Source organism: Schistocerca gregaria, chromosome 5 (genome assembly GCF_023897955.1).
Source record: "Schistocerca gregaria isolate iqSchGreg1 chromosome 5, iqSchGreg1.2, whole genome shotgun sequence".
NCBI classification, from domain to species: Eukaryota; Metazoa; Arthropoda; class Insecta; order Orthoptera; family Acrididae; genus Schistocerca; species Schistocerca gregaria.
The window spans coordinates 566,605,423-566,749,601 of NC_064924.1; the positions used below are offsets into that span (position 1 = coordinate 566,605,423).

At 41.5% G+C, this 144,179-nt stretch overlaps 1 protein-coding gene across 1 annotated transcript; it reads left to right on the plus strand.

Annotated features, from left to right (window-relative positions):
- The first annotated feature begins 20,267 nt into the window (after positions 1-20,267).
- Positions 20,268-86,984, plus strand: LOC126272841 (uncharacterized). The gene is made up of 5 exons (XM_049976043.1): positions 20,268-20,437; positions 53,986-54,088; positions 63,603-63,767; positions 80,070-80,160; positions 86,797-86,984. Exons 1-5 carry the CDS (start codon positions 20,408-20,410, stop codon positions 86,837-86,839), a joined length of 432 nt encoding a protein of 143 aa, XP_049832000.1. The 5' UTR covers positions 20,268-20,407; the 3' UTR covers positions 86,840-86,984.
- The last annotated feature ends 57,195 nt before the right edge of the window (positions 86,985-144,179 follow it).

Sequence of the window (144,179 nt, forward strand, 5' to 3'; positions counted from 1 at the left end):
GTCTATACCGCGGCTGCGAACTCTTGCGGACGAGGCGTGCAATTTGTAAAAGGAAAGGCAGCCCACGCGGCTCATTTCACTTACAATTAGTATACACTCACCTTCAGAAAAAGAACAGAACACCTTAGCGATTAGAGATAATTGCACTAATGATAAAAGGAAATATTTTTCTACAGGAGACAAAAACCAACTGCGTTCAAGAAAAATGTGAACGAATATTCCCTGAATGGGTTTCCAAGTTCTACAATGGATCGAAGGATGACCTATGCCATATCACATCTATAATCTAGGTTTAAATTGAGTTTCAGAAAAAGAGAAAACTATCAAAATGGTCTACAGTGACCCTCAATTATCTTTAATTACTCATCTAACTAGTCGTAAATTACAGTGGCTGATGTGGCTTCTCAGTAACTATATAAAAGAAAAATCATCGCGTTTCAGATCTTTACTTCAAGTGGCAAATGTGAACACCATGAGTTTTAATAAACGATCGACACTAGTATTACGCAAAAAAGGGGTGTAACAGATGAGACTTCTGCAGTTCTGAGTGAAGCCTTATGCGCTCAAAAATGCGGCATCGCGTGCGTTCATTACCTTGTCGGTGTTTAGGCAGCGTCAGGGCGACAGCGGCCGGCGCAGCAGCCATCCAGCTCGCCGTCTCGGAACCAACTCTCCTAACTTCTCCTTACTACAATGTACCGAAGTTAGTTTAAAAAAACTATCTGGCTATGTTTTCATCTGACCAATCAGGGTCTCAAAGTTAACCTTAAGCTCCGCCTACAAAAATTCTGTCTATCCAATGAGAAACGTTATACTTTTCGTGGTGGGGCAATGTTTTTAAAGTTTGCAACGTAACAGAGACGCTAAAAAGTCTCACGCTAAAACCTGCAGCTGGTGTAGTCCTTTTAGTGTTATCATAAGATCTATACTGTTCTTTTGGAGGGCTGTATCTTTTAACAATGGCTGGGGGGTGGTCCTTGACGTACCTGAGACGCGAAAAAGTCTCACGCTAAAACTTGCGGGTGGTAGTGGCCCTTTTTGTGTTATCGTAAAATCCATACAGTTTTTCTGGAGGGCTCTAGCTTCTAACATGGGCTGGGGGGTGGTCCTTGACGTACCTGAGACGCGAAAACGTGCGGGTTGTGTGGCCCTACTGGTTAGCTGGAGACGTGAGTGTCCGTCCCTTATCGTAGAGCCTTCTAGCTTAACACGGTTGTGCTCTCGGCTTCTGTCCTCGTTTCTCCCCTCGGAACTGCGTCAGCCTCACGGTGGGAAGGTACGACATGCATTTAGGTATTCTTGTGTAAGTCTGTGGTATTGCATTTGCTCACTCATTACTCGTATTACTTTGGTTAATTTAATGTCACGATTTATTCCGAGCTATGTGACATACTACTAGATTTGCTTATTATGTCAGAGTTTTCATGGAAGGTGTTGGATTTGCCTGACACCTTACAACAGAGACGCGAGAAAGTCTCATGCTAAAACTTGCAGCTGGTGTAGCCCTTTTAGTGTTCTCGTAAGATCTATACTGATCTTCTGGAGGGCTCTATCTTTTAACATGGGCTGGCGGTAGTCTGGCGGTCGGCTGGTGACGTGGGTGTCCGTCCCTTATCGTAGGGTCTTCTCGCTTGCACGACTCTGCTCTCAGCTTCTGTTCACGATTCTCCCCTCGAAAATGCGTCTACTTCATGGTGGGAAGGTATGACATGCATTTAGGCATTCTTGTGTTAGTCTGTGGTATTCCATTTGCTCACTGGTTGATCGTATTACTTTGGTTAATTTAATGTCAGGATTTATTCAGAGCTATGTGACATACTGCCGGATTTGCTATCATGTCAGGGTTTTCATGGAAGGTGTTGGATTTGCTTGACACCTTACAAACGTTTATGTTTGCAGGACGTGTGCAGTAATGTGTTCTGCAGAAATGATTAGCAAACGAACCATTTCGGCACGTAGGTTCAAGGTGAACATGGATATTGCGGGACAACACGACCTACCAGTAAAATGTGCCTGCCGCTCTCGTTGTCACTGTAATCCGAAGATAATGGATCAGTGTGACTTGATCAGAGGTGCAGGATGCCTCGCAGACGTATGCACGAGCCGTACCGTCAAATCAGTGAGGTTGGAAGAGGGCGCATTATTGTTATGAGACAATGTAATGCTTCCATCCGGCAAACTACTGGTCTTGTGGGACTAAGTGTTTCGGCAGTTCGCGAAGGGGTGTAGAACACGACGGGAGGGGGCATGTCGCGACACAGAGACCACCTCTTGAGAAGATCGACACCTCATCAGAATGGCACTGCAGGACAGATCTGGGTCCGCCTTGGCTCTGGCGCATCAGTGGAACAGTGAAACAGTGTAACACATCGTACACTATCATATATGGCAGTCCGTCGCCGTTTATAATGCCATGAGTTACATGTGCGTCGTCCACTTCTCCGCCTACCTTTCACGACTGTGCTGAAACGTTCTAGACGGCAGTGGTGTGTGGAAAGACGGCACGGGGAATCAGATAGTGTTTTCGGACGAATCCGGGTTCTGTTTGTTACAAATTGAAGGTCGCATTTTGGTTCGCTGCTGACAGCAGGAGCAGCATCACGGTGACTGCGTTCGCACAAGATATTCAGCACCAACTCGAGGCCTTATGGTGTTGGTGCTGTTGGATACAACCACAAATCACAGTTTGTGCGTGTCCAGAGCACTGTGACCTGTGTGCCCTACGTGGATGACATCCTGTGTGAACAAATGCCTTCTTGGTGTCGCAGGATGTCAGCCTTTTGCCCTGGTCGGCCACATCACCAGACTTGTGGGCAATGGAAAATGTGTGGGATATGGTGCAACGACAGGTGGAACGCTGTGGCCCAATGTCGACCACCGCAGATGAACTTTGGAACCAGACGAATGCAACATGGATGGCTATACCACAGGACGCCATCCGCGCCTTATAGGCGTCGATTCCATCCATCATTCATGGAACACGTTATCAGGGCCCATGGCGGACCCTCTACCGACGAGGCAACAGGACATATTGAACCGAGGTGGCTGAAACACTAATCATTTCTGCAGAACATACCAATGTATATGTGCTGTGAATATGAGAGTCCTATTTCTAATCGTTCTAGGTGTTCTGCTTTTTGTGAACATGAGCGTATATATTAACGTTATGAAGTAGCTCTGGAGACCATTTACTTGCTTTTGCGAATGTTTTGGATCCTCACAATGTCGTGCCCTCAACTTTTTAGCTAAATGCTTGAAACCGTACAAAAATTGATTTATAGTGACCAACGAATTTCATAACACGAAAGACTTGTTTCCTAGTGGGAACTCGGACAGAGTGTTTCAACTGCCGGGCTGTATCAAGCGTTTTGCCGACGCAATAAGTCAGTTTTCGCTTGCTATCCCGTTTGTGAATGTATCGATTCTACTGGGGAAGGCGTTTAGTTCCTGATCTATGGGGATTCGGCAAGTGGTCTGATTATTGGTAACTATACCACAGTCGCATTTCGGCGGCTATCATCCTTCAGTGCTGACGGTAATCGCGGGTTGACGCATGTCTCAGCGCAGTCCATGGTCAAGGGGTCAAGAAATTCTGCAGAGGCGGCTGGATTGTGAAACATCCAAACTTCGACGCCAGAACTCCGATTGTGTGTTGTGTTGGTGATGGTGAAATGCTACGATGTGGTCAAAGCAAAAAAGTGCTCTCAAATGAACACAAAAGCGATGAAAACTTCTTAAGGATCGAGATGACTCGAAACTTACATAAAAACAGTGTGTTTACTTGGGCATTTAATTAATATGCCATAATTTCTGTAATTTGTGTTAGACATAAATGTGTGTTGAAAAGATGTTACGACATATCCCAGGAGGTAAATGCTATTTCAAACACTATCACAAAAATATTCACACTGTTGTTCTGACATACATGCAGGGTATTCTAGTTATAAATGTTATATCTTTATTTGTCATGAAGTATGTCAAATTTGGTGCGACTTAATGTTCCAAACTATCGACCTAATGTGCTATATTAAGTTGAGGTGTGTAACATTACTACGAGGGTCACTCCAAAAGAAATGCACACTATTTTTGTAAAAATACAGTTTTCATTCTGCATGTGTGAAAGTTTTACAGTGTGTAGCTACATCCTTCCCGCTTGTTTTCAAACTTAGTTCGACCTGGTCCCGCAAGTGGCGCCGTCACAGCATGTCTTCAGGATGGCTGCTACACTTGACGTTCGTCAGAAGCAACGTGCTGTCATAGAATTCATGTGCTGTGAAAAAGAGACAATGGGGAACATCCACAAGAGGTTGAAAAAGGTGTATGGAGCTGCTGCTGTCGATCGCAGTACAGTTAGTCGGTGGGTAAGCGGGCACGGAAATATTGAGGATTGTCCTCGCAGCGGCAAGCCTCGTACTGCACACACTCCAGAAAATAGGCAGAGAGTTAACGAATTGGTGACTCCTGGCAGACGCATCACAGTGAACGAATTGTCGCTCTACGTTGGGATAGGAGAAGGAAGTGTTTGCAGAATACTGAAAGTGCTGGCGTTAAAAAAAGTTTATGCCGTTGACAGTGGCTCACAAAGAAACAAGAAAAACGGTATCAGCGAATTTTTGGAAGAGTGCGAGAATGGTGGGGACGAATTTCTTGGAAGAATTGTGACAGGTAATGAAACATGGCTCCATCATTTTTCACCAGAGACGAAGAGGCACTCAACGGAGTGGCATCATTCAAATTCACCCAAGAAAAAAAAAATTCAAAACCACACCTTCTGCTGGAAAAGTTATGGCTACGGTGTTTTTCGATTCTGAAAGACTCTCGCTTGTGGACATCATGACAAGTGGAATATCCATAAATTCTTATGCATATGTGATGACACTGAAGAAACTTAAGCTCGACTGAGTAGTGTTCGACCACATCGGCAAAAGCAGGATGTTTTGCTGTTGTACGACAATGCACGGCCACATGTCAGTCAAAAAACCATGGAAGCGATCACAAAACTCGGATGGACAACACTGAAACACCCACCTTACAGTCCTGACCTGGCCGGCCGGTGTGGCCGTGCGGTTATAGGTCTTCAGTTTGGAACCGCGTGTCTGCTATGGTAGCAGGTTCGAATCCTGCCTCGGGCATGGATATGTGTGATGTCCTTAGGTTAGTTAGGTTTAAGTAGTTCTAAGTTCTAAGTTCCTAAAGGATGTATCTAAAGATTGTAAAACTTTCAAACATGTAGAATAAACGATGGATTTTTTTAAAAAAAATAGCGTGCATTTCTTTTGGAGTGACCCTCGTAGTATGTAGGCGAGCTGATCAGCCGCCCAGAACTGCTATGAGGGAAGGTAATTTGGCATGAAGCTGAACGCCAGCAGGCCGAAGGGCTTCATGCGAACCGGGTGCGCCAGTCCAGTACCAGATGTGGGTTAATCCTAGAACAGGGAAGTTTGGCGACGGACAATCGCTTTGGAGGACGGACAATGCTACAAGAAAATTGAACTATCAGGCAATCTTACAGATGGCTAAATAATGGATCTCTAGTCTTCGACAATAAATCACAGTTACATATTAATGCATATCTGAATACATCAGCGCTCTCAGATAAATGACGTGTATCGAATGACACAACAATTTTCCAGTACTTTTAAAACTAGAGAAGTTAATACTTCACAGTGAACGAACATTTTCACAACGACCTTCTAAATTGATTTCAACATACGGTATTTCAGATGATAGAATTGCACTACAGCTATAATCCCTGTAAGCTGTGGATCAGTATCTATTGTATTCATTGATTTACGACGTCTTTCATATCTGTTTCTTTACGCAAGTGTTTGTCAGAACAACGAATCTGCTACAACTTCACAGCAAATGAATACAACATGAATACCTCATGTTTTGTTTTACTTGTGTATTTATTTAATTAACCGTTTTCCATTTTGCCAGTAACTTTATCTAAATGTGGATTGCAAGTGCTATTAAAAAAACTGTGATACTTTGAAAGTGGTCAATCGTATGCATTAGCAGACACCATAATTGAAAAGAGAACCAAAATACGCCTTTGTCAAGAAGACATAAATAATGGTTTAAATAATGTTTAAAGACAATTCATTGTCATTTAACGGGAGCGCACTTGCGCAAGAATACTAGCTTGATTATTTACGAACAATCCTTTATTCCTAGTTGTTGTGAACGGTCTGAGTGTGACCGAATGTTTACAACATTTCTTTTCTTTAAATGTTGCTGTAATATATTAGTTTAGTGTGGGAAAGAGGTCTTGATGAATCAAATCCTGTTTGTAGAACGTAAGAATGACGTATTTTTGGTGAGGACGGCCTTCAACCAATGGAAAAGCAGAGCGCAGCGGAACGCTATTAGAGTCAAGTGGAGACTGGGACTCATCAAGTGAAGAGCTCAAGAGAGCGGAGATTCTGGACACTTCATGTCGAGTGCTCGAAGGAGGCAGTCCTGCCTGCAGTAATGAGGTACATTCAGTCATAGAGGTGTTTGGTTCTGGGAGATGAACGGCCGCTGCCATACTTTAATTTCTGAAGGAACTTTATATTTTCAGAGGTCTGAATGTCCTCCATAGTGGGACTCTAACTTTTCTACTTGTATTATGGAACTGAGGAGATACAGAGTACGAGTTATTTATCTTTGTATCATGTGTGTTAAGTTGTGAACTATTGTGTGGAACTCCGAACTGTTTTGATCTGGTGAATATTTAGTGTATTGTAATTATGAAATAGAACTATTTTTTCATATTTTTGATGATTATTTAGTCTGGGGATTTTGCTACCATTCTCGTGATGCACTCAACCTGACTTTACTGCATTTGATAAGGGTACTCGTGTTTTCTGTCTGAATTTTAACTGAATATTGTAGGACCACTTCCTGTTTATTTGAGATGTCCTTTACTGAGTAAAGATAATTCAGCACAATTCTCTGTGATCTACATCAATTACAGACGTTTGAGTAGAACCCTTGTTATTAAATTATTCATGTAACTTCTGTGTGATTATTTACTCGAAATTCTAGCCAATGCTTAGCCTATTTGGCTGCAGGTTCAGAGCTACAGGCTATGATATGCAGCGAATTAGCTGTGGGGCATGAAAGCAGTCGTGTGCGGCTTCGTGCTATGACTATATCGAGTTATACTTTTTTAAGCAGAGCTGTGCACAGCCCAAGTACCTAAAATATTAGTAACTGCAGGTAAAGACGTAACTAGTTCACTCATATGGAGTACTGTTTGGTAAAGTAGTTACTCAGCAGTACTAACCGTCAGTTCCTGACGCAACATGCGCATCACATCTACCGGTTTAACATCCCATTTGTATAAGTTCTTCATGGTGCATCATACTTCTTTCTTTATTTTCTTTTTGGCTTACGGTGTATGTCGATAAGGAACATATGGTCTATGAAGTCTGCTTGTAATGTTGGGGAATATTTTGTCAGCGGTGCTGCCTTAATCTGTCGTTTCAGTGTCACTGAGTGGAAATGTGTGTTGACATTCAAAACTACTCTGTGTACAGATAGTTGGCTAGACTGGTTGGATGTTAAAACAGAAAGAATGAACTTGTAGCATGAAGGGGCGCCAGCCTATTCCGGTATCGATGTGAGGAATCATCTGGGAACCATCTTCGAGAATCGAAGGATAGGCCAAGGTGACCCTGTAGCGTGTTTACCCAGGTCACCTGACCTCATGTGTCAGGATGTTTTCCTCTGGGGGCATATGAAATAGCTACTGTATGAAACCATTGTGGAAACAGTGGAAGTCCTTATCGATGGAATTTCTATCGCTGCTGGTAGCATTGCAGACGTGCCTGAAATCTGGAAACCGACATGAAAGCCAATGACCCGGGTTGGGATTTGAGTTGTTCGGGTGAAGAGACCAAACTGCGAGGTCATCTGTCTCATTGGATTAGGGTAGGACGGGGAAGGAAGTCGGTCGTGCCCTTTCAAAAGAACCATCCCAGTATTTGCCTGGAGCGATTTAGGGAAATCACGGAAAACCTAAATCAGGATGGCCAGACGCGGGATTGACCGTCGTCCTCCCGAATGCGAGTCCAGTGTGCTAACCACTGCGCCGCCTCGCTCAGTGAATGACCCAGCAATGTATAGCGTACAGACAGGATAACTGCCGCGTATTCGAGCAGTTTCTGTGTACGCCACTGCTGTAATTAGCATGCTGAACTACCTTCTGTGTAAATCATCCCTAGCATCAGATAGAGCTGTCTGGGACGTTACGTACCTTAACTAAATGCGGTGGCGTGGGGGCTGCAGATATAGCAACTTATCTGCAGTGATCTTTCCCTTCCAGTTTGATGTTTAAGGTTAAACTGGAAAGTTCCAACTTTGAGGAACTGGACTTAGGAGAAGCAGTATGCAGGAATTCTATATGTTAGCATTCGCCTCTGAGTGAACAGTAGCTTAGGAAAACAAGTTAAATAAATCAGCAGACTGGTATTATTTGTGTAACAGATAGGCCTGGACCTGCAGGAGGAGAAAACAAACACATGCTGTTCTATAACTGGCTCAGGGGGAGGAGGAGATGCTTTTGCACCTTGATCCAGAACCACAGGCTTGGGCCGGTAGGATAAGACAAACATTCCTTAACCTGGGGGGAAACCCCAGGAAATTTGATGTCATAGATACTGTCCCAGTGTATCCAGGTCAGCTGTCTCGGATAGCCGTCTTGGAATCTGACATCGTAGAGCCTCTCCCAGTATTTCAGGTCAGCCAGCTTGAATTCCAGCACAACAATATGCCATCTTAGATCTTTCAATTGCCTTCCAGTTTACACTTATGACAACAGCCACACTTCCATAGTGATGTCATAGGAATATGGAAAAATCCCAACTATCTTTAAATTTCGTATGTCTGTTGGAGGTGTGGATGGGGGAGAGTGAAAAAAATCAGATGACTCACTGACGGCGTCATCAATGGCGTCATCGGTGACCTACTCTGTCGCAGAACCCGCCCAGTCTACCTACACTCGTAACAACATGCTGTCTTCAGTATAACAGCAGTTGTGTTTACAGTTTTTTGCTGTAGCTCTTCCAGTGTGTGACAGCCACTGGGTAACATGGACCGTTCAGTTTGCCCTTAGGCAAATATCACAGGGAGAGAGGTCAGACGATCTAGGTTGGCAGGAGATTCCACTGCCTCTGTTGATTGTCCTCTTCTCACTGAGCGCCCTCATGCAGTAGTAACAAGGTTGTCAACGTGGTGTGATATGTTGCTTCATCTTGCTGAAAATTCATCTTCTGTCAGTTGATTCACACATGGATAAACAGTTTCTATACATATCGCCAAGCTTTAACAATTTCGTGAAAAAATCGTGTTGTCATACAGATGTCAGGTATTGCACACCAAGCACCAGCCTTGAGATAATGCAGCGGCTCTTCAGAGCACTGATGGGAATTTTCTGCTGTATAATGGGGCATGTTCTATTAGTTCACTCACTCTGACAGGCTGAACCGGGCCTCATCTGAAGAAACAAAAAAATAAGGATCCAAAAGTCCTGATTACACCTCATTCAGAAACTACCGGGATAACTCTACGAATGGAAGTTCAATGGGACGCCTTATCTCACGCAGAACAGTAAATTTCTAAAGATACAGATGACGGACTTTTTTAGTAATGTTTTGACATCGGTAATACTAGAATTCAGTATGGTATTGGTCAACCCTTAGCGTTGGTGACAGCTTCCACTCTCGCAGGCATACGTTCAGTCAGGTGTTGGTAGGTTTCTTGGGGAATGGAAGCCCATTCTTCACGGAGTGCTGCACTGAGGGGAGGTAAGGATGTCTGTCGCTGAGGCCTGGCACGAATTCGGCTTTCCAAAACATCCCAAAGGTGTTATATAGGATTCAGGTCAGGTCTCGGGACAGGCCAGACCATTACAGGGATGTTGTTGTCGGGTAACCACTCCACCACAGGCCGTGCATTATGAACAGATGCCCGATCGTGTTGAAAGATGCAATCACCATCCCCAAATTGTTCTTCAACAGTGGGAAGAAAGAAGGTGCTTAAAACATCAATGTAGGCCTGTGCTGTGATAGTGCCACGCAGAACAACAAAGGGGTGCAAGCCCCCTCCATGAAAAACATGACTACACCATAATACCACCGCCTCCGAATTTTACTGTTGGCACTACACACGCTAGTAGATGGCGTTCACCAGGCATCCGCTATACCCGTACCCTGCCATCGGATTGCCACATTGTGTACCGTGATTCGTCAGTCCACACAACGTTTTTCCACTGTTCTATCGTCTACTGCTTACGCTCCTTACACCAAGCGAGGCGTCGTTTGGCATTTACCGGCGTGGTGTGTGGCTTATGAGCAGCCGCTCGACCATGAAATCCAAGTTTTCTCACTTCCTGGTTAATTGTCATAGAACTTGCAGTGGATCCTGATGCAGTATGGAATTCCTGTGTATTGGTCTGGATAGATGTCTGGCTATTACACATTACGCCCCTCTTCAACTGGCGGCGGTTTCTGACAGTCAACAGACGAGGTCGACCTGTATGCCTTTGTGCTGTACGCGCCCCTTCAAGTTTCCACTTCACTATCACATCGGGAACAGTGGAGCTCGAAATGTTTATGAGTGCGGAAATCTCGCGTACAGACGTATGACACAAGTGACATCCAAGCACCTGACCACGTTCGAAGTCAGTGAGTTCCGCACAGCGCCCCATTCTGCTCTCCCAAGATTTCTAATGACTGTTGAGGTGGCTGATATGGACTACCTGGCAGTAGGTGGCAGCACAATGCACCTAATATGAAAGACGTATGTTTCTGGGGGTGTCCGGATACTTTTGATCACATAGTGTATGTTGCATTCAATCCCTAAACATATGCCGACCGTTGTGGCCGAGCGGTTCTGGGCGGTTCAGTCTGGAACCGCACGAGCGCTGCGGTCGCAGGTTCGAATCCTGTCTCGGTCATGGATGTGTGTGATGTCGTTAGGTTAGTTGGGTTTAAGTAGTTCTAAGTTCTAGGGGACTGATGACCTCAGCTGTTAAGTCCCAAAGTGCTCGGCGCCATTTGAACCTAAACATATGTCCTCCTCTCACTCACTCTAACAAAATGGCAGCTAAGTACTCAGGACAAGGCATGTGACAGAAAGAGACCGGTGCGTCTAAATCATAATTTCCTCATTTTCTGAGATGGACAGTAAATTTACTGATAATGGTTTCAACGTCGTCCACCAATAGATTGCGTAGCGGCATAGCTGCCAGAGCGCCATCTGTGTCTACGATTTAATAGGGAATGCTCACAGTGTGGTGCAAACTTCTGAAGCAAGCAGGTAACCATGCCAAGGAGGTGCATTCCTACTTCCTACAGCCAACTGAACGAGTTTGATAGGGGGCAAGTTGTGGCCATCCAGGTGGCGAGATGGTCCTTTCGGAGAATTGCCACCTAAGTTGGACGTGATGCGTCACATGTGCTAACAGTGGTGGTATCAGTGGTCATGCGAACATCCTCACACCCGTAGACCAGATTCTGGATATGCACGCAGCCCAGACCGTCGTGTTGCAAGTGCAGCAGTGGCAGATCGTACAGCTACCACACCACAGGTAAGAGGACTTGTGAGCCCAGATGTGTCAACACGAACCGTTGCAAACCGCTTGTTAGGAGTGGGATTATGAGCATGCGTAGCTTAGCCCATCTTCCACTCACTCCACAGCATCAACATGCACGGCTCGATAGGTGCCGTCAGGGGATCACTTCCAAGATGAAATGGCGCGCTGTGGTATTCAGGATGAAAGCAGTTTCTGCCTGCACGCAAGTGGCGGTCGTTCGCGCGGGCGATGTAGACCTGGTGAGTGGTGTCTTATAGAGTGCTTTCGCCCAAGACACACTGGCCCAACAGCAGGCATTATGGTCCGGGGTGCGACAAGCTACCACTCCCTTTCACGTTTGGTGTTTCTGGAGAGGATGCAAACCAGTCATCGGAACGTGCAGAAAATTGTTAGACCCCTTCTTTCGCTGTTCTTGCATCAGGAAGGTGATTTGTTTTTCTAGCAGGATAACGCCTGCTCACACACTGTCCGTAAAACACAACGTGCTCTGTAAGCCGTGTAGGAACTTCACTGGCCAGCACGATCCTATAACTTGTCTCCAAGGGAGCATGTGTGGCATATGACGAGACAATAAATTACTCGTGCGATTTCCGTAAGACGTCTATATTTCTATTGTCTATTGTCAAACCACATTTTATGAAAGGTGTTTATGTTTTAATAATAGGCTTAAGGTGGAATAATTAATATTTGTCATTTTGGTAATAATTGTGGTAGCAGGAAATGTCTGCACCAAAGTATTGTTGACGGGAGAGACCGCACATTGACATAATTTTAAAAAGGGCGGGAGAGACCGCGTATGGATACATTTTAAGAAAAGAGCGGGAAAGACCGCGCATTGATACATTTTGTAACGGTAGCAGGGATTGTCTGCACCAGAAAGCATTGTTGGCGGGAGAGACCGCACTTTAGCTTTCGTAGGACGTCAGTAGTAAGCGAGATGTGAAGCGATTCGGTAGCAGGTCTGAAGCGAGAGGTTGAGAGGAGCGGTGTGCCTGCCAGCCATCTGCTATGATTTACAAGAGATTATAAACGGATACACAGAGACATCAGCTAACTATTATCATAAGATGAACTAATATTACTGAATTTTATTTTTGAGAAACTCAACAGTACTAAAAGTATGTTTGCGCAATGCTAGTTGTAACATTATTGTAAAAAGTAAGTCCCATTTGAACGTTTGTAAAATCATTTCATTACCAGCAGTAAATATTTGTAGAACCGTTTTCAGAATTTAATTAATTTTTGCCAGCAATATTCCATTACTGAGTATAGTCCATCCCAAAAACCATCAACGCAAAACTTTGCAACATTTTACTGCTGTCAAGAAAAAGTTTAACTATGAATTACGTAAGTGCAGTCAAATTAATTAAAGAATAACGTCAGCTTTACTATTAAAGAATAACGTCAGCTTTGCTATTGAAGAATAACGTCAGCTTTGGTAATAAATACAGCCACTTATTATGACGGCCCACCAGCAGCTAATAGAGTATAGTAAAACAGAATAAGTATATTCATGCCGCAGTTCGATGTAGCAGTCAGATGGCGATCCAGTAGCAGTAAAAAAGGTAAGGAACAGTTTTGGGTTATTGCAGGTAACGACTGAGGGCCACGACGACGACACATTCTATGTTTCGTCGAAATAATCAGCATCACTTTTAACAAGCAGCATTTAAATTTGTATGCGAAGATTTCATTTGTTATTAGTAAGCGAGAGATAGAAATCCTAAGGGAACGTTTCATAGGTTATTGTAGAAGGGAAGGTTGTGTAACAAAAGAGATATAGAGGCCACTCCTACAGAACTATGTGAACAGATCCAGGACAGTATTCACCATCCGTATGACCGACTGGATACCAGAGTCAGTGCCTGCATTGCCGCTTATGGGGGCTACACCACGCACTAATGTGTTTCAGCATGGGCCGAACCCTGGTACCTCAGAACTACTTTTACTATTTACCTGTAACTATAATCATTTCATGTATTCCACATACGCTATTTACAACAATAAATCTCCAGTGAATTGGAAACCTCTAAAAGGGTTCACTAATTTTTTCCTGCAGTGTATATACGGTGTGTCTCCTAAGAGTCGACAGGCCCATTTTCTCTGGTGTTTCGGCAGATCTTTGCAATTTGGTTTTTGCACTGTGTTGCTGGAGCAACCCAAACGAATCTTGCTCTGATACGCTTCACGCGACGCCCACTGTCAATGTAAAGCGTCAGATTTCTTAACCTTACAATCGAAGTTATTTTAAAAGCGCAATTTTACGTACCCATTCGATGTAGCGGTGTCATATTAATCCAGTGCGTTATTCGTTTTATCGATATGTATTAACAGGGATGCTAAAACACGAAAAATAACCAGTACTCCATTAGAGACTGAGCAGCGCTGCTGCTTGGCGGTAGCAGACAGACGGAGCAGGGCGCCACGAGAGTGGTTGCTAGAGTACCTACTGGTTATTCTTCATGTATTAATACATATCGATAAAACGTTTATCGTACTGGACTAGTATGATATTCGTAGTGAGCAGTGTTTTTTTGGGGTGACTCCAGCTACACATTACAAGTATCTTCCCCAGTGTCAGAAAAAATGCTCATATATATATAATCATAATCTATGGAACAGATATTAATATATATATATATATATATATATATATATATATATATTAATGTAGTAATATATATATATATATATATATATATATATATATATCACTACATTACTATCTGCTCCATAGATCATGAATACATTTCATAATGATGTGAAACATGTCAGTTTAACATAAGGTTTCTTTATACAACATAATAATTACTGCTTCAGACTTAAAAATTCATCTATAGAGTGGAAGGAGTTGTCATTCAGAAATTCTTCTAATTTGTTTTTAAATGCTGGTTGGTTAATGTTATTTGGTAAATGACCAAAGACTTGTGGCAGAATAATTCTTCCCTTTCTGTGCCAAAGTCGGATTTAACTCAGAATATTGAAGATCTTCCTTTTTTCTAGTTTTGTAGCTATGCAGTATGCTGCTATTTTTGAATTGGGATGGGTTATTAATAACAAATTTCATAAGTTAATATATTTATTGTGAAACTACTGTAAAGCTCCCTAGTCCCTTAAATAAACATCTACAAGCTGATCTTGAGTAGACTCCAGCTATTATTCTGATTACACGCTTTTGTGCAATGTGTACTTTTTCTCTTAATGATGAATTTGCCCAAATTTTGATGCCATATTAAGGCAGTGGATGAAAATAAGTGTAGTAAGCTAATGTGCAATAACCCTAATAGCATAAATTGCTGAACTCAAATGTTTCAGCAGATCACCACTGTGTTTCTTTCATTTCAATTTCTCATGAATGAAGACACCCAGAAATTTTGAATATTCTGTCTTAGCAACAGATTTCTGTTCAAAGTCTATATTTGTCTATGGTGGTACACCATTTTTGGTATAGAACTATATACAATGCGCTTTCTCAAAATTTAGTGAGAGTCCATTTGCAGAGAATTACTCAATAATTTTGTGAAGGACATTATTTACAATTTATTCAACTTCATGAATACAGAATGGCAATCATTAATGTATATTAAGAACAATACGTGACCCAAGAGTGAACCCTGTGGGACACTGATCTTGATACCATCCCAGTTAGAGGACTCTGCTGATTTTTGAAGACCATTAATTTCAACTTTCTGCAGCCTTCCAGTTAAATATGGATCAAACCATTTTTGCACTGCCCCCACCCATACAACAATACTTAAGCTTATCTGGACGAATTTCACGATTTTCACAGACAAAAGCATTTGAGAGACCACAATAAGTGATAGTGGATAACGCAGGCTGTTCAGAGCGTTTAATATTTGATATAGCATGTATAGCACATTTTGTTGGAAAGCCTTTCTGAAGACAAAAGTGGCATTTTGTTAGTACTTCATTTTTACAAATATGTGAAGCTACTCTTGAATCCATTATTTTTTCAAGAATTTTGGATGAAGTTGTCAGAAGTGTTATATGCTGCCACACAGATAATATGTATATCGTTAATTTTCTATAACAACCGTAGCCCTGCAGAAGTCAGACGACCAAAATCTGCATGTTTTTACTAGCTTAAAATCAGATACAGCTCCGGAAGAGAGGGAACTGAACAGGACTCCGTCTTCTTTATCCAGTGACACATTACGCTAACGTTCACAACGCAATGGCTAATACAGTGCTAACAAAACAAAAACAACAAAACAATATTGGTTTGCTGACGTTATCACACAACTGAACACAAAACATTCGTGACCCCAAGTGTTGGGGCTTCCACCGATACAGAACTAGGGAACCCAATTCTCATGGAATGTTTTAGAAACAGCACGTAATATTTGCGTACATATGTAACAAATCAGAACGTAAGGTAATAACGGCTCCACCATTGGAGTTTACTCATCTTGAATTACAAATACACTACTGGCCATTAAAATTGTTACACCAAGAAGAAATGCAGATGATAAACGGGTATTCATTGGACAAATATATTATACTAGAACTGACATGTGATACAGTTTTACGCAATTTGGGTGCATAGATCCTGAGAATTCAGTACCCAGAACAACTACCTCTGGCCGTATTAACGGCCTTGATACGCCTGGACATTGAGTCAAACAGAGCTTGGATGGCGTGTACAGGTACAGTTGCCCATGCAGCTTCAACACGATACCACAGTTCTTCAAGACTAGTGACTGGCGTATTGTGATGAGCCAGTTGCTCGGCCACCATTGACCAGACGTTTCCAATTGGTGAGAGATCTGGAGAATGTGCTGGCCAGGGCAGCAGTTGAACATTTTCTGTATCCAGAAAGGCCCGTACAGGACTTGCAACACTCGGTCTTGCATTAACCTGCTGAAATGTAGGGTTTCGCAGGGATCGAATGAAGGGTAGAGCCACGGGTCGTGACACATCTGAAATGTAACGTCCACTGTTGACCAAGACGTGTAACCAATGGCACCCCATACCACCACGCCGGGTGATACGCCAGTATGGCGATGACGAATATACGTTTCCAATGTGCGTTCACCGCGATGTCGCCAAACACGGATGCGACCATCAAGATGCTGTAAACAGAACCTGGATTCATCCGGAAAAATGACGTTTTGCCATTCGTGCACGCAGGTTCGTCGTTGAGTACACCATCGCAGGCGCTCCTGCCCGTGATGCAGCGCCAAGGGTAACCGCAACCACGGTCTCCGAGCTGATAGTACATGCTGCTTCAAACGTCGTCGAACTGTTCGTGTTGATGGTTGTTGTCTTGCAAACGGCCCCATCTATTGACTCAGGGATCGAGACGTGGCTGCACGATCCGTTACAGCCATGAGGATAAGATGCCTGTCATCTCGACTGCATATCACAGCATCTTCTTCCTGTCGGTTAAATTTCACATCTGTAGCACGTCATCTTCGTGGTGCAGCAATTCTAATGGCCAGTAGTGTATTTTCGATCAGAATGAATTCCGACAGAAACTTAGAATTCTAAACTCTTTGTGTAGAGAGTAAGTTGTATACTAAACACTATATTTCAAACAGGACTGAGTACTTTTTCTGCCTACTGGCATCACTAATCTTTCTTCCTGGCTGTTAGTCACGATTTCTAATACATTTTAGTCTTTTAGCAACTGTAAAATAATAATTATTATTTTTATTATTGTTGTTGTTGTGGTCTTCAGTCCTGAGACTGGTTTGATGCAGCTCTCCATGCTACTCTGTCTTGTGCAAGCTTCTTCATCTCTCAGTACCTACTGCAACCCACATCCTTCTGAATATGCTTAGTGTAGTCATCTCTTGGTCTCCCTCTACGATTTTTACCCTCCACACTGCCCTCTAATACTAAATTGGTGATCCCTTGTTGACTCAGAACATGTCCTACCAACCGACCCCTTCTTCTGGTCAAGTTGTGCCACAAACTTCTCTTCTCCCCAATCCTATTCAATACTTCCTCATTAGTTATGTGATCTACCCACCTAATCTTCAGCATTCTTCTGTAGCACCACATTTCGAAAGCTTCTATTCTCTTCTTGTCCAAACTAGTTATCGTCCATGTTTCACTTCCATACATGGCTACACTCCATACAAATACTTTCAGAAATGACTTTCTGACACTTAATCTATACTCAATGTTAACAAATTTCTCTTCTTCAGAAACGCTTTCCTTTCCATTGCCAGTCTACATTTTATATCCTCTCTACTTCGACCATCATCAGTTATTTTACTCCCCAAATAGCAAAACTCCTTTACTACTTTAAGTGTCTCATTTCCTAATCTAATTCCCTCAGCAGCACCCGACTTTATTTGACTACATTCCATTATCCTCGTTTTGCTTTTGTTGATGGTCATCTTATATCCTCCCTTCAAGACACTGTCCATTCCATTCGACTGCTCTTCCAAGTCCTTTGCTGTCTCTGACAGAATTACGATGTCATCGGCGAACCTCAACATTTTTATTTCTTCTCCATGGATTTTAATACCTACTCCGAATTTTTCTTTTGTTTCCTTCACTGCTTGCTCAATATACAGATTGAATAACATCGGGGAGAGGCTACAACCCTGTTTCACTCCTTTCCCAACCACTACTTCCCTTTAATGCCCCTCGACTCTTATGACTGCTATCTGGTTTCTGTAAAAATTGTAAATAGCCTTTCGCTCCCTGTACTTTACCCCTGCCACCTTCAGAATATACAGATTGAATAACATCGGGGAGAGACTACAACCCTGTCTCACTCCCTTCCCAACCACTGCTTCCCTTCCATGTCCCTCGACTCTTATAACTGCCATCTACTTTCTGTACAAGTTTCTGCTTTCTCTAAGTCTACAAATACTAGAAACGTAGGTTTGCCCTTCCTTAATCTAGCTTCTAAGATAAGTCGTAGGGACAGTATTGCCTCACGTGTTCCAACATTTCTACGGAATCCAAACTGATCTTCCCCGAGGTCGGCTTCTACTAGTTTTTCCATTCGTCTGTAAAGAATTCGCGTTAGTATTTTGCAGCTGTGACTTATTAAACTGATAGTTCGGTAATTTTCACATCTGTCAACACCTGCTTTCTTTGGGATTGGAATTATTATATTCTTCCTGAAGTCTGAGGGTATTTCGCCTGTATCATACATCTTGCTCACCAGATGGTAGAGTTTTGTCAGGACTGGCTCTCCCAAGGCCGTCAGTAGTTCCAATGGAATGTTGTCTACTCCGGGGGCCTTGTTTCGACTCAGGTCTTTCAGTGCTCTGTCAAACTCTTCACGCAGTATCGTATCTCCCATTTCATCTTCATCTACATCCTCTTCCATTTCCATAATATTGTCCTCAAGTACATCGCCCTTATATAGACCCTCTATATACTCCTTCCACCTTTCTGCTTTCCCTTCTTTGCTTAGAACTGGGTTTCCATCTGAGCTCTTGATGTTCGTACAAGTGGTTCTCTTATCTCCAAAGGTCTCTTTAATTTTCCTGTTGGCAGTATCTATCTTACCCCTAGTGAGATAAGCCTCTACATCCTTACATTTGTCCTCTAGCCATCCCTGCTTAGCCATTTTGCACTTCCTGTCGATCTCATTTTTAAGACGTCTGTATTCCTTTTTGCCTGTTTTATTTACTGCATTTTTATATTTTCTCCTTTCATTAATTAAATTCAATATTTCTTCTGTTACCCAAGGATTTCTACTAGCCTTCGTCTTTTTACCTACTTGATCCTCTGCTGCCTTCACTACTACATCCCTCAGAGCTACCCATTCTTCTTCTACTGTATTTCTTTCCCCCATTTTTGTCTCCCTGAAACTCTGTACAACCTCTGGTTCTTTTAGTTGATCCAGGTCCCATCTCCTTTAATTCCCATCTTTTTGCAGTTTCTTTAGTTTTAATCTACAGGTCATAACCAATAGATTGTGGTCAGAGACCACATCTGCCGCTGGAAATGTCTTACAATTTAAAACCTGGTTCCTAAATCACTGTCTTACCATTATATAATCTATCTGATACCTGTCAGTATCTCCAGGCTTCTTCCATGTATACAGCCTTCTTTTATGGTTCTTGAACCAAGTGTTAGCTATGATTAAGTTGTGCTCTGTGCAAAATTCTACCAGGCGGCTTCCTCTTTCATTTCTTTGCCCCAGTCCATATACACCTACTACGTTTCCTTCTCTCCCTTTTCCTACTACCGAATTCCAGTCACCCATGACTATTAAATTTTCGTCACCCTTCACTATCTGAATAATTTCTTTTATTTGATCATACATTTCTTCAATTTCTTCGTCATCTGCAGAGCTAGTTGGCATATAAACTTGTACTACAGTAGTAGGTGTGGGCTTCGTATCTATCTTGGTCACAATAATGCGTTCACTATGCTGTTTGTAGTAGCTTACCCGCATTCCTATTTTCCTATTATTATTATTTTAAATTCACTATTTTTGGTAGTTCTTGTTGGTATGTAGATACTTTCCTACGAAATGAAAATATATCTTAGGCGGAAGTCTATATAAAGTAGAAACTAGGAGTGTAAGAATGAAAATTAAGATAAATATTTGAAAACCATAATTATGGTTGTACAAACTGCCTTGTACTTCCCCGGCGCGGATTAAATTTTATATACAGAATTGCTGAAAGTACTGCGAAAGTCAAAAGACAGAAACAGAGATACAATTTATTTCCTCTGGCTGTTATTGTTGCTACAGGGGAAGTGGGACCTCTTTGGGTGTCACAGTTTGATTAATAACGCAATCGTAGGCGAAATTTTAATTCACGGCAACAGTTTCTGATAAATTATTTCTAGTTGAGATTATTTATACAGTTCTACTGCAATATGGATCTTACAACATCGGGAGAAAACGCGGTAAGTACTGTGAGGATTGTGAGATTAATGCAATTACGCTGACTTCGCGTCTACATGCTTTCGTAAGAGCCCGTATTTGTCTTTCCTTGTCCTCGCGTTGTTTATGCGAAATGCAGTTTGCTGACAGTAGGATATTTCTACAGTTTGTCGCACATGCCAGTTTTCTAAACTACCTCAATAACGTTTCCAAAAGAACGTCTTCTCATTTCAGAAATCCAATTTGAATTCACAGAATATTTCCGTAATAATCACGTATTGATCGATTCTACTGTTAACAAATTTAGCAGCGTGGCCCTGAATTGTTTCGATGTCTTCAATTCGATCTGGTGGGGATCCTAAGTGTATTGTACGCGGTCATTTTTATTGATGAGGGTCTGGGCCGAAAAATACTTGTCTCCTGTTTGCGTTACTCTCCTTTTGATTTCGAAGATCTTTCAGAGACGGTTCTGTGTGGCTCTTCTCCATATTTATGCCGCGATGAAACTGGATTTAGTCGTCCTGTACAGTCTGGGGCGTCCCTTGAGGAACATTTGCTTCCACATATCACTACACCCACTTCACATTTCTCGGTAAAGTCCTAGATCGAGGCCACTGCCGTACTTCCATGTTTCGTGCGATTGTTTTCAGTATTCTCTATGAAGTATGAACGATTGACTAAAAATCGGAAGTGCGTCTGTCATTCGGCTGAAATCCGAAATCCTTCAGGCTCCGGCAGTGTGGAGCTATCTTTGCCTTGACCGACAAATTTACGATGCGTTGGCAAGGGATCGATCGCAGCTAAGTATTGGTGAAAAGCAAGACTATAAATATGACTACTGCTCATTTTATTCGGGGTCTAGTGAAGCAGGGGATACAACCCGTCGGCTTTGACCAACGGCGTCAGAATTGGCCAGAGAGCATTTATCACACAGATGAAAGAGCTGGCAAGACTGTTCAGAAACAAAGGAATACGAGAGACGAAAAACATAGTTGACATATATTAAGGGAAGAAGTATTTTCACGTTAAGGATATCGCGTGTTTGTATAGTATTATTTCTTGTGGAAATTGAAGGGGGGAAAATGGATGGAAATATTGGTATCATAGAATACCTCACGTCACATATACAGGGTGTTACAAAAAGGTACTGCCAAACTTTCAGGAAGCAGTCCCCACACACAAATAAAGAAACGATGTTATATGGACAAGTGTCCGGAAACGCTTAATTTCCATGTTAGAGCTCATTTTAGTTTCGTCAGTATGTACTGTACTTCCTCGATTCTGATGATCAAATTGAAAATTTTCACAATGAATATGTGTGGCCTGACAATAATCCCCATGCAATCACGTCATCAACACAGATTTTCTGTGAACGTTTGGGCAGGCATTGTTGGTGATGTCTTGATTGGGCCCCATGTTCTTCCACCTACGCTCAATGGAGCACGTTATCATGATTTCAAACGGAATACTCTACCTGTGCTGCTAGAACACGTGCCTTTACAAGTACGACACAACATGTGGTTCATTCACGATGGAGCTCCTGCACATTTCAGTCGAAGTGTTCGTACGCTTCTCAACAACAGATTCGGTGACCGATGGATTGGTAGAGGTGGACCAATTCCATGACCTCCACGCTCTCCTGACCTCAGCCCTCTTGACTTTCATTTATGGGAAATATGGAAGCTCCTGTCTACGCAATCCCGGTACCAAATGTAGAGACTCTTCGTGCTCGTATTGTGGACGTCTGTGATGCAATACGCCATTCTCCAGGGCTGCATCAACGTATCACCCTCTGCCAAGCACTTAAATGTGAATTGCAGAGTAGTCATGTAGATGAAGTCATGTAGATGTAGATCAGGGATTCCATGCGACGGAGGATGGATGCATGTATCCTCGCTAACGGAGGACATTTTGAACATTTCCTGTAACAAAGTGTTTGAAGTCACGCTGGTACGTTCTGTTGCAGTGTGTTTCCATTCCATGATTAATGTGATTTGAAGAGAAGTAATAAAATGAGCTTTAACATGGAAAGTAAGCGTTTCCGGACACATGTCCACCTAACATATTTTCTTTCTTTGTGTGTGAGGAATGTTTCCTGAAAGTTTGGCCGTACCTTTTTGTAACACCCTGTATATCGGTTTCATCTCGCACCTCATTCGAACTGTATTGGTTAACTGTGTACGAGATACAAGTTTAGCGTATGTTGACTTCTTCGTTTTCGTTGGCATAAATATCCTGTTGTTCAGTTGAAGTATATAGTTCAACTGAAGCACGGGATCCAAATTTTACATGTGTTGTTTCTTTCGTTTCCGCTACCACTAATAATCTGTTTTTACATAGATAGTAGTACTACCTATGGCAAAAGAGGCTACGTGTATAATATTTTTATCCCATATTTTAGTTGACCTATGTATATGTACACTGTTAACGAAAACGTGGAAATGGACGTACGGACATTTGCAAACTGTATCTCAGTTGAACTACGTGAAGAGGCAATAAGACGACACGTGTACAATTTGTATCCCGTACTTCACTATGGAGTACAGTTTTTTTTTTTTCGCCTTCGATGCTAATAGTATCGACGAAAGTTATAGGTTTGATCACAGCAGTGACAATAGTATCCCATTCCTTAGTTGAGCTTTATAGCTATACACAACATTTGTATCTTGCTCTCCAGTTGACATACATAGGTAAATCTCATCAATGTTACATATGTCGTTCTTTTCGAATAGGGGTGTCAGTGTAAAGGTCAACTGAAGGTTCAAAAATTGGTTCAAATGGCTCTGAGCACTATGGGACTTAACATCTGTGGTCATCAGTCCCCTGGAACTTAGAACTACTTAAAACTAACTAACCTAAGGACATCACACACATCCGTGGCCGAGGCAGGATTCGAACCTGCGACTGTAGCGGTCACGCGGTTCCAGACTGAAGCGCCTAGAACCGCACGGACACACCAGCCGGCTCAACTGAAGGACGGGATACAAATTTTAGTTGTGTCGGGCGTTTCGCCTTTAATATCGCCAGTACAGATCCGCAAAAAGTCGGCCTGGTACTAGTGCTGCGAAACGAAAGAAGAACGGCAGCTGCGAAATTTCTGTTCCGTACTGGAGTACACGAAAACATACGTAATGGTGTAATACAACAATGAAATATGTCAAAATAGTCAAATGCAGTAAAAGAAAAAAATGAAAACTGAACTTACCACACGGGAACTTCATAAAAGAACCGAAGCTCGCCTAGAAAGACATCAATAAAAATCACACACGCACATACACAACGAACAAAACATTACGAAAACACACACACACACACACACACACACACACACACACACACACACACACACACACATATATATATATATATATATATACGCACAGGTACACCAATTCAACCCCCCCCCCCCCCACCCACCCACCATCCTAATGTGAAATTAGCTAACATATTTCGGACGGTACATTTGCCCAACACGCTTAACGAAACATTTAAACGGGCAATATGTTTGGAGAATACTACGCCTCCATGAATATTCGTCTAAGTGACTTTGAAGTGTTGAAATCTGGCGTTTCCCCTTCCCAACAAGAGATTTCACAGCTGACAACTAACACTCTATGCTATTTGTGCAAGCCCCCGCGGATAATGATCTGAACTCAATATTGCGATTAACTACGAGATGCTGATAACCCCTTTCCCTTAAATCCCTAAATGAAGAAAAAGCATCTGAAATTACAATGGAACCTTCTGCAACGTGATCTTCAATTAAGCTGGCCAAAATTCCTTCTCTCGATTGGGTACTGCTTTAAACACTACACCGTCACACTCTTGACCTGAATCTACAGCCCTCCAAACACATATTCCCACCGGAGGTTCCTCCCTGTTGCATTTCCTTTTGCCAAAATGCGACTCGTCAATTTCGACCATAACACCCGCCCCCTCCTGCCCCCCCCCCCCCCCCTCAATGGTTCCCTGTATTTCACCATACTCCCCACAAACTTCCCTACAATAAGACTACAAATCCACAAATGTGCGCGTACTCACACGACATTCATGGGCATACAGCCACACAGGATATCTCAAACACCAACAGTACGTGATTTTCATAATATCTCTCAAAGCGAGCTTAGATGTTTCGAACCACGTCCCTCGCTAATGGACTGCTACAATCGATCTTTGCTGCAGCGCCAAACGAATAAGTCGTGAGTACGCCGACGAAATATACTTGTGAGGCGCATATGTTCGCCGCACTCACGACATCGAACATACTCGGCAACGAGACCATACATTTGTAAAAAAAAAAAAAAAAAAAAAAAAAAATCGTGGCCAACATGTCTACGCCCATAGTATCTCTCAAATCATCCAGGTTTATCGGAACAGATAAATCCATACCTACAAACGAAAATGAGATACTAAAAATTGTCCTAAAATAAGAAACTAATAGTCCAAATTACCTCAATATCACTAAGAATGAAATTAAATACCGAATGAATTGCAAACAACTAATTATTTAAATAAATGCACACGAAGAATAGTTTGAGAAATATGTAGTGATCTCTCTTAAAATTACATTCAATTATTTTAATGTACAGTGATAGCGCTTATCCGGAACACAGAACTGTTTCATTATCTATGGCAGAAAGTGAAGACATTATTATCTATGAGTAATGTATGACGTCATTGATCAAAGCCCGCATCTCGTGGTCGTGCGGTAGCGTTCTCGCTTCCCACGCCCGGGTTCCCGGGTTCGATTCCCGGCGGGGTCAGGGATTTTCTCTGCCTCATGATGGCTGGGTGTTGTGTGATGTCCTTAGGTTAGTTAGGTTTAAGTAGTTCTAAGTTCTAGGGGACTGATGACTATAGATGTTAAGTCCCATAGTGCTCAGAGCCATTTGAACCATTGATCAAACCCGACGGGTTATATCCCCTGCTTCACTAGACCCTTTATTCGCAGCAATTTAAGTTTTTCTTTTAGGTTCCTACCTAACCACATTATTGGAAATCACGACATATTCTAAAATAAACAGCCAAATATTTATGACAGACAAGAAAACATTTACCATTGCTTCTCGTTTTACTCTCAACATTTTATGTTGTACTCTGGAATTCCTACCTAACGACGCCCTCCGAAATCGCGACATATTCGGAAAAAACGTTCAAATGTTTGTGACAAGAAGAAATATAAATGTCACTGCTGGTTGTTTCACTCGCAGCAATTGTCATCTTATGTATTTTAATCAGAGTGAAGTCACAAACAGAATGAACTCTTTACTGAGAGAACACGCACTTACATAAAAATAATAGCCAATACTGCTGAACATATTTCTGTTACACAAATAAGAAACTCCCAGAATGTGTTATGAAAGTGAAGATGAAAAATAAAATGGTATGTAGGCCTACGAACGTACTTTCTTCGATTGTACAATGACACGTTTCTGATCACAGGACGACAGCGACAGCGTAGAGCAAAATGCTTTAAAACTATTCGTACAAAATTTTCTTCAGACTTTTACAGACAAAGTATCATTAACTGACATTTAATTACAACAAATAGCACCCATAATGAGAAATCTTGATTACGCCTTTGCCTTAAACCGGCACTCTGTCATAACACACAAGTTATAATACGGGGACAACCGAAATGTTATGATACACCCAATCAGAGGCGCATTTACACAAATCAGTCAGTGGCTTATCTGGGCCTGGCAGACTAGGCAGTTGAGTAGGGCTGCAGATTTTAAGGGGCAGCAGACTTTTAAGACGTGGCATATAAGTTTTTACTGTTTTTAAAACATTTTATTTACTATTCTTGAAAAGAGAATAAGAACTTGACTGACAATAAAGGGGATATGAATAACATTGGCAACAATCAGCTCAAATTTCATCAGCGGTCTGGCCAGGTAGCGGAACAAGGACGGCTTAGTTTTAGTAATGACGTTACGCCGTGAAAAAGTGACCGTTATTCACTTTATTCAGTTTCGTGCTTCTCGTGTGAAATACGTTGTTGTTGTTCTTGTTGTTGTGGTCTTCAGTCCTGAGACTGGTTTGATGCAGCTCTCAATGCTACTCTATCCTGTGCAAGCATCTTCATCTCCCAGTACCTACTGCAGCCTACATCCATCTGAATCGGCTTAGTGTATTCATCTCTTGGTCTCCCTCTACAATTTTTACCCTCCACGCTGCCCTCCAGTACTAAATTGGAGATCCCTTGATGCCTCAGAACATGTCCTACCAACCGATCCCTCCTTCTGGTCAAATTGTGCCACAAAATCCTCTTCTCCCTAATTCTATTCAATACCTCCCCATTAGTTATGTGATCTACCCATCTAATCTCCTGCATTCTTCTGTAAGACCAAATTTCGAAAGCTCTTCTTGTCTAAACTATTTGTCGTCCTTGTTTCACTTGCATACATGACTGCACTCCATTACAAATACTTTCAGAAACGACTTCCAGACCCTTAAATCTATACTCGATGTTAAATTTCTCTTCTTCAGAAACGCTTTCCTTTCCATTGCCAGTCTACATTTTATATCCTCTCTACTTCGACCATCATCAGTTATTTTACTCCCCAAATAGCAAATCTCCTTTACTACTTTAAGTGTCTCATTTCCTAATCTAATTCCGTCAGCGTCACCCGAGTTAACTCGACTACATTCCATTATTCTTGTCTTTCTTATGTTGATGTTCATCTTATATCCTCCTTTCAAGACACTGTCCATTCCGTTCAACTGCTCTTCCAAGTCATTTGCTGTCTCTGACAGAATTACAATGTCATCGGCGAACCTCAAAGTTTTTATTTCTTCTCCATGGATTTTAATTTCTACTCCGAATTTTTCTTTTGTTTCCTTTACTGCTTGCTCAATATACAGATTGAATAACATGGGGGATAGGCTACAACCCTGTCTCGCTTCCTTCCCAAACACTGCTTCTCTTTCATGCCCCTCGACTCTTATAACTGCAATCCGGGCTTCTGTATAAATTGTAAATAGCCCTTCGTTCCCTGTATTTGACCCGTGCCACCTTCAGAATTTGAAAGAGAGTATTCCAGTCAACATTGTCAACAGCCTTCTCTAAGTCTACAAATGCTAGGAACGTAGGTTTGCCTTTCCTTAATCAATCTTCTAAGATAAGTCATACGGTCAGTATTGCCTCACGAATTCCAACATTTCTACGGAATCAAAACTGATCTTTCCCGAGGTCGGCTTCTACCAGTTTTTCCATTCGTCTGTAATGAATTCGTGTGAATATTTTGCAGCCATTACTTATTAAACTGATAGTTCGCTAATTTTCATACCGTTCAATATCTACATTCTTTGGGATTGGAATTATTATATTCTTCTTGAAGTTTGGGGGTATTTCAACTGTCTCCTACATCTTGCTCACCAGATGGTACAGTTTTGTCAGGACTGGCTCTCCCGAGGTTATCACTTGTTCTAATGGAATGTTGTCTACTCCTGGGTCCTTGTTTCCACTTAGGTCTTTCAGTGCTCTGTCAAACTCTTCACGCAGTATCATAGCTCCCATTTCATCTTCATCTACATCCTCTTCCATTTCCATAATATTGCCCTCAAGTACATCGCCCCTGATATTCATACAAGTGGCTCTCTTTTCTCCAAAGGTCTCTTTAATTTTCCTGTAGGCAGCATCTATCTTGCCCCTGGTGAGATAAGCCTCTACATCCTTACATTTGTCCTCTAGCCATCCCTGCTTAGCCGTTTTGCACTTCCTGTCGATCACATTTTTGAGACGTTTGTATTCATTTTTGTCTGCTTCATATACTGCATTTTTATATTTTCTCCTTTCATCAATTAAATTCAATATTTCTTCTGTTATCCAAGGATTTCTACTAACCCTCGTCTTTCTACCTACTTGATCCTCTGCTGTCTTCACTACTTCATCCCTCAGAGCTACCCATTCTTCTTCTACTGTATTTCTTTCCCCCATTCCTGTCAATTGTTCCCTTATGCTCTCCCCGAAACTCTGTACAACCTCTGGTTTAGTCAGTTTATCCAGGTCCCATCTCCTTAAGTTCCCACCTTTTTGCAGTTTTAATCTATAGTTCATAACCAATAGATTGTGGTCAGAGTCCACATCTGCCCCTGGAAATGTCTTACAATTTAAAACCTGGTTCCTAAATCTCTGTCTTACCATTATATAACCTGTCTGGTACCTTCTAGTATCTCCAGGATTCTTCCATGAATACAACCTTCTTTTATGATTCTTGAACCAAGTGTTGGCTATGATTAAGTTATGCTCTGTGCAAAATTTTACCAGACGGCTTCCTCTTTCATTTCTCTCCCCCAATCCATATTCACCCACTATGTTTCCTTCTCTCCCTTTTCCTACTCTCGAATTCCAGTCACCCATCACTATTAAATGTTCGTCTCCCTTCACTACCTGAATAATTTCTTGTATCTCATCATATATTTCATCAATTTCTTCATCATCTGCAGAGCTAGTTGGCATATAAACTTGTACTACTGTAGTTGGCTAGGGCTTCGTGGCTATCTTGGCCACAATAATACGTTCACTATGCTGTTTGTAGTAGCTTACCCGCGCTCCTATTTTTTTATTCATTATTAAACCTACTCCTGCATTACCCCTATTTGATTTTGTATTTATAACCCTGTATTCACATGACCATAAGTCTTGTTCCTCCTACCACCGAACGTCACTAATTCCCACTATATCTAACTTCAACCTATCCATTTCCCTTTTCAAATTTTCTAATCTACCTGCCCGATTAAGGGATCTGACATTACACGCTCAGATCCGTAGAACGCCAGTTTTCTTTCTCCTGATAACGACATCCTCTTGAGTAGTCCCCGCCCGGAGATCCGAATGGGGGACTATTTTACCTCCGGAATATTTTACCCAAGAGGACGCCATCATCATTTAACCATACAGTAAAGCTGCATGCCCTCGGGAAAAATTACGGCTGTAGTTTCCCCTTGCTTTCAGCCGTTCGCAGTACCAGCACAGCAAGGCCGTTTTGGTTAGTGTTGGAAGGCCAGATCAGACAATCATTCAGACTGTTGCCCCTGCAACTACTGAAAAGACTGCTGCCCCTTCTTTAGATAGAGAGCATTAGATAGAGAGAAAGAGGAAGAGAGACTAAATTAGAGGGGGAAGGAGCAGACTGCCGTAGAGGGAGGGAGGAGGGGAAGGACAGAGAAAAGGGCAAGAGGAGATGGACTAATAGAAAACCTGAATTAATAAATACCCAGAAAACGCTGGGTACTCAGTTAGTCTGAAATAGTCAAAAGATTTCTGAACAATCGATGTCGCGTAGAAGATAATCGGATGTAATTTACTAGACTAGTTGCAATATTCATGACTTCAAAACCTTTGCACATGTAGCTTCCTGGTGCATAATATGGTGATAAGAAAGGCATTTTGTAACTGAATCATCTTGAGCACCAAGAGCAAGAAACCATTTAATCTTTGTAGTCAATAAAGTCTGTTGCAGCAACAAGTTCATGAAGTGGAATGTTGCCACCATTCGTAAATTTTAGGAATGCGTTAAATATATCTTCTCCGATAGTACGTTCATGAAATTGGAACACTTTAACAAATTCCTTAACCGTGAAATCGTGATAGACCACGCTAAAAATGAACACGACGGTGCAGCATCGGAAATACCAGTGCTTTCATCAAACTGGAGCGAATAATATACACACCATTGCTGATCGTGATATAACTGCGATTCTGCATTTTTTAGATATTTATTCATCACGGCTAGTAACAGTTTGGTGTGACAAATAGTCATTTTATAGAAAACGTAAGTTTAGATTAATCTTTGTGACCATCGAACAGATATTCCGCTGCAGTGATAATTGCTTATTAACTACTTTCCCCGCCACTGATCAGTTTTTACCTGAATCGCTAAAATATAAGACTTTGTAAGATGCGTTTGTTACGTTACTACTTTGTTAAGCTGGCTCTGTAAACACACTTTGCTGCTATGTTGATTTAGATTTTTAATCTGTAACTTCATGTTTTCGTAATCCAGAATTAACAGGAAAGTAGTCTGTGTGATTTGCCAAAAAATGACGTTCTACATTTCTTCTCTTGGGCTCAGACACTTTACTATTAGACAATAAACACATGGGTTTTCCTCTGAATTCGACAAAACAATAGTGCTCCTTCGAACTACTGTTAAAACTGCGACTTTCTTGTGTTTTAGCCATTAAGAATAATCGATCACATAAAAGACATGTCACTGAATGTACGCTCACACACTACGTTTACATGCAACACATCTTCCGGAAAACGAAAGCCTAATTTCGAAAACCAATCCTCGCTGCCGCGTTTACGTGTGAAGGCCTGAAGCGGATTTGCTAGCACAGTTAAATATGGCGCCTGGAAAACAGCTGTCACAGTTTGTGATTTAGTCAGTACAGTCCCTATTTATCTTCAATTAGATGAGGTGTAAGCAGCTTCAGTCTAATATTTCTACTTATCCTTCAAAAAGCCACTCCGTTCATATTAGCCGAAAAATTGGAAAAACAAGACGCAACATGACAGCCCGAGCACGTTTCAAAACCGATTGTGAAAATCGACTGCGCTATTGAAAACCGGCAAGCAGAAGAAGATTTCTTGAATCGAAGTATTTACATGACCACCCAAAAGCTGTATTGGGAAATCGGTTAACGAAATTTGGTTTTGGGAGCCCCATATAAATGGGATGACTGGCTCCCGATTTAAAACTGGAGAATCCCAAAAAACAATGTCGCCAACTCTCCAAAATAAAATAAGCTAAATGTGTCTACAGAAAGAAGCCAGTAAAAAGCTCAAATAAAAGTAGGTATGAACGTTCCTGGCAGATTAAAACTGTGTGCCAGACCGAGAGTCGAAATCAGGGCCATTGCCTTTCGCGGGCATGTGCTCTACCGGCTTTTTTTATGCATTTTGTTCGTAATTGTTCGTTGTATTTGGTCGTAGCGGACGTCAGATAACATCCATTGAAGATCGTTGTTGATCTCTTCACTCTGTTTATTTTTTTTTATTATTACAGAGGTCAGCGAGTTCTCTCTCTCTCTCTCTCTCTCTCTCTCTCTCTCTCTCTCTTTTCAATGTCATTTTGTTCGGTATTGCCCTAACTCCCTGACCGAACACGCTGAGCTACCGCGCCGGCCCAAGTGTTTTTTCGTCCTATACTTACGTCCTGCCTTCACAGAAGAGCTTCTGTGAAGTTTCGAAGGTAGAAGGCGAGGTACTGGCGGAATTAAAACTGTGAGGAGGGGTCGTGAGCAGTGCTTGGGTAGCTCAATCGGTGCACGGTAGCTCGGCATCTTCGGTCAGAGGACAGCTCGTCCTCTGTAATAAAAAACTTATTAAAGGAATCAACGATTAACTTCAACGGATGTCTTGTGACGTCCGCCCAGACTAAGCGCAACGAACAATACCGAATAAAATGAAAAAAAAGGGCGGTAGAGCACTTGTCTGCGAAAGCCAAAGGTCCAGAGTTCGAGTCTCGGTTTGACACAGAGTTTTTATCTCCCAGGAAGTTTCATTTCAGCGCACACTCCGCTTCAGAGTGAAAATTTCATTCTGAAAAGTGTGTGTGTAATCGTGCAGTTTCGTTTTTACAGTAATTACACTGAGTAACAGTAAATAATGAAGTCAGCAGCTATTGTTAAATGTCAGATTATATAAAAATAAAAAAAAATCATATCTAAACTGGGGACATCGCTTCTCAAGTGTAGACAGAAACGAGAGTTGTTTTATATTTTCTTAATTTGGAATCTACTGGACATTACGGTAACACGTACACTGTAAAAGTATAACATCATTTGAATTACATATCCTTGATAAAAGTAGACTCGCATTTTCAAAAGTTGAAAACGGATGATGTGCAATACTATGCATCTTAATTAGAACATTAATGTGTGACCAATGAAATCTGTATTTAGTAGTGCTTCGTGAAAATCATATGTGCATTGTAATTAGGCTGACACTTAGGAAATTACTGCACTGAAGAAAAGTTCGCTGTTCCTTTCCTCATTTCAGTCGCCGGCCTATTTTTTTCTGAATTATCCCGCATAAATAAAAAGTCTGCTTCATTATTATCAAGTTATGATACTTTACCGATGTCAGCTATGCCTTTGTACTTCGCAGTTATACCAACGTAGTTTTCGTTTGCTTTGATGTCCTTTTTCATTCATTCTTCTAATAATAATTTTCGTGGGATGTTAATACACGTTTTGAAATTTTAGATAAATGCAATTAATTTTCTTTTAATCACCATGGATTTCAGTGCTTTCCTACAGTCAAGAAAACGAAAGCCAGAAACAAGGCTAAATGATCGTGAAAAAAGCCGTACTTCCGGACCCCACTTAAGTCACTCGTTTGCCAGCTAAGTGGTATTAAAAAGAAGCCAGAGTTAGAAACAGGTCAACAGGTATTGGTTTTCGGACACAGGAACTTCTCTTCTACCAGTACCACCTCCTGTAGTGAGTGTTAGTTACCTTTGAGCCTGGCCCTAGTGATTTGATTTTAATCAAGAATACCTTTGAGGCGACAAAGCCGCCATTACCATCAGCTCAATGATTTTGAACGAGATCGTGTAATAGGGCTACAGGAAGGTGGATGTACTTTCCGTGATATTGCGGAAACACTTGGCAGGAATGTAGCCATTGTACATGATTGCTGGCAGCAGTGGTCACGGGAAGGTTCAGTCGCAAGAAGATCAGGTTCAGATGGTTCAAATGGCTCTGAGCACTATGGGACTTAACTTCTGAGGTCATCAGTCCCCTAAAACGTAGAACTACTTAAATCTAACTAACCTAAGGACATCATACACATCAATGCCCAAGGCAGGAGTCGAACCTGCGACCGTAGCGGTCGGCTTTTGGCTGTGGCATACTGCACCACGTCTACAGTAGCAATTCGAGCAGCAGCTTGGGCCACAGTGGCACAACGAACTGTTACAAACCGGTTACTTCAAGGACAGTTCTGAGCCAGGCTCACTGTCTCGTACATTCCAGTGACCCCAAACCACCGCCATTTGCGACTTCAGTGGTGTCAAACGAGAGCTCATTACAGGGCAGAGTGGGGTCTGTTGTGTCTTCTCGTGTAACCGGTTCTCCTTTGGTACCAGTGATGACTGTGTGTTGGTTAGGAGGAGGCCAGGTGAGCGCCTGCAACCAACCAGTCAGTGTGCCAGACACAGTGGACCTTCTGAGATAACGGGCGAGTTGCGGCGCCCTGAAAATATTCTAAGTTCGGAGTTGGCGTGGCTGCGCTGGAGCCTCTCGACGGGCCGCGTCTCCTCGGCAGCTGCGTGGTGCCGAACGTTAGCTGGGCTCCAGGCCGACCACGTGGCTCGCAATTCCACGATGACGCTGTGTCGATGGAAGAGACTTGTATGCCGAGAGCGCCAAAGATGGCGGACTTTGTGAAACCATCACGGCAGGCATTTCACAGTTTGTATAGAAGTTAATAGTAGCCAGATGAATCATGATGTCTCAGACAGAAACATGTACATTACCATCATTTGCACGACGATTCTGATGGTGTAATCAGATTTTCAATATCTTTATTAGTTTAAAGTTTAGTATCTGACTGTAAATTGTACAAGTAACACCCAGCAACGAATTTCCAAAACCTAAACGGATCATCCGATTTTGTCGATCGACGTTTCTTTAGAAAGCTATTAGTGTAAACTTAAATTGGTTTAAATTATATGCATGTAACTCGAGTAGTACATGAGTTATTGGAGATGAAAGTGGCCGATTATTATAGATCGCGTCAGGCCATAAGTACTCCACATTTACACGAAAATACGGTAGCAGTATGCTTATAAATATATTTATTCGTCTATGTCTTTGTTTATATCCAATATACTCTATTCATGAAGAAATTGGTCAAATATTTACAGTGCTTTAGAAAGCACAGAGAGTTTAGGCTACTGGCCTACCTTTGATATGTGTTTTTTTAATTTCTTTATGTATTTAATTAGTGCGTTAGAGCGTGTTTATGGTCCAGCCGTAGGAATATTTATTTAATTTCAAGTTATTTAAATGTAAATCCAGTATTTGGAATGTGTTTCATTATGTCTGTGAGTGTGCATTGGCTTGGAGACAGGGCGGGAACACCGTAGCCAATCACAGCGATCGTTCAAAATAGGACACGTGGAGAGTCTGTATGGAAGTGGGGGAGGTGCATGGTATAGAGGGAGGACAAGGCAGTTGTGGACAGCGCGGCGCGAGGGACGGGACGAACCAGGACAAGGAGGGCCCTGGGCGGTACTCCGCCACCGACGCACGGTCGCGGGGAGGACATGGGGTGGAGCAGCTTGTGCGAGGTCGCGAGAGGTAGAAATATTTCGTTGTGTCCACTTGTGTACTTGTGAAATTTCTGTGGCTCCTGCAGTGAAGACGGAGTACGCGTTTGGAACTGAATATCTTGCAAGCTATGTTGTTGTTCGTAACTCACTACTTGAAGTAGGAATCTTTTGTTTCCCTGTTATTCAACTTATATTTTATTTAATTGCTGGACCATCGACACCAAATAGTGTTTTACAGTAAAAAAAGGGCATTCTTAAAGGTACTTCTGCTAACGTGCTCATCATTTAAAGTCGTTAAAATAGTACCAGCAGAATTTATTTAATTGCAATCTTTCATTTATAAATTTCTATATAACATTCAAAATTCGCAATTGTCAAGTGATAGGAACCTTCGGCCATTCGATTCATGTGTATATTCATATTGTATAGTGTTGACTCAGCAGTATTTGGCTTGTAATGCGGCAACTACGTATCCCGGCCCCTAGACAACAAAACCAGACAAAACATTTAATATTTCAACTCCGAGTCGGAGGGTACATAGTTGAGGGCCACCACACCATATATTATTTGAAAGCCCACGATTGGTTTCTCGTCCGGGATTTGTGTCCTGCAAAGCCCGCAACTTACACCTGGAGTTGTGGTCTGGGATGCCCTCTGCCAGGCACTTAAATATGATTTGCAGAGTATCCATGTAGATGTAGATGATGCGATTCCGTGTGACCCAAGAGCACTCTCGTGGTTATCCCACTCACCATGACTCCAAATTTGTACATCAATCAGATCATTCGGCCTGTTGTGCTGCCATTCATGATCAACATTCCAGGGGATGTTTTCCGACAGGATAACGCTCGCCCATCATGTAGATGATGCGATTTCGTATGACCAGGAGCACTCTTGTGGTTATCCCACGCACCATGGCACCAAATTTGTACATCAGTCAAATGATTCGGCCTGTTGTGCTGCCATTCATGATCAACATTCCAGGGATGTTGTCCGACAGGATAACGCTCACCCACATACCGCTGTTGCAACCGAGCATGCTCTACAGAGTATTCATATGTTGCCTTGGCCTGCTCAATCACTAGATCTGCCTCCAATCGAGCACATACGAAACATCATCGGACAACAACTCCAGTATCATCCAGAAACAGAATTAACCGTCCCTGTATTGACCGACTAAGTGCAACAGGCATGTAACTCAACTGACATCTGGCAGCTATACGATACAGTGCAGGCACCTTTGCATCCTTACATTTAACATTCTGGGTGTTACACTGGCTATTAATGTACCAGCATTTCACATTTGCAATGGCTTATCTCGTGCTTATGTTAACCTGTGATGATACAGTGTCAATCACGTAAATATGTTACCTTGACAAATCTGTTCCCGAAATTTCTTTACTCAATATCCTGTAGAATCTGGTCCTCCAAATGTGGTGAACGCACAATCCGCAACCTTCCTGCGCGTTCACCTGTCTGAAAGGATCCACGATGACAGAAACTCCCTAAAGGGCTTGAAATGTTTTGTGATGTGGTTGGTGTCTGCAAGGGTGTTGTTTTCGTATAGCCGTGCTGCCTCTCAACCGCTTCCATCTGCTTGGCCGTTCACAGAAATCATCTCGCCTTGTTCCCGTCATAGATACCGGACCATTCTGCCGCTTACACTACGCTACGTCAATGACACCGTCTGCAACACAGAAGCAACACACGGCACATGATCAGAGGAACGTTCATTCGTCGGCGCCATCTACCGTGGCAACGATGCATTTCCGTACACATGTTCATAGGACCATATTTCCCCCATTTCCAGTCAGGAATCCATCCCTGCAGTTTGTTTTATTAATGCTCGCCCTCTGTCGAGAAGAAAGAGTTGTCAAGCAAGGAGTTGTCAAGCCGATATGATTTCAGTTTGCATTTAAAATTCATTTTGTATTCTACTAGATTCTTCGTGTCCAGGGTAAACGTTAAAAGATATTTGTGGCTTAATACCTAATTCATATCTTTGCCACAAGGCAAACTTCGAAAGCAAGTAAATGTGCTGTGAAGAAGTTATCAGTTAGCCCAACTGTACTAATGACAACAAATGACAAATACGAGAACTGCATGTCTCCGTATAGGTAATGAGTGCTTAAACATGAGGACAATTAGTGGCTTTACAAGTGCTTTTACAGGAAGGATTAGCATTTGTGTCTGAGTTTCGGAATTAGAATCGAGGTTACATGTTAAGAACGAAATGACTTCCAGTTACCCTAACGTTTGCCGGCCGCGGTGGTCTCGCAGTTAAGGCGCTCAGTCCGGAACCGCGTGACTGCTACGGTCGCAGGTTAGAATCCTGCCTCGGGCATGGATGTGTGTCATGTCCTTAGGTTAGTTAGGTTTAAGTAGTTCTGAGTTCTAGGGGACTGATGACCACAGATGTTAAGTCCCATAGTGCTCAGAGCCATTTGAACCATTTTTTTACCCTAACGTTTCCAAAATATTTAGAAGAATCTACATCTACATGGATACTCTACAAATCACATTTAAGTGCCTGGCAGAGGGTTCATCGAACCACCTGCACAATTCTCCATTATTCGAATCTCATATAGCGCGCGGAAAGAATGAACACCTATATCTTCCTGTACGAGTTCTGATTTCCCTTGTTGGTGTTAACAATATATATTCGCTTTCGAAGGAGAAAGTTGGTGATTTGAATTTCGTGAGAAGATGCGTCGCCACGAAAAACGCCTTTCTTTTAATGATGTCCAGCCCAAATCCTGTATCATTTCTGTGACACACTCTCCCATATTTCGCGATAATACAAAACGTGGTGCCTTTATTTGAACTTTTTCGATGTACTCTGTCAGTGCTATCTGGTAAGGATCCCACAGAGCGCAGCAGTATTCTAAAAGAGGACGGACAAGCGTAATGTAGGCAGTCTCTTTAGTAGGTCTATTACATTTTCTAAGTGTCCTGCCAATAAAACGCAGTCTTTTATTAGCCTTCCCCATCTAACAAACCTACCACAATAAAGGTCAAAAATTAATTATGATTGTAGCGTTGCTCACGCTGCTAAATATTGCATTTTCGGGCAACAACAAAGTTATATTATGTGTCAGGTGTCATTAGAGTACAGTTAATAAAGTCATTTCTTGAAATAATGGATAAACTAGGCACTCATCTATTCGTGTTTCCCACGCTGGTTTCGTTGTGAACTCATGGCTCAATCGTCGAAAATCTAGGTAGTGACGATTCCAAGCTCGGATGCAAAGAGGCCTAGGTGTTATTCTGCGATATTCAAAAGTTTTATAGATGTGTTTCATAAACCATTCTTGAAGATTAAACTTGCAAAAGTTAGGACAATGGTGATGTAAAAAAGTAATCAGCACTCCGAATTTAAGTTACACTCCTTTTTTATTACTTTTGTTGCAATATCACGTAACTCGTTCCAAAACATCACTTCACAATATAAAACATACTTGAAAATATCTTCCTCACTGTTAAAGTTCACATAAACTGACTACAATTTGCGTCTTTTTAATATGACGACCAAAGCTTGACTCTCTAATAACCGCTTACGCCCCCAAAAATCAGAGTTACAAGTACATCAATGATCATAGTGACAAAAGAAAGAATAATATCATTGCAATACATACATATCGATGTATTGAAGTACCTCTATATTAATAAAATCAAATTTGAATGTTGTCACAGAAATATGTTAACTACGAGGTGCATTCAAGTTCTAAGGCCTCCGATTTTTTTTCTAATTAACTGCTCACCCGAAATCGATGAAACTGGCGTTACTTCTCGACGTAATCGCCCTGCAGAAGTGCACATTTTTCACAACGCTGACGCCATGATTCCTTGGCAGCGGCGAAGGCTTCTTTAGGAGTCAGTTTTGACCACTGGAAAGTGGCTGAGGCAATAGCAGCACGGCTGGTGAATGTGAGGCCACGGAGAGTCTCTTTCATTGTTGGAAAAAGCCAAACGTCGCTAGGAGCCAGGTCAGGTGAGTAAGGAGCATGAGGAATCACTTCAAAGTTGTTATCACGAAGAAACTGTTGCGTAACGTTATCTCGATGTGCGGGTGCGTCGTCTTGGTGAAACAGCACACGTGTAACCCTCCCCGGACGTTTTTGTTGCAGTGCAGGAAGGAATTTGTTCTTCAAAACGTTTTCGTAGGATGAACCTGTTACCGTAGTGCCCTTTGGAACGCAATGGGTAAGGATTGTGCCCTTGCTGTCTCAGAACATGGACACCATCATTTTTTCAGCAGTGGCGGTTACCCGAAATTTTTTTGGTGGCTGTGAATCTGTGTGCTTCCATTGAGCTGACTGGCGCTTTGTTTCTGGATTGAATAATGGCATCCATGTCTCATCCATTGTCACAACCGACGAAAAGAAAGTCCCATTCATGCTGTCGTTGCGCGTCAACATTGCTTGGCAACATGTCACACGGGCAGCCATGTGGTCGTCCGTCAGCATTCGTGGCACCCACCTGGATGACACTTTTCGCATTTTCAGGTCGTCATGCAGGATTGTGCACACAGAACCCACAGAAATACCAACTCTGGAGGCGATCTGTTCAACAGTCATTCGGCGATCCCCCGAAACAATTCTCTCCACTTTCTCGATCATGTCGTCAGACCAGCTTGTGCGAGCCCGAGGTTGTTTTGGTTTGTTGTCACACGATGTTCTGCCTTCATTAAACTGTCGCACATACGAACGCGCTTTCGACACATCCACAACTCCATCACCACATGTCTCCTTCAGCTGTCGATGAATTTCAATTGGTTTCACACCACGCAAATTCAGAAAACGAATGATTGCATGCTGTTCAAGTAAGAAAAACTTCGCCATTTTAAGTATTTAAAACAGATCTCATTCTCGCCGCTGGCGGTAAAATTCCATCTGCCGTAAGGTGCTGCCATCTCTGGGACGTATTGACAATGAACGTGGCCTCATTTTAAAACAATGCGCATGTTTCTATCTCTTTCCAGTCTGGAGAAAAAAAATCGGAGGCCTTAGAACTTGAATGCACCTCGTATTTTACAGAAACACAGCAGAATATTGCTGGTATCGAGAGGTTGAGGTGAGGTGCTGTAATGGTTACGTAATTCAAGTACCATTACACCCACAACATTTTCAGTGTGTTCCTTCCAATTTAGGTTGTTAGTAATTGTAATACCTAGGTATTTAGTTGACTTTACGGCTTTTAGATTAGACTGATTTATCGTGTAACCTAAGTTTAACGAGTTCCTTTTAGCACTCATGTGGATGACCTCACACTTTTCGTTATTAGGGTCAACTGCCACTTTTCGCACCATTCAGATATCTTTTCTAAATCATTTTGCACTTTGTTTTGATCTTCTGATGACTTTATTAGTCGATAAACGACAGTGCCATCTGCAGAAAACCGAAGACGGCTGCTCAGATTGTCTCCAAAATCGTTTATATAGATCAGGAAGAGCAAAGGGCCTATAACACCACCTTGGGGAACGCCAGAAACCACTTATATAATATTTGAAGTCAACCACATTCCACAGCAGCAAGATAATGTCGGGTGCTGTTGTTCGCGAGGTCTCTTTTTTATGAGTCGTAACTGAGCTCCTTCACAGAAGATCCCAACTTGTCGACTGCCTAAAAATGTCATTTTGCATTAAGAAACTTCGGACGGTGGTCGTCTGGAACTACTTCTATTGCACAGAGATACGTAGTAGACTATTTAGGGACCCAATTACAGTATTCCCAATAAACTGAGCTTGCGAGGCGCCACGGTAGTGGGACATTGCTCTCTTATTCGGGAGGACGGAAGTTCAGATTACCATCAAGCTACGCAGATTTATGTTTCTCTCTTTCCATAAGTCGCTTATGACGAATGCCAGGTTGTTTTGTTTGAAAGGGCACGGCAGCTCTTCCTTCTTCGCTGCAGTGAGGAAGCACTGCAGTAGTTCAGACGCTCAGGTGTTGCCAGTAAACAGTGCCTTCTGATGCCCTGAGGACCAGAAGTTGAGTAGGTGACGAAGCAGCACAGGTTGTTTCCTTACCTGGTAATGACACATCCCGAATATTTTCTTATTATCCGCACTACCAGAAAGGCGTGTCCTTAACACAGTATGGGGCAAATAAAAATGACGTGGGGAACAGAGTACCAGGGTACAAAGAAATACAGCAGAGGAAAGAAGATAAAATACTAACCTGACTATAACATATGTTTGAAGCGACTATCAATGATCCCTTAGCACTTTTGGGCCCTGGTCGGGAAGTTGCTGAAGGCGCATCGAAGTTGGAGTGCTGGAATTGCTAAAGTCTCATCTGAAATATTCTGCTGCAGTTCTTGAAGACTGTAAAGGTTGCTGCGATACACCTTAGACTTAGGGGCTCCCCCCACAAAGTAATCGCACACTGACAGATCAGCTGACCTGAATGGCCAGCTAGGGCCGCGACCATCCTAACCTCTGCTAACAACTGTGCCAGGCGTGAAGATTGTGTAAATGTGCTCCAAGGTTCGACCGGCTGTAAGGGCAGTTGTTCCATCCTGTTGGAAGTAACTGTAGGTCTTTTCCTCCTCCGTCAATACTGTCACAAATGGTGTCCAAATCGTATCCACTCGTCCCGGCCACTTTTATTTACCCCACCCTGTGCGTATTCTTGCCGCGGTGGTAACACCAGTGCCCGTCAGATCACCGAAGTTAAGCGCCGTCGGGCTGGGCTAGCACTTGGATGGGCGACCATCCGGCCTGCCGAGCGCTGTTGGCAAGCGGGCTGCACTCAGCCCTTGTGAGGCGAACTGAGGAGCTGACTTGACAGACGTAGCGGCTCCGGTCTCCTAAACTGACATACGGCCGGGAGAGCGATGTGCTGATCACATGCCCCTCCATATCCGCATCCAGTGAGCCTGTGGGCTGACACGACGGCTGGTCGGTACCGTTAGGCCTTCCAAGGCCTGTTCGGACGGAGTTTATTAGCTTAGTCCGTATTCGGTCTGCAAACTATTTCAGGCGCCCTTCATTGAATGTTAAGTTTGGTGGAATCGGCTATTGCGATGTAAACACAGCGAAGTGGGACACACATGGCATGCTTTGTCTTACATGCAGCAAGAAGACAGAGCTACGTTATTTACTTAAAAGGTTTTCTTCTTGGCCATACTTTGTACTACGAAAACACAAACTTGCGATTGTTGTAAATGTAACTATATGCTAGCTTCTAACGTATCAGAAGGGGTTTATCAAAAGTGTTTCAGATCATACTCATGTTAAAGTGATAGATTTTCTGGAAAGAAGTAAGTGGTCGAAAGGCTAGATACAACGCAGAACTTTGTATGATAGCCCCCATTGGCGGAACTGACACCGCAAAAGCCGATTCCTATTGCCTTCCCTTTCAGTTTTAACACATTCCTCGGAAATGGTTCAAATGGCTCTGAGCACTATGGGACTCAATTGCTGTGGTCATTAGTCCCCTAGAACTTAGAACTACTTAAACCTAACTAACCTAAGGACATCACACACATCCATGCCCGAGGCAGGATTCGAACCTGCGATCATAGCAGTCCCACGGTTCCGGACTGCGCGCCTAGAACCGCGAGACCACCGCGGCCGGCATTCCTCGGAAATGTTTAAGGAATATTTCAACTCCAACATTAAGTAGTTTTGTATCACTGTACACATGGTTTCAACTTTCGAATGCCATTACAAAAGTACATCGTTCCCGTAAAAATTTACTTATTCCATTCTTAAAATCTGTGCTGGCCGACCGGTGTGGCCGTGCGGTTCTAGGCGCTTCAGTCTGGAACTGCGTGACCGCTACGGTCGCAGGTTCGAATCTTGCCTCGGGCATGGATGTGTGTGATGTCCTTAGGTTAGTTAGGTTTAAGTAGTTCTAAGTTCTAGGCGACTGATGACCTCAGAAGTTAAGTCGCATAGTGCTCAGAGCCGTTTCAACCATTTTATCTGTGCTTAAGCACGTCGTGGCTGTTATTAACGAAGAGGGGCAAATTTGGAACTTACGTCACTTTTCCCTACATTCTCAATATATGGCGCTATACCCCAGTTTTCACATTCACGTTAACGCAGTTCTTTCGAAAATCTTGTGTGACCTCTTCCTGCAAATTGCGTATTTGTATTAAGTACTCTAACTGTTTATGTGTAGTGTGTCTTGCGCTACAGCATAGAATCAGGCAAGTACTTGCCAATTTAAACAATAGCCAGGGTGGTCGGTACGCAAGGTCACTGGTCGTTGCTACGATGTATCGATTTGACCGTTGTAGTCCATTTCGTTTCCCAGTTCAGTATTGGGTCTCTGTATGCGTTACGCTTAATGCGGGGTTCGTCTTCATATGTGCATTTTCAGGATGTAAATATTGTAATGACACCCCTCAACGAACGAAACTACAAGAAAATTTTAAAACGGTACCAATGAAACAGTTTGGGAACGACGACGATAAGATGCACGCGAAAAGTAACAATACTGGATTTGCCTAGTTACGAGAGTAGCGGAGTAGCATCACTAAATTTCAGTTACAGAAAACGGTATCTAGAAGGAATAAAATCAGACACGTGGGTAACGCACGAGACGGTGGACATTCTACACTACTCTGCAGTCTTACTCTGACTTCGCAGTGACGATCATCTAGTGGATGGGAACAGCCACATTCACGTTGCCGCGTCTCCAGTTCTTCACTTTCATCGCGTGCACGTTACCTCTAAAGATGACTCACTCTCGGAGCTGTTTTTTCTCGTGCCTCGCGTGCAGAATTTAGAACATCTTGCGCTGAATTCTTGTGAAGCGTCTTTTCGCGCTTTGATGTTGACCCGTCACGTTACTTGGCGACTCCATTTCCCCGACAAGCCTTGTCCTGAATTCGTTAGCGACAAGCCTAGTCACACCGCTGACTCCTGGCACATTCCAGACGTCTCACTTCCTTTCGTCGCTACGTCTAAGCTTCTAAATAAAGCAGTGTAACACGAGAAGCAGTAAACGACTCAGTACTTTTTTTGTTATCGTTTATTATGTAAAGCCTATCACACGGTACACAAAACGAGCTGTAACAACGCTACAATTCAACAGTGTTAAATTTTACACAGTGTTTTCTTTCATCTTAGTTTGCAGTAGTTATTACCTACTATCTCGTATCAATTTATCTACATCTATGGTTAGTTTTTCAGTAGTAGGCGCATTTGTGGTTCTATCACTGAGAGCGTCTGCTTACTAGTTTCAGACACTATATCTTCCCATATTACATTATCTAAACCAATACCCACCATCAGTTTAAATTCACAGCAATAGAGACTTTAGAACAACATAACGCTAGCGTCCACTGCCGTTATCGTTACGTCAGCAGTGGAGATAAACACGCTTGACCAAACCATACTAGCAGTTTGATCTCACCCCTCTCTGGAGGGTCCAAACTGGCGGTCAACGGTCCTGAAATTCATGTACCTCAACTCAATATTGTTCTAGTACCACCAAAAAACTTCTTGTAATTCTTACTCATTGCACACACAGTGTGGTTATAATTAAACTGGCGATGCTGTAGTGCAGAATGTATACATCGCGGGACGCTGGTACACCGAAGGTACATTCATTAATCCGTGCGCTCTCGGGGTTAGGCTGACAAAGAAATAGTTCCACTTTCTACCACCGGGTGACAATATGGCGCTGTTAGCGGTCAGATTATGGTGTGGATGTATGAAAGGAGGAGGAACGATCAAACACAAGATAAAGGTAGTTCTGGAACGTTAATTAGTTATAACATGTGCTCAGTATGGTCTCCTGACTCAGCAACATGCTCCATCTGTAACAGTTGCTCGCAACATATCCACTGTAATCAGAGCTATCCCACACCTCAGGAAGAGTCCGGATACATCCCCAATAGACACGATCTTTCAGATACGCCCACAACTAGAAGTCACATGGATTTAGGCTAGGGGGTGTGAAAGGCTACATACCTTGAAACTGCCGAGAGATGATTGGGTCGTTACTGAAGGGCTTTCGAAGTCAATCTTTGTTCTGGAAAGCGACATGTGGTGTCGCCCTATCTTGCTTTCATAGCCACCCGCTCGTCGTCGCTCCCGAGCCACCACACACCTGACTTCCTCTTCCGGGCATCGCTGCAGGACGCAACCTATCCCCATCTTTTCAATCCAACATAGACCCCCGTTCCCCCTTCATCCCTATCCTTTCACCCCCGAGCAGTAAGAGACGCTACTCAAATTCCTCTCTCCGTAACCCTCCAAGGTAATCAACGCTAGGGTCGTTGTTACCCCGGCCGTGTGCGGCCACATTGTTAACGTTGCGGAGGAGACCTTTCGAGAAAAGAAGAAGTTTAGAAGTTTCTATGCAACTCTAAGCGAGAAGATGAAGAGACTACCACCACAGACTAGCCTTTCGGGCTGTAGTTCGTAAGGACGTCTAAGGAGAGGAGAAAGACTAAGAAAACGATGAGCACCTAAGATGGATGTTCATCACCGTTTGTTTTGTTTCATTCTGATTTCAGATCAGATAGTGACGATTCTTTAAGAGAGACCACAACAAATCAATCAGAGGATAAGCAGGAATAGCACGCAGGTGTTCATCCCGTGCTAGTACTAGGTGCAGGACCGTCATTTCAGTGATAAGTGACCTAGATGAGCAGTCTCAGGCAGCAACAGATGAAGCTAACGACTCACGTTATCGAAACATAGTGCAAGAACGACGCTGATATCCGGCGGAATACCCGAAACCTCAAGATGCCAAAATTACTTATGTTGGATGAAGCAAGGAGTACACAAAAAGGAAACTAAACCAAAGAGTGCCAAGGGGAGGCAGCTGCTATCAAACATAGGCCTTAAATTGAGGAAGAAATATCTTTGGATGTACGTTTGAGACGCAGCATTGTATGGTGGCGAATCATGGGCAGTGGGAAAACCGAACAGAAGATAATCGAAGAATTTGAGATGTGGTGCTATAGAAGAATGTTGAGAACTGGGTGGACTAATAAAGCAGAGAATGAGGTAGTTCTCCTCAGAATCGACGAAGGAATTAAGGTATGGGGAACACTGGCAATAAGAAGGCACAGGACGACAGGACACTTGTTACATCAGGGTAAACATCCATGGCACTAGATAGAACTGAAGAGAGTAAAAACTGTAGGAGAAGAAAAAGACTGGGATGTATCCAACAAATAATTGAGGACGTAGGGTGCAAGTACTACTCTGCGATGAAGAGTTTAACTCAGGATAGGAATTGAAAGCGGGCCGCAGCAAACCCAGAAAGACTGACGAACCGAAGAAAAGGACTGAGGATGTCCATTGTTTCCAGAATCCTTTTCCACTGGGGAAAACGCACAGTATAGTTGCCAGACGATTCGCACTGTTCACGACAGACATGTTGAGCACCATCGCATCACATGATTACTACGATCTGAGAAATGTACGGCGGTAGAACTCTGTCTAACCGAGGGACACGGAATGATGTATTATGAGAGACAGTTAGTTGCTACTGTGTCTCGCTATTGGATCTTTGTGTTAAAGGAATCAGTTGAAATGAGTCTAGCGGATAATATTATAAATCAAGACAAGGGATATCCTTTAAGTAAAACGTGAAATCCTATTTTATCTGATACCAACAATTGAAAAATGACTTGGTTGGCAGAGGCACATTCTCCGTAGCGGTTCATGTCTTTATGCTTTTTGCATGCTTTCGTCATTTTTACTTTACGATGTGAGAGCGCCGGGAAAATTTATGTAGTCACAGGCTATCCTGTCGTTGAAAAACTTAGTGCTCCGCGTAGCCGACGTCATTTTGTAATCGCTCTGATATCGATAAGGCGAACTATCCCCACGGAGCTGTTCATGTTTGAAACGCAGCCTGCGATGAGCTTAGAGAAGAGAGTTGCTGACACTTTATGCAAGACCAGTCTATCATTTTGCAGGACAATCCACAGATGCGTATGGTGAAAGATGTGACAGATTTGTTCGATCGATGGTGCTGGAAAGCGCTGTGTCACCACCACACTCCCTGGATTTAAGCCCTACTGATTCCTTAGATGAAGGAAGCATTTCATGGTATTCGCTTCAAAACTGCTACAGACATTCGTCGGGCAATAGACCGCTCCACTCCAAGTATCAACACAACTGGTGTTGCTGAGGGTGTTCTACGACTTCCACATCGCTGTCAACGGTTTATACACAATGCTGGTGACTACTTAGTAAATACATTTTGGCGACAAAGTAATGGGATAGCGATATGCATATACACAGATGGAGGTAGTATCGCCTGCACTAGGTATAAAAGGGCAGTGCGTTGGTGGAGCTAACATATGTACTCAGGTTATTTATGTTCCAAGGTTTCGGTCGTGGATATTCCGCATGACGGGAATTACCAGAATCTGAAAGCGAAATAGTAGCTGGAGCTAGACGCATGGGACATTCCATTTCAGAAATGTTTAGGGAATACAATATGCCAAGCTCCACAGCGCAAAGAGTATGACGAGAACATCAAATTTCAGGCATTACCTCTCACCACGGACTACGCAGTGGCCTACGCCCTTCACGTAACGACCGAGAGAAGCGGCGTTTGCATAGAGTTGTCAGTGCCAACAGACAAGGAACATTGCGTGCAATAACAACAGAATTCAATGTGGGCCGTACGACAAACAAATCCGTTACGACTGTGCAGTTGAAAGGCGGACACAAAGTGTCCAGCGTTAGAAGTTCTGATATACATAGGGGCTGTGTCGACTCTATGAATGCACAAAATGTACCACAAAGTTTGACTGGTATTAATGTAACTTATAACGCCTGTATTGTGTGTATGGTGGTGTATACCAAATCTGTAATTACTCGCTTCTGTGACTAAATGAATAAAGCCGAAGTCCAATGAACCCTTTTTTAAAAAAAAGGGTGTGCACTCAGTTATTGCTGATAAGTAGGACGAAATGTCGTGTGAAGAGGACCTCCCGTCGGGTAGACCGTTCGACTGGTGCAAGTCTTTCGATTTGACGCCACTTCGGCAACTTGCGTGTCGATGGGGATGAAATGATGATGATTAGGACAACACAACACCCAGTCCCTGAGCGGAGAAAATCTCCGACCCAGCCGGGAATCGAACCCGGGCCCTTTGGATTAACAGCCTGAGAACTCAGGGATGGTTTCATGGTCTACGGCCAGGAAGAGATTATGTTACTTCGGGAAATGATGTGTTTGTCGACTAACAGAAGATGTGATATATTCATACAGGAGCTGCAACAATACAGAATTCTTGAGAACGCCTCCTGCCAACCGCTGTGGCGTTCTAGGCGCTTCAGTCCGGAACCGCGCGACTGCTACGGTCGCAGGTTCGAATCCTACCTCGGGCATGGATGTGTGTGATGTCCTTCGGTTTAAGTAGTTCTAAGTTATAGGGGACTGATGACCTCGGATGGAGTCGGAGTTTTAGTTTACGAGAAAAGCACGACAGGGAATGTTTTCGATGTGTTTGAGGAGGTGTGGGATCTTTTCATTTGGTACAGGATATGGTGGAGAGAATGTTGTCTGATGTGGAAAGTGGGGCATATTGCATATCGATCTAGGTTCCGTACCCAACAGTAAAATTTGCTATAGGCTGAAGTCATGCAACATTTGCACAGGTGAGCATTGTTTAGGTAATGATCCTGTACGTCTGTCGGTCGTGAGATTTAGTCTCCGTGTTTGACTTGCTAGTAGCTTTGATAGTTTTAGTCGATTCTGGGCTATCTTTTGAATCGTTAGTAGCCGGGGTTTCAAGGTTAGCTTTGATCAGGGGTAACGGCAAGGTATTTTAGCGCCTCAGTTAGTGTATCTATAAGGTTGTTCGTTGTAAGGGAGAGGTTGCACAGTCGGAACGATCGCTTGGCTTTTCTTGTAAGTATCGATTCAGTTTCTGTAGAGTTGCTGGATTACACGAGGTAAAGTTGTTCAAGTAGAGCTTGAGGGATCACAGGGAGGAAAGGAGGGCAGGACGGGTGGTAAGGAAGGCGTTGTCATCAGCATGTTCTAGTGGGTGCGTAGAGAGAATGGTTTCGGGTCGTTGCTACACAAAGTTGTGGGGATAGGACAACTACTTGAGGCACACCTGCAGTAGGATGAAAAATTATGGTCTGTGTGTTGTTTGTATTTGAGATAGTATGGACGATGAGTAAGAAACTACGCAGTTAGAAGGATGGAACTGAGTGCGAGGCCATTACTATGCAAGTGAGCTATAATTCATAATATTTAATGATGGTTCTATGGATGCGACACTGAAAGGGAACTCGCTTCTTTTCTACATTTAAAACTACGTTCACTAGTAATACTTCTCTTCACCAAAGCACTTCAAATATCGAATTTTGAGGTTTCAACGTTAACCTATGATTGCGTACGCCACTAATCGGGAAATTCGTATTAACAGAATCTTCCGTCGGTTCTTGGTAGAACAACATTATAATAATAAGTGAAAAGCACCAGTTTGCTTTTGTTCTACAATATTACTTTTCTTGCTAACCGGTTTTCGGCTTACAAGGCCATCTTCAGACAATTGCTGAGTATTATCATCTAAGAAGTTAAATGTTAGCAGACAACATTGGAAGAGAAGTAACACATCTAGAGTGAAGTAGAAACATACAGTAAGTAACATCTTTGCAGTGAAATAGTAAAAACTGAACAGTACATAAACAACAATGGAGTTGACAGGAAAACCTGTAGCACAAATAGGAATAGCATGCCTACATAACAGTTTCTATTAATAAACAAAACTAATAAAATAAGATAAAATTGCTACTAGACAAGGGTGCATCAAGAAGTAAGAAACATGGAGAATGATACACAACCAATTAAAAAAGAAGAGACAGTTGTCAATGTAAATACAGAATACATAAGGAACTTAAGCAATATCAATAAGATAAACAGAAATTAATAAATGCAGGAAAATGGAGGTGTTTCAGGGAACCTACAGTTTGAGAGTGTGGTGGTACAGCATTTTAACATTAACATTATAATCAAAGCAGTGGCTGTGTACCAGTTTCCATTAAATAAATGAGCAAAGTAAAATATGAACAGTATTTGAGGAGACAACTACAAGAGGAGTTAACATGGACAGTATTTGATGAGACAACTACAAGGGGAGTTAAACATGGACAGTAATACAAGTACAAGTTAAAAGGAAGCCCTTAACTATTGAAATTACAGCCTATGTGGAATACAAAGACAACTGCAACAAATAAAACAACTTAATGAATACAGGAAAATGGGAATATGTAGGAAGAGAGAGTTTGGGAAGTACTCAACAACAAAGATGATTATATGAAGTTTAGAAGAGGGGAAGTGTTGAGTTGTGTCTAGTCATTTAGGATGAGATCTGGACTGTGAGCAAGATGTTTTGTTAATTTCCAGGGCTTCCAGCAGGTTGAGTTTATGGCCTTTGTTTGTTAAGTGAAGTATATGGGACACTGGCTGGTAGTTGTGACCCTCACTCAGTACATGATCAGCAAATGCAGAGTCTGAATTCTGCAACCTCCAGCTGCGTTCATGTTCAGTCAGCCCAATTGAAATGTCTCTGCCTGACTGACCAATGTAAAATTTGTCACAATCGGAACAGGTGATTTAGTGTACCCCACTGTTGGCTAATAACTGGATCTTGTCTTTGCTATTAAAAACACACTGGGCTGTAGTGTTCCTGACATAGTAGGAAAGCCTATACTTGCAGGATTTCAGTGCTTTGGCTACAGTCTGTGTTACCTGACCTAGAAATGGTAGTGTACACAATTTCTTGCAGACAGTGGATGGAGAAGCAGGTGGGGCATAGAGGATGGGTATAATTTTCCGTTTTTGTTTCCTGTGCAAGATGTGGTCAATAAGAACTGGATTGTAGCCATTGCTTGTGGCAATAAATTTTATTGTATCTAACTCTGCTTTAAAATCATCTCTGGACGTGGGGATAGATATGAGACGGTGTACCATTGAGTGGAAAGCTGCATGTTTGTGAGCTATGGGGTGTTGTGAGCAAGAAGGTATTACTGTGTCTGTAGTTGTTGTTTTTCTGTAAATTTTGAAACAATGTGTGTGTGTTGATGTCACTGGTGAGATCTAAGAAGTTTATAGATTTGTTGTCAATTTCCATAGTGAACTAGATATTTTTATGTTGACTGTTTAGGTTTTTCAGGAATGTGTTGAGTTGTCTTGTATTACCTGTCCACATACACAGGACATCATCTACATATCTAAACCAGTATTTGGTGTTTGCTCTCAAAGGTTTTGTTTTTAGGAAATTTTGTTCAAAATGATCCATAAATATTTCAGCCAACAGTGGACTAAGAGGGGAACCCATAGCTAAGCCACCTAATTGTTTATAAAGAGTGCCTTGGAACTGGAAATAGTTCTGTGCAAGGCATGTCTGTGTGGCCAGTCTCAAGTCATTCAATTCCACAGGATTGACATTAGACTTGTGCATCAGCTCTGTCAGAATATCAATACATTCTACTACTGGTATGTTAGAAAACAAACTGCTGACTTCAAAGGATACTAATTTATCACTGCGTGAGACAGATATACTTTTTAACTTGTTTACTAGGTCAACAGAGTTTGACATACCATGCTTTGGTTTGAATTTAGTCTTGCTCTTAATTAGGACATCAAGTTTACTGGCTAGTTTGTAAGATGGAGCAGTGAATGATGATGCAACTGAAAGAATAGGAACATTTTGTTTAAGGAACATCTTAGATGGCTTAGCTATGGGTTCCCCTCTTTGTCCACTGTTACTTCTCTTCCAATGTTGTCTGCTAACATTTAACTTCTTTGGTGATAATACTCATTAAATGTCTGAAGATGGCCTTGTAAGCCGAAAACCGGTTAGCAGTAAAAGTAATATTGTAGAACAAAAGCAAACTGGTGCTTTTCATTTATTATTTATCGGGAAATTTATATGTTGTTGGTGGAAATTTTCTCTCTCGGATTGTTTTTCTTCCTACAGCCGATCGTTACACTACCTGTCAACAACCGACGTATTTCCTCTTTGGCTCTCTTGAATAGTGTCTTTTGAAAAGTACGAGGGTGGTTTGAAAAGTTGTCGGAACGGAATAGAAAAAAAGTGCTTACACACTGAATTTTTTAAAAAAATTTCAATGTAGTCTCCTTGTAGGTTAATGCACTTGGTCCAACGATGTTCCAGTGCCTTATCCCATTCCAAAATGAGTTTTCTCCAGCCCTGTAAAATAGTTGTCATCTTCGGCTATCAATTCTTCGTTTGAAGTGAATCTTCGTCTACCAAGAAAAATTTTCAGTTTTGGGAAGAGATTGAAGTCTGGTGGAGCCATACCAAGTGAATAAGGTGGGTGTGGCAACAATTCTTACCTTAGTTCGTGTAATTTTGCCATGGCGATGGCACATGTGTGCTGGTACGCATTTTCTTGATGGATAAAGTCGTGGCACCCATCTTGCAGATAATTTTTTCATTTCTAATTCTTCAGTTAAAATGTGATATACCCTTGCAGGCGACATCTGGCAAGCGTGAGCAATTCCACCCACTTTCAACCGGGAACGTCCATGACCATTTTGTCCACTTTTGCTATGATTCCTGGAGTAGTGACATATGTTGGACGACCACTGCGCGGATCGTCATATAAGCTCTCCCGACCAAATTTAAATTCATTTGTCCACTTGGAAACAACTGAATATGAAGGAGCAGAGTCTCCCAGTGTATTCTGGAAATCGGCATGAATGTCCTTTGCTTTCATACCTTTCTGAACGAAGTACTGAATTACTGCTCGAATCTCGATTTTTTCCATCTTCGCGAATCACTACGAGGGAACAACAACAGAGCCACGTCATTAACGACAGGTCACTTCCGAGAGCACTGACGTGGCACTTGTTTACAGGCAACAGTCCAATGAATATCACGTGGACAACTCGTTGCGCTAGCGCTGACCTCTCGTGAGAAATCATTCGTTAGGACGACGGTTAAATCCCGAGTCCGGCCATCCTGATTTAGGTTTTCCGTGATGTCCGTAAATCGCTCCAAGCAAAATCTGGGTATTCCTTTGAAAGGGCACGGCTGACTTCCTTCCCCGTCCTTTCCTAAACCGATGAGACCGATGACCTCGCTGTCTGGTCTCCTCCCCCAAAACAACCCAACCCAACCCTCTCGTGGTGATTCCGAGAACTTTTCGAACCACCCTCGTATAGCAGGTCTTTATTTGGCTTCGTATTTGATTATTACATACACATCTGTTCATATGCCAAGAGCCTGATTTTTGTTGTCCGCAAAGTAATGCTTTACATTTACTCATTCTTCTATTCGTTTCTGGACACCCAATGCAAGACAGCTGTAGCTGGAGTGAGTGTTTCTTTATGATTAAATTAATTACGTATTGTTGTAGATTGGTTTGAGTGAAGTCTCCTTCATAACAAGAATACTATATAATACAAAAGTCGTCAGTTCACATTTTAGTAGAATATAGGTACAAACGACGTATAAAAAACTACTCAAATCAGGATACCAAACGGGGACTGACATCTAAAAATTACGTACAATCTGAGGAACATGCCTTCAGTTCCATCTCGCTCAGTACTTGAACACTCAACATATTGCACCAGCTTTGAGCTGCTGTTCGTGATGAGGTCTTCGTAGCCAGCATGGACGGGCACTAGTCTGCCGATTGCAGTCTGGATCTGTAGTGAGACAGTGCTCCATACCAAAGCAAAATGCGCTTTGTTTAACGTAGCAACGCTTCCTCTAACATCTTAAATCCTATTGCTGTATGAATTGCCTACTGTGAAAAATTTGAAAGCATTTTTACAGGAGCGTGTTCGATCTGGTAGTGACTGAAGAGTGCTGTCGCCGACAGTCATAACGAGTACGCGATCATGAGTTGTTATCGAGGCATATGTAACGATATTATTGAGAAATTCAGTTATATTACGAAGTTGAACTATGCCATTACAAACCATGAACACCTAAAATAAATTTACTGGCAGCACGCTTCGGTTATTGATAAACTTCATTTTGATACTACATCGTAAAATATCCACAGTTTACGTTTTCCATCATGAATTATCAGTATACGCCCTGGCCATACTCACATAATTCCTGGCTAATGGAACTCTAAATCATTTTTTACATGTAGAATGCGATTGCTTAATTTCATGGGCGCGATGCCTGAGTATTCTCAAGTGTATTCGTAAACTCTTGCCTTACAGTCAGCACTTTCAGCTATGTTGGGCATCGCACAAGCCATTATAGTATGCCTAGTGCTGTTTGTAGTATCTCACCTAATTTTGACTCTCTCTGTGAGAGATTGGCTGTCCTCATGAAAGTGTTTTCCTTTATTGGCAGGCACTGTCTCAGGCCCAGGCTCATGCGGAAGATTATCTCAAGAAGAAGAAGATATACGAGCTGTTCCATTTCTTCATAGGCCATCTCCTGGTGGAGGAGCCTGGTAAGTGTCATATTAGTTAAAAAATTCATGTTCCAAGATTTTCTTACGTTATCGGAGAAGGCCTGCCTGACAACTCAAAACATGCTTAGGTAGCCTAATGTTTGCTATCGTCAAGAAGTCTTCAATTTTCTGAAACAGATGTAAATGGATTTACATTCACTTATATAACATTTTTTGTTAGGAAATGTGAAATGAAATAATTTCACAGCTTCTGCTTCTTCACCCGTTATTGTTTCCACTTTTGAGAATGCTAAAGTTTTTAGGCCTGTGCATGAGGTACACCATCTGCAGCATGGGCGCTTCTTACTATCATGATTTAGTTTACAGATGGCATTACTGGCTTTTAATTTATGGTGTATTGGTTATGGTAGCTGAAGACTTGTCTCAAAATAAATTGCGTTGCTCACAAAGATAATTTTCGTATTGTGTACTGTTATATCTTTACGTACTCTCAGTGACAGAGTCAACTAATATCGATCTCTCTTAATGGCTCGTGGTCGGCGACAATCTAGTAGAAATTTCTAATTGAAAGTTAACCATTTCACTTGTGTAGCCACACTGGACCCGCATTCGGGAGGTCGACGGCTCAAACACGCATCCGGTCATCCTGATTAGGTTTTTCGTGATTTCCCTAAATCGCTTGTGATAAATCTCGGGATGGTTCCTTGGAAAGGGCACGGCCGCTTCCTTCTCCATCCCTCCCTAATCTGAGCTCGTACTCCGCCTCCAATGACCTCGTTGTCGACGGGAAGTTAAACACTAAGCTCCTCCCCCTCCTTTTGTGCACCTTTCCACACACAGTAATAATACTAATAATAATAATAATAATAATAATAATAATACGGGCTACCTACTCGTGTACGTACATTATTACGTTTATGCCAGTGAGGATAATGCTTCGTTAGTATAGGATGATGATATATAGACCAAAATCACTCATCGACACCAACGTGATTTAAAAGTTCGAGCCGCCTCAACTTTCAAATTTCGCAGTAAACACCTGAGTAAAGGCCAAATGTCAGAAACAAAAGGTTTAAAACAATTTCCTACATGTTTACTGATTTCGTAAATTACTGTATATTTCTTATAGGCCTACATCTTTTCGTTTCCGACATTTTGCAAAACAGAAAAATATCGCTGATGAAAGCAAATATATTTGTGTTGAGAACAGAAGCAGATCAGTGTCATTCCTTCATAATTTATCCGAAAAATTTTAATTACAGCGGTAGCTTTTTATCCCTCTAAGACGTTTACCCTTCGTTTTATAAAGCTAACAACCCCTTCTTAGGACCCTCCGATTGATGTTACTTCTGATGAAGTAACATCGCCATAGTCCCCACACTATATGTCTCGAAATAATACTCTGGAAACAACGTATAACAATTTCTCGTATTAAATTAAAGCATATACATTAGTGTTTTCACAATACATCTCTTCCATACATTTGTCTTACCCCTTTATTAACATCCATCTTTCTTACAAAAATGTTGTGGTATTATCCCCTTTTTAAAATTTTAATGACCTCACGTCTAACATTAAGTAACGTGAAGATGGTAGAGTCCTAGTAACCAGCGACGTATGTTCCCGTAGGACACTGAGTGGAAGGAAATGGGCGGGTCAGTTGAGTTGGTTGCCGCAGACCTCCTGTCTTGGGTATGAGCCACGGTTTTACGTGAAACCATCTATTCAAATATCACGTGAATACATCTGAGTCGATTTGAAACTACGGAAATAATTACCTACATCAACCTCCAACTTCTACCTTAATCGTCATATAATTTTTGTGTAGATCATCAATTATCGAAAGAACAATTTGTGAGCAGTGCCCAGAGACACGCATGTCATTACAATACTGGTGATGAAAGTGGTAGCCACTAACGGAAGTCGAGCTATCTGCTGATTTTTAGCCATGTATTGCAGCCATACAGGCGGTAAGATTCGCAGCCCGACATCGACTCCAACGCGTCAAGACACGTTATCGTGATGTGCTTAGACTAATAGGCCGACGGAATAATAGGGTCCTAATATCAGGTGGTCAGTTTGACCAGACCTCCCAACCAAACCTGCCAGACCTTCCAACCAAACCGGTCGACTTGACTTCCCGCCACTTCTCTCTGTTGATGAGCGCTCTTGTTGTCCCAGAAGCTGAAAATACACTGAGGTGCCAAGATCATGAGATGCACATAAACAGATGGCCGTAGTAGCGCGTGAACAAGATGTAAAAGGGCTGTGCCTTGGTGGAGCTGTCATATGTACTAGGGTGATTAGTGTGAAAACGTTTCGGATGTGATTATGGCCACAAGACGAGATTATCAGACTTTGAACGTGGAATGGTAGTTGGAGCTAGACAATGGGACTTTCCAGGTCGAAAATCGTTGAGGAATTCAATATTCCGAGATCCACAGTGTCAAGATTGTGCCAAGAGTACCAAATTTCAAGCATTACCTCTCACCACAGACAGAGCAATGGCCGACGCCTGTCACTTAACGACCCAGAGCAGCGGCGTTTGCGTAGGCTTATCAGTGCTAAAAGACAAGCAACAGTGCGTGAAATAACCACGGAAATCAAAATGGGATGTACGAAGAATGTATCCGTTAGGACAGTTCGGCGAAATTTGGTATTGATGGGCTATGGCAGCAAACGACCGACGCGAGTGCCTTTGCTGTAGCTAGCACAGGAGGCGGTGTTCGATGGGCAGTGAGCAGTTTTCATCCAGAGCCCTGGGTCGTTTGTTCAGAAGGAGAGGCCGAGGAGTTTTTCCTGCTTTCAGCTGGTAAGCGATGACAGATGCGAGGCACGCACCCTGCAATCTATCTCAACCGATTTTACAGAAACTATTAGGTAAAAACATTTTATTTTTACTTTACTTAGAGCTTTAGCTGTCAGGTTCATGACGATGTGCACATAATTTAGTTAATGGTCATAGTTATTGTGATATTTACGTGAAAGTAAGGCACTACGCGAAATTCGGAAAAGTGTACAATGAAAAACAGAGGTCGCTATGATTTTGCGTTTGGTGCATATTATATAATATGTAATATGTTGTTATGTACGAAATTAAGTTAACGTATTGAATTTTTCTTTAGACCTGGGTAGAGGCACCTGTCTGTCAGCAATCTCGAGAAAATTGATCTGATGTAGCACACTCATTTCCTCTGTAGATTTTCTTGACCGTGAGAGAAATTCATTCTAGTTCGGTCGCCTAGTGTGTAGACTGTTTGCCGTTCCGTCATCACGGACCGTTGCCCGGGGTACACCGTCTTGGAGGTCGTCTACACCTGTTCAGTGGGTGACCTGCTTAGATGTGAACTTGTAATAGCTGCAGTGGCTGTTTCCCTAATCTTTCTCATATTGTTGTTTCCAGTCAATCATTTAATAATATATTTGTAATTCGTTTATTATATTAATTAATAGTATGTGTGCAATTTTACTCTGTAGATGCCATACGCTAAATAAATAAATAAAATAAACTCATTTCCGATCGCGCCGCTCAGCGATAAACCCAGAGTGAAATATCCACAACATTCCTCAAATTACATAAACAGTTTCAGATACGAAAATGAGATTTTGGGAAATGGTAGCACGGAAAGGGGAGAGTATTTTACCATATTGTTATTACATAATACTTCATTATCTACTATGTTACTCCAATAACTAGATATTTTCGGTGAAAAAAGGTAATTTTTAAGGCCCATCGATAACTGGTGAAAAGAGAAATGCTATGGGGTTTTGGAACAAACATAAGTGAAGACATTACACATTTATCTCTTATGGAGGATGTGCTTTCTCATAAGCTATTGACCTTGCTTTTCCTCAGTTTCTGACATAATAAATTAATTAAACCACTGTTTGAGAATTTTCTTGCAATTGTGTTTGGATGACATGTTAGTGAGGGGAGACAATGTAAACTCCACTGTGTTTTGGAAAAAGAAGCAAATTTTGACATTGTAACCAGAGAAATGTGTAGATTTTACTCAAAATTCGCTACTCATGATATTTCTCTGAAGGTTACGAATAGCTAACAGCCAGGCGAAAATAAATCAGTGCATTTTTGGTGGAATTCATTTCAGATACTAACAAAAGCAGAGGTGACAGTAGATCTTCCTGAATAGCCAGCATACAAGTGTCGACGTGGAGGGGTTCCATTTAATATTTACGAAAAAAGTGAGTGTAGTCTTCAGTTTACAACGGCACTTTTTCCCCTCCAGCGCTCGGCATTTCCCCTTCAGCACTCTGAGCGACCTCCTGCCACACCCGCTTTCCCCACGAGTCCGCAGCCGACTGCACATTTAGCGGCCACGGCATTTTGCGGGCTGTGTAACAGCACTAAATTACCTGTATCGCCTCACCTGAGGTTGTGACCATATTGATGGACTCATGAGGATTGGAAAACAGTGGCTGGGTCAGATGAGTTCCAATTGTAGTTGGTAAGAGCTGATTGTAGGGGTCTAGTATGGCGCAGACCCCACGAAGCCATGGACCCAAGTTGTCAAAAGGGTACTGTGCAAGTTGGTTGTAGCTCCTTAAAGGTGTGGGCTATGTTTACATGAAATGAACTGTGGGCTCTGGTCTAACTGTATCGATCATTGACGGCAATGGTTAAATTCGGCTACTTGGAGACTGTTTGCAGCCATTCATGGACTTCAGACTCCATGTTCCCAAACAATGATGAATCTTTTATGGATGACAATATGCCATGTCACTGGGTCACAACTGTTTCTGATAGGTTTTAAGAACATTCTGGACAATTCGAGTGAATGATTTGGCATTCAGATCGCCTGACATAAATCCATGGATCATTTATGGGACATAATCGACATCTCAGTTCGTGCACAAAATCCTATGCTGCTAACATTTATGCAATTACGGATGGTAGTAGAGGCAACATAGCTCAAAATGTCTGCAGGGGGCTTCGAACAATATGTTGAGTCATGCCAAGTTGAGTTGCTGCAGTACGCTGGACAACATTAAAAGGTATCCCTTGAGTTTTGTCACCTCAGTGCCATGCCACCACCTGCAGTGGTATTGGAAGACAGTACTTCATATCTCCACAGTAAATTGCACTACCTTACCTTAAAGTACTTTGAAGTGGCTTCCAATTCTCTTCAATCTTCACCTCTTTTCTCACAAATGTGTTACGTGTTTCAGTGTCTCGTCTTGTGCTATCCATAAAAAATTATTGATCTAATCATATTTTGGATCAACATTATCGATATGACAGATTATACCTACTCTCTTGTTCCACCATAAAACTATGCTTGCCATCTTTTTAAAGATGTTTTTGAGTATAATTTAGCCTCTTCAGATATGGATACTTACAGATATTACTCTAAGTCCTGGTTTGGATGTGCCTATGTTCCTTCACCCAGTCGATTTTTATTTGAATAGCATTTTTGGAAATCTTTCTCCATCCTACAGATGCTTCTTTCCTTAGTTCTCTTTCTAGGGTTCACCTAACAGTATCATTCATTAAGTTAGACGACTCTGTTTTAACGCTGAAAAGCAGTTTCGTTTTCTTGTGGTGTATTGCATCCTAAGTTGAAGATTTTTACTCAAAGCCCTCAAGAGTTGTATTATACATTTGGTCAAATTCATGTTGGCCACGAGCCAAACATACGAGGAACGTTCAATAAGAAATCCAACACACTATTTTCCTCGACCAGTTTCGGTTGAAAAACGCGGAATTTGCTGTGGGACATCGTGGAATATTGCCGCTTCAGTCCCTATAGTTTCATGAGGTTTCCACATGTGGCGGCCCTGTTCGTAGCCTTCAAAATAACGTGTGTAATGGAGCAGAGAACTGTCATCGATATTTTTTCCGGAAAACTAGAGCTTCACAGTTAAACATGGAGACCTGGCAGTGAACAAAACCATGGTGAGTCGTTGGGTGAGGCGTCTGTCATCACCTCAACAACGTCGCGCAAACCTGTCCGGTTTCCCTCATACCAGCCTGCCGCACACAGCTGTGACTCCTGCAATGCTGAAACTTGCCAACACCCTCATTTGAGGTGATCAACGGATCACAGTGACACACCTCGCTCTTCAATTGGAGGTTTCTGTTGGTAGTACTGACACATCGTCCACCAGCCGGGGTCGGGGTACTCGGAGGTGTGTGAACACTGGGTTCCTCGCCGTCTATAGTTGAATTCTTTTATCTTGGCGGTTCGCGCATGTCCACCCAGACGTGGGAGATTGCTGCGTTGCCAGTTGCACGCGCCAAAAGAAGCAGCGCCATAGTATAACATAGTTCGCAAACAGAGGTTTAGGGGGGATCGCGCAGTTTATGAAGTAAAGCCACCACGGCCGCATTAACCCTTTCGCTGCAACAGAGACGTGCTCCCCGCATTCCGCGCTGAGCGCGATTTGGTCATCACTGCACTGCTCGCCTGTGCAGACACTGGTGTTGCGACTGTTTTGACACACTTATCATTCGATTTCACAATAACTATTTGGTCCCAAAATTAGAAAAACCGAAAACTTATTATGATTATAATGAAGAGACAAAACTCTAGAAATTTCAAAAACAAAAAATACATTCAAACGAATCAAATTCATGAAGTAAGACACTTAGATATTGTTTTTAAATAAAGAAAATATTAAACAACGTACAAGTTTTATATATATATATATATATAACTCGGAGCCTCTCGCTTAGCAGCCAAACACCTTAACCATTACGCTAACGCAGCTTGTCATTTAACAGAACTCCTGAAGAACTCTAAAACATCACGCAAAATACTGACAAACACTGTTGGTATGACTATGAATTACTCACGTTTCGTTGCAGCACAACAGGAAATAAACAATTACCACTGTTCTTTCCTACGAAACAGCGGTTCGTGAGAATGATACAAACACTTTTCCTTGCTATCCCCTGAATTAGCAGGCTTATTGCTTGTGTGGTTTAATTAATTAATAGAATATGAAGTAACTGGTATAAAGAAAGCTTTTCCCAAACTTTCTATAAAAGAAAGTCTGCTATCAAGACATTGCTTTTGTTCAATTACGGTAAAAACTCGATTAACCGTCACTCTTTAAACCGTCAGTTTCTGTTAACGTCACTGCTGTTTCTCAATGTTGCCAGTGCATGGAGTGATTTGTCAGTGTCAAATCTCAAGAACGGCTGGAATAAACTTTGGCCCCAACCTAGAGGTGAAGAATCGGAGGAACCTGAGTGTGTGACAGTTGACGAGATGGTCAATTTGTGCAATAATTTACAAATCAGCTCAAATTTGACGTCAGAAGAAGTATCAGAGTGGTTAGAGTGTGACAAAGTGGACGGGGGTTTTCAAATTTTGAGTGATGACGAAATTGTTGCCAGCGTAAGTGCCACCAAAGAAGAAGAAGAAGAAGGGGCTGATGAAGATGAGTGTTCAAACCACGAAGAAAAACAAACTATTAGCCATTCAGAGGCCGAAACAATGCTGTCCAAGTGTATATAATGGTTTGAAAGTCAAGAAGAGGCTAATGCAACGCAGTCACTACTGCTCCGAAAACTACGAAATATTGCCACGGTGAAAGCTCGAACATCAAAAAGGCAGGAGAAATTGACTGACTATTTCCCAGCTAGATAAACTATTTCACCTGTATGTTTATAGTACAGTACAGTACAGTACTGTACATTACGTATTTTGCAACTTTTGTAGCTCCTGTACGGATGTTTTTATCGTGCAATAAATAGTTTTATTTGCTATTACAATCGTGTTTGTTTTCGCTCCGAAATATTATTATGTTACTGTGAGAGTGATATGTGTCTACACATACAAAAATTGATTGAGGTTATGTTTTGGAGAAATATAGTGCTTCTGTTATCCATCTATTCGCTCAACTGTCACGACCACGGCCCCGAAGATAAGATTAATCGAGTTTCCACTGTACTTTATTTATGTCTGAACGTTTCTAAAACTGAAGACACTCGTCCGTGCTCTGCACTGTTGTCGAGCTCTGGCAACGTAGTACACTGTTCATTGGCTGACTGTGTTTTGTGATGTCAGATGCGCAGGCCGAACCTAAACTCGGCCGCCGTCGTAAATGACGCGCACTGTAATAGAAGATCATGAAAGCTTCCATCTCTTTGGCCCATTGAAGGATGCACTCCAACGGAAGCAGTATGTGCGTGATGTGGAGCTTCTGATCCAGCAAGACGTTGGCTCCGACGTCGACCAACACAGTGGTGGCATATGGGCATACAGGCACAGGCCCTCTCAGTAAGATAGCATAAGGCCTACGCATTGAACGGAGATTTTGTTGAAAAATAGGGCTTTGTAGCCGAAAGAGTAGAGAGTAATAGGTGTATTGGAGTCCTGATTAAAAACAACATGCTTTCCGAAAAAAAAGTGTTTCATTACTTATTGAATGCCCCTCATACAAATAGCATATCCCATTTAATACCTACATTCTTAGTAGTGAGTAACACTTATCACCACAATAACATAGCTCACCGAGTTGGCCATGCGGTCTAACGCACGGCTTTCCAGGCGAGAAGGAGAGCATGGTCCCTGGCATGAATCCGCCCGGTGGACTTGTGTCGAGGTCTGGTCACCTAGCCAGTCTGTGGATGGTTTTTAGGCGGTTTTCGATTTGCCACGGCGAATGCGGGCTGGTTCCCCTTATTCCGCCTCAGCTACACTATGTCGGCGATTGCTGCTCAAACAAGTTCTCCACGTAAATCTTCACGTACGCGTACGCCACCATTACTCTACCATGCAGACATAAGGTTTACACTCATCTGGTGTGAGACGTTCCCTGAGGGGGGTGGGGTTCCACTGGGGGCCGGACTGCACAATAAGCCTGGGTTCGGTGTGGGGCAGTGGAGGGGTGAAGTGAACTGCGGTAGCCGTCGCGGGAATGTGGACCACTGTGGCTGAGACAGGGACAGAGCCTCTCCATCGTTTCTAGGCCCCGGTTAACATACAACATATATACAACAAACAATAACATAAATTTTCAATTTTCTTGCAATAAAGGGCATTCAAGATTTTTCTGATGTTCCAACTCAACATGAGGCGGTTAAAACAAAGCCATAACAAGGCTTTTTCAAACTTTAGGTAACTCTTCTCTCATATTCAGCTGGCAATACATTTCAGTAGCATACGGATGTTTCAATCCATGTCATGCATGTATGGCATGTTCTCTTGTGAACTGACACAATAACACAAAAATTATTTGCGTTGATTCATTAAAACAAGTAAACACATTAACCAATTTGTGACATTTTAGAGACGATGCTATGAAAACCTGAAGTCGATATTACATTATAAGCAGTACAGTAACAAAAAGTCTCAAATTTATCGTAGGCCATTTCAGGTGAAGCACAGAAGACCTACTATGGAATGAGAGTGCGTGTACAGTCAGTCTACTGGTGGATCCTGCTACCAGTCCTATGAATAGTATGGTCTGTGGGGACCTGTAGTGATCTCAGCTACGAAGGCTGTACTCTACTGGGAGATTTCTGTATCGAGTAGTTAATAAGCGAGAGTGTCGCGAGGGCTTGTGTGTGGTTGTGTGCCCGCAGAGCAGCCGCTGTCGTTCATCCAGCAGCTGGCGTCGCGGCTGGACGAGTTCCGGAAGGGCCGCGGCCCGCCGCCGCTGCTGTTCGGCCAGCAGCACGTGGAGACGCTGTTCAACACGCTGGACTGCGAGCGCCGCGGCGCGCTCACCGTCGACCAGTTCCGGACAGGTGCGCCTCTGCGGCTTCTCTTCCTCACAAGTTATTCGCCTGAACGCCACACGTGTGTACGGGGATCGTACACTGAAGAGCCAAACATTATAACCACCCTCTCGATAGCTTATCTGGAATGTGGGTATGTGACACCAAATTCCTAAGTGCAGATCACACAATAAATTACGGGCTGGTTGTTTGTTGGTGTGAGGCTGATGCCCGACAACATCTCAGATGTGCTCCGCCAGTTTCAAGCCAGGCGAATCTGGCGACCGAGCCATCAACTATCACGCGCCTCGAACCACTGCAGACGATTCTGGCCTTGTGATGGAAAAGTTATCCTGCTGTAAGATGTCATTGTGGTTGGTTAGACATCAAACAGCTACCACAGGTCTGATGGGAGCCCAGGTGAATGTCCTCCACAGCATAATATTGCACTCAGCAACCTGCGTCCGTAACATGGTGCACATTCACAGCCAGTGATCGCCTGGGCACAGTCGTCGACCCGGAGTAACAAGGAACATGATTTATCCTGCGGTGTATGACTTTGTATACAATGGTAAGGAGAGGAGAGCTAAGAGTGGTGTGGCAACTATGTCGTAGGAAAGCTGGACTAGGGCGGAAATTATTAGCGAACAACTCAACATGGCAAACAGAAGACTTACTTGTATTTCTCCAAGCATAAGAAGACTCATTAGAAATAATGCAATAATAATCAGCTGTCACAATGTCTACAAGAATGAGGCTCCCTAAAATAAGCATGAACGATGATATCATACGAAGAGCTCCAAGTGCAAGTGGGCTGAGTGGCTGGTGCCGGCTATTCTATATCGCGGCAGCATAGAGCACTCGTGTACCGAGCTGCTGGAGGCACGGCTCAGTAGGCATGCTCCATCGGATCCACCAGATCCTGCGCGACCACTATAGACGTCTGACAGAAAGTCGCAATTCCGTTGCCAACTTATAAACGCTGATAGTGTGCTATCGATGCGTAATACCCGAGCAGGCAACACGTTTTCACTCATCGTTGGTCCAATCTAGATGACCCCGTGCCTACTACCGCCGTAACTGACGTTGTCGTTGCATTAACATGGAAACACTGAGGGCTCGTCTCCTGCGGAGCTCCACATTCGACAATATGCGATGAACTGTGTACTCCGAAACACAGATGTATTCCCCAGTAATGTGTACTGTGCGTGTTAAACCAGGCACCTAGAAACGATGGAGAGCACTCACTCGGTGGTTCACAACCCCACAACAGGCCACAGCAGTCCTGCGGGAACGTCTCATACCAGATACCAGACGAGTGTAACCCCAAATATTTGCGTGGTAGAGTAATTATGGTGTACACGTACGTGGAGACAGTATTTGCACAGCAATCACTGAAACAGTGTAACTGAGGTGGAATCAGGGGAACCAGCCCTCATTCGCCGAGGTAGATGGAAAACCACCTTAAAAACCATCCACAGGCTGACTGGCATACCGGAGCTTCACACTAATCCGCCTGCCGGGAACCAGCACGCCCTCCCGCTTGGGAAGCGCCTTAGACCAAACGGCTAGCCGGGTGGGCTCCAGTAATGTACTCGGTCACCAGATCTACCACAGATTACCATCTACAGATGAGGTTCATCTCCTGCCTCCACGTTCTGTGATGAGGCTTGAAGTCCAACTCATTATCGCCCACACGTGGTTTCACCACCATCCAACCACTTTCCATAGACATTCAAGACAGTAGTCCACGAACTGCTAACTCTTTTCGTCATTTCCTAGATGTTCGTTCTGATGCGCTGGGTGATAACGGTCTTCACTGTGTCAGAATCGTTTAGGCCAGTGGGTTCCCTCATTTGTGGCCCTTATTGTCACTATAATGATTCCCCATTCGCTTCTCTTATGCTTTCCTTACCGCCTCACGTACTCGGAACATAATCGGACGGCATTCAACCTTGAGGGGGCCAACTGTCATAATCTTTTAGCTCGTCAGTGTATTTTGCTTTCAAGTAAAGAATATTGTGGTATCGCATTCCATTAACAGCAATAGCTGATAATTGTGATTCATATAATTTGTTTGTTTCCAGGTCACCCATCATCAGAAAGTAAAAATATTCCTTACTTATTTCTTTGCTTCCTGTTCCTCGAACTATAACATATGAGCCAAGTTTTGTCCTGATCTATTATTGTTTTTTTTCCTTCACCTTTTCCTTCTTGTTTCGAAGGGACAATCATACCCCTTTTAATCTAGCTAAGAACGAAACTGAATTTTGGTTAGGTATCAATAGCGAATATAGTACTGTTGATATTATTACCAAATTGTGGTTAACTGTGCTAGAATTGTTTTCACAAGCATACTTATAGCTTTTATTTTTACTTACTTTTATGTCTTTGGGTTTGCGATACTTTATGTAGCTTCTGTCATTAGTTTATTATTTAGCTTGAAGGTATTTTTTAAATAATTTTTACTTTGTGTTTAGGACTGACTATTTTTATTACTTTTATTGGTTTGTTGAATTTTTCAAACTTATGAAGTAGTAGAGCCAGGATTTTTGTTTTATTTTTTGCGGTCGATATTCTTTCCCAAATTTACTTGAGTATTTTAATTTTAATTGCTTAATTAGATTTTCTTATGAATTTAGTATAAGTAATTTGATTTGGCAGTTGATTAAGTAGATTGTTATTAAAATCTGTCCATTTTAAGATCTTCTACTGGACATTTGCGTTTAGTGTACCAGAACTTATTACAAACCTTTTCTGATGATACAATAAATAAATTAGTGTTGTGTAGGTTCCAACATGGTACAAGTGTTTTCATGTGATGATGCTTCAGCGGCGTGCGCTTCAGTTTCATTGCTTGTTTTAAGTATCAAATTCGCACTTAAGCTCACGAGATTGAGGGGTAATGTCTTTGGTTAAACTCGTAACCACCCTTCAGTGTCTTACAGAGTGTGTCTGTGGCACTGCTGATGGTCATACTTCCACCACATGAGGACAGTTAAGCTCACGGATTTTGTTTGGTGCTCCAGAAGGTCAAAGTACAAGATCGGCCTGAGAAAGTGCAGAAAAGGAAATCAACCCTGTGCTTTTCAAATGAACTGCCTCGGCATTCCCCTTAAGAGATTTAGGAAAACCGTTATTGCTGTTCAGTTGGCCTCTGTAGCTGAGTGCAGCTTAGGTGGCTGTTATGCAGAGGGCCAAGGTTCGATTCCCAGTACCGCCAAGGATTTTTCCTCGATGAGAGGAATGGTACGGGGTGCACTTAGCCTTTTGTTGCCAGCTGAGGAGCTACATGAGCGAGTAGTACTACACGGTTTGGGAAGTTTGCAAAACGGTCGTGAGAGCGGAGTGTGGACCACATGCCCCTCCATACTGCATCCGTATGACGCTGCAAGGCAGAGGATGACACGGCGGCCGGTAGGCATCTCTTGGACGTCACTTCTTAGACGAGGAGCTCGTTTTATTGTTTCTATTCAAAAGTAGCAACTGTTTTCACTGTCACCGTTTCTCTTATTCACAATCATCATTAAGGCAAGTAAAACAGTATTCTGTACAAACACACATCCGGCTGAACGTCTCTATAAATCTATGACAAAGTAGATAAAAAAGGAGAAACGCGTACTGCACATCATTTGCGCTTCCTCGCTTCCTCCGTTTGAGTCAGCAGTCCTATCTGATGTATAGGCCTACTGCTACCAACCTTGAAATGCGGGAGGCCACCAGGGTTGGTAATAAGGTATCATAGTTTCCATTGACGTCACAGATCAACTGACCACTGCCTTTCACATCTAGGTCAAAGGGGAACAAGATCAGTAGTGTGAAGGTCCCTTGCAAGTTGAATTATGCCCTGGGTGTAACCTCTAACATTCTTTTAGAGGAGCTGTGATTTTAGTAGGTGAGAACCACCATTTCGAGTCCCAAGCATCGGAGACCAGTTCCCCCAACTGGAAACGCCACCTGCTCAAATCTTGACACGGTAATCATAGCGATTTTATGAATGATTTGTAGACATTCACGTAAATACATCACCATACTGAAAAATTTCCATGAAAGTAAATGTAATATCAGTGACGAAGCCAATTTCCAATTTAAAGGTTTTTGATAACGGGAAATAATAAGATCATACCAAGCCTGTATGGCGATACGTTGAACGAAAGTTGTAACGACAATTTGTTGCATTGTAACCAGATTACATTAGATTAGTTTTTCGTTCCATAGATCCGTGCTGAGCAGATCCTCTTGGATGTGGAACATGTCAATACTTTTTTAAAGCTGAAATAACAATACAAATAGTATGAATATATACATCATTTGTTTCTATTAAAAAACTCGTCAATGGAGTAGAAGGAGTTGCCCACTAGTAAGTCTTTCAGGTTCCTTTTAAACTGATCTTTATTTGTAACTAATGTTTTTTTTATGTTTGCTGGCAAATTATTGAACATGAGTGTTCCTGAGAAGTGGACCCCTTTTTGAACTAAAGTAAGTGCTTTTAAGTGCTTGTTCAGATCATTTTTGTTCCTGGTATTGTACGTGTGAACTAAGCTGTTTGTTGGAAAAAAGAGATATATTATTTAGGACAAATTTCATTAAGGAGTAAATATACTGAGAGACAGCAGTTATTATACCTAGTTCTTTGAAGAGGTTTCTTCAGGACGTCCGTGAATTTACTCCATAAATAATATGTATTACACGATTTTGGACTCTGAAAACTTTTGTTTGACTTGAAGACTTACCCCAAAATGTTATACCGTATGACATTATTGAATGAAAGTAGGCAAAGTATGCAAGCTTTTTCATTTTTAAGTCGCCTATGTCAGATAACACTCGAGTTGCAAATACAGATTTGTTAAGGCATTTCTGCAGTTCTGTGGTGTGCTCCTCTAAACTAAATTTATTATCAAGTTGTAATCCCAGGAATTTAAGACTGTCAACCTCTTCTATCTGCTCTTCTTAATACTTCATGCATATACTGGGTGGAAACCTCTCACAGGTTCTGAATTGCATATAGTGAGTCTTTTTGAAGTTTAATGTCAGTGAGTTGGCTTTAAACCATCTATTAATATCCATGATAATATCATTAGCAGATCTTTCTTGCACTACACTCGACATACTATTTATATGCAATACTTATGTCATCTGCAAACAAAACGAACTCTGCTTCTGGCAGTGTAACTGATGACAGATCATTAATGCACACAAGAAAAAGCAATGGCCCTAAGATGGATCCTTGTGCGACACCACATGTAATTTCTTCCCATTCTGATGATGACTGATGACTTAATTCACTAGTCCGTTGCACTGACACCCTTTGTTTCCTGTTAGCGAGGTATGACTTGAATCATTTTGCAGCACTGCCCGTGACACTATAGAATTCTAATTTATTTAAAAGTATGTTGTGGTTCACACAGTCAAATGCCTTTGACAAATCACAGAAAATACCTGCTGCTTGTCATTTGTTATTTAATGAATTAACTACATTTTCACTGTGAGTGTAAATAGCCTTCTCAATATCAGAAGCCTTCAGAAATCCAATCTGTGCTCTTGGTAATATGTTATTTGCAGTCAGACGGTTGAAAAGCTGCCTGTACATTACTTTTTCTGAAATTTTTGAGAATGCTGGCAAAAGTGAAATCTGTCTGTAGCTTGGTGGTATCTCTTTATCCCCTTTCTTGAATAGAGGCTTAACATCTACATATTTTAGCCAGGAAATATCCCAGTTATAAGTGACTGGTTACACAATTAACTTAGAATTGTACTAAACTCACAAGAACATGCCTTAATTAACTTTGTTGATATTTCATCATAACCACTAGAATGCTTTGTTTTTAAAGATTTTATTATGGAAGTTATTTCTTTTGGTTGACGTGAGTGACATATTCATGTACCTGAAGCTATTTGTACAGGCTAGTTTCAGATATTCAAGGGCATTATTTACTGAACCTGATAGTCCCATTCTATCAGTAACAGATATAAAGTACATGTTAAATAGATTTGCTACACTACACTCATCAGTTGCTAATGTGTCATATACCCTTAATGCTATTTACTCCTGTTCCTTTCTGGTTCTACAAGTCTCCTCTTTCGTTGTATGCCATATTGTTTTTATTTTGTTCCCTGACATTGCTATTTTCTTCTCGTAGTGCATTTGTTTAGATGTCTGAATTACTTTTTTTTAATATTTTACAGTATTCCTTGTATTTAGCTAAATCATCAGCATTGGAGCTGTTCTTGGTTGACAGATACATTTTCCTTTTTGTCTTACAGGAAATCTTTATTCCATGAGTAATCCATGGTTTTATTATAGACTTCTGTTTAATTTGAGTAACTTTTAGAGGAAAACAGTTTTCAAACATGGTACTGACATTGTTCATGAATATGTTATATTTTTCATCCATGTCATCAGCACTATAAACATCTTTCCAGTTCATATCTTTGAGCAGTTTTCTAAAACACTCAATTTTTGGTTGATTGACTACTCTCCTTTACTCAGATTTAGCAGTCTTGATAATCTGCTTAGAATTTACACCTAAAACAAGGAGCTGCACGTCATGTTCTGATAGTCCGTTTATTACAGGTTTTATTATATGATTTTGTTCCTTTGATTTGTCTATAAAAATGTTATCAATGGCTGTACTTGAGAATTTAGTGATCCTAGTTGGAAAGTTTACAGTGTAAGTTAGATTGGAAGACAACATTACTAACTGCAGTAAATGTTTGCTTGAAGATTTCATTGGAAAATATGTATTAAAGTCACCAGCAATCAAAATTGCTTTGTTTCTTCCTGTTAAATAACCCAAAAGAGCTTCTAGATGATTTGTGAATAGATTATAATTCCCTGCTGGAGCTCAGTAAATAGTTACTATTATATAGGATCTGTTATGGAACTCTACTTCTGTTGCACATGCTTCTAGATGCTGCTCTAAACATAATTTATTACTGTCAATGTTCTTGAGTTTATGGGAGTTTTTAAAAAATGTGGCAACTCCTCCTCCATCCATATCTACTCTGCAGAAGTATGAAGCTAGCTTAAATCCTGAAATGTCTAACATATTTATACCACTGGTCACTTGATCTTCAGAGAGGCAGATTATGTCAGTTTGGTTACATGAATTCATTTCATCGATACAAATGAGTAGTTCATCAACTTTATTTCTGAGTCCCGGAATGTTCTGGTGTAATAAAGATAACTGATACTGCATACTAATGGGATTATAACTGCTTTGGCGAAGATGAACGGGCAGTTTCTGATTACTTTCTGTTAAACATTGTTTAAATGGAGGCTGTATGCTAACATCTGACTCCTGTTCATCTGTTTTCTCAAACTGAGTGTGTCTGCCAATCTCTCTTAAAACTCGTTTTCTATCCCCCTTCCCTATCCTAAAAAAGGCATCCCTCTGACACCTGTGACCACTGGTATTTTACCACTTGTGACAGTGTCCCCCCTTAAGTTTTCTGCAATCAAGCCAGACAGTTTTCCCTTCTCTTTCCTATTGAGGTGAAGGCCATGCCTAGTGTAGTCCCACCTATCAATAGCATCCACAGGAATCAAACCAATATGGGACCCTATATCCGTCCTAAGCAGCCACTCCTACAACCAAGTTCACCCTCCCTACGGAAGAGTTCAAATGAAGCCGATCATGGCGTCTCAACACAGACACAAATCCCACACGTGTAAGCTTCGTTGCTGATGCTATCTTCACCAGGTCACTCTCTATGGAATATTCAGAGTCTCTGGCAGTGCTATTTCCCGGACTACCCACTATAACCACGGCATCCTCCTTTGTGAAATCCTTGCATAACGAACCTACATCCTCTGTCACCTGATCCAGATCTTCACTAGGCTTGAAAAAGTTTGTGACCTGGTACTCTGGACCTAGATTTTCCTGTGGTAGTTGGCCAACACCTCTACCATGGGACCTACCTAACAACAGAACTTTCTTTCTGTTTACAAATTTCCCTACCTTTTTTAAGTCCTTGAAAGCTTGTTGTGCCCTTTTTACACCTTCAGCTACATGAGGCTTATCCGATTCTGACTGAGGTAACAGGTCAAATCTACACTCCTGGAAATTGAAATAAGAACACCGTGAATTCATTGTCCCAGGAAGGGGAAACTTTATTGACACATTCCTGGGGTCAGATACATCACATGATCACACTGACACAACCACAGGCACATAGACACAGGCAACAGAGCATGCACAATGTCGGCACTAGTACAGTGTATATACACCTTTCGCAGCAATGCAGGCTGCTATTCTCCCATGGAGACGATCGTAGAGATGCTGGATGTAGTCCTGTGGAATGGCTTGCCATGCCATTTCCACCTGGCGCCTCAGTTGGACCAGCGTTCGTGCTGGACGTGCAGACCGCGTGAGACGACGCTTCATCCAGTCCCAAACATGTTCAATGGGGGACAGATCTGGAGATCTTGCTAGCCAGGGTAGTTGACTTACACCTTCTAGAGCACGTTAGGTGGCACGGGATACATGCGGACGTGCATTGTCCTGTTGGAACAGCAAGTTCCCTAACCGGTCTAGGAATGGTAGAACGATGGGTTCGATGACGGTTTGGATGTACCGTGCACTATTCAGTGTCCCCTCGACGATCACCAGAGGTGTACGGCCAGTGTAGGAGATCGCTCCCCACACCATGATGCCGGGTGTTGGCCCTGTGTGCCTCGGTCGTATGCAGTCCTGATTGTGGCACTCACCTGCACGGCGCCAAACACGCATACGACCATCATTGGCACCAAGGCAGAAGCGACTCTCATCGCTGAAGACGACACGTCTCCATTCGTCCCTCCATTCACGCCTGTCGCGACACCATTGGAGGCGGGCTGCACGATGTTGGGGCGTGAGCGGAAGACGGCCTAACGGTGTGCGGGACCGTAGCCCAGTTTCATGGAGACGGTTGCGAATGGTCCTCGCCGATACCCCAGGAGCAACAGTGTCCCTAATTTGCTGGGAAGTGGCGGTGCGGTCCCCTACGGCACTGGGTAGGATCCTACGGTCTTGGCGTGCATCCGTGCGTCGCTGCGGTCCGGTCCCAGGTCGACGGGCACGTGCACCTTCCGCCGACCACTGGCGACAACATCGATGTACTGTGGAGACCTCACGCCCCACGTGTTGAGCAATTCGGCGGTACGTCCACCCGGCCTCCCGCATGCCCACTATACGCCCTCGCTCGAAGTCCGTCAACTGCACATACGGTTCACGTCCGCGCTGTCGCGGCATGCTACCAGTGTTAAAGACTGCGATGGAGCTCCGTATGCCACGGCAAACTGGCTGACACTGACGGCGGCGGTGCACAAATCTGCGCAGCTAGCGCCATTCGACGGCGAACACCGCGGTCCCTGGTGTGTCCGCTGTGCCGTGCGTGTGATCATTGCTTGTACAGCCTTCTCGCAGTGTCCGGAGCAAGTATGGTGGGTCTGACACACCGGTGTCAATGTGTTCTTTTTTCCATTTCCAGGAGTGTATTTTCAGGATTTATGACAAAGCTGTCTGATGCTCTCTTTTGCCTGTTCCCCCTATTACCTGTTGCCAGTTCCCACCTCTGTTCACCCTTCTCCCTCTTTAACCTGTCCAGATCCTCCCTTGCCTTGTCCAAGTCAGCTTGAAGAGCTGCAATTTTCCTTTCCTGTTCCAGTATTTTCCTATCTCTACTGCTCTACTGCAGATCCTACAATACCACTGGTGAGCCTCATTTACGTCCCCATTTCCTACGCCACTACTTTCGCACCAATGAAAGAAACTACAGCACCCATCACACCACAGCCCGGAACTAACGATCCTACGGCATGTCACACACTTCTCATTCATGGTAAAAACAGAAATCGTATAAACTGATTTAAGTACTGACTAAAACGTAAACAAAGGACCCTAGAAACTATTCAGGCAGATATAAATAAATTGAAAGAGTACTGAATAAAAAAAACTGGTGATTACATACACGTTTAAGACGCGCGCGTGAAATTAGGCCTAGGATTCATGCAACAGGCGCGAGAAGAAAAATACGCTTCTTACCCCGTTTAATCTTATTCAGCACTTCACCAACACTTCCACTAGTGTAACAACACTTAGATTATATTTATAACAACTGTAAACGTTTAAAAACAGCTTAATAACAACGCTTTTTATAATTATTTATTGCAGCAAATACTCGAAGAGTCCGTGTCAGCGCAGTGTTGCCTTTATCTCGGTGACGCTGTGTAACCTCAATGTAAAACGAAGTCCTCTTGTTGAGGCAGCTGACTCATTTGAAATTATGCGTCTTACGCACTTGTTCGACCTCTGCAGTTTGCTTTTACACAGATTATTCACTAGCCAGTTCAATTTAAAACTTCGGTGTAGTAGGAACCTTGTTTTATTTGCCTCTTTTGCGTGTATTAGAGGTACGTGATACATAACATAAATGCTTAGAAATTTTTCGCAGTATTATGGTCTTCAATTTTACACCATCGTTTTTAAACACTCTTATTCTCCGTTAACCTAGGAACTAGAATGAATTTCGACGGAAAATTCCTCATCACATATGAATTGGCATCTAGCTATGTCTGGTACCGTTCCTTCACGTTTTTCTCTGTTGCTGTTCAAATTATTGGGACGTTAATGAAACTTTGCGATCCCTATATATTCATGTTAAATTGTGATAGACGTCAGAAATCAACTGCAAACAGGAAAACAGACTTTGGTGGAAACTGAAAATGTTTGTATTTCCGTTTCATGGTTCAATGTTGGAATCTGAATTCTGTTGTAGTAAAGTGGTGAAAGTTATCTTAAATGTGAATGTGCAGCTATTTCCTTTACTCCTGTGTTCTCTCTTTCTTTATGAATGTAAGCTGTTGCATACCAAAAAATTCTACCTATAGGGAAAAAATATGTGTATACGCTAACCTCATGTTTACAGTTAACAACTAAATCTGTCTTTGGGAATAAGAAGCAAATCTGACTGCAAGAATGTAAATGAAATATGCCCTGTCTCAACCAACACTGTCTGTTAAAAGAAATTGACGCAGAACTATAATGAAAATAACTAAATTCAACACTTAACTGACCATGTGAGACTGAAAACTCGTATCTCCTGTATTTGGCTAACCTGTGTCGCAATGGGAAACGCCGAACAACTGCTCTCGTAGAAAAATAAGAAAGGATCCGTCTCAATTTCTGCGCTGCTGGAAACTACAGAGAGTCGCGGTAGTGCAGTGCGATCTCTTAAATACATACAATGCAAACTTGGTTCCCATAAAATTTATGTCTAATAATAAAAGAATGTTCATTAGATAATGGGAGCTGGATAATGACATAGGATAATCTGAGTTATGTTCTAGACAAAAATTAGAATTATATTTAAAAATATTCATCCTAAAAAAATTTCTTGACACAATCTCATTGACAAAATTTCACCACTGAAAGCCTAAAAATCAATAAAATATATTTCATTAAAATTTTAATTACGTAATATCAACACTGGGTAAATGCAAAATTATAACTGAATATGAAAATCTATTTTAACGCAAAAGTCTTCGTATTAATGATTAGATTAATTTCATGTTTTCAAATCCATTAACATTGACTGTGACAAAAATAGCAAGAAATTCCTGATTTGGACATCTGTGTTGAACCGAAAATGCCTAAGTGCTGCCACAATAAATTAAAATGCGTCCATTTGCTCCCTTAACTCCTAGTCTTCTCAAAATAGTACATTTGTTAGCAAATCCAGCTAAATCGATGCATAAAGAAGAGATTCATTTTATAACAACAATATATTCCACCGAATGAATAAAGTAATTTCCAAAAGCACCGTGTTCTGCGTCCTTCCTGTGCAAGGTCACTGCCTCGACAGTCCACTTCAACTCTCTATGGCGTCTTCTCGCAATCAGCACTTAATTACCGTGCATCTTCGCACAACAAAGATGACCTAACTAGTGTCTGTGCAGCACGACGCCTTTGACGAGGCTGCACGCACACAACTAAAGGATACAAATATTACATGTGCGTCCTAAGGCATCCAGAAAGAACAAAATTACCTATAAAATTACATGTACACGCCTTTATTACCCTTCGGTCTCTCTGGCCAAAATTTTGCGGAGTGAGATTTGTAAGTGACAAATATTAGTCTGCAAAATTCTCTAACGAAGCTGCAAAATAAAACACAAAAGTTCATAAGTTGAAACAATGGAATAAAACACGATGAGCAGAAAAAACTTAACTTTTTTAATAGTAATGGTCAATGCATTAAATCATCGTGCACAAACAGAATAATAACCATCAATGTGCACTAAGCACAAGTATGGAAGACGTATAATTCAGTATAGTATTCAGATGATAATAACGGTATTATTCGTGATACTAGTTCCTTTTTTCTGTGTTAATGTTTTGCGTACACAAAAAGTGGCTGATGGATACACACTGCACATAATCAGTGAGATTACTGCAATAAATTTGTTTCATCACAACTATCAAGATAGCACTTCACAAAAATGTCACATTTGTGTAGCACTGTGTAAAAGTTGTTGCCATCGGTAACATATAATTAACGTAAATTGGTTGCAACATGAGTATACACAGTAGAAGACTAAAATCTCACCGAGCAAGGTGGAGCAGTAGACCTGCAGTTGGGAGGACGATCCTTCACACCCATGTCTGGACATCCTGATTTAGGTTTTCCATGATTTCCCTAAATCGCTTCAAGCAAATTCCAGGATGGTTCCTTTACAATGGAACAGCAGTTTTCTTTCCCCATCCTTTCCTCATCCGATGGGACCAATGACCTCGCTGTTTGGTCCCTTCCGTCCACCCCCTCCCTGTAAATCAACCAACTAATTAAAATCTCATAGAAGATTCAGTGCAAGATAAACATTGTGTTAAATGCCACTGACACTGAGAGATGTTGTGTAAGTAAATGAGTTCATGTGTGAACAGCCTAAGAGGCAGACTCGGAGGATGCAATACCAGTTCATAAAATCTCCACAGATAACTCAAAGCCAATGTGTCTTACAACTGTACTGCCAGGTGCAAATGTCCATATTAAGACAGAAAGGTAGTTTCAGTTAATCAACTGTCAGGTAGTTGATAATAACCTTGTCATAATCCAACTGAAGAGAACTATCCTAGCTTTGTAGTGAAAAAGTGCATTTCTTACATAATCATATCACAGTGCAGATGTCCAAGCATAAATAATACGAAGAATGTGTTCAGTCGGAATATTACAGAGGAAATAGATATTGCTATAAAGAATTAAATATGTAAACTAATATAAAGAATGAAAGATGTGTGCTACAGTGTTGTAATACACTAATATATCACTCGCAAAATGCCGTGGCCGCTAGATGCGCAGTCGGCTGGGGAAATGTGGGTAGAGTGGCAGTAGTGGGGGGAGGGGGGGGGGGGTGTCACTCAGAGAGCTATAGCGGTAATGCCGAGCGCTGGAGGGGAAGTACCATTCTAAACTAAAGCCTACACTCACATTTTTTTACAAATATTAATCGGGGACCCTCCACTCCTACACTTGCATGGTGACTTCAAAAAGATCTATCAGCTCTTCTTTGGTTAGTATCTAAAAACAGTTCTGCCGAAAATGCAACGATATATTTTCACGTGGTTTGTTCAGCATTTGTAACTTTCAGAGAAGAGTCATGAGTGGTGGATTTTGCACATTTCCCTTGTTGCCATGTTCAAATTTGCTTCTTTTATCAAAACCCAGCAGAGTTTAAACACTGTCACCCCACTAACACTCCGGCTGGTGTCGATTCTGTCTTCGCCGACGGGCCGAAAGATGGCAAACGTTTGTCTGCCTCCCCTTCTGAGCAAAACGAATGAGCTCGTCCAGCTCTTTGGACGAAACCTAGTCACTGCTCATCGGCCACCGTATTCTGCGTGACCTGTAGCTGAGGGAAATTTGCACAAAAGATAAGTTTGGTGGAGGAAATCAAGACCAATACACAGTTCAGTTGAAAATTCTAAAGCTAATCAAATGACAGAATACCATACAACAGCATAGTAAAATATAAACGAAATTATTCATATCACTGGAACAAAATGAACTAGATAAGAAATCATGAACAAAATATTGTTTCCATACTAGACATTAACTGGAAATAGAAAAATTATAGCAACAATGAACAGCTAAGGTGAAACATATCTACAACAATTATAAATCTGTTTACTATTCCTTACAGAATTCTGGAACTCAAGCAACTACTAATAAGGAAAGTGGATAAAGGGAGGGAACAAATGGTTTGTGCACAAAATTACTGTTGTACCTGGTAAAACAAGCAAATTGTATTGAAACGTTACTAGTGTGCCTGTCAAACACAATAATGCTACAGTGTGCTCGCAGTTGCCAAATCTATGCATGTACCTACCGGCAGTTGTCATCTAAGAACGACACGCTCAATGTAACCCACATATAACATATAAGTTGGAAAGATAAGGCCTTAGAAAGATACATAAAAAAAATTGGTAAACCAAATTTCTACTAAATATGTTCAATCTGTTAAACTTATGTACAGTGTCCATAGCTAAATAAAGTGTCATTGACCTGTTGTCTGGAAAAGAAAAGTTGTTAGAACAAGAAAAAGCAAAAAAAAAATTGGAAATTTGTGATAAGGCCTTATGGGACCAAACTGCTGAGGTCATCGGTCCCTAAGCTTACGCACTACTTAAACTAACTTAAACTTACTTACGCTAAAGGCAACACACACACCCATGCCCGAGGGAGGACTCGAACCTCATACGGGGGAGCCGCGCTGACCGTGACAAGGCGCCCCAGGCAGCGCGGCTACCACGCGCAGCCGAACAGCAAAACAATTGTAACATGAAGAACATGAATATAATTGTTATCTACCACAAATCACATGAACGTAGTTGTTACCTACCATAAATCTTAATAACCATAGTGTACCGAAAACCATTTACGGACAAAAATATCTTTCATCACAGCATGGCAATTCAAATGCTGACAACATCCTATCTCAGTTCACAAGAAATCCCCTACATCTGACAAAAATCTGCTTGTAAGAAATGTTCCATTCGGTTACCCTGTATCTGATGCTACCTTCTATCTGTCAACAGAACTGGAAAAATAGATTGATACTTATCATTAAGATGACATGTTAAGTTGCAGACAGTCACAACGAAAAGATACTTACACGTATGCTTTTAACCACAGCCTTAGTCAGAAAAAGAAAGAGAAACAAACACCATCCATTCACACAAGCAAGCACACCTCACGCACACCGGAGTCGGCGGTCATGTGTGTGGGAGGTGTTCTTGCTTGTGCCTATACTTGCTACATACTCTGCTGTTATAAATTAAGTCACAAACAGTGCTGCTCTACGTATCTTTTGGTCAATAGAAGTTTTCTTACATACTGTGCGTGTGTGTCGATATTGTTCTAGATTTGCCTCTTTCTGTATTCCTGTGAAACTGGTGTTCCGGCTGTAGCATGTGAAACTGGTGTTCCGGCTGTAGCATTGCCTCTGCTGAAAATTGTGTTTAGTTTATAGGCAGAACAAGGGCTTCATTGGCGGTACAGCGTTTGAGTCTTGTTCAGTGACTACGAGAAAAAAAATTAAAGACCTCACGTTTATGTAGAGGAGCACAGACAATCTTTCATGTGAGCACCATCCTCGGGGGATTTTGGTAGACCACTCGTTCACCACAACAATCAGAGCTCATTCCTATAAAAAGCTCTTGACAGGAAGAACCATTGGTGAACGTTCCGTAGTGCAGAGTTTTGGTCCCAGTATTACCATCGAGGTTTAAACCCACTCGCCTGCCTCAGCGATGGTATAGCGTCGGTGTCGGGTACTGTAGTTACATTCAGCGGACATTACGGAAGACTAAAACTCAATATCGAAAACCTATTTTCGTTTACGAGTTGAGACCTGAATCGATTTTGTTAGGCCTGTCAAATACCTATATTCCGATTGTTAGTTGATTTCGACGAACGGCATCTGTAAATCAGATGTTCTGGTTTCTAATTTTGTCAGCACAATGACTATTTAACTTCAGTTAAATATACGGAATGGATAAATCTTTGGCCCATCCAACATGTTTCTTCTCCTTCTCTGTGCAGCAGTTGACTCTGTATAGCTTATCCGACATTTCTGCAGGCAAGTTAAGAACCTGACAACTCAAGCACGTTTCAAAACGGTGAAGCATCTACATCGGTGTTAATGTGTTTGCATAGCCAACCAGAAGCTGTTTGCGAATTCGGTCGACGATAACCGATTTGGAAGCTCCATGTAAATGTTTTGTTAGTTTGCGTGCAGTGTTCGTCCATCTTGGGTTCAGAATACAGTAAATTAGACAACTGTTTATTCCGCAGGCATGGTGACGCTGGGACTGGCCAAAGCTTCCGATTCGCCGCCCACTACTCACGAGGGACTCGTCTCCAAGGAGAGCTTCATAAGCGAGGCGTGAGTACGATACCCAACAGATCCGCTTCACACGGCTCTGTATATTTTGTGTTAATTCGAAAAATTGTATCATTGTCTCGCACAAAGCAAAAGTTAAAATTCGGGGTCGAGTAGCCAGGTACAATTCACTGCACTGCACATTATGATTTCATATCCTCAAATTACATCAGCACGTTTTCTTGGACGTAGAATTGAAAAATTACTTCAGCACTGTAAAGCGAGCACAGAAGACATAAACAGTGCTATTTATGTCTTCTGTGCTCGCTTTACAGTGCTGAAGTAATTTTTCAATTCTACGTCCAAGAAAACGTGCTGATGTAATTTGAGGATATGAAATCATAATGTGCAGTGAACTGTACCTACATTTTGGTAAAACTGTACTAATCACTGTCGATGTTGTTCATATATGCATAAATACCGGGTGATCAAAAAGTCTGTATAAATTTGAAAACTTAATAAACATCGGCCGCGGTGGTTTCGCGGTTCTAGGCGCGCAGTCCGGAACCGTGAGACTGCTACGGTCGCAGGTTCGAATCCTGCCTCGGGCATGGCTGTGTGTGAAGTCCTTAGGTTAGTTAGGTTTAAGTAGTTCTAAGTTCTAGGGGACTGAAGACCACAGCAGTTGAGTCCCATAGTGCTCAGAGCCATTTGAACTTTATAAACCACGGAATAATGTAGATAGAGAAGTAAGAATTGACACATATGCTTGGAATGACATGGGGTTTTATTAGAACAAAAAAAAAGTATTGCTAGACGTGTGAAAGATCTCTTGCGCGCGTCGTTTGGTGATGATCATGTGCTCAGCCGCCACTTTCGTCAAGCTTGGTCTCCCAGGTCCCCAGACCTCAGTCTGTGCGATTATTTGGGGTTACCAGAAGTCGCAAGTGTATCGTGATCGACCGACATCTGTAGGGATGCTGAAAGACAACATCCGACGCTAATGCCTCACCATAACTCCGGACATGCTTTACAGTGCTGTTCACAACATTATTCCTCGACTACAGCTATTGTTGAGGAATGATGGTGGACATATTCAGCATTTCCTGTAAAGAACATCATCTTTGCTTTGTCTTACTTTGTTATGCTAATTATTGCTATTCTGATCAGATGAAGCGCCATCTGCTGGAAATTTTTTGAACGTTTGTATTTTTTTGGTTCCAATAAAGCCCTATGTCATTCCAAGCATGTGTGTCAATTTGCACCTCTCTATCTACATTATTCCGTGATTTATTCCGTTTTCAAATTTATACTGACTTTTTGATCACCCGGTACTTTCTGTGGCTCTGGACGAACGTTGTGGGACTATTCATGGTGCATCAGTCGATGGCAACGACTTGCAGAAACCGGTATGATATGTGAAATTTTTTGGGATAATTAGCGGTACTGGCAAACTGAAAAGAATACTGATGGCTAAGTCCATCGCCTGACTTTCCTTTGACACAATATCTACATCTACATCCATACCTTGAAAACCACTGTAAAGTGCATGTCCGAGGGTACATATTAGGCTTTCTAGTCATTCCATTTGAGCGCAGAAAGAAAGACTCCTTAAATGGGTCTGTTTGTGGTGTAATAAGTCCAATATCATTTTTGCTATCAATACAGGAGCTATATGTAGAGGGCTATGGTACAAGTATATATCTATATTTCTCACTTAATACTGTGTTAAGCCACTGAGATAAGAGGAAATGAGAGAGTGGAAAATTTTCTAAGTCCCTACAGCCCAGCATTGCCTCAGCACAGGGATGTGTGAACATATGTCAGCCGCAAGGCGTAAGCGTTTCAATATGGTTAGTCGGTCACCAAGAGTGCGACATCGACATTTCTGTGTCAGAGTGCGAGCGAGCTCAGACCAGCGCACATCGAACTGGCATCGTTGCCCTCATGACATTAAGTAAGATATACTAGATAAAATGCAGGGACCTGACGGAGCAGTTATGGTACTGAAACAAACCTGTCGAGCAAATGTAGCAGAGGCAGTAACGACTGACCACTCGTAATAAACTGGGCCGATTTGGTCATCATGAATGGCATCGCACTCTCCTCAGTTCAGTATAAATACCCCAACCAGCTAGCTTAGAAACAGTCGATCAGCTGGATCCATGTCGTTTGCACTCGATTCTCTGGTTATTTTATTGTAACATGTTGTGTAAGATTGTTCCTGTATTGTCGTACTGTGCCAGTCATACACTCGCTACCTGCCATAATGACAGCAGTTCTGTAAGCATGGATAACTGACGCCAGAGTCCAGGATAGAAGCTGCCACTGATGTATCGCCCTTGCATCCACCAACACCACTCCAGGTAAGGGTCCGAGCTGCTCTGATACTTTGTCATCGTACGGACCAGAGGGCCCACCAAATCGTCAAGCCAGCATCAGCATACATCATGACATCAGACATCACAGCATCTAACACCAATGTCCATCTGAGGCGATAACGCGGGCTGTGACCAGAGAGGAACTCTCTCAGGGCTGTGTGTGAATCAGCCGCACATGCAACGCGGTCATCTCTCCTTCGCAGGGGATCTGACACATGGGAAGCGCCCATGGATCAGCGTTCGGGCAACCTTCCATGCCACAAGTTGCCTGCTTGTGCTTTGGGCTTATGCAGCAAACCCTGGGTAGCCTTGAGTTTGCCGATGAGGACAGCAGATTCCACTGTGGCCAGCCATCACTGAGACCACAGCTACAGGATGTATATTGAACATTAAACTCTTGTTCTGTTTGCATCAAATGACGCCACACAGGTCCTCAGGCCATATATCCTGACGAAACCGAAAGAGTTTCCACTCCAGGTGTGGGTGACCCCTAGAATTCGCTCTTGAACGTTTGTAAATATCTCAGTAGAAGTCACTTCCCTCCTTAGGCTGTTCTTTGATTCTGAAATACATTTTGTAGGTAGGCTTTCGCTTTATAGTTGATGTTTATCTCTCATTTGGACCCTATGTAAGTCCTTGCAAATAATGTGCAGGGCGTTAAAAACATATGTGTACAAAATTTATGAGTATTTAGAGAAGAAAAAAGAATCACTTTTTTGATGTGAAAAAACACAGATGCAACGTTTCCACGTGAAATAACCCACTTTCCAAAATTACAGATTTAAGCATTTAGTTATTTTGACTGCTAATTCAGTACATTTAAATAAAACGGAATGTATGCATGTTCAGTTCCAAAATTTTGTGAATATATTCGCATTTCTAAAAATGAAATGCTTGTGCTTTTAGTACGCATTTCATACAGTTTCTTGTCATTTTATTTCATATTTTCTGGTCGCAACAGTGAAGAACTTTATACATGTTGTTTTTACACACAATAGAGAGTTTTGCGCAGTACTTTTCGCAAATAAATGACATTCTATATGCACAGTACACATTCTCACAGATCACCGCTTGACTAACTGATAGGAGCCTGACCGCAGACTAATCACAGACTAACTAATCCCAGCTTGACGAATGCTTTCTCACTGACTCATCTGACGTACATTCAATTCTGTATAAGAAATTATGGTTTTCGAGAATGTTCTAGAAGCTATTTGGTCACCATGAATCTTTATAGCAACATCCAGGTTTACTTACAGTAAAACTTTAAGTGAACTTTTATCTTTTTTATATGTGCAAAAATCTGAGAATGTAAGTGGTAATAAAATAAACATGCAAAATTTCAAGATATGCCACTCACGTTTGTTTACATTCACATTTTGTTTCATGTATAGCAAGCTGTTTTCACAAAATTGAAAGTATTATTGGAATGTAATGATGTTCTTAATTTAAATGGATAATAAAGTTTCATTTGCCACTAACGAGGTTAAATTTAGAGATGAATCAAGTCCACGTGGCATTAGTTATAAATGACACAAAACAAAAATAAATTACATTTTCCATGGATAAATTTCATCGTAAAGTGAAATCTATGGGATGATCAAGTTTTTCTACTGTAATTCATGTTCGCAAAAAAGTGTAAAAACGTTATAAACAAATTTAGGAAAGAGTAAAATTTCATAAATACTTCAGAGTATAGCGTGCTTAATAAAGATCATGAACGACTTGGTGTAAAGTCGAAATTAGAATAAATATTACCGGAAACTAGGTGGAATCGCAAAATTCGGTAAACTTTGGATGAAATCTGAAATTTTGGTTGATTGCATACCCCAAGATCCTTGTTTGTTATACCCGCTAGAGTTCCTTGAGGGTTCTGACGCAAGTGATGTTTTGATGACTTGCAGATTACGTGTGCTGAATATTGTTTTAGAGGTGTTGCTCAAAATGACCGTTTAAATTAATGCACAACTGCCACCTAATGATTGTCTAATGCACTCAGGACAATCAGATGTTTCACGAATAATGGCCGTAGCTTCAGCCAAACAGGCAACCGTCTCTTCTAGAGTTTCTGTCGGTGTCTCGTACACCAAACGCTTTATCCTCCTCCCACAAAAAGAAATCCATTAGCAGGTCAGCAACGTCTGCGAAACAGTATTCATCTCAAAGCAGTTTGAACACTGTCTCTGAACATCACTGACGTCATGGACTGCTAGCGGTGATACGGTGCACCTGTGACATTTTTGTCACATAAGACACGTTTCTTTTTGTCGCCTCCAAACACTCTAAAATTTTGTGTAAAGAGGAAACAGTCGTACTACACAACCTGTTGACCTGTTTGTTTGATATGTTGACATTATACCTCGCAAACATTTAACAAAGGTGTAAGTAATAAATTAACTTGAGTAGTCACTTAGTGCTAAAAGTAGGGCTAGAGTAATAAATAACTGTATTCTAAGTTGAAACTGCAGGACGAATGCTCTGAGAAACATTTTGACGCTATTCTCCTTTGTTAATCACTGAATGAGTCACGTAATGTTCTTCTGCCATTCAAATATATGTTACTGTACGTATACCCGTCAGCCAACATAAGCTACTTTTTTTACTGTGCAGAGATTGTAGGTTTCTTTTCCCCTAACACTGGTCATGTATAACAAAGGACGTTTGGCAAATGTCATTTTTTTCAAAGCTCTGTTTTTCTCTAGCCCTTATCACTTACCTACGTAAGTGTTTACGGAGAGAATGTCTGTAATTCTGTTTTGAGGCAGAACAGTCTATTACATATTTTGCTATTTACGGAGAGAATATCTGTAATTCTGTTTTCAGGCAAAAGAGTTGAGGACTGTTCAGTATACGTCTTGTAGCGTTACCACTTCTGAGTCTTGGTCTTTGAGGCTGTTCTTAACAAGGTCAGCGTGTTCAGCTAGCCTTGTCGCTCTCATTAGTAAATAACATTGGAGGTGTATCTTCCAGAGAGCCTTGGGCGATTTACTTTATCACAGGCGGGCTAGTGGCTTTATCTAAGACACCGGTCTGAATCACGGAAAATTTCCAGCTCACTGCTCGCTGATTAGAACCTCTTATCTCTACCAAAAAAAAAGGATTAGGCTATGTTGTCCCTGTTCAGCCTTGGACAAAAACAATTAAAATATATAAAAACAGGGCCCCAGGAGGACTGGTCTTTATTCATGGATATGACAGGAACGATTATTCGAAGCAGAAAAGTCTAGTAAAAATGACCTGTAAAATTTATGACTTAGGAGCTGTGGGCACGTGTTCAGTGGAAGAGCTGTGTTTAGCAGGACCGAAGATGAACAAGTTCTCATAGTTCTTAAGTAAGCATTTTGGAGTCCCTGTTTACTAGACTTTTTTACTTAGAATAATCGTTCCTGACATATACCTGAAAATTAACCAATCGTTCTGGGACACACTGTACACATTCGTAGGGCTAAAAACAATGAACTTGAGTGTGCACGCATCACTTGGAAATGGTCTCTAAGGCCGAATCTGTAGAGAGTGGTGTACCAGTAAATTCACAGGCCCGGCAGAAACCCTTTATGAGATTCTTCAGTTCACATTTTCAAACGCCAACGGATCTGCTTTTAATGCCCTAGTTTTCCACGAGAGAAATATCCAGCATCGTACGATATCCACAATGACGTATCACAGTTCCTTTGTAATGGAATAATGTTATCTTAAATTTCTTTTTATCGCCTTATATTTCGAATGCAGTAATTGAAGTTGATGTATTTCGGACATCTTCGGCCATGTGCATCTTCATATTTTCGCGGCGCAAAGATTGTTCCATAAAATTTCGTGCGTGCAGCCGCGTAAATTCGAACTCTCCTTCTAATATGTCAGCCGAATGCCGTCCAGCCATCTTCAGAGTGACCGAGGTTTGACGGCATTCAGCCGAAATGTTAGAAGAAGTAGTTTAATTTATGCGGCTGCACGCCCAAAATTTTATGGAACTATCTTCAGCCATATTCAAATCATAAAACAGATGCTGTAGCTCAACCCCACCACAGTGGAAACCACATCGTCAATCACTGTGCATCTCTTGTTTGACCAAAACGTGAATTTTGTCTGATCTATATTGTATAATGTTAATTTTCATCTTTACGGATGCTCTGAGTTTCCTGAGAACATTAATTAACATAATTGTTGTATGAGTGATTTCATTGTAATCTAAAAAGCAGATCTTAATTCACATTGCCAAATTCTATGCCGTTCTTAGGAGGTCGACACTTCTTTTGAAACAGCCTACCAACAAGAGTCGACGTCTATGCTGCTTGCCTAAAGTAAAGCGTTTATGTTTCAGGACTAACCGGATGGTGGCCATGTTGTCTGACATGGTTCACTAGCTGGAGGGCGCCCACCCCACTGCTGCGGAATACTGCGCAATTTGGAGCATCTCAGATCGTTTGGTTTTCCTTGTCATAAATTTCGTGTAATGTAACTAAATTGTTTCAGATATTACCAATCTTGTTCCTTTTTTGCACGAGTTATGGGAAATACCACAGTGACCTAGTAAAAAAATGTTACTCAAATCCTGATACGAGATGCTCTCACATCTGCACTGTTTTGGCTGATGAAAATGAGATACTCAGACTTCAAGAAAAACGTAGTTTAGCAACACTAAAAGAAGGCAGGCACTGCAAGGTCTACGACGAAAAAAATATCGGTCTAGTCAATCTCAGTTACAAAATATTAACACGAATTATCGACATAAAAGTGGGATATCAGAGTGAAGCCGACCTGGAGAAAGATTCATTTGGGTTCCAGATAAATGTAGGAAAACATGAAGTTACAGGGTGACAATTACTGAACTGTATGAAAAAAGCGTAAATTAGTTATAAACTATTGCGTGCACACACTTTATTCAACATGAAACGTCACTACAGTTATTTGGATTTAGGTTATGACGTGTTCGATACGCCTGACATCATTGGCGATGATGTGGCCCAGACGAATAGCGAAATTCTGCATGACCTGGTGAAGCATCGGAACATCGACGCCGTCGATGAACTCCTGAAAGGCTGTTTTCAGCTCAGAAATTGTTTTGGGGTTGCAGCTGGACACCTTGTGCTTAATATAGCCCTGCAAAAAGGAGTCGTCTGTGTTCAGATCCAAAGAATATGGCGACTAATCGAGGCCCGTGGCAGTGGCCCCTGGGTACCCCAGACCAGAATGTGCTCCTCAAAGTGTTCCTCTGGATCATGGGGTTGAGCCCTGTCTTGCATGAACATCTTGTCGAAATCAGGGTCACTTTGGATAATGGAGATGAAATCGTCTTCCAAAACTTTCACGTACTGTTCGATAGTCACCATACCATCGAGAATCTCGCACCGATTATTCCCTGACTGGACACTGCACACCACACCACCTGTTAAGGGGGAAGAGACTTCTTGATCGCGAAATGCGGCTTCTCTGTCTCCCAAATGCACCAATTTTGCTTGTTGACGAGCTCTTCCAAACGAAAGTGGGCTTCGTCGCTAAACCAAACCGTACAGCGTACTAATTCCCATCATACCCCACGGCCAACCGTGCAGTTTGAACGTCCTAACGCAAACCGGTTACAAATTATGATGATTTTATTTCATATAGTTCAATAATTGTCACCTTGTATACTGACCGTAGACAAATCTTAGTAGATACGTTGAAGAAAGGTAAACCAACATTTCTAGCATTTGTAGATTTATAAAAAAAAGATTTTGTCAATGGTGAGTGGAATACGCCATTTCAAATTCGGAAGTTGTGAAGCGTAAAATACAGGAAGCCAAATGTTATCTACCGCTTTTACAATACCCAGACAAACGTTGTATGAGTGAGGCCGTAGTTGAGAAGAGAGTATGCGACGCAATTACTTTTTTTAAACAGAACAATAAAAAGAGTGACTCACTCTATGTTAGTCTAGGAGCAGACTTCCTAAATTACGAAGCTGTAAATTTAAATGAAACTGTAAAATAGAGTTACTGACGACTAATAAGAACTCCAGTACCTTCTAGAATGAAGGTAGGTGCTGCTATAAATCATATACACAACTACGGATGATTTGAGCTCGACATATAGTTTATTGTCTAATTAATCATTCAATAAACTCTTGACTGGTGATCAACACAAGTTATTACGTTGAATTAATAAAATGACTGTAGCTCGCAGTAGTAGACAGCATCACATTACAAATTTAATAAATGAAGTATAAAACACCAAACCGTTTTCACGGCTATAAAGTCAGTGATATACTCTCAGCAATAAACTGGCTAATCGACACAACGATTCGCTATCCTAAATGCTGATCGGTTAAGAAGTTTCACTGAAATCCTCACATTCTACTTGTGACACACCCTGCATAATAATCAGAGTTCAAACAGTGCCATAATATTATTAAATCCCACGGAACGGGAAATGCTTCATACACCAACGAGTGCAGGTGCATCAGCAGCCATACAACTCTCCCTAACTGTGATCGTACCGAATCACCAACTGAAGACCGACCGACTGCTGAGGAGCTTGGATGCCGACATTATTAAGACTCAGTCTTCCCCTCCAGAAAAATGTCGCCCTTTTCCAACACTTGGCATCCCAACTAGCGAAAAGCGTGTCACGAGAGCCTCATACGATCGCCGGTCCTGTTACATCAATTTTTATGCACAAGTTTGATCAAAATTCTGTTTGCGCCATTAGCTTCGCGCTAAAATTTCGCTCTTCAATCGTAGGTAATACTTACTTCTATGCGCCATTGTTTGCTGTCAAATCAAAGTTTAAATCTTTGCAAGTGGTGCTTGCAGTGGTGAAAATTGTTTATTCTCTTGATACCTTTAGCGTTTGTAGTACAAATACGAATAGTAGATAATTCTTATAGCACTTTGTCTCTCTTTTCCATTGCTGTCATTAGAGTTCATGTTCTATAGTGAAATTTAAATTGTGGGTAAAACTAAGCAATTTTAGGATAAAAGAATCTAAACGGTGCGTGTGGTGAATAGTACTAGCTGCCGACACACACTGCCATGATTTCAGTTTTCCCATTAAAATGTCTCAACAGCTTACTTGCTAATGTTAATGAACATGTAAGTAGTTCCGTCAGTGCCTCGTACCTGCAAATTTTGAGCTCGATCTCTCTGGTGGAATGAATATCTCAAAACTTACAAATTAGTTATTTCATTATTAGTTAGTTCATTAGTTATATACAAATAGATGTCTCTGTATCTCGTCTCATATATCATTTACAGTCATATCTTTACGTAATTGGATTTGTAATCAAAGTCTCTTTCATTTGACATCTTGTGCTTTGAGTACAATGTAGCTTGAAAGTCTTAACGGCTACTGGACGCTGACGTCACGACCGGACGGCAAAAAACCCACGTGGAAACAAGCTGCCCCTAGCGGAAGCATCCGCTGGGCAACGTCGGCCGGATAGTAGCACCAACTCTGCCCGCATTCACTACGCGTGTGATTCAAACGCTGTGTTCAACCAGACGGAACGACCAATATGCAGATATGACTCGGCTAGTTACAAGTAAGACAGTGTTGTAGAATGTGATTTAATTTGGAACATTGTTAACTCCTTTCGTGTTTGATATTTACTGGATTTAAATTTTTTGGTACTAATTAGAATAAAATAAATACATCGGTTTACTTCGAGAGAAAATAACTGCATAAAACCTAATGAACAACGCTCCATGGAATAAACTGCCCGCACCAGGAAGCGGAAGCCTAACTTGTTGGTTGGTTGTTTTGGGGAAGGAGACCAGACAGCGTGGTCATCGGTCTCATCGGATTAGGGAAGGATGGGGAAGGAAGTCGGCCGTGCCCTTTCAGAGGAACCATCCCGGCATTTGCCTGGAGTGATTTAGGGAAATCACGGGAAACCTAAATCAGGATGGCCGGACGCGGGATTGAACCGTCGTCCTGCCGAATGCGAGTCCAGTTTCTAACCACTGCGCCACCTCGCTTGGTTCGGAAGCCTAACTAGCATACATGACTTTCAGTTTGGTAGGTGTACATTCGCTACATTTATAGTGCAAAGTTACATGTGCGATTATCAGAATTCACGGAGAACAAGCGACCGTATAACTACTGCTATTTTGTCAAAACTAACATTCTGAACCCGTTGCTGTGTACAAAATTCAGGTTGATTCTTACGTAGAAGATAAACAACAACCAGCCACTTTGTACAATGCTATTTATTTATTTAAAGAACACCGTCACCGGTTTCGAACCGACAGGTTCATCTTCAGACGGCTAGTTTACATTAAGATACATTTTACATTAGCTTTCGCCTTTTGTTTTCCGAACTGATGAAATTTCCTTGGGGTGCCGTTGCCAATGAAAAATACGCGCCATTGCGTTCCAGTGCAGACTGCTCGTGATCTTACGACGGCGAAAACTATATGATGTACTTTTTTATGTATATGTATGCACATAATTTAAAGCGAAACTCACTCACTAAGAAGTTCCATCACATGGAGGTATATATACATTTTAAAAAGTGGCTGGTTACTGTTATCTTCTGTGTAAGAGTTAACGTATACCGTAACTACTTCTGATCAACACGGCTCTACCATCATGAACAAAACATTTATTCACATATCAATTTATAGCTGTAAGGTGTCACAAAACAGCTGCACTGTGGAGTTTGATCAATGCTCTGTGCCACACAGCACGTAAGACCTCAAGAGAACAGTTTAGGATCAGATGGCAGTAAGTAACATGATACCCTCCTAGACACAAAATTATTCTGTAGCGAGCATGAGGTCATGAGCGACGATATAGACACAACAGTGTGACAGTAAACAACCATATGGCTACATCATCCCACTTAAGTTGGAGTGACAGCGTATCGCACGACATAAGCTTTGCTGGTTATCTGCCATCGTCTGTGTAGATTGTCACAAATCAAAAATACACTCCTGGAAATTGAAATAAGAACACCGTGAATTCATTATCCCAGGAAGGGGAAACTTTATTGACACATTCCTGGGGTCAGATACATCACATGATCACAATGACAGAACCACAGGCACATACACACAGGCAACAGAGCATATACAATGTCGGCACTAGTACAGTGTATATCCACCTTTCGCAGCAATGCAGGCTGCTATTCTCCCATGGAGACGATCGTAGAGATGCTGGATGTAGTCCTGTGGAACGGCTTGCCATGTCATTTGCACCTAGCGCCTCAGTTGGACCAGCGTTCGTGCTGGACGTGCAGACCGCGTCAGACGACGCTTCATCCAGTCCCAAACATGCTCAATGGGGGACAGATCCGGAGATCTTGCTGGCCAGGGTAGTTGACTTACACCTTCTAGAGCAAGTTGGGTGGCACGGGATACATGCGGACGTGCATTGTCCTGTTGGAACAGCAAGTTCCCTTGCCGATCTAGGAATGGTAGAACGATGGGTTCGATGACGGTTTGGATGTACCGTGCACTATTTAGTGTCCCCTCGACGATCACCAGAGGTGTACGGCCAGTGTAGGAGATCGCTCGCCACACCATGATGCCGGGTGTTGGCCATGTGTGCCTCGGTCGTATGCAGCCCTGATTGTGGCGCTCACCTGCACGGCGCCAAACACGCATACGACCATCATTGGCACCAAGGCAGAAGCGACTCTCATCGCTGAAGAAGACACGTCTCCATTCGTCCCTCCATTCACGCCTGTCGCGACACCACTGGAGGCGGGCTGCACGATGTTGGGGCGTGAGCGGAAGACGGCCTAACGGTGTGCGGGACCGTAGCTCAGCTTCATGGAGACGGTTGCGAATGGTCCTCGCCGATACCCCAGGAGCAACAGTGTCCCTAATTTGCTGGGAAGTGGCGGTGCAGTCCCCTACGGCACTGCGTAGGATCCTACGGTCTTGGCGTGCATCCGTGCGTCGCTGCGGTTCGGTCCCAGGTCGACGGGCACGTGCACCTTCCGCCGACCACTGGCGACAACATCGATGTACTGTGGAGACCTCACGCCCCACGTGTTTAGCAATTCGGCGGTACGTCCACCCGGCCTCCCGCATGCCCACTATACGCCCTCGCTCAAAGTCCGTCAACTGCACATACTGTTCACGTCCACGCTGTCGCGGCATGCTACCAGTGTTAAAGACTGTGATGGAGCTCCGTATGCCACGGCAAACTGGCTGACAGTGACGGCGGCGGTGCACAAATGCTGCGCAGCTAGCGCCATTCGACGGCTAACACCGCGGTTCCTGGTGTGTCCGCTGTGCCGTGCGAGTGATCATTGCTTGTACAGCCCTCTCGCAGTGTCCGGAGCAAGTATGGTGGGTCTGACACACCGGTGTCAATGTGTCCTTTTTTCCATTTCCAGGAGTGTACATTATCAACACCAATCAAATTCACTGCCTACACGAGAATACTTGATTACATCTTGTTAGCTTGACAAGAGCAAAAACAATGCTTATTATGCCATAAAGGTGGAGTTGGTTCTCATCGCGTGTCTGTCCTCTTCCGACAACAGGCCTAACTCCACTACTAATGTTTGCAGACTGGACTGACATCAGGCAATCCACTGTAGGTGTATCCATCCAACTCAAAACATAATGAGTTAAATCGACGGCACCAGTGGAGAGAATATGTGATATAATCCTCCTACATCCTAACTCTGACAATACGTAGTTTTGTGATCGACTATTTTTCCTCTCCATTCCGTACTGTCATGGACTGTTCCAATCTGTCGTGTCCACCCCGGCAAACTACGCCCTATTTTTATTTCTATCCCCTCTAGAATTCTTATGCCAACCTTCCAGACTTCCCATCTCCACACTGCAAACTCCTGCCAGAATGACTCGGCATTTTTTGTGCTCGCCTTCTTCTTCCTCCGCTAGAATGGCTCCTGGCTGCCGTCAATTCTAACAGTTATTGTCACTCAAAATTGAAGTGTCTCTTGATCCACAAACTCTGATCTGAATGCATTTTTTCCCAATCTCTCTTTAATAAAATTTCACATCCGTCTACACAGGTTTCCATCTGCTTTCTTCTCTTCATCTTTACTTCAATCGACAAATTTTTTAACTCTGTAACGAGCATCGGTATTGAGATGGCACACCACAGCCATGTGTCAACCTTCCCCCTCCCTGCCCCCTCCCACATTTTTTTCTAAATTTCCGGGAGCTTTGAGTAACAATGTTCTACACTTCACACTTATTACTATGTGTCAATGTAAGTATACTTGACTTACACACACACTTGGTTAATCTAACATTTTTCTACACCTCTTAGTCTTACATTATGGCTGGTTCATTGCCTTCATATGCATTACCAATTTCTGATAAGTTACATCAATACGTAAAACTACTGACAGCAAGGAAAACCTCAACTTCTGATCATCAGTACCCGTTTTCCATTTTTATAAACTAGATCCTAACCACAAACTGTAAACATATCATATTCAAGATTAACTGTTTTGACATAAGCCGCTTGTTGGTAGTAAATTATCTTACCAGACCAGTTACAGGCATTGCCCGTTATCAGCAGTATCCATATTTCTTTTAATATGCCACTTATAGTATGTGTTTTAAGTGTGATTTTTAATGTTATTGTAATATATGACCTGTCTTGTACGTTATGCTTTTTAGCATTCGCCAATGATACTTTGTAAAAATTGTTCAATAATACGACTATATGCATCAGGTGTTTTTTACGAGAATATGTGCATTGCAATTGAAAATTCCTTTAGACGCAAGAATTATTTTTTGTTATGTATTCTAGAATATGTATATAATACTACTCCTGTTTGTGTTATCTCTGTTAGCAGAATACAGAATTGTGTTGTAATTAAAGAATATTAATGAAAGACAGGTCACATTATAATGATATGAAAATTCAGTCACACACAGAACACTACTACTTATACAAGATGCAGCACATAAAACTGGCTCCCCGTAAGCAATGATAATGTTCCAGTCAGTGCTTGCACGAGTGTCAGTAATAGTGGAAAACGAGAAACGGCGTCCAAACCATGGCTCACGAACTAATCAGTTCTTCTGATGTACCGACACTGGGCGGAACTTTCTTGTTGTTTAAGGCAACTGCAGCCACTGCCTGTAAAACTTGCCCAAACCAGTTGAGAAAAAGGCCTCACTGTGTGAAGTCAGGTTAGCATGTGTGTGTGATAATGCAGTATTCGTTACAAGAGTGTGTTGCAATTGTTGGTGCGTTCATTCGCACTAGATCTTTTCTGAAAACAAAGAATTTGATTCAGGAGAAATTTCCAGGACGTTCTAAGCCGGCAGAAAGCACAAGGCAGATATTGATTGAAAAATGTGCAGCGTAATCGGTTCAAAATGCTCCCTGAACAGATCACCACCTGAATTAAAGAGGCAGGTGCAGGAGATGATGGCAAGAAGTCCTCGTAAGTCAACTAAGAAATGGAGTCAACAGGTTCATGCGAGTCAGAGAAATTACAGTCGTGTTTTAAGGGGACTGAAGTTACAACCATACTGGATAAGTGTTGTGCAAGAACTAAAGAAGCCAGACCTGCAGAAGAGACTGCACTTCAGTTGATGGCTGATGAGAGCTGTTGCCAGTGGTGTCTTGGACCCACTAAAGTTCATCAAGAGTGACGAGGCGTGGGTACATAATTCCCCAAACAATCGGCATTAGTCCACGGGCGATACACCGCGTACCGTTGCATGACGAGAAGATCGGTGTCTGGTGTGCAATTGCTGCCACACGCGTTTGGGGCCCATATTCTTGGAACCGACAGTGAACAGGGAAGTGTATCTGGAACCGCGTGGCGTAGCTGTGCGGTCGTGGGAGCCTTGTCACAGTCCGTGCGGCTTGCCCCGTCGGAGGTTCGAGTCCTCCCCCGGGTATGGGTGTGTGTGCTGTCCTTAGCGTAAGTTAGTGTAAGTTACACTCCTGAAAATTGAAATAAGAACACCGTGAATTCATTGTCCCAGGAAGGGGAAACTTTATTGACACATTCCTGGGGTCAGATACATCACATGATCACACTGACAGAACCACAGGCACATAGACACAGGCAACAGAGCATGCACAATGTCGGCACTAGTACAGTGTATATCCACCTTTCGCAGCAATGCAGGCTGCTATTCTCCCATGGAGACGATCGTAGAGATGCTGGATGTAGTCCTGTGGAACGGCTTGCCATGCCATTTCCACCTGGCGCCTCAGTTGGACCAGCGTTCGTGCTGGACGTGCAGACCGCGTGAGACGACGCTTCATCCAGTCCCAAACATGCTCAATGGGGGACAGATCCGGAGATCTTGCTGGCCAGGGTAGTTGACTTACACCTTCTAGAGCAAGTTGGGTGGCACGGCATACATGCGGACGTGCATTGTCCTGTTGGAACAGCAAGTTCCCTTGCCGGTCTAGGAATGGTAGAACGATGGGTTCGATGACGGTTTGGATGTACCGTGCACTATTCAGTGTCCCCTCGACGATCACCAGAGGTGTACGGCCAGTGTAGGAGATCGCTCCCCACACCATGATGCCGCGTGTTGGCCCTGTGTGCCTCGGTCGTATGCAGTCCTGATTGTGGCGCTCACCTGCACGGCTCCAAACATGCATACGACCATCATTGACACCAAGGCAGAAGCGACTCTCATCGCTGAAGATGACACGTCTCCATTCGTCCCTCCATTAACGCCTGTAGCGACATCACTGGAGGCGGGCTGCACGATGTTGGGGCGTGAGCGGAAGACGGCCTAACGGTGTGCGGGACCGTAGCCCAGCTTCATGGAAGCGGTTGAGAATGGTCCTCGCCGATACCCCAGGAGCAACAGTGTCCCTAATTTGCTGGGAAGTGGCGGTGCGGTCCCCTACGGCACTGCGTAGGATCCTACGGTGTTGGCGTGCATCCGTGCGTCGCTGCGGTCCGGTCCCAGGTCGACGGGCACGTGCACCTTCCGCCGACCACTGGCGACAACATCGATGTACTGTGGAGACCTCACGCCCCACGTTTTGAGCAATTCGGCGGTACGTCCACCTGGCCTCCAGCATGCCCACTATACGCCCTCGCTCAAAGTCCGTCAACTGCACATACGGTTTACGTCCACGCTGTCGCGGCATGCTACCAGTGTTAAAGACTGCGATGGAGCTCCGTATGCCACGGCAAACTGGCTGACACTGACGGCGGCGGTGCACAAATGCTGCGCAGCTAGCGCCATTCGACGGCTAACACCGCGGTTCCTGGTGTGTCCGCTGTGCAGTGCGTGTGAGCATTGCTTGTACAGCCCTCTCGCAGTGTCCGGAGCAAGTATGGTGGGTCTGACACACCGGTGTCAATGTGTTCTTTTTTCCATTTCCAGGAGTGTAGTTTAAATAGTGTGTAAGCCTAGGGACCGATGACCTCAGAAGTTTGGTGCCGTAAGACCTTACTACAAATTTCCAATTGTATTTGGGAATCCTGGAGGAGTTTTCTTCAAACTTCCTAGAAAAGGAGGGTCAGTTATGTTAATTTCCGCAGACGGTGCAACATGCCACAAATCAGCTGCATCATTGTCTCGTGTGTGTGGGATGTTTACACCAGAAAGGACAAGCAGTAATAGCTTGAGGCTTCCTCGGTCACTAGACTTGTCCACTTGTGACTTTACAGCCTGGTTTTACGCACAGCTCCGGTAATATAAATAACGTAACAAAAGAAATACATGCATTTTGTAGTACTGATACCACCGATGATGGAGGACAGTCCAAACTAATCTGGTAAAATAAATTATTACCAGCAACCAACTTTTGTCAAAAACAGTTAATTATTAATATGGCATATTTACAATTTCCATAATGTGCAAAACACCGAGACATTTTAAACCGCAAACCTAATTCTGACAAGTCGTGTGAAGTTAGCACCCTTTTTTTGAAAAATGTATACTTTTTTTCAGAGTTCTTGATAGACATGAAATAGTTCTAGAGTTCTTTGGACAACATTTCAATAGTTCTGCAGAATTTAGCGAAGAAAACAACAATACTAGAAAAAATTTTCGTATCGAAAACATTCTTTGCCAGTTTCCGCAAAATGTAAATAAGTACGACAGTTCTGAGCACAGTTCTGAACGGAGCTCCAAGTTTTCTATCGAAAATCCCAGTAACATGTTTTTGTGCAGCTAATAGTTTACGAGATAATTGCAATTTAAGGAGAAAATCTTTTCACTTATTGTGAAATTGGCACCCTTTTTTTTAAGAAATGTATATTTTTTTCAGAGTTCTTGGCAGATATGCCATAGTTCTAGAGTTCTTTGTACAAAATTTCAATAGTTTAGCAAAATTTAACGAAGAAAACAACAATATTCGAAAACGTTTTCGTATCGAAAACATTCATTGTCAATTTTCGCAAAAATTAAACTAGTACAACAGTTCTGAGGACACTTCTGAACAGAACCCCAAGAGCTCTACCGAAAATCCCAATAACATTTTTCTATGGCGATAATAGCTTATGAGATAAATTGATTTAATGTGGACACACTATAAATATATTCCTACAACAGTTCTGATGACAGTTCTGGACACCACGTGAAGGGTTCTATCGAAAATCCTGGTAGTATTTTTTGTGCAGGTAAGAGTTTAAGAGGAAATTGCAACATAATTAAGAACTCCATAAGAGCTCCAACTGTGAAGCTGGCACCCTTTTTCACAGAAATATATATTTTTTCATAGTTCTTGATAGATAAGCCATAGTTCTAGACTTCTTTGTACAAAATTTCAATAGTTCTGCAGAATTTAGCGAAGAAAACAACAGGACTCGTAAAAATTGAGGTATCGAAACGATTTTTTTGTTGATTTTCGCCAAAAAGTAAATTCGTACAACAGTTCTGAAGACAGTTCTCAACAGAGCCCCCAGAGCTCTATCGAAAATCCAAATAACATTTTTTTGTGCAGCTAATAGTTTGCGAGCTAATTGCAATTTCAGGAGCAAATCTTTTCACTTACTGTGAAGTTGGTACCCTTTTTTTCAGAAATGTATATTTTTTTCTGAGTTCTTGAAAAATATGCCATACTTCTAGAGTTCTTTGTACAAAATGTCAATAGTTCTGCAGAATTTAACGAAGAAAACAAAAATACTCTAAAAAAATTTTCGTATAGCAAACATTCTTTGTTAATTTTCGCCAAAAGTAAATTCGTACAACAGTTCTGAGGACAGTTCTGAACAGAACCCCAATAGTTCTACCGAATATCCTAATAACAGTTTTTTGTGCAGCTAATAGGTTACGAGATAATGGCAATTTAAGGAGGAAACCTCTTCACTTACTGTGAAGTTGGCACCTTTTTTTTTCAGAAATGTATATATATTTTTTCCCCTCCCCCCCATGAACCATGGACCTTGCCTTTGGTGGGGAGGCATGCGTGCCTCAACGATACAGATAGCCGTACCATAGGTGCAACCACAACGGAGGGATATGTGTTGAGAGGCCAGAGAAACGTGAGGTTCCTGAAGAGGGGCAGCAGCCTTTTCAGTAGTTGCAGGGGCAACAGTCTGGATGATTGACTGATCTGGCCTTGTAACATTAACCAAAACGGCCTTGCTGTGCTGGTACTGCGAACGGCTGAAAGCAAGAGGAAACTACAGCCGTAATTTTTCCTGAGGGCATGCAGCGTTACTGTATGGTTAAATGATGATGGCGTCCTCTTGGGTAAAATATTCGGGAGGCAAAATTGAAACGTCCCATTAGAAAAATTATACACGACTGTGCTTAAGCTGAGACACAATATTTTTAGTGCCACGCAATCTGACTTTCAAAAATCCCTACAAAAAATGGCCCTGACTAACATTAACCTATACGTTTCACAAATCGCTTACCTCACAAAAATCTTGGTTACTCGAAATACTGCAATACAGTGAGCGCCACTACTGCCAGCTAAGTAAAAGATTCAAACTACTGAAGGCACTAACTACTGATAGACACAGTTAGTAAAAGAAAGATTTTGATAGAGAACAAACAATGTATTTACCTTAATATTTTTCGAAAGGCATATTATATATATCAGTTCATGACATCCAGTCTTACAAATGTCAAAACTCCGCCATCTCTTTCCCCACATCCAGCACTGCTGGCGGCTCACCTCCAACTGCGCAACGCTACGCGCTGTTAACATCCAGCTGCACAACACTACAATGGCGAGTATTACAACAATGCCAACCAGCCACAGACTGCACACAGCACAGCCAGTGCTTTTCATACAGAGCGCTACGTGGCGTTACCAACATAAAAAACCTAAACAGCCTACTTACAACATAGTCCCCCATTCGGATCTCCGGGCGGGGACTACTCAAGAGGACACCGTTATCAGGAGAAAGAAAACTGGCATTCTACAGTTCGCAGCGTGGAATGTCAGATCCATTAATCGGGCAGGTAGGTTACAAAATTGAAAAACGGAAATGGATAGGTTAAAGTTACATATAGTGGGAATTAGTGAAGTTCGGTGGCAGGAGGAACAAAACTTTTGGTCAGGTGAATACGGGGTTATAAATAGAAAATCAAATAGGGGTAATGCAGGAGTAGGTTTAATAATGAATAAAAAATAGGAGTGCGGGTAAGCCACTACAAATAGCATAGTGAACGTATTATAGTGGCCAAGATAGACACGAAGCCCATGCCTACTACAGTAGTCCAAGTTCATATGCCAACTAGCTCTGCAGATGACGAAGAAATGAGGAAATGTATGAGATAAAATAAGTTATTCAGGTAGTGAGGGGAGACACAAATTTAATAGTCATGGGTGACTGGGATTCGATAGTAGGAAAAGGGAGAGAAGGAAACGTAGTAGGTGAATGTGGATTGGGGCTAAGAAATGAAAGAGGAAGCAGCCTGGTAGAATTTTGTACAGAGCATAACTTAATCATAGCTAACACTTGGTTCAAGAACCATAAAAGAAGGTTGTATACATGGAAGAATCTTGGAGATACTAAAAGGTATCAGATAGATTAGATAATGGTAAGACACAGATTTAGGAACCAGGTTTTAAATTGTAGGGCATTTCCAGGGGCAGATGTAGACTCTGGCCACAATCTATTGGTTATGAACTGCAGATTAGAACTGAAGAAATTGCGAAAATGTGGGAATTTTAGGAGATGGGACATGAATAAACTAACTAAACCGGAGGTTGTACAGAGTTTCAGGGAGAGCATAAAGGAACAATTGACAGGAATGGGGGAAAGAAATACAGTAGAAGATGAATATGTAGCTCTGAGGGATGAAGTAGTGAAGGCAGCAGAGGATCAAGTAGGTAAAAAGACGAGGGCTAGTAGAAATCCTTGGGTAACAGAAGAAATATTGAATTTAATTGATGAAAGGAGAAAATATAAAAAATGCATATAAAAATGACATCGACAGGAAGTGCAAAATGGCTAAGCATGGATGGCTAGAGGACAAACGTAAGGATGTAGAGGCTTATCTCACTAGGGGTAAGATAGATACAGCCTACAGGAAAATTAAAGAGACCATTGGAGAAAAGAGAGCCACTTGTATGAATATCACGAGGTTGGATGGAAACCCAATTCTAAGCAAAGAGTTGAAAGCAGAGAGGGGAAAGCAGAAAGGTGGAAGGAGTATATAGAGGGCGATGTACTTGCGGACAATATTATTTAAATGGAAGAGGATGTAGATGAAGATGAAATGGGAGATACGATACTGCGTGAAGAGTTTGACAGAGCACTGACAGACCTGAGTGGAACCAAGGCCCCGGGAGTAAACAACATTCCATTAGAACTACTGAAGGCCTTGGGAGACCCAGTCCTGACAAAACTCTTCCATCTGGTGAGCAAGATGTACGAGACAGGCGAAATACCCACAGACTTCAAGAAGAATATAATAATTCCAATCCCAAAGAAAGCAGGTGTTGACAGATGTGAATATTACTGAACTATCAGTTTAATAAGTCATGGCTGCAAAATACTAACACGAATTATTTACAGGCGAATGGAAAAACTGATAGAAGCCGACCTAGAGGAAGATCAGTTTGGATTCCGTAGAAATATTGGAACACATGAGGCAATACTGACCTTAAGACTTATCTTAGAAGAAAGATTAAGGAAAGGCAAACCTACGTTTCTAGCATTTCTAGACTTAGATAAAGCTTTTGACAATGTTGACTGGAATACTCTCTTTCAAATTCTGAAGGTGGCAGGGGTAAAATACAAGGAGCGAAAGGCTATTTACAATTTGTACAGAAAGCAGATGGCAGTTATAAGAGTCGAGGGACATGAAAGGGAATCATTGGTTGGGAAGGGAGTGAGACAGGGTTGTACCCTCTCCCCGATGTCATTCAATCTGTATATTGAGCAAGCAGAAAAGGAAACAAAAGAAAAATTTCGAGTTGGTATTAAAATCCAGGGAGAGGAAATACAAACTTTGAGGTTCGTCGATGACATTGTAATTCTGTCAGAGACAGCAAAGGACTTGGAAGAGCAGTTGAATGGAATGGACAGTGTCTTGAAAGGAGGATATAAGATGAACATCAACAAAAGCAAAACAAGGATAATGGAATGTAGTCGAATTAAGTCAAGTGATGCTGAGGGAATTAGATTAGGAAATGAGACACTTAAAGTATTAAAGAAGTTTTGCTATTTGGGGAGCAAAATAACTGATGATGGTCGATGTAGAGAGGATATAAAATGTAGACTGGCAATGGCAAGGAAAGCGTTTCTGAAGAAGAGAAATTTGTTAACATCGAGTATAGATTTAAGTGTCAGGAAGTCATTTCTGAAAGTATTTGTATGGAGTGTAGCCATGTATGGAAGTGAAACATGGACAATAAATAGTTTGGACAAGAAGAGAATAGAATCTTTCGAAATGTGGTGCTGCAGAAGAATGTTGAAGATTAGGTGGGTAGATCACGTAACTAATGAGAAGGTTTGAATAGGATTGGGGAGAAGAGAAGTTTGTGGCACAACTTGACTAGAAGAAGGGATCGGCTGGTAGGACATGTCCTGAGGCATCAAGGGATCACAAATTTAGCATTGGAGAGCAGCGTGGAGGGTAAGAATCGTAGAGGGAGATCAAGAGATGAATACACTAAGCAGATTCAAAAGGATGTAGGTTGCAGTAGGTTGATGCGCCAGAATGTTGTTTGCCACTGATGTGATTTCAGATAATGGGCAGTGGTCTACGCGAGCAAACTCCCATTGGGGTATCACGGTGGAAGAGGGAAATTTAAGGGCCTGGATCGGTGTCTATGGTTACGTTGTTAGTGTCCTGCAATTACATCTTTCCGGTGGAGCGTTGTATTTTCAGGAAGCTTAATTGTAGCTCACAGTTCAGTATAGTTCTACTTTACCTTCTGGTCCGCGAATCTCCTCTATTTGTTAGAACCTTTCGGTCCGCTCGCGTCGATCACTAATTTTCAACGTAAAATTGAAACGGCCCCATTTTAAGACTATTTAACATGCTGTTATTTTATTCTCGGAATGAAATGTATGTGAACCTCGTACCTGTAAGTAATACTAAAGAGAATCCTAGTTGAGTGTATTTAATTTGCTAGAATTGCTTAAGATCAGTCCATAGAAGATGTCTTAGTTGTTGGAAGTAGTTTCATAAATTGGATATGTGTTATGTGAAGCCAGTTTATGTAAATCATGAAGCATGTTGAAAAGGTTTGTGTGTTTCAGTAACGCCAGTTAAATTTGATTAAAGCTGGTTTTATGAACATTGCTTTAATTAGTGAAAATTGGTTGCGTAAATTTGGAAAGATCTGTGTCTATCGGACTGAAATGCATTAATGTTTTAATCTGAGTCCTGCTGGTGGTTCTGTAGGGCAGGTGCCTTTTATTATAATCGTTGTTACTGTTAATTTCATTAAGTACATGTGTTTGTAATAAAGAAGTCTATGGCAACTACAAACCGGTTGTGCGTTTAATTTCGACGTTTCGAAAGGAATAACACATCAGCAAGCCTACGTTCTCTACAGAGTGTCGACATGTTGACTTGGCCTGCTCAATCACCAGTTCTGTCTCCAATCAAGCACGTATGGGCCATCATCAGACGATATCTTCAGCATCATTCACACACAGCACTGACCGTGCCTTTATTGACCGACCAGGCGTAACAGGCACGCAATTCCATCACATGAACTGACATCCGGCACCAGTACAATTGTCGCAATGCATGCACGTTCGGATGCTTGCATTCAACATTCTGGCGGATGCACTGGTTATTAACGTACCAGCATTTCACATCTGCAGTGGCTTATCTCATGCTTACATTAGCCTGTTGAACCGTGGATTTACTTTCAAAATCTTTTCTTAAAGAAGTTACCTTATTTACTAGCGATTCATCAAGAACATAACACATTTAATCACACTATGTGAGCGTGGAAGTAGTTGCCAGTGGGTAACTGATGAAAACAAATTTCTTTCAACAAATGGAAATTTTATTCCTAAAAACCATTTCATAAAAAACAGATTTAAAAATTATAATCAGAAAGCATCCTCTGAATATCAAATTACAATTTATTCAGAGGCAGAAATAACAATTTTTTTTGTTGACAGTATGAACTTTCGAGCTGAGAACCTCGCTGCTCCCTTTTAACACACTCACAACAACCTCAGACTACACTGGTGCAAATCTGCAACACACCAGATTACTTTATACTAAAAATTTTAACGACTCACACAAATACATAAACTATGCACCCCGTAGGAGGGATGGAAATGGTACAAAACACTCACATTAAAAAAAATTGCTTGCCCCGAAAGTACAACTTGTTTTTAAAAGAAAACTCTTACGGTGGAATGGTGGCAACTTTATATACTAAAATGACGATTTAAATAAAAACCCATGAAATGAAGTCTTACATAAAATGTACAAACATGCACTACATTACACATATACCGCCTCTCAAGATGATAGGCAAGATAAAACATATTTTAGGAATTCGGCCTTTGCACCTTAAGCAATAAGTTCGTTAACACCGAATCCGACAAACATGACAGAGGCAGCTATTAACGTATGGCAGATTGACAGGGGGATTACTGAACAACTCCAACCGCAGATTGCTCTAACCCGCCCCTACTCCCCAAGGGAAAAACGGACCACCCAGTTCATAAATAACCACCTTCCTGAGGGTGGGCTAACGGAGAAGAATGGTGGGAAGACCCCAAAACAAAGCGGCTGGTGACCTCACCAAGAAAACAAGTAGAATTTAACAAGTGAATGAAACAACATATCTCCAATCACTTAACTTCTAATAAACTGCGATTTCTGGCGAAGACCTGGCACATACCCCCAACGCTCTCCCGAACCGTCCGCTGCCAGCCGCTTCAACGGACGCATGAAGGCGCGCCGATCTCCCGTCTCACGGCCTCGCAGCTCGCACCGGCCAACCCGATGTCGTGGGTTAACTCTTGTTGCTCTCCTGTCGACCGCGAAGCCACTACCCCTCGCTATACGGCGCGGTCCACTGGACTCACGTGGGGACTTCACATGCACCGACGTTCAAGGCGGACAAGTCATCTTGTGTCTCAGTGCGCGACCGACCAACCGATCGATGAAACCGCCAATGACCGTTACCCGAGCAACTCGAACAGACTGGCGGCCTAACGCGCAGACTCAGATGCAGGAACTCAATCTCAACTGGGCGACCCACAGACATACTAACACTCCGACGACAGACAGACTGTAACTGCCACACAAATGCGAACGAGAGACAGACCAGGAACTGGTGACGCGAGACTGACCCAGCATCACTCCGACTGACCAACTGACGAGCTGATAGCGTCCCTTAAATCTACGTGAACAGGCAGCCTTTCCCCTTTCCCACAAGAGGGAGACACCAAAGTTGCGATTGCCACAGCGGCGCCACCGCCAGAAACGGAGGACGACTGCTTCACACAACGCGCTGCGGCGCGCTCTTCAAAACAGTAATTTTTACCACGGCTCACCTGTGGTATTCCAAAGTTAATCACTTGCACTATGAGATCAAAAGTATCCGGACACCTGGCTGAAAATGACTTTCAAGTTCGTGGCGCCCTCCATCGGTAATGCTGGAATTCAGTATGGTGTTGGTCCACCCTTAGCCTCGATATCAGCTTCCATTCCCGCAGGGATACATTCAATCAGGTGCCTGAAGGTTTCTTGGGGAATGGCAGCCCATTCTTCACGGAGTGCTGCACTGAAGAGAGCCATCGATGTTGGTCGGTGCGGCCTGGCACGAAGTCGACGTTCCAAAACATCCCAAAGGCGTTCTGTAGGATTCAGGCCAGGACTCTGTACAGGCCAGTCCATTACAGGGATGTTATTGTTGTGTAACCACTCCGCCACAGGACGTGCATTATGAACAAGTGTTCGCTCGTGTTGCAAGATGCAATAGCCATCCCGAATTGCAACAGTGGGAAGCAAAAATGTGCTTAAAACGTCAATGTAGGCCTGTGCTGTGATAGTGCCATGCCAAACAACAAGGGATGCAAGCCCCCTCCATGGAAAACACGACCACATCATAACAGCACCGCCTCCGAATTTTACTGTTGGCACTACACACACTGGCAGACGACGTTCACCGGGTAGTCGCCATACCCACACCCTGTCATCGGATCGTCACATTGTGTACCGTGATTTTTCACTCCATACAACGTTTTTCCACTGTTCAATAGTACAATGTTTACTCTCCTTTCACCCAGCGAAGAGTCGTTTCGCATTTACCGGCGTGATGAGTGGCTTATGAGCAGCTGCTCGACCATGAAATCCAAGTTTTCTCACCTCCCGCCTAACTGTCATAGTACTTGCAGTGGATCCTGATGTAGTGTGGAATTCCTGTGCATTGGTCTGGATAGATGTCTGCCTATTAGACATTACGACCCTCTTCAACTGTTGGCGGTCTCTGCCTGTCAACAGACGAGGTCAACCTGTACGCTTTTGTGCGTGTACGTATCCCTTCACATTTCCACTTCGCTATCACATCGGAAACAGTGGACCTAGGGACTTTTAGGAATGTGGAAATCTCGCGTACAGACGTATGACACAAGTGACACCCAATCACCTGACCACGTTCGAAGACCGTGAGTTCCGTATGAAGCAAAGCAAGCGCTGTATCATGTGTGAGATACAGAGGTGAGAGAGTGCGCCGGGACATACCCAGTTCACTGCTAGTAGCGCCACGTCGCCTTAACGCGTCTGCATGTAGCGCACAAGTATTGCACCACAATTTAGTATGAAATTAAAAATCAAAATTTATGTTTAATACTTTGTTAAAATATAGTGTAATAATGTTCCAAATACCAAGTCTTGATGTTCTAAACTTAATAGTTTACGGAAAAATGCCGTTTTAAGAGAGAAATCAGAGGCGCTAAATAATAACGCCAGGAAGCCAGAATTTGGTCGGAAGGTGCAGTTAGAAGTTATAAATAAGTGATGCTGGTTTCCAAAACAACAAAACAAAAATTAACACCAGAATACACGTTTTTCGGAAAAATCAGAGGCGCTAAATAATGGACTTAGAAACTTGAAAATTTGTTTTATGCTTCGGTACACCCCAAAAATAATAACAGAGAGTCCACGTTAATCTACCTCTTATAGTTTTTGAGTAATTAAATAAAAACTAATTTTGTAACTAAAAGTACCTAAGTGTTGTAGATTAAGTATTTGAAATTTTAATGATAGAGGATTTTGGTTAAAGCAGATGATCAAATATATCAAATAATAGAGCTACACCAAGTTTACGACTTGTAACATAAAGAGCAACTGATATAAGTCTTAGCAAAGGTATGGTTCAGCGGTAACAATCTACCGTTAGTTCCACTAAATAAATTCTATTAAGCAAAGTTTTCATTCTAGCGAGCTGAAACTTTCTACGTGCTTTCAAACTGCTTATCTGCATACCAGCAAAAATTAAGAAGTTTCTGAAGTAATTGGTAACTATATTATTAAAGATTATGTGCCCGAGATAGCGGTCGTTTGTAGACTGCCGCCTTATGCAAATAGACAGAGACAACAGATGTTTTCTCGGCAGTCCGCACCGGCACCTTATAAAGACAGCCCCTGAAGCAGTAGGAAGGTTCACTTCGCTCTCAGACACTGTGAGGTCCACGCCAGTTAAACGTCTGGTCGCGCTCTGCCTCGGATGACGTCAGAGCCGAGCTGTGACAAGCGCGTATTTGGCAGTGAAAACGGATAGTGAACTCGCGAGGACTGTACACCGTCCTGGACCGTTTATAATTCGCTAAAATAACTGTTAGTGTGCCGTCCGTGTGAAATTCAATTCCGCGTGGCAAGTGGTGAATTTATTTCCACTTTTATGGCGAGAATTCATTTTTGAACATTTATTGCGAACTTTCAATTGAGTGATGTTACCCAGGGCGAAAAACAATCTGGCAGGAAGTTACTGTAGAGGTCGCCTCTGAAACTGCTAAAGGTGCTGTTAGATTAGAAAGACTTGTTTCCAATTGAACATAGCGCAATTTTAAGAGTTGTTTGTGAGAAACTGTAATTAAATTAAATCTTTATTGGAACTTCAAACTTTTACTGAAGTCATACTCCTGATCCCACAAAGAAATGGGAAATAGAAACTTTTCTTTCAGTGGGCTGGACCGGAATGTGGCCGTGCAGACTGGAAACTAAGGTCAGTATGTTCCCCTTCGCTTTCTGGCTGACCACCAAATTAGTTGCCAGGCTCACGTGATTAAAGACGGCATCAAAACTTTACACCAGTGAAGTAACGTACTCGCCACCCCACGAGTAGAGCGCCTCATTCTGCTCTCTCACGATGTCTACTGACTACTGAGGTCACTGGAACCCGGCAGTAGGTGGCAGCACAATGCACCTAATATGAAAAACGTTTGTTTTTGGGGGTGTCAGGATATTTTTGATCACGTAGTGTAAATATGTCATCTAGACAAATGTATTCCCGATATTTCGTTAGTCTACATTAATTTTGTTTCGTCATTGTATGACAATACCAGGCTGCTACCGACGCACTGCTTCAGATTCAAACGTTTGCACACGTTCTCACACTTGCACATGGGATTTACTGTAGACCCACACAGGTGGTTTACAGACTGCGTCCCGAGGGGAGCGGCGGGGTCAGGAAGGGCATCCGACCACTGGCCGTCACAAACACTGCCAAAACCCATATAAAAATGCCGACGCCATAGAGGAACGGGAAAAAGGAAAGAAGAAAAGTAAGAAGATATTTCTGAGCGAGGTGGCTCAGGCAGATGCAGGACACTGAGCTTTCATTCCGTAGGATTAGGTTGTGCATGGTTTGCATAAATGCAGAGGGTTCCTTTGAAAAGGACACAGTTGATTTCCCTCTGATCATCCTTGCCCAATACCAACTAATTATCCTACCTTAATTACCATATCGTTGACGGGACATTTAATGCATCCAAATCTCCCTTCTTTTCCCTTACATAATGATTTACTGTTTCAATGGCTTACCTCCAATTGCTTCCAGCGATTGCTGAGTAATCGCTTCTAGATGGCTGTAATCGATTCCTTACTCCATCGGAACATAATCCTCCAATTTTTTCTCTGACTTACCGGAACTTTCATCTCAATAAGTGTCCTTTGAAAAGGACACAATTGATTTCCCTCTGACCATCCTTGCCCAATACCAATTAATTATCCGACCGTAACGACCGTATCGTCGACGGGACATTTAATGCATCCATATCTCCATTCTTTTCCCTTACATACTGATTTACTGTTTCAATGGCTTACCTCCAATTGCTTCCAGCGATTGCTGAGTAATCCTTTCCAGAAGGCTGTAATCGACGTCTTATTCCATCGGAATACAATCCTCCGATTTTTTCTCTCACTTACCGGAACTTTCATCTCAATAAGTGATTTGAATTTGTGAAATATGTCGAGGTGCTCCATGGTTGGGAATCTACGTTAAGCAGTAGATTTGATTAGGTAACCCAATTCAAAGATCGGTTGGAGCTTAGGGCTTATTGCGTCCAATAAGGAAAAACAAAATAAAACACTAAAGTGTTCAAAGCAACTTAACTTCTAAAATGGGGCCAACAGGGCCCCCTGTCAAATGAATACTTAAATAAAAATTAGCGTCACTCACTGAATGCTTTCCATTTTGAATTCGCATTTTCTGAGTACTTTTTTGTCATCTCGTAACTCTGGCGTGAGACAACTATTGTTTACGTCACAAGCCCTACCGTGCCTTAAAAGAAAATCTTATGCTTAGCTATGTACATAGAATTCATTATGACGACATCGTCGACCCCATTGTTTGCGAGCGCCTTGTACTTGCGCAAAGTCCAACATAATTCAGTCCAAGTTGTCACACGCGTCGACGCAGATTCCAATTTATGTGCGCGAGAAATACCGCGACGTATTCGAAGGATTAACCTTCATGCGTCAGGCCACAACTCACAGCCGGTGACGGGTCTGTGTTTATAGGTGCAAACAAACTTTGTAGCGTTAACAGGTCTCTTATCACAATGGTCTGAGTCTACTCCACGTCGGCTCCCCAGAGTTGTGATGCGCTGCTTTCTGAAATAGCTTTATCGTGTAAACAAATACACTTTGCTTCTCACACTCTTGCGGAGGATGGTACTGAGATTCGTAATTGTATCAATAGTCATAAATATCTGCGCCGTAGGTTTGCAAAATTTTCATGCAGCGATTGTAATACGCTAAGCGCTGGACAAACATTACAACGAAGTAATCGAAATTGACAGATATCTCTAAAAACTGAAAAAAATTAAACTGCGCCTGACAGACCTCGGAAGGGTCAACAATAGTGACTCACCGCCGTGTCATCCTCAGGTAATGACGTCATCGGAAGTGGATATTGAGGAGCGGGGGGTCAGTACACGGCTCTGCCAGCCGTTGTCAGTATGTCTGAGGTGGAGCCGTTACGACTCTGCCGAGAAGGTCCTCAATTGCCACCACGAGGCTGAGAGCACGTCGGTAGGTAGGTCAACAGCACAAGGCGACCCAGACGATCCACCCACTCAAGTGCCAACCTCACTCGATGGTCTTCAACTTCGGTAAATGTAAACGCCGTGTGGCTAGGACGTCCTGCTGGGTAGACCGTTCGCCTGGTGCAAGTCTTTCGAGTTGACGCCACTTCGGAGACTTGCATGTCAATGGGGATGAAATGATGATGATAAGGACAACACAACACCCAGTCCATGAGTGGAGAAAATCTCCGACCCAGCCGGGAATCGAACTCGGGCCGGCAGATATGATATTCCTTGGCACTGACCACTCAGCTAGCAGGGGCGGACTCAACTTCGGTAATCTGGTGGGAACCGGTGTATTCACCGTGGCAAAGCCGTTGACTACCACGCGAAATCCTCACATCTATTTTCGAATGAACAAAGTCAATTTACTAACAAAGAATTTCACGGTACTATTTTTGTATAATATGAAACTATCTGCTGCAACGGAATACGAACCTGGCTTTTCACCAGTTGAGCCACGTGAAATGTTCGCTAGGACCGAGGACTTCAACTTACCAATAGGCAAGTTTACAGATGATAATACATCCATATTAACTTCAACGAGAAAAATAAACAATAATTTGATAACTCGTATACAAAAAGTACCTTCAATAATCATTTCTTAAGAACAATATAAGGCTGATACAGAGACCGGCAGCCAGTTCTTAACATAAAGAAAGGCAAAGCTGTCAGCTTCATGGAACATAAAACAGTGGTAGCCTTTCACTAACGAACTCATGATTCACGACAAGAGTCAGTAGTGTCACACAAATGCACTCTACGACAAACAAACAAAAAAAAATCGCACCGTGAGAGATTTATCAGAATGACACAGAAACTGGTAGACGTGATGTGTATGTCCAGACAAACAAATGATTACAGTTTCAGAAAAAATGGATGGTTTCTTCAAGAGCAAGAGCTTCACAAATTGAGAAAGTCATTAATGTGTTGTTGATAGTATTGTTGAATGTCCTCCTGAGGGATACCGTGCCAAATAGTGTCCAACTGGCGTGTTGATCATAAAATCCAGAGCTGGTTGGAGAGCTCTGCCCATAAAGCTCAAAAAGTTCTCAAGTGTGGAAAGATGTGGCGATCTTGCTGGCCGAGGTAGGGTTTGTTAAGTACTAAGACAAGCAGCAGGAACTCTCGCCTTGTGCGGGCCGGCATTATCTTGATGAAATGTAAGCCCAGGATGCTTTGCCATGAAGGCCAACGAAACGGTACGTAAAATTCCATCAACGTACCAATGTGCTGTAAGGGTGCCGCGGGATGACAACCATCACTCCTCATTGTGGAGTCCTGTGGCGGGAGACACCGGGACTGGAATCCCATTGCTGCCCGCAGCTTCGCCAGACACGTCTCTCTGGTCATCAGGACACATTAATGAAGCTAATTCTAATTCCAGTCAATGAAATTCTGGCCCAAATGTGCCCGACAACACTACAAATGGGTTTGTTTGTGTACAGTCCAATGGTAGTCGGTGCAAGAACCGCCGTGAGCTCAGCCCCTACTGGGGAGTCTCCTATTAATGGTCCTTGTGGTCACTGAAGCACCAATTAGTTGCAAGTCAGATAGATGACAGTGATGAAGCCGGGGCTCTGAATGTCTCTCTGACAATTGCACCAGCCTCTCGTTACGTCGTCTCTACGTCGACCATTTCTTCTTTACGCTGTGTTCGACAATGGTTCATCATTTCTGCCAACATCGTCGAATAGTACCGTCGCTCTTATTCAAACGTCGAGCGATTCGCCTATTATTTCACCCGGCTTCTCTGACCCAACTACTCGTCCTCTCTCAAATGCTGACAACTGCGTATATTATTCATGTAGCTCTCTCGAGGCATAGTTACTGTCCAACTGAGTACACGAAATGAAATCCGCGAAAACTTTATGCTCTGGTCTCGACATCTCTCCTTTCCAGTTTCTAAACTGCGCTGAAGCGCCACACATTCATCCATCGACCGCCAAAGTCTTTTTTTTTCTTTGGTTGGTACTTGGTAGTAACATTATGTAGCATGCCAAGCGGAATGAACACAGTGGCTCGGTTGTAGATAAATCAAACGCCAGGCTACGGACTCATTGGTCGAGTACTGGTAGAGCGCAGTTAATCTACAAAAGACATTGCATAAAAAACATTTGTACGACCGATACTCGAATATTTCTTTTGTTCGGGAGAGACTCTAAGAGAGATGTTGAAAATTCTTAACTAGAGGTCGCTCGGAGAAGACCTCGTACATACTGCCAGAACCTGATATGAAAATTACGAGAACCAACTTTCAGGACAGAAAATGTGAATACTCTCCAGCTCCCTGCGTTTCTATTCCGTACAGATAGCGCAGATAACATTAGGGAAATAACAGCTCACACAGAAGGTAAATATTCGTCAGCTCCCTGCGTACCTATTCCACAGAGACCGTGCAGATAATATTAGAGAAATAACAACTCCCACAGAGTCATTCTAGGCACGCTCCATCTTTGGACGATACCACAATAATCCTAAACACCTGGTACAAAATTGCATCCTGCCACACATTTCACAGTGATTCGCAGAGTTCAGATGTATTTATTTATTTATTTAACCTGATCAGATTAGGGCCATCTGGCCCTCTCTTACATCGGACCAGTGTTCCACACATGCAACATTTCATACATCAGATTTACATCATGACAATAGTTTAAATAAGAACATTAGATTACTCTAGTGACAATATGAATAAAGAGTACCGACTAAGACCTAATAAAGTGCTATACATACAAATTATGCTAAAAGTAATAATAATAACAGTAAAAAAATCAAATAATAATGATAAAAATAAGAAAAATTGGCAATAGTAATGAAGATTTGTGCAGATGTACATTAATATCTTGGTGTGTAAAGTAAATGTTTACTAGTATAGCGAGTTTTTGGGGAAGGGAGATTTAAGGAGGGGGAAAGAGGGAAGTAATGAGGTGAAGTGCATTCATGTACAGAGGAAGACATTACTGTTGCTTAAGTGGATACGTCATTAACTGATTAACTGTTTCTTGAAGCCAGACATGTTTTTTAAGTTCTCTAACATAAGGAGGGAGATTATTCCAGAGTCGGGTCCCTGCTGCTGTAAAGGACTTGGAGAAGGTGACTGAGCGATGCAGTGGAACAGAGAGGATTTTATTATGATTGGAACGTGTGTTTCTGTCATGTTGTTCCGACATAAGCGTTAAGGACGAGGAGAGATATGAGGGCCAGTGTACATTTATAAGGCAGTAGATGAGACAGAGTGTATGGAAATCTCGGCGTTTGTCTGCACACAAGTGTAGAAGTAGAGAAAATGTGGGCGAGCAGCTTAAAAAAATAAAAAAGAGACAGAGACCGCTATACTGTGTGTTGAAAAGGCAGTGTTAAAAAAAAGTGAACAACTCAAGGTCTTGCTGACAACCTTGTATGAGATTAGGAAAATTGTTTCCCGTCTCGCTGTTTAGTATATTTGTATCACCTCTAATATCGAGAGCTTTCAGTAAAATTGTCCGTCTTGATCGTTTTTTATGTTTCTATTTTTTTAATATTCAATAAAACGTGCCATTATGTTCGTCAAAAAGCTGCCATAATCAGAATCTATAAGATAAACGGAATAAATGAGAATTAATTTCTACAAAATTACAATAACACATTTGTAAACAAAATAATGACATACTACATTTAAATCTCGATAAACTGTACTTCGTCTATTCTCATGAATACTTGTACCATAACTAGTGCTGCCATCATCAGGATCTGTAGGATAAACGGAATAAATGAGAATTAATTTCTACAAAATTACAATAACACATTTGTAAACAAAATAATGACATACTACATTTAAATCTCGATAAACTGTACTTTGTCTATTCTCATGAATACTTGTACCATAACTAGTGCTGCCATCATCAGGATCTGTAGGATAAACGGAATAAATGAGAATTAATTTCTACAAAATAACAATAACACATTTGTAAACAAAATAATGACATACTACATATAATGCTCGATAAACTGTACTTTGTCTATTCTCATGAATACGTGTACCATAACTAGTGCTGTTTAGCAAGGCAGCTTTTCTTAAATAACAATCTGTGCCCTTTCGGTAGCGTTAATGCAATTAAACTTGTCACGTTAAAATTCAAATTAAAGTCTCTAAATGGAACACACGGCCACTTCATAAAATTATCTACAGTATAAAAATAATAAACTGAAAGTATCACGCCAAAATCCAAATTAACGTTTACAGACTGAAGGTACAGTAACTTCATGAAAAATAATCTATAAAAAGAATGAATTTTTTGTTACTAATGTAAGTAGGCTGTTTAGGTTTTTTTATTGGTAACGGCACGTAGCGCTCTGTATAAAAATCACTGGCTATGCTGTGTGCAGTCTGTGGCTAATTTGCATTGTTGTCTGCCATTGTAGTGTTGGGCAGTTGGCTGTTAACAGCTCGTAGCGTTGTGCAGTTGGAGGTGAGCTGCCAGCAGTGGTGGATATGGGGAGAGAAATGGCGGAGTTTTGAAATTTGTAAGACTGGATGTCATGAACTGCTATATGTATTATGACAATTAAGCTGTCAGTAGTAGTGCTCGCTGTATTCCAGTAGTTCGAGTAACGAAGATTTTTGGTGAGTTAAATGAGTTGTGAAAGGTATAGGTTAATGTTAGTCAGGGCCATTCTTTTGTAGGGATTTTTGAAAGTCAGATTGCGTTGCGCTAAAAATATTGTGTGTCAGTTTAAGCACATTATTGTATAATTGTTCTAAGGGGACGTTTCATATGTCGACCCTTAGCTGAGGATACCTCACTGGAATCTTCTGATTTTTTATTGTAGTTTGTGTAATTAGTATAGCTTTAGTTTATTGCTACCGCGTAATTGTAGAGAGAATCTCCTTTGTAGTAGCAGTCTTTCATTGTTGTACAGTAAATCAGTTGTGGCATGCATGTTGATTTGCAACAAGTATTTCGCAGCTGCGCTTGCAATTAACTACATATTATTTTCAGTGCTACGTTAATGTGTTCTCTTATTTTTGCTCTTCAAATTGTGCTTTTCTGTGTTATCGTGTGAAATATTGTGACAATAATGGCGTGTGAAAAACGTAATACTAGACTCCAAAGTAAACTGAGAAATGACAGTGAAGACGAAAGCAGTGTGTTAGCGCCACCATGTAATGAATTAACTAATGTTCAAAGTAATAATTTGGTAATTGTGCATAGGGAAATGGAGCGGGCTGCAAATAATGGTGCAGGCAGTGAGACAATTAGTGAACTGGGAAGCATTATCGTTCTATCGGTCGGCAACAGCTCGCCTCAGGATTCCGAAATGACAGGACACAATCCTACAAATACTGTAGATTCAGGTTTTGCGTCCTCACCGTTTTCTCAAATAAATCAAGACACATTTTCTGCTTTTCAAAATGCGAATGTTGCCGGTTCAAATGCACTGTTGAATAGCACTGAGGAACATGTTTCAGACACCAGAGCACTCTTAGTACAGTTAATGCAACAAATGGCAATTGAATCCCAATGTACACAAGTGTAATGTGCTGCAAATACATAGAAAGATAGATCCCTTATCATTTAGCTACAATATAGCAGGTCAGCAACTGGAAGCAGTTAATTCCATAAATTATCTTGGAGTATGCATTAGGAGTGATTTAAAATGGAATGATCATATAAAGTTGATCGTCGGTAAAGCAGATGCCAGACTGAGATTCATTGGAAGAATCCTAAGGAAATGCAATCCAAAAACAAAGGAAGTAGATTACATTACGCTTGTTCGCCCACTGCTTGAATACTGCTCAGCAGTGTGGGATCCGTACCAGATAGGGTTGATAGAAGAGATAGAGCAGATCCAACAGAGAGCTGCGCGCTTCGTTACATGATCATTTAGTAATCGCGAAAGCGTTACGGAGATGATAGATAAACTCCAGTGGAAGACTCTGCAGGAGACACGCTCAGTAGCTCGGTACAGGCTTTTGTTAAAGTTTCGAGAACATACCTTCACCGAAGAGTCAAGCAGTATATTGCTCCCTCCTGCGTATATCTCGCGAAGAGACCATGAGGATAAAATCAGAGAGATTAGAGCCCACACAGAAGCATACCGACAATCGTTCTTTCCACGAACAATACGAGACTGGAATAGAAGGGAGAACCGATAGAGGTACTCAGGGTACCCTCCGCCACACACTGTCAGGTGGCTTGCGGAGTATGGATGTAGATGTAGATGAAATGGGACAAATGCAACAAAAGTTAGACACAACGCTTGAACAAAATGGGACAAAATCTTCAAACGTTAGACACAGTGGAACAACACCAGAGACAAACACAGCAACAGTTAGACACAATGGAACAAAGTCTTCAAAAGTTAGACACAATGTAACAAAATCTTCAGAAGTTAGACACCACACTTGAACAAACACGTGAAGATTTAACTACTGAGTTACATAACATTGAATCGAAATGTCAAAAAGTCTGTAATGACGTAAAAACACAATTTTGTGAGCATTTCCAAGCTATGTTTTCGCGTCATGAAAATGCATTACAGAACCACAAAGCAGCCCTAAAAGAATTGCAAACTATTGTTCATGAAAATCACGACACCTTGCAAGCTAAAATTGACTCAGTTGCATCTACCGATTCAGTTATGCAACTTGCAGAAACTCAGTAAAACTTATCGGACACATTAGATACGATTTCAACACAAATGGACACTGAAACGTGGTTCGGAAAAACACACAGAGGAAATAATTTCACTATCGGATAAAGTAGACGAACTTTCAGATCAGTTCACTAACTTATCTACAAAGGTAGATGATGATGTGAATGACACAAGACCTGTTCCCTTCACGGACACTGAAGAGTATGAACAAATTAGAAAATCCAAACAAAATCAAAATCAAATCAATACACACTACAAAAGAGAAATCCGGGAAGTACAAGATCAGCTGACGGAGGTAATACAAGAATTACATATTTCAGAGGATACTCGCACTCCAGTACAGGAAGAGGGACATAGAAATACGGAACAACCACAAAATAATAACACAGGACACTTCGGAAATTATGAAAGAAATCGGCAAGGTGCCTTGGATTTTGAGATGGAACGGTGCATTGGATTTTGAGATGGAACCACCGAAACGAAGTAACAATGAGCGATGTGCGACTCGACGACACGATGATTTTGACTATAAGCTGTTCATTACTACACGTAAATTCAAAACATTTAAGAATTCTGACAACGACATTCATCCACAAGCATGGCTTCAGCAATTCTCTCATTGTTTTCCTCCCAACTGGTCATTGGAGCACAGGTTAGAATTTATGTGTGGTTACTTGGAGAATGAACCAGCTGTAAGAATGCGATCGGTCATTCACGATTGTCACAGTGAAGGAGAATTTTATCATATCTTCCTCTCAGCATATTGGTCTCATGCTACACAAGACCGAGTAAAACATGACATCATAATGACGAAAAATTTCGAACAATCTGAATTTTCCATGCTTGTGAAATATTTTGAAGACATATTGCACAAGAATCAGTACCTGTCAAACCCATACAGCCCCTCAGAACTCATCCGCATTTGCTTAATCAAACTACCTGAACGTTTACGACATATTATTTTGGCAGGACGTTGCGAAGATGACATTGAACCTTTTCAAGGACTGTTACAAGAATTGGAAATTGACACTGACAATCGCAGAACGCGAAAACAGGAACACAACAATTACAGGACACATCCGTCACAATTCCGTGACGACAGAAACAATAACTGAACACGACAAGTCTATTCTTACAACGCAAATCGTGACCAAAACAGACACCACCCATATGACAACCACTTGCAGAGTAATAATAGTTACAGAGAAAGATCGCATTTCCGTAGTAATGAATATGACAGAGATTACCATAGAAACAGATAATATGGGAACAAAAACAATTATTATCAAGGGAGACAGAATAACTTTAGGTGCAACGGTCCAGAGCGCAGTTACGATTCCAGGAGGAATTCTCCACCACATGACCGACAAACAAGAAACTATGTAAACTACCGACAAAACGGCAGACCTGAATTCCATCAGAACTGGCGAGATTCAAACAGAGCAGGGCACTCTCGACAAGGTGAATTTGTAGAAGTTAGGTCTCCTAATCCTAATAACGATGCGCGCCAACAAAGGAACAGAGAATGACTCGCACCGGCAGGCAGCCACGTGCGCCGGCTGGGCTTTAGAAAAATAACATAAGCTAACCTTGAAAAAAAAAATCAGTGTTCCTTACCGACGTAACCACATGATAATTGCGTTGAAACTGAAACTCTGCGTTCTAGGAAGAGTAAAAGATTGCACCACAATTCAAATGTAAAACCGTTTATTGAAAGATAATCTGCTTTTTAACTTAGTCTTTGCCATAAAACTTTTCACTTCACGCTACTAGTACAATTTGTCACACTGAGAAACTGTTAACATGCAACAATGTTTTGAAGTTAACTATCCAGTCTATAACCTAGGGAACATTTTTAAACAGAAATTGCGAATGCATTGTTATAGTGAACAGACGACACATTGTTGTTATTTGTACATTCTTGCTTGTTAGTTGCACAATTACGTAACGACTATCAGGATTACATACTTAGAACATATACTGGTACTGCTAATGAGACTTTAATGCAACATTTTACTTGAAAATACATTCTGGATTTAAAATACATTCTGTGAGATGCCAGATGACACAGTGGTTAGTTTATGTGACAGCTACACGATTTTATCACGACGCTACTAATGAGTGACCATTTACAATGCTGCTTTTGCAGTGTATCTGTTTTATATCTGCACAGTTTTTCTGGATTATTCTGGAAAGTAAAACATGTTTTAGTAGTAACTTTTGTGGTACAGCTACAATGGGACAGCCTTTTTCGTAGCACAACAATACGTTACATTATAGTACTTTCTTGATCATGGTAAGGTACGTAATAACTACGATATCTATACGCAAAGCATTTCACTTTCGTTTATGATGAGGTAAGTACATTGACTTCAGCAGAACTTTGCTTACAGAGGACGATAACTACGACAGTTCCACAGAATTATCTTACAGCAAGATGCACATTTAGCACTACAGGACACGCATTTGAGTAATTAATTTTATACTGAAACCATTTATTTTTCAAGATTTTTGAATTACAAAGATAGTTTTTCGTAATACATTTCATTCCATTGCTGCAATCTGTAACATCTGAGGGTATAATTACATTAATCCTTAGGGGGTACACGCTTACTTTGTGTACCATGTGTATGGCAAGCACAAGGACCACTAGCTAATATGGTATTTGCTTATACAACTTTACACATCGATAACACAGAATTATACAGCTATCTGATCATTTAACTGAGAGAGACAAATATTTATTTTACTACATCAGTGACAGATGTTTACGCAATTTCACAGTTGAATAAATTCACACTTATGAAATTGTATTTTTCTCTGTACTTTGTGAACCATTCATATTTTTTTTTTGGAACCATTGTGATACTATGAGAGCCTTGAATGATATATTTGGTATGAGACCATGATTTTAAAGAACGTTTGAGGTAGATGACACTATTGAAGTGGCAGAGATTTTTCTATGTTTTGAAATTATTGGAGGAAGCTACGACGATTTTGTGAATTGACTGAGATGTTATGATATTATTACGACGACGATGTGTACTATGCTGTTGAGATATGTTTATGATCAATAAGATGATGCTACTGTATATGAGGAATTTGATTTTGCTACATATTTCTTATGGTGAAATATTGTAGAAGTGTCGAGGAATATGTATATGTATAATAAGATAAGCAATAATGAGTAGTGGTTAAGGACTATGGTTTGTGGAAAAGGATGTTGGAAACCAAGAATCGTACTTTAAGAATTATGAAATGTGTGTACATGCGCAAATGTATTACAATGCTGTCGAAAATTTTTTGGACACTGTTATATTTATAGGATTTCATTTTCTACACATTTGTAACGCAAATTCTCAACCTGTGAAAATATTTTTATATGAGACTGTCACTGTAGCGGAAAATGCTGTCGAAAATATTTCAGTAAGAAAGGTAAGTGACCTTGACGTAATGTGTTTTGGGCGCCCAGCTGAGAGATAGTCATCTGACAAAAGAAAGCCATTAGGTGGAGAAAAAAAGAGCCATTATACTCACTATTGACATTCCTTTGTAGAAAGCATCACAAATACGACACACTCATTACTTGGAAAGATACTTATATCTGCACACCTGTTTATGACAAGCGTCTTTCTACGAGAGTTGAGAGAATTTCTATTAACTTATGAAATGTCACATGACTATTGAATGATATTTTTATGCTTTGCTTTTCATAGTTGCTTATTACATTTGATATCTGATTTCTTGGTGTGTTGCAGCATTGGTTTAATAAAATAAAATTAAATGCATTTACTAATGTGAACACTTTCTGTCAACAGATCTATTAAATAATAATTTTTGATCCACATTCTTCGAAAACAGAGCACTTGGAAAGGAAAGAACAATAAGAAGGTATTAATAACGGTAACTGCATACATAATTTTCTTTTCAACTACTTGATAATTTTTTTGGTAGAGTAAGTTATCGAGATGCATCCCTCTACTGTTAAGACGTGACATAGGTATCAGACATGGCCATTTTTACTGTAATATTTTTTCTTCTTGAGCTTTGTCATGTTTAGGTATAAGTTATAGCGTTTGCTGCTGCTATTTACTAGGCATAGTGCTACTGAATTTCACTTTGTATTACTCTGTTAGGCCAGATTTACTACTGATTTATTTTTCTTGTTTGCTGCACATTGCCTTATATTAGTTGTAATATTGCAATTGCTTTGATAATTTAGATACTGCTGCTCGCTTTGGCAATTTCCATTTTTTTGTCATTGCTGTTTGTGTTAATTGTTTTGTGCTGTTGCATTGCCTTGTCCCTTAGTTTATGCATCTGAGCTCAGTAGATTTAAGTTAGCTTAAGTTTGGTAGGCTATATGAGAGCAAGTTGTGATGAATTGAAAGAAATGCATTGAGAAATTTTAAGTAAATAGTTTAGCCAAAAAAGAATTTTGAAAGAAGATGTGAACAAAAAGTAACATTTAAGGACAACAGATTTATGTAGGATTTTCTTGGAAATAAATGATGAGGTAAGATAATGGAAAATAAATAATGAGGTAAGAAAAATGTGAACATATAAATACAGAAAGCATGCTTGGATACGATTTTTTTGGTGGAAACAAATGTTGAAATAAGAGGAAAGATCTATGAAATGAAGTTTTGGGTTGGACTGCAGTACCAAATGTTACACTGAACATGAACCCTGTCTTTCCTTTTGTATTATTGCGCTATGTGTTTATGTATCCTCGTGTATTTGTCTTTTTCCTGTCTTTATGTGTTTAGCTAATAAGATTTATGTTGTAGAATTTTTCATATACTAAGTTATTTTCTTTGTAAAGATGTTTAGACATTATTTATTCTGTTCTGTTTTAATGCTCATGTGTGAAATTAATGTTTCAAAGACTATTCTCATTATTTTATACATTCACTTATGTCATAATTCCTATAACACTGATGTATATGTTAGTTCGATTCTTTTGTAAAGTCCATGTTACTACAAATGCAATCTGTATTGTTATGTTTTTAATGATATATTTTGTACCTTTGTCATTGTATTCTCATGTTATAATAGTGTAATTGACACCAGTTCATCAAATTAAGTAACTTGTAAGCATTCATTTCACTGCACACATTTCTGTTGGTCATAGTATATGGACAATATGTGAGAAGTAGGGATTGACAGTGTTTGCACGTTTGTTAATACTTCAGCAAGGGACTGGACAACAGCATTGCTGGTTCTAAGGACATTTCAAAAAAAAAATTTGTTAGTGCACAATTGGTGGTTCATGGACTTGCTATATTCTCTGCAAGACTCTTATATGGTGATTGTGCACCTGCACAGTCACAACAGATGGCTGCTGGCCATCTCTACAAGGATTACAGTGGATCTGCATCTTTGATGGCCCACCAATACCATTATTTCTACAAGGACTGCAGTGGGTCTGCACCTCTGGTGGCCCACCAATAACATAATCTCTACAAGGACTACAGTGGGTCTGCTCTGTGATGACCTACCTACCAATATTCTTCAAAACTTCGAGTGACTCTGCTGTGGGTTTGCTCTGTTGTGGCCCATTACCTGTCAGCATGTCAAGAGTCAGCACTGTTTTTCCGTTGGAAGGACAACACTACTTCAAGACTGCATGAAAATCCACTACTTCCATGTGCATTTTCTTTTACTGCTCAGACTTTGAGAAAAAGACTGCTATTTTACTGTGATGAATGATCAGGACTGTCTTTATGGACTGTGAGAAAATTTTAGCTTTTGACCAACATTGTATCAATAAGTGTGTGCATTTCATTTCTTTGTTATTGTAATTATAATTATGACGATTTTTTTCAAATCTGTATTGGCCAGTGCCCAAAACAATTTGTAAATTTTTTTGTTGGGAACATGGGGGCTATGTAAGTAGGCTGTTTAGGTTTTTTTTATTGGTAACGCAATGTAGCGCTCTGTATAAAAATCACTGGCTGTGCTGTGTGTGCTGTGCTGTGGCTAGTTTGCATTGTTGTCTGCCATTGTAGTGTTGGGCAGTTGGCTGTTAACAGCGCGTAGCGTTGCGCAGTTGGAGGTGAGCCGCCCACAGTGGTGGATGTGGGGAGAGAGATGGCGGAGTTTTGAAATTTGTAAGACTGGATGTCATGAACTGCTATATATATAATGACTATTAAGCTGTCAATAGTGGCACTCGCCGTATTGCAGTAGTTCGAGTAACGAAGATTTTTGGTGAGGTAGTGATTTGTGAAAGGTATAGGTTAATGTTAGTCAGGGCCATTCTTTTGTAGGGATTGTTGAAAGTCAGATTGCGTTGCGCTAAAAATATTGTGTGTCAGTTTAAGCACAGTCATGTATAATTTTTCTAGGGGGACGTTTCACTATGTTAATGGTCTTGCTACTTATTTTAATGACTGAATCTTCATTTTGCGAAAAGAAAAAGACGTTACTCGCAACTTACTTTCTCCGAAATGAGTGTATGTTTTAGGTAGACCTTACTTTGAATGTTTAACATGGCAAGTCCAATTCATTATTTTTTAAAATTAGTTTTCATGCTCAATTTTTAGACTTTAATTTTTACTTTTACAATTTATTATTTTTGTACATTGTTTTACGAAATGGCTGTATTTCAATGTGGAGACGTTAATCTGGATTTTAATGTGAGAAGTCCAATTGCATTAACACCACCTAACAGCCGCAGATCGTTATTTCACTTAGGCTGCATCATTAAACACAACTAGTCATGGTGCGAATGTACATGTGAACTGAAAAGATACAGCGTATCAAGATTTAAATGTGGTGTGTTATTATTTTGTTCTATAATCTATCATTGTAGTTTCGTGAAAACTACTTCTCATTTGTTCTGTTAATCTGACAGACTCTGATGATGGCTGCACATGAGGGTGCACATTTAAAAGAATATATGTAAATAGCGGTCAAAAGGGACGATTGTATTGACTAGTGATAGTGACAGCAGACTCATTCAATGGCTTTATATTATTTATAGATAGCCGAGAGCTTTCCAATAACTAATGGTATCATTTAATTAATAAAAATGAAAGGGAACTAACCACATAATTTGAATTTAAATATGTTGATTAGTTTAGAAATTACGAAACTTTACGGTCCAATATTTCATGTTTAATTTCGTGAATAAAAGTTTGCAAGTTAAAAAAATTAGGTAGCATTTATATCTTTCGATCTCTTAGACCTTTTATCTGTGAATCCTGGTGTTTTGTTTGCACTTCACTTTTTATCTCTTTGCACAGCTGGTGTGATTTATTTCACACGGTAGCATATAATGTGGTTCTGCAGTTACTATGTTTTGGTATTTTATATGCTTTTGTTAGCTGTAATGCCGTTAAGAGCGGCTACCCGGTTTTTGGTTTGTACAGATGTTACCTATCTTCCAATCCTTTTACGTATTTATTTACCGGTTTGTTCGGCGCATTGCCCTTGCTTTTTGCTTGTTTGCGGCCTCTGGCCGCTACGTCGGTTCCTCGGGTTCCGTGCATTCGCTCCTAAGCGTCGTTTCTAGGACGGAGCCCGCTTACCCAGTTGTGTTCGTATGTTGCAAGAGTAGGCTGCCCGCTGCTCCTGAGAAGAAGCTCGTTTAGTTTGTGAGTTCTTTTCCTCAGTTATGATGCCGGTTCTTATTCAACAGTTTTTGTTTCTCGGTTTACGTCTTAGTCTCGTTCCTATCGTTCTTTTATTGATGTTGGCTGCTTGGTCTGTGTCGTCAGTATCGTGCAGGAATGTAGGAGTAAGCCGGTTCTTATTCAACAGTTTTTGTTTCTCGGTTTACGTCTTAGTCTCGTTCCTATCGTTCTTTTATTGATGTTGGATGCTTGGTCTGTGTCGTCAGTATCGTGCAGAAATGTAGGAGTCTTTCATTATTTACCCTTACGGAGATTTTAAGGACGTTATGTATTGAAATGTCTGCATTACTCACTTGCTAATCAATATCGTATCAATTCGGTTCATCCTCGTCTAGGATAATCCTAATTACGATTTTTTGTGCCTCCTAATGTCAACAGTTTGTCACCTGAAGACGTGCCTGTAATGTCATGAAACTCGTCACGAATAATAAACCACTTTGACGCAGATTTTGAAGTTTCTATCAGTTGAAATGTATCATCACAGTAGTGGCTGCCACTCACGCTAAGTGATTTGCTTAAATTTATGTTCGATGTTAAAATAATTTCTTTTTTCAGAAACGTTTTCCTTGGTGTTACCAGTCTGCATTTTATTTCCAATCTACCTCGGTGATCGTCTTTATTTTATTGTGCACATAATAAAACTATAAAACTCTTCTACAACTTTTTGAGTCTCATTTACAGAGCTGATTCTCTCAACATCATTTGACTTACTTCGACTACATTCCATTTCTCTTGTTTTACTTTTGTTGGTCTTATAACCTGTTTTCAGGACACCATACGTTCTTCTCTATTGCTCTTCCAAGTCCTTTGCCATCTCTGACAAAATTAATTTGTCATCAGTAAATCTAAAAGCTTTAAATTTTTACCCCTGAAATTTAATTTCCTTTCCAAATCTCTCTTTGGTTTCCATCACATCTTGCTCAAGGGACAGGTTAACTAGCATCGGCTAGGCTATATCACTCAACCAATGCAGGTAGAACACAGTTTTCTAGCATGGTACAGAGTAGCAGATTACTTAGTAGTGATGCACAGGTTTCGGTAGGTTCGCATGAGACATGTTTCATTTCATACAGTGAAACGTCCCCTTAGAAAAATTATACAAGACTGTGCTTAAACTGACACACAATATTTTTAGCGCAATGCAATCTGACTTTCAATGATCCCTACAAAAGAATGGCCCTGACCAACATTAACCTATAAGTTTCACAAATCGCTTACCTCACAAAAATCTTGGTTACTCGAACTACTGCAATAAAGCGAGCGCCACTACTGCCAGCTAAATAAAAGATTCAAACTACAGAAGGCACTAACTACTGATAGGGACAGTTGGCAAATGAAAGATTTTAATGGAGAACAAACAATGTATTTACCTTAATAGTCATAATATATATAGCAGTTCATGACATCCATTCTTACAAATTTCAAAACTCCGCCATCTCTCTCCCCACATCCACCACTGCTGGCGGCTCACCTCCAACTGCGCAACGCTACGCGCTGTTAACATCCATCTGCCTAACACTACAATGGCGAGTATTACAACAATGCAAACTAGCCGCAGACTGCACCCAGCACAGCCAGTGATCTTCATACAGAGCGCTACGTGGCGTTACCAATAAAAGAACCTAAACAGCTTACTTACAACAGTTACGTGCAAAATTGTAACAAATACGCAGATACATAGAAAGTGATAAATGAGCGGGTTTTTGCGAATGATTTCATCACTAATATAAAAATACCACAAGGTATTCAGTAACAGTGTGCTGATCGTCAGTAACCATTAGTTAATAAGTGCACCAGAATATACACCCATGTTAAGTGTAAGTGTATCTCACTATCTGTTGATAGTTCATTGTTTCCATGAAGTCTCAGAGATAAAAATATCAGTAAATTTACACTTACTTCATATTATTACTTGGTAAATCGTATTGAATAATATTGTACAGTAACATATTGCAGGGAGAACACTTTCATTAAGTACGAGGGGTAATCAATAATTTTTATTAGCCCCTCAAAAAAATAAAGTTAGCTGATTAATTTATTTGTTTGCAATGAAATTCCTACGTACAGTACTGCATCAGGCAATTAAAGGAATCAAAACAAAATGTCATAGCCCACTAATAAAGTGAAGAATCGTCAATAATTCGTTTTCTGCAATTGAAGACGTACAACGTTGTAACAATTCGTGCTGAGTCGATAGAAGTCTACAGAAACAAAACAGCATCGTATGGCTTAGCGGTTTGGTGGTGCAGAAGACTCATCCCCTCCCTCTCCCCCCCTTTCCCTCCACTTGAATTTAGTTTTGCAATAGTTACATTCTCTATGGAAATATAGCGAAATAATGTATAAAGGGCAGTCAAATGAAAACGAGACCCATGAGTAAAAATGAGTGAGTTGTTTTTTATTTCGAAAGCAATTGCCATAACTGTTGATATACCTATCCCACGTGAGACAAGACGGTCAGTGGCTTTATGGGAAAATGCTTGCAGTTGGCTTCGACTAAAGTAAATCGACGACCACGAATGCCTTTCTTAAGGGACCCAAAAAGTATGGAAACCGCAAGGTGAGAGGTCGGGAATGTATGGAGGAACGGAGGATGTGTTAGGGTTCCCCAGGGATATTTCTGCGGCGTACTCGAAACAAGTTTGGCAATATGTGAGCCGGCCGTATGGTCCCGATCTCTCCCCATGCGATTTCCGTATTGTTGGAGCCCTGAAGAAAGACATTCTCGCACTTCAATTTGCTTCCGATCAAGACGTGCAGGTTTGGGCACAATCGTGGTTGCCGAGGCAACTGCAAACATTTTTTCATGAAGGCACTGACCGTCTTGTCTCACAGTACAGTAAAAGTATTAACAGTTACGGCGATTAGTTTTGAAATGATAATCAATTTACTTACCTTTTTCTACCTGTCTCATTTCATTTGACTGTATTCTACAATACATTAAGAATACTGTAACAGTGTGTGAATGGTGGAACACGTGAGGCAATACTGACCTTACGCCTTATCTTAGAAGAAAGATCAAGGAAAGGCAGACCTACGTTTCTAGGATTTGTAGACTTAGAGAAAGCTTTTGACAATGTTGATTGGAATACTCTCTTTCAAATTCTGAAGGTAAAATACAGGGAGCGAAAGGCTATTTACAATTTGTACAGAAAGCAGATGGCAGTTATAAAGAGTCGAGGGGTATGAAAGGGAAACAGTGGTTGGGAAGGGAGTGAGACAAGGCTGTAGCCTGTCCCCGATGTTATTCAATCTGTATATTGAGCAAGCAATAAAGGAAACAAAAGAAAAGTTCGGAGCAGATATTAAAATCAATGGAGATGAAATAAAAACTTTGAGGTTAGCCGATGACATTGTAATTCTGTTAGAGACAGAAAAGGACTTGGAAGAGCAGTTGAACGGAATGGACAGAGTCTTGAAAGGACGGTATAAGATGAACACCAACAAAAGCAAAACGAGGATAATGGAATGTAGTCGAATTAAGTCGGGTGATGCTGAGGGAATTAGATTAGGAAATGAGACACTTAAAGTAGTAAAGGAGTTTTGCTACTTGGGGAGCAAAATAACTGATGATGGTCGAAGTAAAGAGGATATAAAATGTAGACTGGCAATGGCAAGGAAAGCCTTTCTGAAGAAGAGAAATTTGTTAACATCGAGTATAGATTTAAATGTCAGGAAGCCGTTTCTGAAAGTATTTGTATGGAGTGTAGCCATGTATGGAAGTGAAATGTGGACGATAAATAGTTTAGACAAGAAGAGAATAGAAGCTTTCGAAATGTGGTGCTACAGAAGAATGCTGACGATTAGATGGGTAGATCACATAACTAATGAGGAGGTATTGAATAGAATTGGGGAGAAGAGGAGCTTGTGGCACAACTTGACTAGAAGAAGGGATCGGTTGGTAGGACATGTTCTGAGACATCGAGGGATCACCAATTTAATATGAGAGGGCAGCGTGGAGGGTAAAAATCGTAGAGGGAGACCAAGAGATGAACACACTGAGCACATTCAGAAGGATGTAGGCTGCAGTAGGTACTGGGAGATGAAGAAGCTTGCACAGGATAGAGTAGCATGGAGAGCTGCATCAAACCAGTCTCAGGACTGAAGACCACAACAACAGTGTGTGTCTAAAAGAAAAGGATTCGTTGCCACAATCAGCCACATGCTTTATTGCAAGTAAATAATGTAAGTAAGTATGGATTTCGACCTTTTGTGTGGACCGCTGTGTTTATTTTCTTCCTTCTTTTTCTTTTAATTGGCAGTTTTGGCAGGGATAGACGGTAATGGAAATTGCATTAGGCGAAAAGATTTCAGCTCAGTAAACAATTCATTACTTGCTGAATCAGGTCGTTCGAATGTGAGCTGATAATTTAGATTTACATTAGTAATCTCATAGCTCGTCCCTATCTGCTCTAGATACCAGAATCGCCGCATTAGTAACTTCTTTTCAAGCAAATCAGTTGATGATATTTTGACTTTTATTGAGAGATTAATTACGGCTGAAAAATTGGGGTAATGGAGTGACGAGCAATTATTATATGATTCGCTTGAAAAAACGGGTGATGCTGGGGCATACGTAATGTTCCGTGAAAGCATCTTCCGTGTTCCCTGCAGCATTACGGTTTTTATTCTTGTTTTCTATGGTCATAAAGAGTTCGCATTCTTCATTTAATACTATAAATAGTTTTCATGTTTTTCGTTATTCAATTTTTTTGTTTTTTTGCTGCGTTCCACATCTACATTATACTCCGCAAGCCACCTCATGGTGAGTGGCGGAGGGTACTTTCGGTACCCTGATCCCGCCAACCCTGTTCCACTTACGATTAGTGCGTGGGAAGAATATTGTCGGTAAGCCTCTGTATTGGATGTAATTTCTCGAATTTTCTCTTCGTGGTCAATACACGAGATGTATGCAGGGGGAAGTAATATGTTGTGTGATTTCTTCTGAAAATTGCTGTCCCGAAATTTCAATAGTAAATCTCTCCGTGATGCTCAACGTCTCTCTCGTAACGTCTGCCAGAGGAGTTTGTTTAGTATCTCTGTAACGCTCTCTCGCCAGCTAATCGACCCCTTGACGAAACGCGCTACTCTTCGTTGGATCTTCTTTATCTCCTCTACCAGTTCTACCTGATAGGGATCCCAGATAGATGAACAATACTCAAGAATCGGGCGAACAAGCGCCTTATAAGCCACTTCTTTGGTGGATGAGTTACACTTCCTTAAGAATCTTCCGATGAATGTGAGTCTTGTATGTGCTTTTCCCACTAGCTGTTTTATGTGGTCATTCCTCTTAAGGTCGCTCTGGACAGTTACGCCTAGATATGTTACGGCAGACACTGTCTCCAGCTATTTCTTCTTCTTCTTCTTCTTCTCCTTCCGCATGTATGTGCTAGGTTTCTGCACACAGCACTTTCACTGCACTGAATATATTCACGAGTTGAAAAGTATCACTGCCCTCTCGGCATTTTTTTTTTTTTTTTTTTTTTTTGCTATTGTGGGATGCGTTCGTGTTTTGTTTCTTTTGGTAGTGATGGGAGCGTCTGCTATCGCTCTTTGAGTATTTATATTTTCCGACTAAGGAGGAAGACACACAAACACATCCACACACACAAATGGGGGTAATTATCCCTGTTATTGTGTGTGTGTGTGTGTGTGTGTGTGTGTGCGTGTGTGCGTGTGTGTGCGTGTGTGCATGTGTGTGTGCGCGTCTGGGAGCTGACAAGTCCTAGCTATTGTGCGTGTAAATTGTTGCATTACTATGGTAGAGTGGTGAATGATCTACGGTGGGGATAGTCTCTAGTCTGGTGATGACAATGGGAAGAAGGCCATTGTGCAAGACGCAGAGGACGCTAGACGCATTCTTGCAGGGTCTTCCACCCGAAATTTCGCGCTTAGTGTGACTGGAAATCCCAGAACCCTTAAACGAAACAGTAGCGACTGCAATAGTTTTAGCGAGAGTGGATACAGCATCCCAAACGAGGGAAAAAATGGCGGTCTCTAACGCAGAAATTGTGTGCTTTCGATGTGGTCAGCCTGCTCACATTCGTCTTAATTTCAGAAAGTCAGAGTGACGGCGATGTAAGAAAGTGAAACTCGCAGGCCTAGACGTACTTTCACATGCCGAGGTTGGGAACATTGTCGGACATGATCGTTTAGTTGGTCCAGACGTTATCATTTGGGCAGACATAATGTTGCATGGGCTTGCTGACCTCCAGGTGTTTGAACGTGACGCACTCGCCTGTCAGCATTACGGTGACACTATACCCCTTCCAAATTGGCATCATTTGAGGCATGCATTCAGCCCTGGACTCATCGCAGGTGGTTCTTGGAATGAGGGCAAAATGACCGAATGGATGGCCTGGCCGTTCCCTTGACTTGAATCCCACGAAGCACATGTGGAATGGGTTGGGGTGGTGCAATACAGAACGACCAAGCCCACCAACGACCGCCCAGGAGTTGCCAACCTGCGCTGGTGGGGGAGTGGAACCCCCCCCCCCCCCCTCCTCCCTCCCACCAGAACTCCTCATCAACCTTGTGGCCCAGCATGGAAGCGCGCTGCACAGCATGCTTTGCCGTCTGTCCTGATTACACATCCTACCAAGAAGCGTATCTCGCCTTTAGCAATGTTCAGCAGGTCATCATAAATCGCGGTGACTTCTGTGTTATTATTGTCTTTCGATAGAAGAGTCGTTTCTGCTGTTGCGTATTTCTTTCAGTTACCGTCTGTATTATACTATAGCAGTTCTTTCTATGTATGGCCCAGGTCTCATCGAGCTATATTGCTTGGCAGGGATACTTCATGCAAATGTTACTTTCGTCCTTAAGTTTTGCACACGAGGGTACTTACAACAACAGTACCTTCTACGTTGGTGTAATGCAGTTTTTTCTTGCGCCAAGCTGGTATTTTGTCAAAGTATAATGGGGCATCGCTGGATATACTTTCCTCGTTGATAACTGCGTCATCTGTGAAGAGCCTCCGGTTGCCACCAGTACTACCTCTCTAGTCAGTAACACAGCATGATCAGTCAAGGCCCTTGTAACATCCACGAAATACATTTTAGCTACAGTGCGACAAGAGGAAATTATGCCTCTAACAGTTATAAACATTATGTAACCGACATATGGAAAAACAGTGAAATGAAACAAAACGATGATACATATTAATTATTTATATAATATTTTATGATGTAATTGGACATATCGATGTGTATCATACAAAGACAATGATAATTGCAAATTCCTTTTATGATCTGCGTTTGTCTTCCTTTATTTTCACCTTTTTTTGATTGGCTTTTGTAGGTTACGGACGCAAGACGCATATCAAACCGAGGTCTGTTAAGAAATTGTAATTATTTGTTAATTATTACTTGAGAATAGAGTTCTTTATTATTATAAATATGTGTAAATAATTATTTGTATCTCTAATTCCTCTGTCAATAAGCTTTATCCGTGTTAATTATTTCTCTCCGTTGCAAGGAGTGCAGCCATTGATGATATAGATTTGTATCGCATTTTGACCTGTGTCTCTTACGGAAGTATCATAGGTTTGCTTGATGAAAATTAGTCTAAGTAGTGCACACTACAAAAGTAAAGTTTAATAAACATTAATTCAAATACTTATCCTGTTAAAAGGAAATTTACTCAAACAATAGAAAGTTTCTGTCAATTGGCTGCCGCCATCTTAACAATTATCTCAGCGGCAAATTCAAATTACGCAACTCTGCAGACATAAATACGAAAGGTAATAAAAATGTGTAAAAATAAATGTGCACTGGTGGTCCCGAAGTCATTTGAATGAAAATAATACGAATCAGATTGCTTCTTTAAAAAACAGTGCCTTAGCACGGTCCATATAACAAAATTTTTCTTGCTGACGTATGGAGCCGAAATTAATTACGCACGAGTTGTGAAGAATATTGTTTCACGCAACATACGTCAATGCTGTGCGCGGTTGGTATTCGGTGGTCTTAATGATCATTTTGCTGAAGATAGCTGTTTCCATCATAATCAATAGTTGTATAGAATCAGTTGTATGAAATGTGATTTAGTGACACATACACAACTTACAGACCACACTTTAACACAACGTTAACTTGGATTTCTTTAGCAACTTGACCAAATCTTTAGACGGAAGGAAAAATTATTTTTAATTAATCACTGTAATGAAATAAGATTATCATTTTCATTTACAAATTAGTTAAATAACAAACCACTGAATAACACAGCAAGCGCCGCACCCTCTTACACTTCTCTGGGGCACACAAGTCTCTGTAGATGGCTCTGCATCCAGAATTACTTTCTGTTTGCTCCCTGTCAGCAAATTTTAGGTCTTATCTGTTGAGGGCGGACGTAAATTCCATTCTTTCCATCAACATTCGTTATGTCTGGCATCAAAAACGTTTTACGTTTTGTTCACCTTATCGCAGTTCTAAATTTTCCCAAACATCTGTCAGTAAACGCGGGTTACTAGGTGCAATGTGCGCGAACAAATGTTTGCTGCTTGTCTGATTCCGAGCACTTTCTTTCCTGAAACATGGTCACCGCGTTTTTCTTGAGGCCGACAGTAAACCTCATCTGTTTTCAGGATTAAGCCTGCGGATTACATATCGAGGTCGGCCGCTGGACGATATTACCTTCACAGAGACAGCGATTCATTCGGCATTACCTGCGGATTAGCACGCCCAGCCGTTGCAGAGCTGTTTTATAATCGGCTTTGCACCAAAGTGCCATGCTTCCCGCCTGAGTGATCAGTTTGTTGTATCCACACGCACAGGACATCACTAAAGCAATAATGAATAATTTGAGGTCTCAGTAACATGTAACATCCCACCTCCTGCCTTCCTCATCAAATTAATACAGTTCGGCTCTACAAGGTTATTTATGAAAGTGAACCATACTGTTCAGATTGCCTCAGTACGTAGAGATGAGACCTTATATTGTAGCCAATGGTGCCCAGAATCGACACATGAGCTTTTGTCCGTTTTGCCGTTCAACAATGCAATTGTCACATTTATGTGGCCATCAATGACCATCACTGTTCGCTGCTGTGTAGAACCCTCTTCTGTCCACTGGTTGCACACACCTGCAACACTGTTGTAGCGGCGTGCCCGGTACGAACCTCAATGTCACGGCACAACAAACTCGCTTCTAGGAGGCCAGTCATTCTGCCCCGTTCGAACTGACTCACGTACTAACATCGCTCCCTTTAATGACGACGAGGCATATAGCACTCGCATCCACGTCTCCGCTTCTCTAAATCGACTACTGGTGGAGTTACACTGACCTGATCGATCACACAAAAGATGGCGCTGCTGTGCCTATGTACACGCCATCTTTCTGCGAACTTAATCCTACGTCATTAAAGTTCCCCTGTTCTCCACATCCTCCGATTCTGGAGAGATTCAAACAATTCCTTCTGGGTGTTGCAACTTTCGCAAACAGTAATGCATTAGCTTCAAAGAGTTTTTCTGTTGTCTATAAAATTTCTTTGAATGTATATTGAAGTGGTACAACCATACTGGAGCCCACTATTTTTTCACAAACACGTCTGCCAACCAACTAAAATAAAACAAATGAAATTCTGACGAAATTTAAAATGACTGAGAATTGATGTATAAAGTGTGTCTTTGCAAAGTAATTTTAGAGATAATTTCAAGATTGGTCTTAGATTTTGCAAGTTTATAATATTTCCGTTTTTTATTAAGATTTTAAGATCACGATTTATATTTCAGTAAATTAATTCAGATAATGTGTTCCGATTACAGTTGTATGTGTAAAACATGACCTTTTGTCTTCCAGCATCTTCTGAATAAATTGTCCTTTTCGAAACAGTCTTTTAATTTACTTTGGACACTGCACAACAGCTTCTTTTGTTAACATCTGATACAATTTTAGAAATAGCGAAATGAGTTTGTCCAGCATGACACCATTATCCTATTACTATCTGTAATTGTTGTAGGTCCTCTATCTGTAGTACCAAAATATGAATAAATTAATAATGTGGTTTCATTACACAAAATATGGATTTCTTACAGAAAATTCTAAAATACGGTTTTGTAATGACTGCATATTATCAATGGAATCAGAAAAGTGTTCCTGATACTCCATCCCCTAAGTTCCTGATGATATATAAATCCTTAGAAAGGTAATTAGTTTCTATTACAAGCGCTTTGCAAATTAGATATCTCATAAATTTATGTTCCATTTCTGTCTTGCAATAATTCAGATGAATATTAAAATGCCGTGGTCATTATCACATTAGACTGAATGATATTGTGATTTAAATTTTTTCAAAGTTTTGGACTGTTGCATTTTTTTGAATGTGGTAATTGTAATATGCCAAAAAAGATTGATAACCAGAATAATAGTCAGCTGTTACGATTTTAAGAAATTATAGGAATCACAAACAGAATATCAAACTTTGTCATTTCAGTTACAAGTATAATTCACTGACACAGAACGTGAAAACTTCAACTAAAGAGGTATCCAGCGAAATTTGGTTCAGAGTTCGACAACTGACCACAATACTTAGTAAATCGGCTGATATCTAATTTAAAGTATTATGAATAACAGACTTTTACTGTAGGTCTTTGTCGAAGGGTGGAGGATTGTGATTTTATATAAAATAGCAAGTGAATAAATACAACCTTAAGTGAACCACAGTTTGGTTTCTGAAGCGGCAGAGGTACAGAATCAGCCATAGTGGAGTTCACAAAAGTGCTATATGATGCTCTTGACAACGATGATTAGGTCACAATCATGTTTTTAGATCTTTCTAAGACTTTTGATACTGCTGACCATAATATTCTACCAAATAAGCTAGAAACGTTAGGAATAAGAGGTGTAGCTAATAACTGGTTCCAATCTTGCCTAGTAGATAGGATACAAAGGGCAGAGATAACCAATACCTCAAATAAATATAAACTTTTAGTAAAAAAACTAATCAGTACCAAAATACATTAATGTAGGAGTTCATCAGGGTAGCATCTTACATCCAATACTGTTCCTGATATACAGCAATGACTTTCCCAGCCGTGTAAGTCATGGAGAAAAAATTCTTCTTGTTGAAGACAACAGTATTATAGCTCAGAGAAAATGACAACTCCTTGTAGAGAAAGCAATTGTAGCCCTCAAGGAATTTTACAACTGGTCAATAAGCAATAAAGTAACAGTGAACATAAAAAACAAATGCTGTGAATTTCAGTTTGAAGAGGGGCAATGACACTGTTAAATTAAATGTAGATTGCACCTCTATAGATGGTGCAACAGACACAGTATTTCTGGGAATGAATATCGATTTTCAGTTAAAGTGTTGTGAACACTCAAAGATATTCGCAAGAAGGATGTCATTAGCGTCTTATGCCTTCAGTATCCTGTCACCAGCGTGTAACAACCATTGTGCTTTAAACTTTGAACTACGTATTATTCACGTGCACACTCAATTATTAGCTACTGAATTCTTTTCTGGGGAACAAATGCACAAAGTATGAACAGTTTCCAAACTACAGGTAAAGGTCATATTAATTATAGCCAAAAATATTGGCCGAGTTCATTGTAAAGCTCTGTTCAAAACATTGGAGATTTTAGAAACACCATGCGAGTACATTTACCAATCATTTCTATACACTGATAATTAATTACAGCAGAAACAGCTCTGACCATGACCATGGAACAAGAACTACATTAACTCACATTTACAAAAAAAAAAAGAAAAACATAAAACTCAAAACATTATTTCTTACCAAGGAATAAAACTCTACAACAAATTGCCCAAGGATATTAAAGAGATTAATTAAATAAATTTGTTTAAAAAGGCAATTAACAATTACCTTTTTAGCAATACAGTCTATGCGTTGAAGGAGTGTTTGGATGACATAAAGTAGGGGTTTGGGGAAAGTAACGCAAATAAACAGTAATAACGGTAATAAAACGTATATAATTTCACATAACACGTGCATACCATGTTTTTCCTTCTTTTTTCTTATGTAGAAAAACGTACCGCCAGAGTTATGCAATGTACAATATTATCACCTTATCCTCTTTCTGAGCTCATCATCTCATTCGTTATATACCGATGTTGACTCAGTTTTCCAGGCTAGCAAAAGGGAAGAAGCAGTACACAAAATGGATAACAGATATCGTCGCTATGGTCCTGACATCAGTTGATAGTGTGTGCAGTATTAAATTATGAAACACTTTGTATATAGTGTGCATAGTGTGTGCAGTACCTGGGAGTGAGCATGGAATGAACAGTGTAGCACTAGCCTTTTACAGCATTAAATAATTTATTTCTAAAACAGTATTCTACATTACAAACAAAAACGAATGAGGTAACGCTGTCGTAAAGAGACTGGCCTTATATTCTAGAGGGTGGGGGCTCCATTGATTTGACCATTCTGATTTAGATTTTCCGCTGTTTTCCTGAACGACGATGGTTCCTATTATAACGCCTCGGTCGAAAACCTGCCTCATTCTTGTCAAACTAGACCTGTAAGTACATTAATGGTGGTATATTTTAAATATGTTACTTTTATTGTTCTTAAATTATAATACCGAGACATGCCCGGCATCCTTGTAAAAGTTATGTACAGAGAATAAAAGTACTACTACTATTCGGTTGAAAAACAGTGTATTGACTAACGTGGTCATGTGGCCAAGTTTTTAAATAGGCAAACAAGACAGAACTTAGGATCTTTTGCCGGCATGCGGCTGGTTTGGTGATGTGTATGGAAGGTACTGTGCTACCACATAGCCACTTTCGTTTAAGCGTGTTATTTCGGGCTTAAAATATTTTGATGTCCACAAGCTGAGGACTTAGAATATATTTGGAACTCTGAATGCTGTTGGGCCGAGTTTCAATCCAGGTTTCAGTGATTGACTATTTTACAACAGTGCGAAATAGGATGTTATTTAAATACTTGTAGAAAGCTTTGGAATATTGCAGATTTCCTGCATTGTGTAATGCCATTAATGGAACAAACTTAATTGGTTTTAGTCCCGATAATAGTGTCAATGAACACTATTTTTCCTGTGAATATTAACGAGACTCTACGCTGTTGTACGTTGAGATTTTGGCTGTAGATTTTCATGATCTTTCTTCACAGCTCCACGAACTACTCCACACTTAGTGAACGCTCTGTCTGCGCTACGAATTTATATTTTCTTCGCTATCTTGAATCACTGTTGCGGTAAATGAACAATCGATGTGAGGCCATCTTCCGCATATATTAAATAAACATACGGTCAAAAGTTTAATTCATCTGTTACAGCCCATATCTTATCCACGAGATTGTTCCATAATGTTTACGTTTCTATTTTCGTTATACGTTTAGTTTTTATGTTTTTATTTTCATGTTTGCTAATGTTTGTAATAATGAATGCGCTTCATGATTGATTCGTATTTCAATTAGAGCTTAAAAGCAAAAGTGCATGATCGATTCTTTTTGATTAAGCGGGGTGCTGAAATTCGAGGCTAGTTTCGTAAAAAGTGACTGATCTCGAGTGATGATTAATACTTTGCGTGCGACCAGCAGCACTGCGATTGGGTTTGTCACCTCAGCGATAAACTGTTGATGCTGTAGCCAGTAGTAGCGTTGCAACAACAATCAGATATCTTGTCTAAATCAAATTCTAATTTGTACTGTTTGTTCGTTGACTTGACTAGAAAACAGCCGACATCGTCTGAAAACAATCTAATCGGGCTGCTGAGATTCTCTTGTAGATCACTTACACCGATAAAAAGCAGAGCCTTTCACACACCCCAGGGAACCCGGAATATGCTCAGTGCTACAGAAATACCGTGCTTGCCTGACGTCGAACATACCGGTGCGTTTCTGCGCAAACATTTCGGGGACAATTGTGAGAACACTGAGCAGGCTGTGCAAACACGTCAGCAGAGTGAAACAGCTGCACTCGCTGACGTCAGCGACCATACGCTCCCATCCTAAACCAAACAGGGTTGCCATGCTCAAGAAAAGAAAAGCCGGACTCGGCGTTATACAGGGTGTATCATAATTAATGGTCTAAACGCATGCAGTTGAAAGTACACGATACCAGAAGCAAAAAAGTCTCAGTAAACGTAGGGTCGAAAAGGCATAACTTCAGAGCTACGAGCAATTTTTCGTCTTAGATACTGTGAAACAAATCTCTTCTACAGCAAGTTCTTTGCTTTCCGTATTTTGGGAACCGGTAGTATGGACCCAAACAAGAAAAAAAGTCCAGTAAACATGTGCTCTAAAATGCATTCCTCAAGAGCTAGGAGCACTCGTTCATCTTTGCTACTTTGAAACTCAACACTTCTAATGATCAAGCGCTCGTGACTTGTAAGATATGCGTTTTAGAGCACGTGTTTGCTGGACATTGTTTTCTTATTTTGGTCCATACTACCAGATCCCAAAAAATGGAAAGCAAAGAACTTGCAGTAGAAGGGATTTATTTCACAGTATCGAAGATGAAAAATTGCTCGTAGCTCTGAAGTTATGCATTTTCGACCCTATGTTTACTGAGACTTTTTTACTTCTGGTATCGTGTACTTTCAGCTGTATGCGTTTAGGCCATTAATTATGATACAACCTGTATTTAGCCAGACCTTTATCTCTAAAAAGTGGAATGCCTGTTTTAAATAGAAATACAATCAGTTTGGTAACTTCAGTTGTTTATCCAGTTGTTTATTGATTCCAGTTACAGTCGGCTATTTTGTGAGAACAGCCTTAAACATGCTCACACCGAAAAAAGGCAATCAGTGAAGAGCCTTATAATTTGGCAATTGTTATAACAACAAGGTGCTCAGTCTTCTTAATTCCTGTCTTCTTCCTAAAATAATTTTATATCAAACTAAACTAAAAGTTCTTCATTAAAAAAATATACAATTATCTTTTCTTCTGGGACTCAAAACGAAAAGATAACTCGATTTTTATTTATTTATTCGTGTCAGAAGCATTTACAATATATAAAATAATGTACAATATTTACATGTTGTTTGTAGATACATTTACAAGATAATTATTTACACTTTTGCCGCCCAGAAGTTAGCGACCTCTATTGCATTTGGCGTTGCATGTAGCAGGTCTTCTGTTGTGCATGTTGCTGGACATTGGGTTCACTGGAGCAGGTGGAAGGTCAACTGCGTTGCCCCACAATCGCAGATGGCGGCTCCTCTAGGAAACCCCATTTGGTCAGATTGCTCTCACATTTCGTGACACCCGGGCCCAGTCTGTAGAGGGATCTCCATGTACTCCAACTCTCTGTGTAGCCGGGTGGTAGTCTTTCGCTTGGTGTAATCCATCCCACAGTACTGGTAAGCCTTGCACGCCATAGTTCGATTCGGCATTGCTGTGGTGCCCCACCTAGAGCCTCGGTAGATCTGAGGAAACTCTTTCTGGATTTTAGTCGTGGGTTTGCTGGCTAATAGCCATATAGGGGGTGATCTGCAGAAGTTTCTGATTTTTCCTCCTCGCTTTTTGCTGCTGCCTCCCGGCGGATGTCGGGGGGTGCAATTCCCGCGAGGCTGTACAGTTTATGAAGAGGAGTAGGCTTCAGGCACCCGGTGATGATACGACAAGTTTCATTAAGAGCAACATCTACTGTTTTGGCATGGCAAGAATTGAACCACACTGGGCTTGCGTATTCTCCGGCAGAGTAACACAACGCAAGGAAAGAGGTTCTCACAGTGTTGGCGTGTACTCCCCACGCTGTGCCTGTTAGCTTTCTGATGATATTGTTCCTGGCTGCCACTTTTTGCTTGGTATTTAGGCAGTGCCTCTTGTATGTTAATGCACGGTCAAGGATGACCCCTAGGTATTTGGGATACGTACAGTGTTCTAGTGATGTTTCTTCCCAGGTGATTTTGAGGGCTATAGCTGCCTGTCGGTTTTTAAGATGGAAAGCGCAAGTCTGTGTTTTTCCAGGATTTGGTCTCAACTGGTTTTCCCTGTAGTAAGCTGACAGTTCTCTCAATGCTTTGGACAGATTCTCTTCAACAGTTTCAAAGCAGCTGGCTTGGGCGGTGATAGCACAATCATCTGCATAGATGAAGCTCTGTGTTCCTTCAGGTAGTGGTTGATCATTTGTGTAGATGTTAAACAAAGCTGGAGCAAGAACACTTCCCTGGGGTAATCCGTTTTTCTGTGATTTCCATCTGCTTCTCTTGCCCTGGAATTCAACAAAAAATCTTCTATTTTCAAGAAGATTCCTTATGAAACAGATTAGCTGGTAGTCTCCAGTGGCATTGTACAGCTTCATTAGAAGTCTTCTATGATTAACTGTGGCATAAGCTGCTGTTAGATCTATAAATACAGCTCCTGTGATCTCTTCCCTTTCAAAACCATCTTCGATGTGCTGTGTTAGTTTCAACACTTGAGATGTGCAGCTCTTTCCCTGTCTAAATCCAGCCTGCTGTGGGATGTTTATTGTCTCTAGCTTCTCCGTTAGTCGGTGTAATATGAGTCTTTCAAGGAGTTTATACAGATGACGTAGGAGAGATGTAGGGCGGTAGCTTTTAGGTTCATTTTGGTCCTTGCCTGTCTTGCGGATAGCTACAACTTTGGCTTTCCTCCAGATTTTAGGAATCTTGCAGGATTGGACACAGTTGTTCATTAGGTCTCTCAGCCACGCTTTTGTTATCGGCCCAAAGTTCTTAATCTGCTCAACTCTTATATCATCGAGGCCTGCCGCTTTCCCACTTTTGCACTTACTTAGAGCGAGATCCACCTCAGTCTGGGTAAATGGTTGAAGCAGAGTATTGGTTTCTTGGACAGGTCGTCTCTCACATGTCTTCTTACAAGGCCTGGCTGAATAAGGTGGTTTCCCATTTTGTACGAGTTAGTGTGCAATTTGATCAGAAGCACTTATAACTCGACAACTTCTATCATTTTAACTATACTTATAAATGGCACTGAGCACTATGGGTCTTAACTTCTGAGGTCATCAGTCCCCTAGAACTTAGAACTACTTAAACCTAAAATCCTAAGCACATCACACACATTCATGCTCGAGGCAGGATTCGAACCTGCGACCGTAGCGGTTGCGCGGTTCCAGACTGTAGCGCCTAGAACCGCTCGGCCACACCGGCCGGCACTATACTTATAAACAAAGAACAATTATCTGTAGTTACGTTTTAGTATTTCTCATTTGAACCCAATTGCTTTAACAAGTACGTTATTTTTCTTAGACATCATTTTGTGGAACTCGTGACAGGATAATTTTAAATTACACAGCAACATCGTCATGTTTGTGGTTGTATAGGTTTGCAGTTTACTGCGATCCTTTTCCCACTGGGCATTTAGGACAGACGTATGCATTGTGGGCTCGACTTACAAAGTAATATTCTGCCGGTCAGAATAATTTTAAGTAAAATTCGCCATTATGCTGTGATTTGAGATAGGGTGTCCACTTTATACATGCCAAAATCTTTTTAAAGACATAGTTGTATTTCATATGCATGAATTTTGTGAAATTTTGCCACTGATCAAAGAATTTACAGTCATCCAACTTTACCTTTCTTCTAGACAAAATATCAATAGTTTCTACTGTTTGCTTCCGGGTTCGCAAATCAACTATTGTCATCCACTGAAAGTGCTTTACTTTGGTACTAAATTAACATGTCCAAGCTCTTAAGTTGTATTTGTTATCATGTACATACTCTAAATGTTTACTCTAATTCCTCTCGTCTGATTTTACAATGTCTCTGATAATTGCTTTAAAACTCCGAAACTTTGGTTGGACATACGTCACTAAAATGGAACAAGCCTTAGATGTGCATTCTCGCTAAAAAGCCTAACAAATGCCGGACTTTTGGCCGCATACGACCGTAAAAAGCCGTACAAGTTCGGCTAAAACCCGAAACTGGCAAATCTAAATAGAAATATGTTAGTTATCGTGTTCTCCAGAGAGTTTTTTCATGTTCTGTGTACCTCTAATACGGTGGGCAGGCCACGCACGTGTTACCACGCTGTATATTTCTTATACCACCCGAATTCAGAGTCATAAGCAGGTTATAATATTAAGCAAATAACTGCAAGAAGGCTATGAAGAGAATATTTGTTGCAGCAACAATTGTTGTTCGACCAATAGTTCGCATATCAAAGACAAGCTAAAGAACTGCCACACAAGCAATACAAAACTGTGACACTGTATCCCTATACCTCAACTACGTGCCTAAGTAAAATAAATAACGTTACATTAGAGTACAAAATTTTGTGTTTAATAGGCTTTGGTGATTAAATGGGATATCCTTACATTGGCTAAACGACAGTTTTCAATGTTGAGGCTGATCCCCCTCTTCTTCATTTCCCATCATGTTCAGTAAATTTTACAAGGGACTAGTGGTAACGCGTTTAAGCTGTTTATGCATGTTCTGTGTAAACATAACATCTTAATTCCAGCCGTGGGTCTGACTTTCAAACACATTAACACTTGACCATCCCAATTTGTCAGTACATTATTCTTTGTTGCAAACATTTTTGTTCGTAGCACCATTAACAAAGTTAGTGCTTCCACCAACTCGTGATGTTTCACAACCCAAATTCACTAGCAATTCACCTCAGAGTTTCATTGTTTGTATTTAGGATTGCAGCGACCGCTTTGGCCACTTCCCGCACTTGGGTGTGCCACAAAATGGCACTGAGCACTATGAGACTTAACTTCTAAAGTCATGAGTACCCTAGAACTCAGACTAACTAGCCTAAGGACATCACACACATCCATGCCCGAGGCAGGATTCGAACCTGCGAGCGTAGCCGATGTGCCACAATTTTTGACAGTTTCATCCACCTGTGTCATTCAATTACGCAGTGTCTCGTCGCTGAAATGATCATCATTTATAAACTGAAGCCTATATCACTTAGTCTTTTTCTATATATACAGACATTTAAAGCAAATTCACCATGTTTCTCACATGTGAATAACACGCAGTTTATTTCGAAATACGTGGGTTTTGTGACAGCAGCTTTTCCCAGCGTAGATTGCAGATAAAGGACTCACACTTTCAGAAAAACATATGTTCTTCTCTTTCGTTTACCTTCCTCTATTCCGTAGTTCTCTGTAGCTTAAAAGAAACACAGCTTATCCAGTTTTATCTTGTCAAAAATATGCCCCCCCCCCCCCCCCATTAACAAAGCGTGTCAACAAAAACTAGGAAACAGGATGTGCATATTGAAGACAACTGAAAAAAACGTAATAGGCCTGATAATATTCTTACGTAAGTCGCAGTACGGCATTTATAATTTTCTGTAAGTCGTTGCTGAGGTCTTTACCTTTCGCCACCTTGGTTCCCCATGGTCACTTGGATAATGCAACATGTAAGCCTCAGTGCTAAAACACTTAACTGATAAGCGCTTTGTTTCCAGGCATTTCTTCTGCGGGACTGGTGACTATTAGTGTTTGTCAAGCGAAGGGAAACAATGGTAGACAATATTTCAGCTATGTCAAGTTACCTTTTCCTCTGTTAAGAGTTAGGCTCTTTCTTGTTTAAGCTACCGCTGTTCGGAGTACAAATTCTTCTTATGACGCCCAATAACACGCCCAGCGATTTTCTGACTGCGAAAT

What these genes read in the sequence shown, in the direction of transcription:
- LOC126272841 (XM_049976043.1), top strand. Translation starts at nt 20,408, where the DNA reads ATGGATCTTACAACATCGGGAGAAAACGCG. An exon ending in CAACATCGGGAGAAAACGCG is followed by an intron (nt 20,438 to 53,985) that starts GTAAGTACTGTG and finishes CTTTATTGGCAG; the next exon opens with GCACTGTCTCAGGCCCAGGC. An exon ending in TCTCCTGGTGGAGGAGCCTG is followed by an intron (nt 54,089 to 63,602) that starts GTAAGTGTCATA and finishes GTGTGCCCGCAG; the next exon opens with AGCAGCCGCTGTCGTTCATC.